The sequence below is a fragment of the Adiantum capillus-veneris genome, chromosome 4 (genome assembly GCF_014529385.1).
Source record: "Adiantum capillus-veneris isolate H3 chromosome 4, ASM1452938v2, whole genome shotgun sequence".
In the NCBI taxonomy this organism is placed as follows: domain Eukaryota; kingdom Viridiplantae; phylum Streptophyta; class Polypodiopsida; order Polypodiales; family Pteridaceae; genus Adiantum; species Adiantum capillus-veneris.
Genome location: NC_140934.1, coordinates 116,945,834 through 117,090,012, shown reverse-complemented (window position 1 = coordinate 117,090,012; position 144,179 = coordinate 116,945,834). Strand labels below are relative to the sequence as shown.

Genomic DNA, 144,179 nt, shown 5'->3' with positions numbered 1-144,179 from the left:
AAAATTTGAGGTGATTATTTAAAGCGTGGGCTACATTTTCTCTTTTGACCACCGCTCCAAATTCGGAGTGGAAATGGGTATTAAAAATCCCACCAAAAGACCTATTTTTTCTTCACAAAAAGTCTTCAGTGGCCCCCTCCTTTGTTGAATTTGTACAATGCATCCAAGAGTGAGCCCCTCCTTTGTCATATCATAATACAAAGCATCCAAGTTGCCCTTGACACATGCATGGAGGAGGATTATTGGTGAATAAAGAAATATATACATGGTGGGACTAGTGTATGGACTATTCATGGACTTTAGCTCAATGAGCACATGGTGTTAGAATAATGAGTAAAAATAATAATAAAAATATGGAGGAGTTATGGATATGGAAAGATATTGGAATCATATGATATGGTCCCTCTTTGAATTATTTTGGGTGAAAGAGGAAAAGGTATGCAAGTAAATAATATAATAAACGTGACCAATGAGTAGAAATCAATTTTTTGTTTTCACGAGAGTGAGGGTGAAAATGTGGGAGTGATTTGTATAAAGGAAAAATATAAGGTTAGAGGATGTACATATTGGCAAAAAATATACTTATGGTGTAAGAGGATGAAAGAAGGCATACACAGGTTTAATAAAACACACACCTAAGTATAAATATTTAAATAAAATATACCAAAATAATTATAAAAAATCCCTATATTTAGGCCATATATACAATGCAATATTTACACAAAAATGGACCATAATATATTTTATTTTTTTTATTTTTTTTATTTATTTGACTTAACTAGCCCAGTGACTAGCTAGATGAGGATTTTAAGAAGATATGGGAAAAGCCCCCTAACTTACACACGCCTATGTACAGTGAAATGGTAGGGATAGCCATAGTGTTTGAGTGAATTTGTTAGGGTGAGGTAGCTTACTATGGCAATTATGGAAAACCGAAAAACGGCTATCACTAGCATTGTCTTTGCAACATGTATGTGGCAGGTGTGAAAATAGTTCCACAATAGGACAGAAATTAGCATTCTTCACCAATTTGGCGGGTACAAAATTTCGGAGGGACTTCTACATATCCCCAAACAACTTACTTTGGAGAGCTTCGTACGCTGTGGTGTCCGGGACTGGCCAATCAATACAGCTCCAATTGGTAGGGACAAGGAGTTTAACCAAAGTACCTTTTTTATTTCTTTGGTTGAGCTGGTAGAAGTGCTCATAGAAGAAAATGCCCCCATCTGCAAGTCTCTTGCTAGTTCTTCCAAAATATTGTAAATCTCCAATGTCAACATGGATTACAGATATGAAACCTACAATACACTCAATTGGTTCACATTCCTTGTATGATGAAGGATAAACATCTACAATTGCAATAACCAATAGTAAGAGACCACTTAGTTTGACAATTGAATATCATTTAGGTATACTTTAGAGAACTAGATCTACCTCGTTTAATATAGTTCTACCTCTTCAAAAAGAAAAGAAAGTAAGAGACTAGCAAGGTCTGAAAGGAAGAATTCAGAAGGACGGCTAAGAAAGCACTTCCAATTGCATCGTGGATGATAAACCAGTGAGACATCTCCGCCATTTTCAATCATGTCAAAGTGATTGTAGACATGCCGAACCAAAACTTTCTTAACAATTCTCTTGCCAACCTCCACTTTGAAATCTAGCACTCGTGCTTTCGATGCTAACGAAATAGATTTGTTGTAGAGGATATTTTCCTCCTTCTTGGTTGCATAAGAACCCAAAAACCTTTGGATATTGTCTGCTATTACCATTGACTATCTTTATTGATGAAGTTAGAGATGGTGACAGAGAATATGGTGCTACTTGGCCTCCTTGGCAGACTAATGGTGAGGCTAGCTAGGGAGAGAGTACAACAAACCGTAGAGCTATTAGGGCGGGAAGAAGAAGAAGAAGAAGCCATGGCTCTTTCTGAGTGGAAAAAGAAAGCTTGAACTTACTTGCAATGGAGGGAATTTTAGTTTTGAACGATTGCATAATAGAGCAAGAGCTTTTGGTGGCAGGAGTATGATAGATTTTTGTAGCTATCTTTCAGTACCTTTACGATTGTCAGACTCCGTTTACAGTGGGTCCACATATGGATGTCGTAAACCCCGTGAAAACGAGATGTTACCTCACGTTTGGTCTTTTTATTTGTATTTCTTGATTTATTTCTTCTATTTTCTACATTACATTGCCTTGCTGCTCATTGGACGCACCTCCTTTTCTCTCTCCTCAATAAGACCTCCAAAATATCCTAATGGGACAACATTTTGGGTTCTAGGTACCATGTGCTACAATGGTTGCTCAATAGGTGGGGTAGGCATTAATGCAAGAACTCAAGGCAAGTCTGTCCAATCTAAGGGTGGTCTATTTTCCATTATGCGTTTAAGCACTATGAAATCCTTAGCTTGATGGCTATACCTACCACACCCATTACAAGTCCCACTAAACTTCACTCTAAAGGTAGGGCATTCACTGGTGTTATGTGGTCCCAAGAAAATAGAGCACCATTGTTGCTCCCTTCTTGGATACATATGATTTTTTGGTGGAGTATGATTACCCCTAAGGATTTCTTGGATAGCCTTGGTAAGATTGGCCAAAATCATCTTAGATATCTTTTCCTTTTTTACGATTGGCTTTATTGTCATCGGGTCATGACAGATGCTTGTGAGCTAGTAGACTTAGATTCAAAAGATACCTTGGCTTATGTGATCATTAAATTGTCTTCTAATTGGATTGCATTGGTAGTGACTCCTTCCCATGTAGTGATACCTCTAATGAGTAGGCCATTGTAGATACCCTCATGTTGCAATCCTCTAATGAATTTATCGAGTAGCTGCTTATTAGTGAAACACTCATTTGGGGTACAAAGAGAATTCAAATGCTTCAAACGACCTAAAAAATCTCTCATTGACTCCCCTTCCTCCCTTTTAGCTTTTTAGAGATGAGATGCTACGCCCTAAAGTACACCCTCTCGTACCCACTCTTTCAAGAACAATATCTTAAGAGTAGGGTAATGCATGCTATCTTCAACCCCTAAGGTTCTATACCAATCTCCAACCTTCCCACATAGGGTCAAGCTCAAGGCCTTACACTTATGTAGCTCATTATGCTCTTCCAAGGAATTGCAGATGTGTTCAAACACCTCAATATGCTTCCTAAAATCTCCATCACCGTTGAATTTTCGTGTGAGCTTGCCCACTTGTACTACCTTCTAGGCTCTCTCTCAAGTATGCTATGTATATTATCCTTCATAGATCGGCCGCCGATAGTTTGAGCAAATGCTCTTGGAAATACATGTGGGATGGGGGTTGGCCTTGGTCTTAGCATACACATGGTCCTTGGGTCCCATGCTTCGTATAGTGTTGTACCATGCGGTGGTCCAAAGTTCATAGGTATGGTCCTAGGCATAGCACGTCCAAGATATGACATGTTATTATTAATTTGAATGGCCCCACTTGAATAAGAGCTTGGATAATGCCATTGTGGTGCATAAGCCCTTGAAATAATTGGGGGTGTAGGAGTCACATGAACATGAGGGGCAGCAGGTACATATGATTGATACACACTTGTGGCTACTATTGTAGGCACTGTGCTACTAGGTAGTGGTGCTTTACTAATGAATGAGGTATAGGGTGTACTTTTTTCTATGCTCATCACTAGGGTAGGCATGGTAGCCATAGTGTCTTTGAGAGAAAGATGAGCTAAATTTGAAAAGGTAAAATTATTGCTTGTGGGCTCAGACCGGACCAAGAGTCTAAGTGAAACAAGGCAAAATGGTTTCATGCAAAATTTGAGGTACTCTCTAATTGCTCAGACTCTAGCACTCATCCAGAGCGTAAGTACATATGATATCAATGTCTTACGAGCATTGGTAAGCACTCAAAACACTTTCCTTCAAAAAAAAATAGTGTTTTGTTATTTTGGTTTGTTAATCATTTTCTTCTTTTCTTTTCTTTTTTTGTCTCTCACTATGCAGACTGGGGCATGCAATATGTCAAAACAAAAATAATGCCTAGGAGGTCTACATTCAGTTTACAAAACTTTTGGCCAATCAAGCTGCTTGTGGCCCTCAAACCAAGCAATTTCTATTTAGGCAAGTGGGTGTAAGTGAAGTTGAGTGGAGAATTGTGGAGGAAACATGAGGAGCCTTTACCCCAAATGCCCCATTCCACTCTTAGAGGAGTAGAATATATATATATGAAACTATGTATACCTACTATCATTAGACCAAGACCGTGCTCTTGATCGGGGATAGGGATGGGGACGGGGCCTGTTGGGCCTTTATCTTTTCCTCGCCTACACGAGAACTAGTTAAACTTGTTTTTTCTTTTGTGTCAATTCAAAAAATCAAAACTGTTTGTGTGACGTTTTTGTTTTTTGGGTTGTTTTCTCTAATAGTTATATTTTTTAAGTTTGTGAATAGAAATAAAGCTATTGAATAATTGGCCACAAATAGAGCATAAATCAACAAAGAACAAAAATATAACTGAAGAACAGGACCTTCTCATTCCCTTCTACAACACTTCTAATAATTACTTTTTTGGAGTTTGTGAATAGAAATAAAGCTATTCAAAAACTGACCACAAATAGAGCATGAGCTAACAAAATTCCAAAAATTAATCAAAGAATAGGACCTTCTCATTCCCTCCTACATCACACATAGCACAACAAAATTTGACAGCAACAGAACAAATGATATTAATATGCAATAATGCCTATAAATGGACACAACTAAGAATGTATTACTAAGTGTGTAAATACAAAGTAAGATAGCTATCGAGTGATGGGTGTACGTACAAAGCATGGGGGGAAAACCTCCTCATCGGGGGAAAAATGCCCCGATAGCCTTAAGTTTTTCACATGTAACTATCATATACATGGTAACAAATCCCACCTGGGAATTGACTTCATGGCTCTTGACATCGGCTCTTGGCATTAGAGAGCTACAAATATTTTGAGGTTGAGAAAGATTCTCATAGAAGACAATGACTTCAACGTACGGTTTTGGATTGGGCTTCTAGAATCGGCAAACGTTGCTTGATGTAGTTTATAGACTTATTGTGGTATGTTTTATGTGTTATCATATGTATTTTTGTGATCACTTTGAGTTCTATTGAGATCTTTTGAGAGTAGGTATCCTCACAAGCATTTGGTTTTCTGCTTACTCCTCATCTACTGCATGTTTGTGCATGGTTCACTCATGTACATTGAGTTGCGGACATTGCCTTTGTACACCATTGTGGCATGGATTTTGGATTGTTTTTTGGTGGTTATCGACTGTTGTAAGACTTGATTTGAAAGATAGTCTTTTTTTAAATTGGACTATATGCGTTGTATATCTGCTGAGCCTTTTGGAGGGTCATTGGTGAGGTTTTCTTTGAGCCAAGGTATTCTTGAATGTTGAGATACCTTTGGTGATATAGGTAGATGGAGCACCCCATTTTTCAAGGCATTTCCATAGGTTATGTAGAGAGAGGTTTAGGTGCATTTGATGCCATGTTGGTGGTTATTTTGTCAATTTTGACTTGGCTTATGTGTAGGTTACCCTCTTGTGATTTTATGGTTGATTTTATACGCTACTTGGGTTAAGATTTGACTCTCTATATAGAGGAGACCTTGCCAATTTTTTCCATGAGTTTAGTTTATGTGTTTCTTGGTATTTTGAGCCCTATTTTATATTGAGATTTTGTTCATGCTACATAGGAGGTTCTCACAAATATCCCTAGGTTTCTCGCCATAGTTTCTTTGGTTTTCTTGCTATAGTGTTCAAGTCTTTCAATTACGACCTCTTCTTCTGAGAATGACACATACAACATAAGGACGTTCAATGGCATGAACTTTTCCATATGGAAAGAGCATATTTTAAACATGTTCATTCAAGAAGATCTATTAGAGCCACTCTTTGAATGCCCAAAGGGTGATGACTACATGGATGCACAATGGAAAATGCTCAATGCCAAAGCTAGATCCACTATTTGTCTACACCTTGCAGAGTCCATGTACTTCACTATCGTGAGTGAAGCTATGGCTAAAGCCTTATGGAAAAAGTTTTGCAGTATGTAGAAGAGCAAGATCACAAGTAATGATGTTTACTTGATGATGAAGCTATTTAAGATTCAAAAGAATGAAGGTGACACAATTTTTGAACAGCTAAATGCATTCAATGTACGTGTTAATCAATTGACATCACATAGATTTGATTTTGATGAAGAGATGAAATCCATCTTCTTGTTGTTCTCCCTACCTTCCTCATCACAGGGACTTGATTTTGATGAAGAGGTGCAATCCATCTTCTTGGTGTGCTTTTGGCCTTCCTCATAGGAAATTTTTTGTAGAGCCATAAGCTCGGGGGTCACTATGTATAAATTGTGTATGTCACGTGCATTCAAGGATTATTTTTAAAACTCCTTATTTGTGTTTCCTATTCAATCTATAAATTCTTTTTCCAATTCCATTTTGTGGTACCCTTCTATATGTGAAAATGTGAGAAAAAAATAAATGTAATAAACCCTTCTACTGCACTCACATGATAGTCATATAGTTTTTAAGTGACCCCCCCCCCCCCCCCCCCCCCCCCCCCCCCCCCCCCGCGCAGAGGCCATAAGCAACTCTGTGCCTGAGGGAAAATTTGTTTAAAATAATGTGGTTTCTAGTCTACTCAATGAAGAGACTTGTAGAAACTATTGGAGTGCGTGACATACTTTGTACCTCCTATGGAACCTCTCCACAACCACTTATGCATGCCTAGACTTTTTCCAAATAATGTCCACACATTATTATGTGACCCATGGGTGTTTTCTACACATGTTCTAATTGTATATGAAGCCAAGATTTGAGTCAAAACAACTCCAAAAGGAAGCATACGGGTTCTCCACTTGCTTTTCTCTTTTTTATCTAATCACTGAGCTCTCTTATACATCATCCATGAAGTAAGCATAAAACCTTATTTCAAGCCTGTCATAATAATCAATATCTAATTCTCCTAAATGATTTTCTCATATTAAACTGATCATTTAATGTGGGAAAGTGCCAGGGGAGAACAAGCTAGAATATTGGTTAAGCTAGCAGACCGGCCACAGTAGGAATCCAAAGGAGGGAAAATAGGGATCCAAAGGGGGGGCCATCTGCAAAAGAGCCATGTGCAACAATGGGCTAAAAAGACCCTAAGGTTCAACCCATTAAGACTTCCAAAATGCTAAGGCTCCAAAATTCAAAGGTTGTGTCCAAAGGTCAAACCTAGGGGAAATTGGATGCTTTGTGTGTACCAAAAAAGTCTTTGCAATCCCTACATGGGAGGGGGCGAGCCCTTCTTCTAGGGGATGAGAGAGAAAGTCACACACACACACACACAAGCTTCCTTTACACAAAGGGAATTAGGGACACATGTCAGCTCCCTAGGCCAGATGCACACAAGGTGTGCCCAGTTTCTATTGGATGACCCTTAAAGTGGACCAATGAGAATTAAGCTAGAGTAAATCTAGTTTAATTAATTTAAAAACATTTAATAAAAGAAACCAATGAGAATTAAGTCTCCTAGAAGACTATTGGGCAGTCTCCCAAGGGGTCCAATGAGCATTCAGGAGCCCAATTGCTTGCCTGATTCCTATTGGCCAGGAGGCAAAGGGGTCCAATGAGAGTTTAGTTTAATTATTTAATTACCTAAAGCTCTCACAAAAGGGGAAAGGGGGACACATGTCAAAAGGCTATCACTTATGCTGCTTAATGGTCATTGGCTTGACTTAGGGAGAGCCAATGAGGGCTCAGCAAGAGCAAATAGCAAGAGGGCTTGCCCAAGAGAGAGAGGGGGCTGATTTTTGCAAGGAATTATCACACACACACTCACACACAGTCTATGTGTGAAGCAAAGAAGACTATCTCTTCCCAAGCTTTAATGGAGAGCTCATCACCTACTCCAAGCTTGTGAGATAGAAGCCTACATCAACACTCTCTTGGCATGTGGATGCAAATCCAACCAAGAGCCAAGCTTCAATGCATGCTCATCTCCTCTACCAAGCTAATTACTAAGCTAAGCTATGCTAATATGAGTGATTATGTGAGGAGATGTACATCTTTCTCGTAAGATACTCCTTCTTCCTCTCAATCTACTCTCATACCCTGCTAGCTCTCACCATCTTCGAAGGTGTGTGAGGTCTTGGGTCTGAGAACGGGGATAATTCAAGTTGTGTTTTCTAAGTGTTTTGCTTAGTGCATGAAGCTTTCATCTTCATTGCACTAGCTAGTCTTGAAGGAACACAAAGAATTGTATTGTACAATGTCTCTCTTGATGGGAGAAACCATAATACAAAGCCTTTTGGAGGGGGGACCGGCTCCATGCAAATCAGGTCCTCAACTGTTGTCATTAGCTTAATTTCTCTCTCTTTTGAAAGTATTGTCGATGCTATCTAACTAGGTGTTATGCTTTTTGTTGCTCTCTCCACCCAAGCATTCTTGTAATTCTCATTAGGAATCTATTCTAATGAAATGCCCACTATGTTCATGCTAATTTCTGCTACACATAATTTATTAAGCCATTAAATGTTACATTGGTATCAGAGCTCAAGGTTTCTCTTTTCTTGCTCAAGAAGGGAGGTCCTCAAGCTAGCTACAAATGGTTGGTATTATTAATTGCCTGTGAGTAAGTAGAATAGGGATTTTTCAGCCTTGCAGTGCGCCTGCCTTCGTGCAGTTAACGGGGCATCACCGTCGAGAGCTATGGTCTTAATAGTGGAGTCCTACGGGGCTTGCTTATGGCTTAACCACTATTGAGCTATTGGAAGCTTGACAGGAGCCGGTGCTGTTTTGGTGTCGAAAGACCCTCTCTTCTATTCCTTGCAATTAATGGTACTCGAGCCGCGGGTACAGTAGCTTGAGTGCTTTTTCTAAAGGGGTAAAGAGGAGTAGCAACTAGGGCTTGAAGTGCCAAAGTACATCTAAAAAGTTTACACCTAAAGGTTGTTAGAATGGCTGACAATAGTAAAGAGAGTGAAATTAATGTTGATAACTTTGATTTTGCTCATGAGCAAGCTACTAATGATGCTTCAATGCTTGTTAACTATCTTGTTACTAGACTTCAATAAGCCATGGGCAATCCGTCTCTCCAAAGTGAAATGCAATGGCAGCTCCGTGCTCATGGGATTCTCCAAGCTCATCACCATGACGAGAGAACACCTAGGAAGCCTCCTTGTGAGACTACCAAAAGAGGTCTCTCTCCGATTCGGGAAGAAGAAGAGAATCCATACGAAGGGCTCAAGAATTTACTTCTTGATGATGCATCTCCTTCCCGAAGGAGAACTCAAGAGCCTCCACAGAAGGAACGAGAAAGAAGCGAGTCTCCCGCCACCTTGGCGGAGATGGCTCCACGAAGACGGCGGGCTAAACGCTCTCCATCACCACCAAAGCGGAGAAGACCATCACACTCTTCTCCACGCCATAATTCAAAGAGGGATGATAAAAAGCAAGAGAAGAAAAAGGCGAGAAAGAGGACACCCTCTTCTCCATCTTCCTCTTCCTCTTATGAAAGCTATGGTGAAGACGACAAAGATCAAGACAAGACAAAGGCGAGAAAGAGGTCACCCTCTTCTCCACCTTCTTCAAATTCTTCACCTTCTGAAGAAAGTGATGGTACAACCTTTGAACCATCAAAAAGAAGAGGCCATAGGAAATCCTATGCCGCATGGAAGAGGTCATCCAAGCTGAAGAAATTCAAAGAGGGAGGGAAGAGCATCTCTTTCCTTACCTATGATGGTACCTTTGGTGCTACGGACAAAGTCTTGGCCTTTATCCAACAATTCGATGCGGCGTTTGGAGATGAGGGCTTCACGGAGTCCTCTAAGCTACGCCATGTAGCTATGCACTTTCAAAAGTCCGCCAAACAATGGTGGTCTACCCTACGAGCCAACGGTGAAGCTCCACGAACATGGAAAACTTTAAGAGCTTCCATTATGAAGCAGTTTTTGGCCACCGATGCCAAAGACAAAGTACTCACCCAATGGCGAAGCTTAAAGCTCTCTCCCAATGAATCCATCCACAAATATGTAGAAAAGTTTTGGGACCTACAACTCAAAGCCACTGTCTTCAAAAAGTTGGATTTTGGAGAGCAAAAGCAACAATTTTGTGCGGGCTTACCCGAAGAAATGGCGGAGTATGTCAACTCCCAAAGGCCACGTACTATATCGGTGGTAATACACCACACTATGGTGGCCTCTCGAATCAATTTCCAAACGGGGGCTAAAAGAAATAATAAGCCCCCGGAAAACAAGGGTTCCAATGAGGCTAAGGGGAAGGACAATGTCCAAAAGTCTCCTAAGGGCAACTCCAACAAAGCTAAAGAGAAGGGAGTTTACAAAGGTAAGAATAAACTCTCTCCTGAAGAGCTTGAGCGTTATCGTAAGGATAACCAGTGTTTCAAGTGCGACAAACAAGGGCATGCGTACCGCGCTTGTCCCCAAAAGAACAACCGCCAAGATCCTCCTAGAGCTTCCTTGGTTGAAATCCAAGAGGAGGAGACTCACCAAACTCACCACAAAGGATCTCCTCTATGCCATGCTTGGGGAAAGGTAAGAGAACATGATGCTTTTATTCTCTTTGACCGTGGTTCTACTCACAATTTTATATCTATAGAGTTGGCCACCAAGCTAGGCATACAATCCTACGAGATGGGAGATGTCCTACCCGCAGACAGTGCCTTCAAGGGGCAAGAAGCTTCAGTCACTCCCTTAATCGGGAAATTGAGGCTTCATGTCCAAGGCTATGTGGACAAAGAGGACTTCTTTATCTCTCCTCTCAAGCATGAGGATGTAATCCTAGGGGCACCATGGTTTGAGCGCCTGGCTACCGATGTTAAATTTCCTGAAAGGAGAATCTCCTTTAAGTTCAGGGAAAAAGACATGTATATAGATGCTAAGGAAATGGGTAACACTATCCCCATTGTACATACACCAGCTTTCAACAAGTCAATAAAGAGCTCTATTTCCGTGTACATGATTTTTGTTAAAGATTCTCAAAATGAACCTAATGCTTTAGCAAAAGAAAATAAAAGCAACCAAAAGGAATTAGAGTTATCCAATTTTCTCAAGGGGTTTCAAGATGTTTTTATTGACGACATCCCTTGTGAGCTACCTCCTAAACGAGGTAATGATGACCATGCAATTGAACTTCTTCCAGGAAGTTCACCGCCTAACAAACCTCCTTATAGAGTTTCTCAAGCTCAACAAGAGGAGATTATGCGGCAAGTGCATGAGTTAGTTGAGAAGGGTATGGTTAGGCCAAGCTCATCTCCATTTTGCTCATCTGTGCTATTAGTGCAGAAGAAAGACGGCACATATCATATGTGTGTCGACTATAGAGCACTAAATAGGATCACTATCAAAAATAGGTTTCTCGTTCCACGGGTAGAAGACCTATTTGATAAGCTACAAGGATCGACCTACTTCAGTAGGATTGACCTAAAAAGTGGCTATCATCAAATAAGGATAGTTGATCAAGACATTGTAAAGACCGCATTTCTCACCACATTTGGTCTTTACGAATACATTGTCATGCCTTTTGGCTTGACCAATGCACCAGCCACATTCAACCGCTTGATGGAGAAGTTGTTCAGGCCTCATCGAACCTTCACTAGAGTGTTCTTTGATGATATTATCATCTACTCTAATTCATTGGAGGAACACAAGCAACACCTCCAGGTAATATTTCAAGTTTTGAGAGAGAATAAACTTTATGTTAATCGAAAGAAAAGTGAATTTTTCTTGCAAGAGATTCAGTATTTAGGTCATATTATCTCTCAAGATGGCATCCAAATGGATCCATCAAAGTTAGAGGTAATAAAAGGATGGCATAAACCAAGGAATCTTCATGAACTAAGAAGCTTTATAGGTATGTGTGCATACTATAGACGCTTCATAGAAAAGTTCTCACAAATTGCGGGACCATTACATGACCTAACAAAGAAAAGCGTTAGGTATACATGGTCTACTAAGGAGAACAATGCTTTCGAAAAGCTTAAAGAAAAGCTTATCTCTCAACCTGTGCTTACACTACCGGATCTCTCAAAACCATTTGAGGTCCAATGTGATGCTTGTGGTGATTGCCTTGGAGCTATTTTGCTCCAAGAAGGGCACCCCATAGGCTATGAGAGTCGAAGGCTCGACCCTGTTGAGCAAGCTCTAGGCATATACGAAAAGGAACTCCTTGCAGTTCTACATGCCTTAGACTCATGGAAGTACTATTTATTGGGGACTCCTTTCATTCTGCGAATGGATCACCAAAGTCTTAAGTACTTCATGACGCAGACCAAGCTCTCCGACAAACAAATGAGGTGGGCAAATTTCCTTTCGCAATTTCATTTTCATATTGCTCACATTGCTGGCAAGCATAATCAAGTAGCTGATGCACTCTCAAGACGGCTGAGAGTGAATGCGGTTTCCATAGCAACTCACAATGATCTATCTTCAATGGTAGATGAGTATGCTATTGATCCCGATTTTAAAGATGTGATTTCAGCCCTTGCATTAGGGAAGAAAGAAGAACCATTTACTTTACAAGATGGTTATCTTCTCTATGGCAATAGACTATGCGTTACTAACTCACTACGTGAGAAAGTAATGTATGAATCTCATGCTCCACCTTATGCGGGGCATAGAGGGATTCAGTCTACCTTAAAGGGAATTGAAACATATTTCTATTGGCCTACCATGAAAGTGAACATACAAGAGTATGTTTCTAAATATGTGGTATGCCAAAAGACAAAATTTGATAGAGGGAAGCAACTTGGATTGCTTCAACCCTTGCCAATCCCTAATTCACCATGGGAGAGCATATCCATGGACTTTATCTTTGGATTGCCTAAGTCTATCCATGGGAATACGGGAATATGGACGATAGTAGATAGGTTCAGTAAACAAGCTCATTTTATACCTGTCAAAAAGACTATCAAAGCCCATCAAATGGCAACCCTCTTCATTTCACAAATCTTCAAGTACCATGGCTTGCCAATGTCCATAGTGTCGGATAGAGATCCTAGAATGACCAGTAATTTCTGGAAGGGTCTCTTTGAGAATTTAGGGACAAGGCTAAACTTCTCTTCGGCCTATCATCCACAAACGGATGGCCAAAGTGAAATAGCTAACCTAACCATTCTCGATCTACTAAAAGCCTATGTAACGGAAGTAGATCAAAGATCCCAATGGGAGAAGTACTTACCCTTAGTGGAGTATGCTTACAATAACACTGTACATACTTCCACGGGAAAAGCACCTTTCGAGGTAATTGAGGGAAGATCAAAAAGTCCTTTGCTACTTAAAGTACATGGGAAGATCTTCGTTGCAGATGAGTATAGCCGAGACCTACAAGAATCTTTTCAAAAGATTAAGGATGCTATCTCTATCTCACAGCAAAGGCAAAAGGCTGCTGCTGACAAGCACAGAAGAGCCCAAGCCTTTAAAGAAAACGATTGGGTCTTGTTAAAGTTTCCCAAGGCTCGATTAAGGCACACGACGGGCAAGAATCCTACGAGCCACCAAAAGTACTATGCTAAACTAGCAAAAAGGGACTATGGTCCCTTTTTGCTATGCTAAACTAGCAAAAAGGGACTATGGTCCCTTCCCTATTCTTAGGCCAATCAATGAGATGGCCTATCAACTCAAGTTGCCCAATCATTGGCTCATACACAATGCTTTCCATGTGAGCCTATTAAAGCCTTACAAAGGAGAGCCACCTCAAGAACCAACTATTGAAGACCCACCAGAGATCGAGGACCAAGAGGAGGTGTTGCAGCCCGAGTCCATTCTCCGACATGAAGACAAGGTATTAAGAGGCGGTAAGACTATCCGACGATATCTTATTAAGTTTAAGAATTATCCTTTTGAAGATGCTTAGATGGATGCAAGGCATACAATTAAAGGATAACCTAAACCTTGTCAATGCTTACAATGCTTCCCAAGAGTAAGCAAATGTACAAAATGTTAAAAATGAACAAAGTTTTTGTCTTATAAGACTCTCTTTTTCTTTATTTGTGCACAAAAATGAAGTAGTATGCAAGCTTAGATCAAGTTTGCAGAGACGACGTCTCCCAAACACCAAGTAGAGCTTGTCACTCTATTATGGAAGACTGATAGGACTAATGTGCAGACATGCTTGCGGCAGCCTCAGGCTCTCAAGCGCCAAATGGACTAGTCATCCATTGTGGAATGATGTCGTAGGGTAACATAGGGATCCTCTACCCGCTAAGAAAAGGACTCATGAACATGCTTTATCTTCTCTACAGCATAGTCGAGGACGACTATGATTTCAAGAGAGAGGTAATGTCATAAAAATCAATATCTAATTCTCCTAAATGATTTTCTCATATTAAACTGATCATTTAATGTGGGAAAGTGCCAGGGGAGAACAAGCTAGAATATTGGTTAAGCTAGCAAACCGGCCACAGTAGGGATCCAAAGGAGGGAAAATAGGGATCCAAAGGGGGGGCCATCTGCAAAAGAGCCATGTGCAACAATGGGCTAAAAAGACCCTAAGGTTCAGTCCATTAAGACTTCCAAAATACTAAGGTTCCAAAATCCAAAGGTTGTGTCCAAAGGTCAAACCTAGGGGCAATTGGATGCTTTGTGTGTACCAAAAAAGTCTTTGCAATCCCTACATGGGAGGGGGCAAGACCTTCTTCTAGGGGATGAGAGAGAAAGTCACACACACACACACACAGGCTCCCTTTACACAAAGGGAATTAGGGACACATGTCAGCTCCCTAGGCCAGATGCACACAAGGTGTGCCCAGTTTCTATTGGATGACCCTTGAAGTGGACCAATGAGAATTAAGCTAGAGTAAATCTAGTTTAATTAATTTAAAAACATTTAATAAAAGAAACCAATGAGAATTAAGTCTCCTAGAAGACTCTTGGGCAGTCTCCCAAGGGGTCCAATGAGCATTAAGGAGCCCAATGGCTTGCCTGATTCCTATTGGCCAGGAGGCAAAGGGGTCCAATGAGAGTTTAGTTTAATTATTTAATTACCTAAAGCTCTCACAAAAGGGGAAAGGGGGACACATGTCAAAAGGCTATCACTTATGCTGCTTAATGGTCATTGACTTGAGGAGAGCCAATGAGGGCTCAGCAAGAGCAAATAGCAAGAGGGCTCGCCCAAAAGAGAGAGGGGGCTGATTTTTGCAAGGCATTATCACACACACACTCACACACAGTCTATGTGTGAAGCAAAGAAGACTATCTCTTCCCAAGCTTTAATGGAGAGCTCATCACCTACTCCAAGCTTGTGAGATAGAAGCCTACATCTGTGCGCTCCTTGCCGCACTGTCGAAGCAAGGACTTGCCTAACACTGTGTGCGAGCCACAGACGGCTCCAAGCACACAACTAGCTTAACTAGTAAGCTCAAAGAAAGAGATGGTGTGTCACTCACTGCTCTACGCTTGCTTCGTGGAGGATTCCTCGCCGCGAAGAAGAAGGAGCCACCTCTTCGCCGCGCTCAACCGCTTCGCCGCCTCCGTGTCGTCGTCGCAATGCTCGATCGCACTCTCTCTCTCTCTCTCTCTCTCTCTCTCTCTCTATCTCTCTCTCTCTCTCTCTCACATACACACACACACACACACACACACACACACACACACAAGGAGGTGAAGAAGAAGGAGATGGAGATGGAGCAACAGCACTCTTCTATTGCACAAATGAGAGAATAAGTGAATTTTAGGTTTGGTTGGCTTTTATATGAGCTCACCCCATTCACACTTGGGCACCCATGCTTAGCCAACTAATCCCTTGAATGTCCCAGTTAGAGTGCGTCTCTCATCAGCGATCACTCTTACCCTTTTCCTATTGGTCCAACAAGCCCAGTACCTGACTCTACCAAATACATAATACACGCTCGTCGTAGGTGATGGGGTGTCCGTGAGCCGTGAGGGTTAACATGCCCCCCTTTTTGATGTAGATTCCGTCCTCGAAAGCTATTGAGTTGAAGCTCGTTCGTCGAGGTGGAAGAGCATTTGAGATGAATGTCCTTAGCCTTCTTCAGTCACTGCAAAATCAAACAACATTGGCACAGTAATTGCATTCTCATAAGTGATTAAAAAGCATATGTAGTTTTAGGCAGACAAATTGATTGGTAACAGAATTTTAAACAATTTGTCAGCAATAAACATTAAATTGCAATGTAATCAAATGCAAGAACAGATGTAAAGGTAAAAAATTAAACAATTCTGGGGTCGCTAATTTAACGGTCGAAAGGCACTAGAGATCGACTATTAATACCATGGGTAAGCTTCTTAATTTTCTCTGGTCAATTAAGTTGTTTAATCGCGAGAGCCAAGTATTTCATGTTCGAGGACTGACTAGAGGCTATACCTTGAAGACCTTGTAGTTAAGCTACGATAAAAGGAATTTCTCATGAAATCATCGCCTGACTGATTACCTTTTCTTTGACCCCCCAAATTCTTTTCACTGTAATTCAATTTTGTATGCCTTGGGTTTTTTGTTTTTCAAGAAAAAGCGCCCATACTGGGAACCTCTAGGGCTCTAGTACCATAGGTGATACATGTGAGTGAAGTACCCAATCAAGCTGAGATTTCTCTTCCAGCTTAAGATTTTACATTGTGGCACTTTGATTTTTTGTTTGTTCATTTTCAACATTTTAATTTTGTAACTTTGGGGGGTCATATAACACTGTTACACCTCCCAGGCTCATCACACAAGTAACATCCCTTTATAATACTTAAGCGAAAGGTCAATAGGGTCAAGCCCACTAGAAAGCCCTAGTACATTTCACACAATGCTACCTAAATCGGATTAAGAACCTAAGTAACCATTGATTATTAGGAAGGCATTCCCCATGGTATTAAGAGGAAATCTCTAACACCTAACTTGGTCAATTTAGCTTAGTCGGACTTCTTGAGTTTTAAACCTAGACAACTGATTATGACAAAAGATTACATTGAATTAAATGTTTGATACTAAGCAAATGCATTGAATATTATGCTACCAATCACAATTAAAGCAGACAAACATGGATGCAAAAAAGATAAGGGGCAATGCTAATGGACAAGAAACACCTGTTTGTGTTGATGGTCGCGCTTGATTTGAAGTGGATGAGAGAAAGATTCCATGAAGGTCCAAATCCTAACCACAGCAACACGTTCCTGTACACACTATGAAACACAAACAATACCTCTAGGAGGCACATCAATGGGAAAAGAGAACTTTGCTAATCACTCAACTCTAAAACAGAAACACTCCTATCGTACTAATCTTACCTACCCTCCATCACTCAAGTGATGAGGATCAAAGGTGTTTTATGGCATAGGTTTCTGTTTCCGTGTACCGGATGTAAATGTGTAGGTCTAGGTCAATGTTTTGACTTTTATTGTGCATACTCGTTTGCTAATTGCTCTTGCTCTTTATTTTTTTGTTTTTTGTGAGTATAAATCTTTATATGTACATTCCCTAAGATTGGTGATTGAGAGGTCAGGAAAAAAGGTTGAGAGGGAAGCAAGTGAATGATGGATGTCAGCAAACACTCCCCCCTTCCTTGGGTAGATCATACCGTTTGAAATGAGCTTGTCACCCTTTGAAACCAATCGTTCCAGTTGGTAATAGGTGAGGATTTTTGCCAGTAGTTTTCTATTACCTTAGGTGCCTCGTCGAGTTGCAAGGGTGGTAAGGTACTCTCCCAGGATCGAACTTGAAGTGGTTCATCAGGTGATTCTTGAACACTGGGAGGTGTGGATTCTTTTGTAGCTTCATAGAGGTCCACTACTATAGATGGAGGCTGTGTAGAAGCTTTTACCTCTATGGATGTATTACATGAGGAGCTAGAAGCTTCATGGAACTCCCCTCTTCCTGAGCTAGGTGGAATAAATTGGTTTTGCCTTGGAGCCCAAACTAGCTCTGGACTAGGTGTGTAGCATTCTGTGATTTTTTTCTTTCCGCGATCGTTGATTCGTTTTGGAGCCACAGGATTCAGCTCACATGGGTCAGGTGACAGGTAAGAACACAATCTACGTTTTGGCACCCAGATTTGATCATTTCCGTGATAGTAGCCTTGGGCTTCCAATAGTCGTTTGGGAATCCAACGCAACATTTTCTTACTTTTCTTAGAGCGAGTGGAACATTTCTTACGAGGCTTCTGTTTTTTAGCACTAGCTATGGTCGCTAAAGAAGCTTTAGGGACCCACTTGTATGTTTTCTTTGTTAGATGAGGATGAGTCTTGTCAGAAGCTATATGCATAGCTTGTAGCATATTTAAGGGTACTGGCATTTCATCCCCCTCAGGTGTTACCCAGGTTGTCCCCCTATTTCCCCAAGTGTCTATGGTTGCTGCTAGGTGGACCCAATCGACATTGTCTGACTCAGCCATTCCGGGTAGGATATCCATATAAGGAGAGTTCTCCCCAATATCCGTGTCTTCGTTACATGTGTAACAATACTGTAATGGAGCTGAGTGAATTGTTGTGTCTGATCGATTATCAATGATGAATTTATTTCCTAGAGGATGCGTTCGACCACTTAAAAGATCAACTCGAATGACAGAGTCTTGGAACTGTAAGTAGACGTGGTTTTTGGACCAGTCATGCACCATTTTTGCTTCCCTCATGAATGGACGCCCTAAGATCATCTCAAATGACATAGGATGCTTGGAAAAATCCATAACAATGAAAGTATGCCTTACCTTGTGTCCCAAGACCTTGATCCTGAGATCCTTTAGCATTCCAATAGGCATAACAATAGATCCATTAGCCATTTTTACCACTACGCTTGTGGCTTCAAGGTGAGGTCTCCCCATAGACTCCCAACAACTCTTTGTCACCATGCTGACTCCCGCACCACTGTCAAGGACCCCCTTTACAGTTAATCCTTTAGTAGTGATTGGTAGAGTAGCATTAGATTCATCACCTTCAAAGTATTGCCCCAACTTGTTAACGGGTATTTCAATTACAGATTCATGTCCCGCTAGGTCAGATGGTGGTGCTAAATGTTCCTCATCATTCATTACCGAGTCAGGTTTGTTCATATGTGCAAACTGTGGTAATCCGGCGTGTAATTCTCCATTGAGGAAGACTCGAAGAGCTGAGACTAGCTCGGGGTCTTTATATAGTTTGGACATGATGGTGGTTCTAACTTCTGAAGACATGAAATCCATCAATTTGGCAACATTTAATGGCATTTTGTGGGACGTAGGACCCTGACAAGAGAATGGTGAAGATGGAATCTCCACTTCCTCAAGGGGGTCGGGCATTCCCTCACCAAACATTCTCTCTAGTAGGAAAGGTGTGTGTCCACTTTCAGATGTCCTACCCTCACTCTCTTCCCGAATGATATTGGGTATAGCTAACGGCCTGTAGTTCTTGTGAGGTTGAACTTGTGTGGGAAACACTGCGTCCGACATCTGGATATGTTTGGGTTCAGGTTCTAATGTTCGTTGAGTTTCTTCCACCAAACCCCTCAGTTGTTGGACTCGTTCAATTTCCACTGTTGGGTTTGGATAGGTTCCAATATTTCTCTTGCAATCCTCATTTTTTGTCTCTCGTGGATTATCTTGGGGGTTCGCAACTGGGTGGTTTAACTTTGAATACTCTTTTGGTGTTTGTCGTAATTCCCTCTCGTGATCCTCCTCACTGGCTTTTTCCTTTGTAGTAACAGTTTTGGTCTCCGTGGTCTCTATCGAATCTGAGTCATCCTCAGGGTCATTCATATACACGGGATCCTCTCATGTCCCTATGTTAGTCTTTGAACTAGGTTTTGAGCTAGAAGCATTAAGGGATTTCTTTCTTCGTGTTTTCTTCTTTCTCGCTCGGCCAATGGATGCAGCATCTCTCTCTTCGAGGATGTAATTTTGCTTTTGGAGCATCGACCGTGTGAGTGCATTCACTGGTGCTATGTTTATAGTTGGTGGTGTCCCATCAACAATCTCTATTATGTTCAATGGTGTGATTTTCGGTGCGTTTGGATTGTTAGAACACTGTGCGATCAAATGATCTATGCCACAACGATTACAAGTGAGTATTGGCATTGCCAATGCACTCCCTTGACTTGTTTGCATTAGTGCGGCATTCTTTTGCATTCTAATGGGGCACTCAGCTACTCAATGTGGTGCACCACATTCGTAGCACTGAAGAGGTGGTCTCCGGGCAAAACTATTAATGTTTTGGCCTCTTGCTGCTAGCGCAGTAGCTTGATATACCGGTTTGATTTGTCCCCAATGGTCTTCCATATAGTACATGGGACACTCCTCAAGCATGTCGACTCCATAGGTGATACTAGAGTCTATGTCCTCTTCGCAATCTACATAAGTACTAGATGACTCGCAACCTATTTGGTTCATAGGTGTAACTCTTGGATGAGGGGGTTGCGGTCCTAGCACTGGAGGTGGAAACGGTGTGGTTTGGACCACATTTTGGGTTCTAGGGACCATGTGCTGTAATGGCAATTGTTGCTCCATGGGTGGGGTAGGCATCAATGCAGGAACTCGAGGTGAGTCTGCCCAAGCTATAGGCGGTCTATTTTCCATGATGAGTTTAAGCATTAGGCAATCCTTCGCTTGATGGCCATACCTACCACACGCGTTACAAGTCCCGTTAAACTTTACTCTAAAAGTAGGGCATTCACTCGTAGTATGTGGGCCCAAGCAAATTGAGCACCATTGTTGCTCCCTTCTTGGATACATATGAGTGTTTTGTGGAGCACGATTACCCCTAAGGCTTTCTTGGATGGCCTTGGTGAGATCTGCCAAAGTCATCTCAGATATCGTTTTCTCTTTCACGATTGGCTTTATCTTCATTGGCTCATGCCCTGACGCTTGCGAGCTACTAGACTTCGGCTCGGCAGACACTCTTTCTCCTGCAATCATTAAATTATCCTCCAATTGGATTGCATTCATGGTGACTGCTTCCCAAGTAGTGATACCTCTAATGACTAGGCCATTATAGATACTTTCATGTCGTAGTCCCCTAATGAATCTATCGAGCAATTGGTTGTTGTTGAATCGCTCGTTTAGATTGCATCGAGAATTCAAATTCTTTAGGCGACTAATGAAGTCTCTCACGGATTCACCTTCTTCTCGTTGGGCTTTCTGGAGCTGAGAGGCTACACCCCAAAGTACTCCCTCTTGTATGTGCTCTTTCAAGAACAATCTCCTAAGAGTAGAGTAGATCGTTTTCTCTTCTACTCTTAAGGTTCTATACCAATCTCCAGCCTTTCCGCTTAGGGTCAAACTCAAAGCCTTACACTTATGTAGCTCATTGTTCTCTTCCAAGGAATCACACACATGTTCAAAGACTTCCATATGCTTTCTAGCATCTCCGTCTCCACTGAATTTCTGTGTGAGCTTAGCTACTTGAACTGCCTTGCTCCTAGGCTCTCTATCAGGTGCACTACGCATGTTTTCCGCAATAGAGTGACCGATAATTTGAGCAAATGCTGCCAAATCTCCTATTTGAGCAGGTATAATGGGTGTATGTGCTCCTGGAACCACATGTGAGATGGGAGTTGGCCTTGGCCTTGGCATACGCGCGGCTCTTGGGTCCCATATTTCGTATGGTGGTGTACGAAACGGTGGTCCAAAGTTTACAGGTGTGGCCCTAGGCATAGGGGGTGCCTGATATGGCATGTTATTATTAAATGGCATGGCTCCACTTGTATAAGAGCTTGGATAATTCCATTGTGGATTGTAAGCTCTTGGAATAATCGGAGGTGTAGGAGCTACATGAGGCTGAGGTACAACAGGTGCACATGATTGATACATACATGTAGGTATAGTTGGGGGCATTGTGCTACTAGGCATCGCCGCAGTATTAACAAATGAACTCCATGGTGTACTTCTTGTCATGCTCACCACTGGGATATGCATGGTAGCCGTAGTGCCATTAAGAGAAAGATGAACTAGATCTGGGAAGGTAAAGCTGCCACTTGTGGGCTCAGATTGTACTGAGGCTCCTGGCGAAACAACATATGGAGGATCAATGGGGCTCACTGAGGGAGTCTCCATTTGTGATAGGGTTGGTTGGTTGGCCTTTCCCGTATCCAAGAATCTCATTAGGCCTGTTGAAGGCATGTTGATCCCTGTGTTTTGTCTTTCTAACTCGACAATCCTATGGAGGACATCACAGACTTTCTGTTGTTGCTCATGTATGCTAGTAGCACCCGATGTGGATTGTAGAACATCTAACCAACCCACATGATAGGTGTGTCCTGTGTACTGATCAGTTAAAGCTTCTGCTTGTAGGTCATACTCCCAATTTTCGTTTAGGAATATCCCATCTAGGCCCGGCGTGCTGGAGGTTTCCCTTGAAGTGGAAGCATTATTGCTCCCCATAGCTTGCCCCTCCGTGACTGCTACCTTGGGAGCACTCGGTTGCTCGGCTGGCATGATTGTTGTCATAGGAGCCTTTGCTTTCAAGGCTCGACTTTGTTCTAGCCTTCGTAGGTTCTCAATTTCCCTCTCCCTTGTTGCTTGCATATAGCGTTCGATCTCTTGCACTTCGGCAAGACTCCTACCATCGGGTAGTAGAACCTCAGAGGGAGATAGTCCTAAAGGATCAGGAGGTGCAGTGGATGGAACATTCACATGCACACTCTCAAGAAGCATAGGGTCTATTTTAGGCATGAATGACGAATTTACTTCCCCACTCCCTTCATTTATTTCATTAACCGCATGTTCGGAGCGAGTAGCTCTACTAAGGGTCTCTTTTAAGCGGCTAAACACGCTGGACCCGGGCCGTGGGCCCATGGCATGCATGTCTTGACTTGAACTATCAGGGTTTGGTGTAGGATACCCCTCCATGACTTCGTAGTCAGAGGAAGAATCACTAGACGCAATATGAGGATCTTGGTTCGCGCTACCTTGAGTCCCGACCAAAGGTCCAGAACCTAGGGTGGAGGAATAATGGGTGCCTGCGTAAATGGAGGCACTACCAATATGTTCGTGCTCTAACACTCATCCAGAGCGTAGGTACATGTGACCTCCACACTCTAAACGCGTTGGTGAGTGCCCGTGAAGGCTGCTCACTTAGTTTTTTTTTTTTTAAGGTATTTATAACCGAAGTTTTTCGTTATTCTTGGTTATTTTTTGTAACCAAGCCACAAAATATGGCGTGTAATAGCTCAAGACGAGCGTTTTGGCTAAAGGAACGTGCCGTGATTTACAGCTCCCTATTTGGCTACGTGAAGCCCTCGAAATCCTAAAAATAGTCTTTATAGTCCTCGAAATCCTAAAAATGGTTTTTAAATATAAAAAGGTGTATAAACTATATTTTAAAACTGAGGACTGAGGTCTGGGTTTGAGCTTGGGCTTGGGGAATGATCCCTAGCCCGATCCTTCTTTTTAAAATAATTTTTTTTTTAAGTTTTTTTTTTTTTTTTAAAGTCGCCACGCACGCGCGCACACACACACACACTTAACCTACACCTAACTTATCTACTTACAGCTTATAGAGATACTGCCACACACACTCTAACATTGTTTACACAGTACTACAGTAGCTAACAAATCTACAAAACTAACCTTACAGAACTAACATTGAACCTTACAGAACTAACATTCCATAGCTAATACCTTAATTCTAACAATACATTGCAAAAAAATTGTAACTCCTTCTTTACAGAAAACAAAAAAGATAGTGCAGTGTAACAAAAATCTTCTCCACACAACCACACACCTTCCTTCTTCACAAATCCTTCAATTGAAATTGCATCACAAGAAAGCGTAAAGTGCTTAACCGAGCTTAGTGTAGGGCATTTCCCCGGCAACGGCGCCAAAAATGTGACTCCTTGCCGCATTGTCGAAGCAAGGGACTTGCCTAACACTGTGTGCGAGCCACAGACAGCTCCAAGCACACAACTAGCTTAACTAATAAGCTCAAAGAAAGCAATGGTGTGTCACTCACCGCTCTACGCTTGCTTCGTGGAGGATTCCTCGCCGCGAAGAAGAAGGAGCAGCCGCTTCGCCGCGCTCAACCGCTTCACCGCCGCCGTGCCGTCGTCGCAATGCTCGATCGCACACTCTCTCTCTCTCTCTCTCTCACACACACACACACACACATGAAGAAGAAGAAGATGGAGATGGAGATGGAGCAAGAGCACTCTTCTATTGCACAAATGAGAAAATAAGTGAATTTTAGGTTTAGTTGGCTTTTATATGAGCTCACCCCATTCACACTTGGGCGCCCATGCTTAGCCAACTAATCCCTTGAATGTCCCAGTTAGAGTGCGCCTCTCATCGGCGATCACTCTTACCCTTTTCCTATTGGTCCGACAAGCTCGGTACCTGACTCTACCAAATACATAATACACGTCCGTCGTAGGTGATGGGGTGTCCGTGAGCCATGAGGGTTAACAACATCAACACTCTCTTGGCATGTGGATGCAAATCCAACCAAGAGCCAAGCTTCAATGCATGCTCATCTCCTCTACCAAGCTAATTACTAAGCTAAGCTATGCTAATATGAGTGATTATGTGAGGAGATGTACATCTTTCTCGTAAGATACTCCTTCTTCCTCTCAATCTATTCTCATACCCTACTAGCTCTCACCATCTTCGAAGGTGTGTGAGGTCTTGGGTCTGAGAACGGGGATAATTCAAGTTGTGTTTGCTAAGTGTTTTGCTTAGTGCATGAAGCTTTCATCTTCATTGCACTAGCTAGTCTTGAAGGAACACAAAGAATTGTATTGTACAATGTCTCTCTTGATGGCAGAAACAATAATACGAAGCCTTTTGGAGGGGGGACCGGCCATGCAAATCCGGTCCTCAACTGTTGTCATTAGCTTAATTTCTCTCTCTTTTGAAAGTATTGTCGATGCTATCTAACTAGGTGTTATGCTTTTTGTTGCTCTCTCCACCCAAGCACTCTTGTAATTCTCATTAGGAATCTATTCTAATGAAATGCCCACTATGTTCATGCTAATTTCCGCTACACATAAGTTATTAGGCCATTAAATGTTACAAAGCCTACATAAAAGGCAGCTTCGTAATCATTTTCAATCATGTCACTTGTATTTCCACCATCCTTTTGTGTGTGAGGAGAAGGTCTTACCGCTTTGGTGTTGTGAAAGGGTAGTGTGTAATCCTTGACTTGCAATGCAAATAACTTCATCTCAAAGCAGGATTCAACAAAAGAAATTATTCTGTGAAGTCAATCTTCACCTACATCTCTTCACAAATTTGAGATTTTACTTATATGAAAAAACATTGGCTTGTAAGGAACCACAAGGTGGAATATTTGAGCCTTTTTTTTTGGTAGGAGGTTTGGCATATGGTCCAAAATATTGATTGGCCTATGGGACTATGGATTGTAAGGTTTAGAGGGAAAGACTCCTTTGTGAGCTCAATTTGTATTGATCCTTTGATGGCTTGTTGTATGCTCATTGGACCCCTTGGGAGACTGTCCAATAGTCTTCTGGAGAGCTTAATTTCTACTGGTTCTTTTATCAAGTGTTTTTTAATGAATTAAACTGAACTTACTCTAGTCTATTTCTCATTGGTCCACCTCTATGGCCATCCAATAGGATTTGAATGCACCTTGGGGGCAATTGGCCTAGGGAGCTGACATGTGTCCACTATACCCTTTGGGGAGCTTAAGAGAGAGAGAGAGAGAGAGAGAGAGAGAGAGAGAGAGAGAGAGAGAGAGAGAGAGAGTGTGTGCACGCGCGTGTCTGTGTGTGTGCATGTGCGTGTCTGTGTGTGTGTGTGTGTGTTTCTCTCTCATCCCCTACAAATTGGGCTCGCCCCCTCCTAGATAGGGATGTGGGAAGCCTTTTGAGTCTTCCCACAAGCATCCAAATTTACCTAGAGTTTGACCATTGAACATTACCTTTGAATTTTGGAACCTTAGCATTTTGGAAGTCTTAATGGGATGAACCTTAGGGTCTTTGAATCCCATTGTTGCACTTTGCATTTTGCAGATGGACCCCCTTTGGATCCCTATTTTCCCTCCTTTGGATCCCTATTGTGACCGGTCTACCAAACTAACCAATATTCTAGCTTTTTCTCCCCTGGCACTTCCCCATATTAATGATCAATTTAACATGAGAAAAGCATTTAGGAGAATTAGATTATTAGTTATTATGACATTACCTCTCTCTTGAAATCATAGTCGTCCTCGACTATGGGGTAAAGAAGATAAAGCTTATTTATTAGTCCTTTTTTTAGCAGGTAGAGGATCCCTATCTTATCCTATGACATCGTTCCAGAATGGATGACTAATTTGTTTGGCACTTAAGAGCCTAATCTGCCACAAGCATGTCTGTGCATTAGTCCTATCAATCTTCCATAGTAGAGTAACAAGCTCTACTTGGTGTTTGGAAGATGTCGTCTTCACAAACTTGAACCTAAGCATGTATACCTCTTAACATTTGTGGACAATAAAGAAAAAGAGAGTCTTATAAGACAAAAATTTTGTTCATTTTAAACATTTTTACATTTGCTTACTGTCGGGAAGCATTGTAAGCATTGACAATGTTTAGGTTATCCTTTAATTGTATGCCTTGCATCCATCTAGCATCTTCAAAGGGATAGTTCTTAAACTTAATAAGATACCATCGGATAATCTTACTGCCTCTCAATACCTTGTCTTCATGTCAGAGAATGGACTCGGGCTGCAGCACCTCTTCTTGGTCCACAATCTCCGGTGGGTCTTCAATAGTTGGTTCTTGAGGTGGCTCTCCTTTGTAAGGCTTTAGTAGGGTCACCTGGAAAGCATTGTGTATGAGCCAATGACTGGGAAACTTAAGTTGATAGGCCATATCATTGATCGGCCTAAGAATCTAAAAGGGACCATAGTACCTTTTTGCTAGTTTAGCATAGTACTTTTGGTGTCCCGTAAGATTCTTGCCCGTTGTGTGCCTTAGTCCAGCCCTGGGAAATTTAAGCAAGACCCAATCATTTTCTTTAAAGGCTTGGGCTCTTCTGTGCTTATCAGCAGCAGCCTTTTGCCTTTGCTGTGAGATAGAGATAGCATCCTTGATCTTTTGGAAAGATTCTTGTAGGTCTCCGCTATACTCATCTGCAGCGAAGTTCTTCCCGTGTACCTTAAGTACCAAGGGATTTTTGGATCTTCCCTCAATTACCTCAAACAGTGCTTTTCGTGTGGAGGTATGTACAGTATTATTGTAGGCATACTCCACTAATGATAAGTACTTCTCCCATTGGGACCTTTGATCTCCTTCCGTTGTTAGGAGTTTTTAGGAGCAAGGGATTGCGCATATGTACATACCCATGCATGGTGGATCGAATAAAGAATTCACCATTTTCTAGAGCCAGGTGGTTACATGGGGCCCACATGTGTACAAGTAGGACAGCATGTACATAGTGCATCGATTTTCATCGTCACCAATATCAGTGTGTTTTTTCTATAATAATGAGGAGTTGGTAGCGCATAAAACTTCTCGAGGAAGCTATCCGCGGGCCGACGACATGAGGTAAGCAAGTGCGTCATATGGCAGCTAGTGATGTCAGGAGGTCGAATGGGGTCAATATTTGCACGTGGATAAGTACGGACACAACGTGGGTGTTTTCTTGTGATAATTATACAGAAAGTTCATCATGAGGACCATGTTTTGGGGCCACTTCACGTGGTGGCGGGACGCATTATTGGAAAAAGTTGAGTGCCGGGTGTGCGGATGGATGCAGCAGGGTGACAACTATGCACTGCAAGGCCACTTTTTGGCATGTTAAGGTCCGTTTGAGGTCAACTAAAAGACCAAAGGTAACCAAGTAATGAAGCTAAGTGTGGGAACTGAAAAACCTGAGAGAAGACCAGAAGAGAAGAGGAGGAACAGCCGCAACTGTGTTTTTGCTGTTTTTGGAGCCTGTTTTGGCCATAAACTGCTCATCCAAGGTCGGATTTGAGCACTTTGACATTGTAGACTAGGGTTTTGGGCCGTTCCGAACGTGATGGCACTGTCCATTTTGCCAATTCCTGTGTAAGTTTCTCCTATGAGCGAAGCTTCTGCTCCAATTTGTGATTGTATCTGGCATATTTTGCCCATATTGTGTGAGCTATTTGCCCCATTGGTGTTGGCCCAAGCTCAACTGTATCTAAACATCAAAAATTATCCTCTTTTGAACTGAGTTGTGTGTGTGTGTGTGTGTGTGTGTGTGTCTGTGTGGAGTGGGTAAATGGGTAGTCTCTCTCCTCTCACTCCATAGGTGTGTTCCCTCTCTCGGCCAGGTGGGTTGTGTAAGCCGAGTGATGCCCCATAGTGTGTGTGTGTGTGTGTGTGTGTGTGTGTGTGTGTGTGTGTGTGTGTGTGTGTGTGTGTGTGTGTGTGTGTGTGTGTGTGTTATCCCAAGAGTGTGTGTCGGGTCATTATAGAGACGTTGTGTGTGTTTTCATCCCGCTCACATTCTTTTGGCGCCCCCACGGAGGATCTTCTTCGAGGACCTTCTGCATCGAGCTTCAAGCTTCGAGATTCGGATTACAGGTTGCAGACTACAGGGACAGGTACAGGTACAAGTAGCTGGAGTAGAGTGATACAGTGGCAAGTGGGAGTCACTTGCATTTCTGTGGGTATGCATCATTTGGCGCTTGTTTGAGCGCATTGTCTGCTGGTATTGTACGTTACTTGTGGAAACTGCCATTGTACGCCTTTGTGGAGCCATACTTGGTTTTATTTGGTAGTCCCAACCATTTCTAAGACTTGGTCTGGAAGATAGTCATTTATGAGACTTGACTATACGAGATTTGCATAAGCCTTCATGAGAGGGTCGATAGCGTGAGGTTTTATTGAGCTGGGGGATTCTCAAATGTGAGATCCTTTCGGTGATACAGGTGGCTGGAGCACCCTTTTTGTGACCTCACCATAGGCTATGTACTAGTGATTCCTATTTGATGCTCAGGTTCTATTGTTGGCAGTTTATGCATACATGTACAGTCTATATTTTGGGTTCTTACTGCTCTACTTCTGGGGAAACTCTGCTAAAATTTTTCCAAGTTGTGATGGCTGGTTTTTTGGTCTTTTGAGCCATTTATGTTGTTATGCTGCTGAAATTCTGGCAAAAAAACAAGTGTGCCTTCTTGGGAGCTACATGGTTGACTTTAATGGATGATCAAAATGGCCTTCAATTCACTCCTTTTCATTTAACTCAGAGAATCCAAATAAATGTTCATGTGTCCAGGAAGATTTTTTTCCAGCAGCGCATAGTCTTTATGTTTGGGTCAAGAAGATTACCAGAGATCCTGGAATGTCCTTTGCCTGTTGTAATTTCGATGATTAGCTATGAAAACTCATTTGATGTGCATGTGTTTGTCCTTATCTAAAGTTCAGCTCCATTGAAGTTTTTTGGGGATTTGAGTCAGTCAAAAGTTTTGGGTTCTTGCACGTGTGTTCGAAGGTGTTCTCAAAGCATCGTAGCTTGGGTAGCCATAGCTTTCTCTTATCCGGAATTTCATGGAAGAAGTGATGAAGATGTGGAAGACTTTTTGGAAAAGATGGAGGTTGCCTGCATTAGCAACCAAATTTATGACCCGGCGTAGATGTTATGTCGTCTCCAAATTTGTTTGAAGAGTGATGCACGAGTGTGGTCCAAAGCATTTGAAGACGAGTTGCGTGCGGCGGATCCATCTCTAAGATTGAGTTGGGACAATCTAAGGCATGGATTGGAAGTGGAGTTTGTGAAGATAGAAGATCCTGACAAAGTGTGGCAAGAAGTACAAATTTTGGTGCAGAAGGAAGGTGAGCCAGTAGATGTGTACATACGTGATTTCTCATTGGCATGGGAGCGGATGTGCAAGGCCTTAGCACCACAAGTACCCCCGCATGACATGATGAAGAAGGACAGGTTCTTGGCTGGTCTTTGGGAGAATATACGTTGGAGAGTGGAGCTAAAGAAGCCTAGGACATATGAAGATGCACTAGAGGTAGCAAGGAATAAAGAGTGGAAGATGAGGAAAATGAGCCAGTTAGGGGTGGATTCTTTGCCCATGAGAGCTGAATTTCAGCCTATGGATTCTTTGCAAGGTCGCATGCCAGGGGTTCATCATAAACCAGTGGTTTCTGTTACTCCTCATGTTATGCCAGCAGTGGTCACTCCCGGGGATTCACCATGGAAAACTTACCGTACCACGTAAGTGCAGGGGAGGGGGGTTTTTTTACAAGTTACATAAGCGTATAAGCTAGGGGCAGGCCCCTAATAATTTATCTCCCAAGCTTAAAAATTAGGGGGGGGGGGGGGGGGGGGGGGGGGGGGTGAGAAAACGGGAAAATGAGAGGAAGTTTTTTGTGTCTCAAAATCATGGCTTCCTAAAAGAGTCTGCCCTTGAACTTGTGAATCAATAGCTACAAAGATACATGCAAGAATTAGCACTGCTTTGTATCAATTGCTTATTTTATGATTATAGTTTATTTGTTGAGAGATGAAAGCTATAAAGAGTTTGTAAAGATGCAAACTTACATGGAGAACCTAGCACAACTTTATAACCATGTTTTTTGAGTAATTTAGATGGGTCAAAACTGGAGGAGTAGTGAGAGTGGAGGTTGATTGGGCACATAGTTTGAAATTCAAACTAAGATACATTGAAGGTACATCTAGTTATCAGTAGAAGTGGCTCCTTAGTACGTTTCCAGTTACTATGCTACACACTTTTTGACTAGTTTTACTCAATTAGATCATGTTAGACCTAAATTTTATATGTAAGATAGGGGTATGATAGTTTTCTTCATTGATTATCGTATAAGCGTAGAAAGGGGGGTCATATTCCCTAATATGAGTCGTATATAGGGATTTTATCAAAGTGTCCGCTCGCAGGTGGCGTCCCGTTTTGTATTTAGAGTGAATCCCTCGGGTGGTCACTACAGCAGTGCAAGATGATGGGCTAAGGCAAGACATGAGGCAAGTGATAGATTTAACAAAGAATCTCAGCCTAAACATGCTAGGTCAAGTGGGAAATAATCGAGGTCGAGGGAGGTTTGCAAATCAGCCAGGAGGTGAAGAAAGGCCCAGAAATGGTGTTGGACAAAGCAATGGTAGGTTCTGGAGGCAGACGCCCAAAAGTTATAATTGTGGAGAGTTGGGTCACATTAGCCCGCAATGTGATAAGCCACCAAGGATGGGGGGATGCATGTATCCATTGCCAAGATAGGTGCTAACTAGGTCAAATGATTATGGCATTGAAATTAAGGGAGAAGAAGGAACCAGTGGATTAACCCAGGAGGAAAAGGGAAAGACAAAAGTGATAAGTGTAGTCACTTTGGAGAAGGCATCAAAGCTAGAGGATACATTAGTGATGCTTATTGGGAAGAGGACCACAAAGGACAAAGAAGGACGAAGTGCCCCAGGTCCTAGTAAGAAGAAGGGAAAGAGCCATGAAGGCGAGGATGTCAAGGCCAAGAGGAAAAGGAGGGCTCGTCCCAAGTTTCATGTTTTAGATTTTCCACTAGGGGATGGGCAATTAAGCTATGACTTGAAGGAGGATCTGACAAGTAGAAAGGCAGATGTTACGTTTGGGCAGCTTATAGAGATGGTGCCTAAGCTAAAGCGACAGTAGAAGAGGATGGTTAATCCAATGGAAAAAGAGCCAGAGAGAGGTTCAGTGAAGGTGTTGGCGATGGATGAGCTAACAGACATTTGTCCAATAGTAGATGTGTGGCATAAAAGAAAAAATCTGGAACAAGGTTATGTGGATGGTGGAGCCCAAATATGTGTCATAACACACTCATGCATTGAGAAGATGGGTCTTACAGTGACTGGGGTGTCAGGCTTCCGGATCAGATTGGCAAACCATCAAAAAGTGAAATGTTTGGGTGTTGTAAAGAGCTTAGAAGTGGAGGCGTATGATGCAAAGGCGGTGGTTGATTTTCATGTGATGCCAACAGGGTTGGGAGCATATCCTATTATACTGGGCAGACCATGGTTACATGCAGTGGGAGCTGTTCAAGATTGGCGACGTGGTACGATTAGCCTCTATGGAAAGACAGGTGCCAAGAAGCTTTATAATATGGACATAAGGAAATGATTGGAGGAGCTTTATGAAGATGAGGATGAGTCTAGTGATGAAGACTATTCCACAGTGTCTAATGAGGACACTGATAGTACTGTCAGCAGTGATGGGGATGTTGATGTTGCATTTCTTTTGATGGACAAAGGAATCCAGGAGTCTAGTTTAGTCGCATTTGCAAATGAGGTTGAAGATGAAAGTGAAGGGCCTTATGAAGTGATTGAAGGGCTCATGCAAACCAAGGTTGAATTGTCAAAGAAGCAGGAATTGATGACACAAATGATCAGTGGAGACCTCTCAGCTATGGAGAAGGAGATGTGTTTGCACATGCTGGCTAGTTTTCTTGATTTGTTCATTACTTCATATGAAGAGATCAGAGGATTCAAGGGCAAAGAGATGCATATAGAGCTGAAAGAAGGTGCTAAGCCAGTGAGGCAAAGGCTAAGAAGGATGGGTCAAGAGCAAATGGAAGCCTTGCGAGAAGAGGTGGACAAGTTATTGAAGGCAAGGTTCATAGTCCCTGTGGAGACCACAGAATGGGTGAGTCCAGTAGTAGTCAATCCAAAGAAGGATGGAAAGTGGAGGATTTGTGTAGATTTTAAGCCCTTAAATGAAGCCACTAAGAAGAACCCATATCCTCTTCCTTTCATCGATCAGATCTTGGATTCAGTGGGCAGGTTATGAGAGGTAAAGTGTGTGTGATGGTTTTTCAGGCTATTTTCAATTGAAGATTGCTCTTAAAGACCGAACAAAGACAACTTTCATTACGCCATGGGGCTGCTAGTGCTACACAGTATTGCCATTTGGGTTGTCAAATGGACCATCTTTCTATCAAGAGAGAGAGAGCAAATTGGGTATTGGCACCATTCATTGGTAGTTGTGTTAAAGCTTTTATGGACGACTTCTGTGTCTACAGCAATAGGGCTAAACACCATGAGAAGTTGCAGATGGTATTGGCTCGATATGATGAATGTGGAGGACAACTAAATCCAAAGAAATGTCATCTAGCACAGCCAATGGTGAAGTTATTGGGCCATATGGTGTCAGAAAATGGCATTGAGGCTGATCCAAACAAGGTTAAGTCTATTATTCTTCTTCCATCACCTACGAGTACAAAGCAATTGGCAACCTTTATACACAAAGTGAAGTACATGGCATGGTTTATCCCATTGTCTTCACAGCTTCTTTATCCATTGCAACAAGTGGCAAAGCATGATCCATTGCAATGGGATGACAAGTGTGAAGAAGTGTTTTAAGAGGTGAAAGAGGTGTTAGGGGGATTGTCAGCCATGCAGGCTCCTGATTGGGAGAATGTTTTTTATGTAAATCCATTAGTAGGGGATGATGCCATTGGAGCCATGCTATTGCAAAAGGGGAAGGGCAGCCATTATATGAGGCCAGTGTATTGTGCAAGTCGAGTGAAGCTGGTAGCAGAGAGAAAATTCTCGGAAGTTGAGCTAGTGATGGCCAGTGTAATATTTGCTTGTCGACGATTTCGTCATTACTTGCTACCACAACCTTTTGTTTTCTTGACAAGTTATGCCTTTTTGCCACAGTTAATTAATGGCACTAATATATCAAATGTGGTGAAGAAATGGGTAATTGAGCTGCAAGAGTTTGAGTTCTCTTTTCTAATGGAAGACAGTACAAGAGCTACGCTAGCCGATTTGTTGACTTATAAGGAGAATCCCCTTCTTGTTAAGGAAGAGGTGGTAAGAAAGGTAGTTGAAGAAGTGCCACAGATCAGCAATGCACATGTGTTGTTCTTTGATGGCTCATACAGAAAGATCCATGATGCGGATTCAGGGGGTATAGCACTTTACTATCCAGAGTGGAAGCTAGTATGCAAGAGAGGGTTCAAGTTGGATGCGCATAGTAACAATGAGGCTGAATATGCTACGTTGGAAGCCGGATTACATATTTGTTTGAAGCATGGAATTAGAAGGTTGAGCATAAAAGGTGATGCCTTATTAGTTGTGAAGCAAGTGTTGGGTGTGTGGAAGAGCAAGAACACCTCATTGAAGGAAATGTGTTTCAGAATTAAAGGCCTGTTAAAAAAGTTTGAAGCATGGAGCATCAGACACATTGAACGTGCTCTAAATAGAGAGGCACATGAAGCAGCTCAAGGCATGATTGGGGAGCTATTTGTGTTGAGGACCAACTTACCTCTTTATCATGGCCAAGAAAGTTTGGCTCAAGAAGAGGAGTTTTTGCTAATAGGAATCATTCCAAAGGACATACAGAAGTCTAAGAAGTATGGTTTTGTGCATAGAGCATCCAGGCACAAATTAATTGGTGATGTCTTATACATGAAAGGGGTTGATCTCGTGTTGAGACGTGTACCTTGGCGGGAGGAGCTTTACAGAGTGTTGGAAGAGAATCATGAAGGCGCATGTGGCGGCCATTTTGCTCTAAAGATCACCTTGCATAAGATCTTGCAAGAGGGGTATGTATGGCCTAGTTTGCACAAGGATGTTCACCATTGGTGTAGGTCTTGCAATAGATTTCAAGCATTTGGGAAGAGGGTGTTGAAGCCAGAGCTACGAAAAACCATTATGGCATTTGATGTGTTTGAAAAGTGGGGGATTGATGCAATAGGACCGTTACCTATCACAAGCAGGGGCAAAATCTATATTTTGACGGCAGTGGACTATCTCTCTAGATGGGCAGAGGCTATAGCAGTAAAACAGATCACTGCAAAGGATGTGGCAAAATTTGTATATGATGAAATATGTTGCAAGTTTGGGGTGCCATTGGAGCTACTTTCAGATAAGGGGCCAGGATTTAGAGCTAAACTGCTAGACTTCTTATGCGTGAAGATGAAGATTAGGCATCAGCATACCACTCCTTATTACCCTCAATGTAATGGCTTAAATGAAAGATTCAATGGTGAGTTGGTACAAATTCTTTTGAAAGTGACAGAGAACCAAGGAAAGAATTGGGACTTGTAATTGCCTAGTGCATTATGGGCTTACCGTACTTCGGTGAAGACAGGTACAGGGTTTACTCCATTTCATTTGGTGTGTGGAAAGGAATCACTATTGCCGGTGGAGGTAGAGTTTCCTGCAGTAAAGATGCTAGAGAAGTTGCTTGGGCCGCCTAGTGATGCATTCAAAGAGAGGCTTTTACAGTTACAAGAGGTTCAGTTGGATAGGATGAGCGCATTGGAGCATTATGGGCAAATGCAGGATAAGGCTTTGGCAAAGATAAATGAAAAGGTCAAAAGTAAGGGTATCAAGAAGCATGACTTGGTTTTGCACTACAACAGTAAGCTGGACAACACCTTCCAAAAGAAGTTTCAAATTAAGTGGGAAGGCCCTTTCAAGGTAGTGGAGTGTTTTCCGAATGGTACATATCAGTTGGCTAACCTGGATGGGATTCTACATAAGTCAAGGGTAAATGGATTACGTCTAAAATTATATCATGCTAGATTAATGATGGTGAAGCAAGATGAGCTGTCTGTGGAGCGAGTAATGTTGGTGAGGGATGAGGAGACCTATGACGCGGCGAGTCTCATATCTCTTTTGCTGCTGCTGATCATGAATGATCTAGCAGGCTAGGGGATGGGCAAATTATGTTAGGATTTTTTTGGAGCAAGGGATTGCGCATATGTACATACCCATGCATGGTGCATCGAATAAAGAATTGCCCATTTTCTAGAGCTAGGTGGTTACGTGGGGCCCACATGTGTACAGGTAGGACATCATGTACATAGTGCATCGATTTTCATCGTCGCCAGTATCAGTGTGTTTTTTCTATAATAATGAGGATTTGATAGCGCGTAAAACTTCTCGAGGAAGCTATCCGCGGGCCGGCGACATGAGGTAAGCAGATGGCATCTAGTGGCGTCAGGAGGTCGAATGGGGTCAATATTTGCACGTGGATAAGTACAGACACAACGTGGGTGTTTTCTTGTGATAATTAAGCAGAAAGGTCATCACGAGGACCATATTTTGGGGCCACTTCATGTGGTGGCGGGATGCATTATTGGTAAAAGTTGAGTGCCAGGTGTGCGGATGGATGCAGCAGGGTGACGACTATGCACTGCAAGGCCACTTTTTGGCATGTTCGGGGTCCGTTTGAGGTCAACTAAAAGGCCAAAGATGCTCAAGTAATAAATCTAAGTGTGGGAACTGAAAAACCTGAGAGAAGACCATGGAGAGAAGAGGAGGAACAGCCGCAACTTAGTTTTTGTTGTTTTTTGGAGCCTGTTTTGGCCATAAACTGCTCATCCGAGGTCGGATTTGAGCACTTTGACATTGTAGACTGGGGTTTTGGGCCATTCCGAATGCAATGGCACTGTCCATTTTGCCAAATTTCTCACTGTTTTTCTGCTGATTTGGTTGTGTAAGTTTCTCCTATGAGAGAAGCTTCTGCTCCAATTTGTGATTGTATCTGGCATATTTTACCCATATTGTGTGAGCTATTTGCCCCATTGGTGTTGGCCCAAGCTCAATTGTATCTAGACATCAGAAATTATCCTCTTTTGAGCTGAGTTTTGTGTGTGTGTGTGTGTGTGTGTGTGTGTGTGTGTGTGTGTATGTGTGTGTGTCTCTCTCTGTGTGGAGTGGGTAAATGGGTAGTCTCTCTCCTCTCACTGCATAGGTGTGTTCCCTGTATCGGCTAGGTGGGTTGTGTAAGCCGAGTGGTGCCCCATAGTGTGTGTGTGTGTATTATCCCAAGAGTGTGTGTCGGGTCATATAGAGGCGTTGTGTGTGTTTTCATCCCGCTCACACCGTTACATTGGCTTTTAGTAGATCAATAATTGTTAGGTTAGCTATTTCATGTTGGCAATCCGTTTGTGGGTGATAGGCCGAAGACAAGTTTAGCACTAGAATGGTAACAAGACATTTTTATGTCCTTGGACACTTTTGTGTCCTGTTAAGTGACCATTTTGCTTTAATTATTTGAGGAGTATGAAAATGAATTTCTAGGTGCTATATATCCACAAAGTTGCCTTATGAGCTAAAAAAAAACTTGAATTTTTTCTTGGAGTATCGAACTCGCCATTAACCTTACTCTTGCACAACATTTTTGAACCTAAACTGTGTGAAAAAATGGGTCCTGTTTTTGGCTTTTTTTCAAATTTATACCACTCTAAACTTCATGTTTGTGAGGTTTAGATGGCTAGAGGTTAGGCCTTCATAGTTCTCAACATGTTTTGATGCTTGTAGAGAGAGCTAAGTGTTAAAATTGAAAGTTATGACCAACTTACAAGAATTACATAATCCTATTTTTGGCCAAAATTAGCACTTTTATGATTTTTTTGGTGGCTTTCTTGATATCCAAATTCAATTTTGATTGTGTAAGTGTAATGTATAACATAAAGCTAATCTTCCTTGAGTTTTGGGGGACCTAATATGCTATATAGCATAGTATATGATGGTGGTTGAGTTTTTTGATTGCTGAAGAATACAATACATTTTAGAGTAGCAAGTATAACTTTCTCCATATTGCTAGTTTCTTAGGCCAATTGTGTGTATTTTGTAGGTAGTAACCATATCTAATCATAGACTACAAACTTGGCTAGATATTGAGTAGTTTCTATGGGTTTCTACAGGTCATAATGCTAGACCCAGTTTTTTCATGTTTGTTGTATTTAGCACTTTATCATTGCCCCCAAGGTTCCACTTAGTAAGATCCATTATCCTTTTGAAATGCTCCATGGCTCCTTTTGAATCCAAAGGCCCAAAGGGAACTAAGAAAACATGTATATAGTATCTGTATTGAGCGTGACTATAGAAACTTTGATGATAGGTCCGCAAAATGGAAAAAATGCAACTTTTTTGTACCTATTTTTTTTCCCAAAAAAAAATTTAGTGAGGTAAAAGCAACCATATTTTTTTATCACCAACCCATTGAAGTTAACGGGGCATTTTATCTCATGTCCTACAAAAATCCCCACTCTTATTTATATGCAATCAACCGTAAGACATTGTTGTTTTGGGCAAAATGCACTGGTCCATCAACTTTGGAGGCTTGTAGTGACCAAGGGATGAGAAAAATTACAACTTTCTCATTTTTTCCATATGTAGTAGTTCTTGAACTATGAGCTCATGAAAGGATTTTTCAAAATGAGTGGATCTACTATGGTTTTGGAATTTTTTTCCAAAACCCTGAAAGGACACTTTTATGTCCTATTAGGTTACATTTCTAGTGTTGCCTTGTCCCTAAATTCTCAAAGAGACCACTCCAAAAATTACTGGTCATTCTAGGTTCTCTATCCGACTATGGACATTGGCAAGCCATGGTACTTGAAGATTTGTGATATGAAGAGGGTTGCCATTTGATGGGCTTTGATAGTCCTTTTGATAGGTATAAAATGAGCTTGTTTGCTAAACTTGTCTACTATGGTCCATATTCTCGTATTCCCATGGATAGACTTAGGCAATCCAAAGATAAAATCCATGGATATGCTCTCCCACGGTGAATTAGGGATTCGAAAACGTTGAAGCAATCCAGGTTGCTTCCCTCTATCAAACTTCATCTTTTGGCATACCACACATTTACAAATATACTCTTGTATGTTTGCTTTCATGGCAAGCCAATAGAAATATGTTTTTATCCCTTTTAGGGTAGAGTGAATCCCTCTATGCCCCGCATAAGGAGGAGCATGAGATTCATACATTACTTTCTCACGTAGTGAGCTAGTAACGCATAGACTATTGCCATAGAGAAGATAACCATCTTGTAAGGTAAATGGTTCCTCTTTCTTCGCTAGTGCAAGGGCTGAAATCACATCTCTATCAATAGGGTACTCATCTATCATAGAAGATAGACCATTGTGAGTTTCTATGGAAACCGCATTCACTCTCAGGCGTCTTGAGAGTGCATCGACTACTTGATTATGATTGCCAGCAATGTGAGCAATATGAAAATGAAATTGCGAAAGGAAATTTTTCCACCTCATTTTTTTGTCGGAGAGCTTGGTCTGCGTCATGAAGTACTTAAGGCTTTGGTGATCCGTCTGCAGAATGAAAGGAGTCCCCAATAAATAGTGCTTCCATGAGTCTAAGGCATGTAGAACTGTTAGGAGTTCCTTTTCATATATGCCTAGAGCTTGCTCAACAGGGTCGAGCCTTCAACTTTCATAGGCTATGGCGTGCCCTTCTTGGAGCAAAATAGATCCAAGGGAATCACCACAAGCCTCACATTGGACCTCAAATGGCTTTAAGAGATTCGGCAGTGTAAGCACAAGTTGAGAGATAAGATTTTCTTTAAGCTTTTCAAAAGTATTGTTCTCCTTGGCAGACCATGTATACCTAACGTTTTTCTTTGTTAGGTCATGTAATGGTCCCGCGATTTGTGAGAACTTTTCTACGAAGCATCTATAGTATGCACACATACCTATAAAGCTTCTTAGTTCGTGTAGATTCCTTGGATTAGGCCATCCTCTTATTACCTCTAGCTTTGATGGATCGATTTGGATGCCATCTTAAGAGATAATGTGACCTAAATATTGAATGTAAGAAAAACTCATTTTCTTTCGATTAATATAGAGTTTATTCTCTTGTAAGACTTGAAATATTACCCGGAGATGTTGCTTGTGTTTGTCTAGTGAATTAAAGTAGATGATTATATCATCAAAGAACACTCCCGTAAAGGTTTGGTGAGGCATGAATAGCTTCTCCATCAAGCGGTTGAATGTGGTTGGTGCATTGGTCAAACCAAAAGGCATGACCATGTATTCGTAAAGACCAAATGTAGTGCGAAATGCGGTTTAAATAGGTCTTCTACCCGTGGGACGAGAAACCTATTCTTGATAGTGATCCTATTTAGTGCTCTATAGTCGACACACATACGATATGTGCCGTCTTTCTTTTGCACTAATAACACAACTGAACAAAATGGAGATGAGCTAGGCCTAACCATGCCCTTCTCAACTAACTCATGCACTTGTCGCATAATCTCCTCTTCTTGAGCCTGAGAAACTCTATAAGGAGATTTATTAGGCGGTGAACTTTCTAGAAGAAGTTCAATTGCATGGTCATCATTGCCTCGTTTAGGAGGTAGTTCACAAGGGATGTCGTGAATAAAAACATCTTGAAATCCCTTGAGAAAATTGGATAAGTCTAATTCCTTGTGATTTTTTATATTTTCTTCTGCTAAAGCATTAGGTTCATTTTGAGAATCTTTAACAAAAATCATGCACACGGAAATAGAGCTCTTTATTGACTTATTGAAAGCTTGCATATGTACAATGGGTATGGTTTTACCCGACTCCTTAGCATCTATGTACATATCTTTTCCCCTGAACCTAAAGTAGATTTCCCTTTCAGGGACTTTAACATTGGCAGCCATGAGATCAAACCATGGTGCCCCTAGGATTACATCCTCGTGCTTGAGAGGAGAGATAGAGAAGTCCTCCTTGTTCACATAGCTTTGGACATGGAGCCTCAATTTCCCAATTAAGGGAGTGACTGAGGCTTCTTACCCCTTGAAAGCACCATCGACGGGTAGGACATCTCCCATCTCATAGGCTTGGATGCCTAGCTTGGTGGCCAACTCTGTGGATATGAAATTGTGAGTAGAACCAGGGTCAAAAAAAATAAAAGCATCGTGTTCTCTTACCTTTCCCCAAGCATTGCATAGAGGAGATCCTTTGTGGTGAGCATCCTCTTCTTGGATTTCGACCAAGGTAGCTCTAGGAGGCTAATTTCATGTATTCTTGTGGGGACAAGCACGATAGGCATGCCCTTGCTCCTCGCACTTGAAATAGTGGTTATCTTTATGATAATGCTCTATCTCTTCAGGAGAGAGTTTATTTTTGCCTTTATAAACTCCCTTCTCCTTAGCTTAGTTGTTGTTGGTATTGCCTTTAGGAGACTTTTGGACATTGTCCTTCCCCTTGGGCTTGTTGTTATGGTCCTTGTTCTCCGTGGGCTTAAGATTTCTCTTAGCCCCTTGATGAAAATTGATTCGTGAGGACACCATGGTATGGTGTATGACAGCAAATATGGTGCGTGGCCTTTGGGAGTTGACATACTCCACCATATCTTCGGTTAAACCCGCACAAAATTGTTGTTTTTGCTCTGCAAAATCCATCTTTTTGAAGACAGTGGCTTTGAGATGTAAGTCCAAAAACTTGCCTACATATTTGTGAATAGATTCATAGGGAGAGAGCTTCAAGCTTCGCCATTCGGTGATTACTTTGTCTTTGGCATCGGTAGCCAAAAATTGCTTCATGATGGAAGCTCTTAAAGCTTTCCATGTTTGTGGAGCTTCACCGTTTGCTCATAGGCTAGACCACCATTGCCTGGCGGACTTTTGAAAATGCATAGCTACATGGTGTAGCTTAGAGGACTTCGTGAAACCCTCGTCTCCAAACGCCGCATCAAATTGTTGAATGAAGGCCAAGACTTTGTCCGTAGCACCAAAGGTGCCATCGTAGGTAAGGAAAGAGATGTTCTTTCCTCCCTCTTTGAACTTTTTGAGCTTGGACGACCTCTTCCACGTGGCATAGGATTTCCTATGGCCTCTTCTTTTTGGTGGTTTGAAAGCTGCACCATCACTTTCTTCAGAAGAGGAAGAATTTGGGGAGGATGGAGAAGAGGGTGACCTCTTTCTCGCCTTTTTCTTTCCTTGTTCCTCCTTGTCCGCACCATCACTTTCTTCATAAGAGGAAGAGGATGAAGAAGATGGAAAAGAGGGTGACCTCTTTCTCACCTTTTTCTTCTCTTGTTTTCTCTCATCCCTCTTTGAATTATGGTGTGGAGAAGTGTGCGATGGTCTTGTCCATTTAGGGGGTGATGGAGAGCGTTTTGCCCGCCGTCTTCGTGGAGCCATCTCCACCGAGGTGACATGAAACTCACTTCTTTCTCGTTATTTTGGTGGGGGCTCTACCATTGAAACTTGAGTTCTCCTTTGGGAAGGAGATGTGTCGTCAAGTAGTAGATTTTTGAGCCCTTCGTACGGATCCTCTTCTTCTTCCCTTATTGGCAAAGAGAGGGCTCTTTTGGAAGTCTCACAAGGAGGCTTCCTAGGTACTCTCTCTTCTTGCTGAGGAGTTTGTAGAATCCCATGAGCACATAGCTGTTGTTGCACTTCTCTTTGGAGGGATGGATTGCCCATGGCTTGTTGAAGCCTAGTAAAAAGGTAATTAACAAGAATAGGGGCACCATTAGTAGCCTGTTCATTAGCAAAATCAACGCTATCAACATTAATTTCACTCTCTTTACTATTGTCAACCATTCTAACAACTTTTAGGTGTACTTTGGCACTTCAAGCCCTAGTTGCTACTCCTCTTAATCCCTTTTAGAAAAGCACTCAAGCTCCTGTACCCATGGCTCAAATATCATTAATTGCAAGGAATAAAAGAGAGGGTCTTTCACCACCAAAACAGTACCGGCTCCTGTCAAGCTTCCAATAGCTCAATAGTGGTTAAGCCGTAGGCAAGCCGCATAGGACTCCACTATCTGCACGAATCAGGCACACTGCAAGGCTGAAAAATCCCTATTCTACTTACTCAATTGCAATTAATAATACCAACCATTTATAGTCAGCTTGAGGACCTCTCTTCTTGAGCAAGAAAAGAGAAACCTTGTGCTCTGATACCAATGTAACATTTAATGGTCTAGTAACTTGTGTGTAGCGGAAAATAACATAGACATAGTGAGAATTTCATTAGAATAGTTTTCTGAGCATAGCAAGAGTGCTTGGATGGAGAGAGCAACAAAAAGCATAACACCTAGCTAGATAGGCATGAACAATACTTCAAAAAGAGAGAGAAATTAAGCTATTGACAACAGTTGAGGACCGTATTTACATAGAGCCGGTCCCCCCTCCATAAGGCTTTGTATTATAGGTTTCCCCCATCAAGTGAGACATTTTACAATACAATGCTTTGTGTTCCTTCAATAACTTGCTGGTGCAATGAAGATGAAAGCTTCAAGCACCAAGCTCACACTTGTAAAACACAACATCATTTCCCTCATGGTCTCACACCCAAGACCTCACACACCTTCGAAGATGGTGAGAGCTAGTAGGGTATAAGAGTAGTACGAGAGGAAGAAGGAGTATTCTTACGAGAAAGAAGTATGTCTCGTCACATAATCACTCATAATAGCTTAGCATAGCTTAGTAATTAGCATGGTAAAGGAGATGAGCATGCATTGGAGCTTGGATCTTGGTTGGATTTGCATCACAAAGCCAAGTGTTGTTGGTGTAGGCCTCCCTTCTCACAAGCTTGGAGTAGATGATGAGCTTTCTGTTAAAGCTTGAGAAGGAGAGATAGTCTTCTTTACGTCACACATGAGATTGTGTGAGTGTGTGTGTGATAATGTGTTGCAAAAATCAGCCCCCTCTCTCTCTTGGTCAACCCCTCTTGCTATTTTCTCATGCTGGCATCCTATTGGCCCCTGCAAAGCTTAGCCGATGACAATTAAGAAGCATAAGTGATAGCCTTGTGACATGTGTCCCCCTTTCCCCTTTTGTGAGAGATTTAGGTATTTAAATAATGTAATTAAACTCTCATTGGACCTCTTAGTCTTCTGGCCAATAGGAATCAGGCAAGTCATTGGGTTGTCGTATGCTCATTGGACACCTTGGGAGACTGTCCAATAGTCTTGTAGAGAGCTTAATTTCTATTGGTTCTTTTATCAAGTGTTTTTAAATGAATTAAACTAAATAATTCTCATTGGTCCACCTCTATGGCCATCCAATAGGATTTGAATGCACCTTGGGGGCAACTGGCCTAGGGAGTTGACATGTGTCCACTATACCTTTTGTGTAAAGAGAGCTTGCAAGAGTGTGTGTGTGTGTTTCTCTCTCAACCCCTACAAATTGGGCTTGCCCCCTCCTAGATAGGGATGTGGGAAGACTTTTGAGTCTTCCCACAAGCATCCAAATTTACCTAGAGTTTGACCATTGAACATTACCTTTGAATTTTGGAACCTTAGCAGTTTGGAAGTCTTAATGGACTGAACCTTAGGGTCTTTGAAGCCCATGGTTGCACATTTCTCTTTTGTAGATGGCCCTCCCTTTGAATCCCTATTTTCCCTCCTTTGGATCCCTATTGTGACTGGTCTGCCAACCTAACCAATATTCTAGCTTTTTCTCCCTTGGCACTTCCCCGTATTAAATGATCAGTTTAACATGAGAAAATCATTTAGGAGAATTAGATTATTAGTTATTATAACACTACACTCATAGGGTGGCACCCTTTTTCAGTTGATGTATGTGTTGTGTGGTTGGGATATTGGTTGATGTCATGGCTCCGGTGGAGCATGGTTTTCTATGTAACTTTTTTGGTTTTTAATACATTTATCACTCACATTTTGTGAGTTTTGAAAAAAGAAAGATGTTTTGAAAGCTTTTTTATTTTCTCAAGATTGGAGAGACCTAATGAGTGGAATGTATTCACAAAATAAAAAAATAACATGAGAAGCCTTGCTCACCATTTTGAGTTAGGGCATCTAAAAATACATCATCAACAACATATAGAGCTACACAAGTAGTAGTACCAAAATATTCAAATCCAGTGAGTCACCAGCCTTTACAGGGGGCCCTTACCCGAACATATAGAGCTACACAAGTAGTAGTACCAAAATATTCAAATCCAGTGAGTCACCAGCCTTTACAGGGGGCCCTTACCGGAACAATAAAGAAACATGGCCTACAAGGGAGCCACCCTGCAAATCCAATCATCAACAAGAAAGAGGAATAAAAGAACCTTTGGCTGCCACAAAATAACTCCCATCTGCCACATGTGAGTTGTTCCCCAGAAGTAAAGCCACCAATACAAGTCGGAGAATGGGTGGGCTTGAGGTCCCCATCACCGGCTTGCATGGGCCACAGAACCACCAACACCATCAACCAAGAGCCAAAGTGTCTACATACCAAGGGGCACAAAACCGCCAACACCATCAACCAAGAGACAAACAACTGACTACATACCAAGGGATAGCTATTCGAGTGAGCCAATCACCCCACAATGTGAGGTAGAGTGGCCAAAGGTTACAACAAGAGGAGTGAATGCTGCCATCGTTACACCTTCAACCCATCTCCCCAAGCAATATAGGATTCAAGAGAAAGTTGAACCATCATTAATGCCCTTCACAGGGCCTGGAGGGGTGTTGGGAATAGCGTGGTGGGTGTAAATGAGATCAAGGTAGCCATAGCTACATAGTAGAGAGAGAGAGAGAGAGAGAGAGAGAGAGGGGGAGAGAGAGAAAAGTACAAACTCTCAAAAGTAGACACGGTATACAAATGCACAATAATACTTTTAGCTTAGGATTATTAGGTCTTCCAAATGTCGAAAAAATGAAAAGCCTTTCAAAACATCTTAAGTGTGTAAGTAAAGGGTGTGTTTAAGAAATGAAATGACACATGAATGTGGAAAATCAATAGACTTTTTATGTCTATATAAAGAGACAATGATTGACTTCACATTGAAACATTTGTGTTTCTCTTCTCCTTTATTTTTCATTTAGTGTTTTCTTCTCTTTAAAGTGTCCTTCCACTATGTACTTGCACTATGTCACTATGTAGGTAGTGAATATTTTTGTTTTGATGCCATTAGTAATACCTTACATAATATTTATATGTACAACAAGCAAGGCCTTTTATTTATAAGGCTAAGGATGAGTATCTGATTTAGCCTTTGACTTGCATTAAAGGAACACGAGGATAATTATAAGTAGGGGATGGGTTCTCACCAAAGACTCGGACTAGGCTTAGGATGTGCCCACCCAACAATCATCCCCTTGGGCATGGCCTATACTAAAGAAAGGTAGATTGAGACTTAAGTAGTCACACAGACTGTAGTCACACAAGCTAAAAGTAGGTCTCATCTGACATGGTGTCACAAAGACTAAAGACTCCTCTCCTCAAACAAACAAGACGAAAGACCATCCATACCTATGATACATCAGTACATTCACAAAAGAGAGTAGGGGTTGTACATACATGTACACAATTAGCTTCCTCGTTCTCTTCGTCTTTGTCTTCGCCATCGTCCTTTGCAAGGTTGATTTTGCATTTTCTTTTGTTGCTATTGTTGCTACCGTTACCTAGGAATTTTAATGGTGGATGTCTTTGATGCTGCAGTTGCTACAGAACTCGTTCTTGTAGCAATCTTCTGAGAAATGCCCTAGTTTGCCGCATTTGTAACACTTTTGATTTTTGGTCCTAGTTTATGAAGATGCATTCCTAGATGATGATGCAATGTAAGCTCCTGCATTTGCTAACGCCTTCTTTTCTTGCTTATTTTCTTCTTCAATTAAGGCATTTATAACTTGTTGCAATGTGGGTGTTGGTTCCTTTTATTCTAGCATTGTGGTTGTGTTGTCAAACTTTTATGGGATAGCGCTTAAGAGCACAACAACCTTATCTTCTCGAGTATTTGACACTCAACATAAGTTAAGTGAGTGATGATGCTCATTGCACTATTGAAGAGGCTTGAAATATCCTCCCCTTGATTCATCGTCAATTTTTAAAGGTTCTTTTAAGGCTAATTTTGCTCATCTTTTGCTTCGCACCAAGATTTTCTTCTAGTATTGTCCATGCTTGAATTTTGTGGTGCAATTATCAGTGAATAATTATCATGTAATGATGTGATAATTATTCATAAAGCTTGTTCATCTTTCTCTTGAAGTTGTGTCATGTTTGTTCTAGTGAGTGTGCCTTCAATTGTGGATGGTTCAATTGTGTGTGGCTTGACAACGGACCATAGTTGTTTATGCATGAGATACCCTCATAGTTTAATATTACAAATACGAAACCCTTCTCCATTGAATTTATCGATCCCTTTTTCTCCCATAGTGCCATAGAGGGGTCTTGGCAAGTAGCCAAAGCTAATGCGAGTGTCTAGCCTTTTTATAGGTGCACTTGAGAAAATTTATCCCCTTTGATGATAGACTATAGCATATATTACAATTTTATTGTGCTCAAAATGAAAAATTGAAGCTTTGAATTACAAGGAATTTAGGGAGAAAGAGAGAAAAGTTCTTGTTATTGAAGCTCGAGGTCTCCTTTGAATGATAGAGTTGGAGATGCTCTGCTTTGTATTGTCAAAACTTGATTGTTACCTTGAAACTTGAGGGGTGATGCTCGAAGTTTGAAATCGAAGCTTTTGCTACTCGAGGCTTGATGTATTTGAAGAAGACATCTAGAAGCTTTGAGAAGAATTTGAACCTTAGACTCCTTTGAGTGTGTCATGCTTTGTGTCTTTGGCTGCAGTTGAAAGTATGGGAGCACACCCTTTAAAAGGGCAAGGGTCAGATCCTTGGTGCAGTAAAGGGGATTGATGATGGGAACCCTAATTACTTAGGCAAGTTGTGTAAGCCAATGAGATAAGTTGTGGAAGAGTCTCCTTGTGAAGTGATGGTTGGAGGTTTGTGAGTAGAATTCCTTGTGTGTCTTTATGCAAGTCAAAGGCTAAACCATATACGCGTCCTTAGGGTAAAGGGGCCATATTATGGACCTTTAATGAGTTGTTGGGCTCCCATTCTCTATGATGCTTGATTTCAAGCGTGGAGGGGCGCATTCGATAGCGACACTCAAGAGAAACACGCAACATAAATCTCAAAGCTATCGGCACTCCATAGGCCGAGATCAGCTCTGTTCTCGAGAGTTTCGAGTACGAAAACGAGGGTCCAATTGCGCAAGTGACCCATGCCAGTTAAAGAACGTTGCTGCCAACGCAACTTGAGCCTGCATATGATGGCCACGATTTAACTTCAGCTGAGCTAGCCGCGAAAGCACTCGCTACTGGATGTCCTAAATATGGTACCCATTGATTTTATTTATTGGGGCCTCCCTGTTCACGCGCTGGCCCCACTCCCATGACTGGCCCCTTTACCCTAGCCTTATAAAGAAAAGGCCATGTTGTACATGTCAATCCTAAGCTAAAAGTATTTTGAGCATTTGTATATTGTGTCTACCTTTTGAGAGTGTGTACTTTTCTCTTTCCCTCTCTGTCTCCCTCTATTGTGTAGCTATGGTTACCTTGAGCTTCCAGCCACCTTGAACTCATTTGCACCTGACATGCTATTCCCAACAAGGGGCGCCCCCCACCAGCTCCAAAAAGTTAGGGCCTGGTAGAGGAAGGTAGTAGAAATAGAGGCAAGTTGCCCAATAGCACACCCCAAAGATCGCCGCCCTCTAAGCACCCTGTGCCCCTGACCTCCAGCAAGCACCACCCAGGCTCCGCCTTGTCGCAGCACCCTCCATTCACGCTCCCGATGACAGGGCCTTGCAAGCTATAGAGAAAAAAAGAAGTAGCTCCATCAAACCCTAGATGCATTATATTATTTTCTTAATACATACACAAAAACTACTAAATACATATGGCTTGACATGCCTCAATTAACTACCTTGGTCAATATGAATGAAGTTGTATCAAACAATTTATCAATCACATATACACAATCATTAATGATATCATATGGATAAGTGCCATTAGATATCATTCCACAAACAACATTCCAATGCATTGGCTGGAACATGATGCAACTATATAGTATTCAACATGCCTTCACATATGCCACGTTCTATAATCTATACTCTTTATGGAGGAGGCTCATATTCAGGTTGCCACGTGTCTTCAAAAGATGACTTCGGCTATGCATGGTCGAATGGCGAGCTGAGGAGCCAACGTTGCAAGAAAACAAGAAAACGCCGATGGTGACCCTTCAACTCACCTTGCATGCTATGCTATAAAATCTCATATCAGCAAAATGGGTGGCTGCTACTAGCCTACAATGCTATTGCAAGGTGAGTTGGCTCTCTCTACGATTTGGCTCACTCTCTATGTTGCCACACAGAGCTAATGTTACTTTTGGTTTGAATGGTTTGAAGGTACTGTCGACCCTCGTCGAAGGAATATCAACATTCTTTTTGCTAGGTGCTCCTTTCCATTCACTAGGTTCTCTCTCTCTCTCTCTCTCTCTCTCTCTCTCTCTCTCTCTCTCTCTCTCTCTCTCTCTCTCTCTCTCTCTATGTTGTGTGTGTGCATGTGCGCACACGCTTCATACAGCTTTTGCTACGTGCGGGAGCTAACAAACAGTACTGAGGGCGAGCTGCTATGTGGAGGGGTTTAGGAATGCATCAGGTTTATGCGCTTTACCGCATGTACCAGAGGCTAGGAAATTGCCCAACACTGTGTGCGAGCCACGAATGGCTGCAAGCACACCACTAGACAATCCTAGCAAGCTCAAAGGGACAATGGTGTGTCACTCACCACTCAATGCTTTCTATTGTGAAGGATCCTATGCCACGAAGAAGAGGGAGACGCCATCGCCGTGCTCAACTGCCTCGCCGTCGATGATGCCGTCGCAATGCTCTCTCTCTCTCTCTCTCTCTCTCTCTCTCTCTCTCTCTCTCTCTCTCTCTCTCTCTCTCTCTCTCTCTCTCTCTCTCTATCTCTCTCAAGCATACACACACACATACACGCGTGAGCACACGATGGAGAAGAAGATAGAGGTAGAGCAAGAGCACTTCTTAGCATGCACCTCAAAGAATCAGAATTTTAGGTCAAAATGGATCTCTTATAAGAATCTGACCCATTCACACATGTGCACCCACATTGGCCGGTCATTGCAAAAATACTGTAAAATTAAGAAGTGGTGCGCCTCTCATCGGTGATCACCTACACAGTTATATGATCGACAAGCCTGGTCCATGACTCAAATAAGTGATAATGTGTCCATCGAAGGTGATAGGGTGTCCGTAAGGGTTAACATTCCCCCCCTTCCTCATGTAGATTCCATCCTCGGAAGCTAGTGAGATGAAGCCCATTCGTCGAGGTGGAAGAGCATCTGAATTTGTAGTCTTGAGCTTTCTTCAAACACTGCAAAATCAACCAAAAATGGCACATTAATTACATTCCATATATAATTAAAAAGCATATACAATGAGTAGGCACGCAGATTGATTAGTAACAGAATATTAAACAATTTGTCAGCAGTAAACATTAAACTATAATATAATCAAACGTATAAGCAATTGAAAAGGTCAAAAAATAAACAAGTCTGGGGTTGCTAATTTAACGGTCGAGAGGCACTAGAGGTCAACTATTAATACCATGGGCAAGATTCTCAATTCTCTTTAATCAATTAAGCTGTTTAATTGCAAGGGTAAAGTATTTCATGTCCGAGGACTGACTAGAGGCTATACCTAGAAGACCTTCTAGTTCAGCTATGATAAAAGGAAATGCTTAGGAAATCATCGCTTGAATTATTCCATTTGTTTGACCCCCCAATGTTTCTTCGCATTGATTCAATTTTTTATGTGTGTGCTTATTTTGTATGCCTTGGGCTTTTTTGCTTTTCAAGGAAAAGCGCTCACAGTGGGAACCTCTAGGGCTCTAGCATCATAGGCAATACATGTGAGTGAAGTACCAAATTAAGATTTTACATTGTTGGCACTTTTATTTTTTGTTTGTTTGTTTTTCATTGCCTTTCAATTTTGTAACTTTGGAGGGTCATATTAACATTGTTACCCTCCCCAAGCTCATCACAATAGTAAACTCCCTTTATAATAGTTAAACTAAAGGTCAAGAGAGATTAATCCCACTAGAAAGCACTAGTACATTGCACACAAAATGCTACCTAAATCGGATTAAGAACCTAAAGTAACCATTGACAATTAGTAATGCATTTCCCATGGTATTAAGAGAAGATCTCTAACACCTATCTTGGTCAAACTAGCTTAGTCAGACAGCTTGATTCATAAACTTAGACAAAGGACTATGACATAAATTATATTGAATGTAATGTTTAATACTAAGCAAACGTGCTGAATATTATGCTACCAATCACAATTAAAGTTGACAAACATGGATGCTAAAAAAGACAAGAGGCAATGATAATGGACAAGAAACACCTATTCGGGTTGATGATCGCGCTCGATTCGAAGAGTGAACTAGACAAAGATTCAAAATCCCAACAACTACAATGCATTCCTGTACACACTAAAAAACACAAGGAATACCTCTAGGAGGCACATCAGTGGGAAGAGGCACCAACCTTTATTGAGCACAATAAAAAAAACATAAAGAACTCTAACCTAATTATTTGCACCCCCTAGAGTGTCAAGGGAATAGGATATTGAATAGATGGACGAGTAGCCCTAAATCTAAACCCCTATCCTCGTCATCATCCAAAAAAATATAGTCATTATCTGTGAGACCATAAGTGCCAACCGTGTAATCATGTAAATCTTCCTCATCATTAGATGCACATATGTTCACCAAGAATATCACTAGGCATGTATAGTCATCTTGGTCAAAAGGGTAAGTTTGTGCAGCAGAGACGTTCTCTACTAAGTAGGGATCAATTGTGGTCAAGAGACGTATCAGCCATTCTAATTCCTCAAAATTCTTCTCACACGCTAGCGTATCTACCAAATCCCATTCACAGGCAGACTATGTGAAACACTTGTGAAAAGTAAAGAGGGAACCTCTCACCCAAGATAGGAGTGGATGACTCTAGCGTACTAGACATATTTGTACACATAGATAGATGATGTTTAATGTGTAAATATTATTAGGGTCATGTCAAAATGTCGTGTCCTTGTGCATAATGTGTTATGATGATTTTGGGGTCCTGTACTAGGACTTGTAGGTTTCCAGCTTTTTGTTTGGTGGCTCTTGCTCTTTTTCTTTTTTCTTTTTGTTTTCTTGAGTATAGAGCTATATATATACATTCCCTAAGATTGAGAGATTTAGAGGTCATGGAGGAAGGTTAAGAGGGGAGCAAGTGAATGATGGATGTCAACAAACACTCCCCCCTTCCTTGGGTAGATCATACCTTTTGGAACGAAATCGTCACCTTTTGAAACCAATAGTTCCAGGTTGTAATGGGTGAAGACTTTGACCAATAAATTTTCACTACCCTAGGTGTTTCATCTAGTTACAAGGGTGGTAAGGTACTCTCCCATGATTTTACTTGCAACGTTGTTGTAGGTGGTGAACTTACAACGAGAGGTGCAAATTCTTTCTTGTTTGTATGGATATTTACAATGGAAGGTGGAGGTTGTGTCGAAGCTTGTATTTCCGTATATGAACTACATGAAGAGGTGGAATCTTCATTTGACGTTCCTGTTTTTTAGCTTTGTGGAATAAATCGTTCTTACTTCGGTACCCAAACTAGCTCTAGATCAGGTGTATAGAATTCTGTGATCTTCCCCTTCCACGGTCTTCAATTGGCTTTATTGTTATAGGATTTGACTCCCATGGGTCTATAGTTGACAGGTAAGAACACAATTTACGTTTAGGCACCCAGATTTGATCATTCTCTTCATAGTAGCCTTGGGCTTCCAATAGTCGTTTATGAATCCAATGCAATGTTTTCTTACATTTCTTGGAGCGTGTGAGGCGTCTCTTACAAGGATTCTATTTTTTAGAGTCATAAATGGTCGCTAAAGAAGCTTTAGGGATCCAATTATATGTTTTCTTTGTTATATTATGATGAATCTTGGGCGTCTCATGCTTTGTTTCAGCTACAAAAGTTGAAGCTCTAGAGGATTGGGCTATAGGTACAGATGGTTGAACCTCTTGGACATGCAATGTTTTGGGTTGTATCTCCTTAGGAGGTGATATCTTAGGGACTATAGCTTGAGTGGCAGGACTAAGAGTTGGTTTCTGTGTTGTGACGCTCCCAGTCCCCCAATCAATAGTGCATTCGGTTGCTATTATCCACACATGTCCTAGGTTTATATTGCCTTCCATAGCTCTAGCAGGCATGACCAAAAAGTCTTGAGCTACGACCCCATTGTCATAACTAACAAAAGTGTGCCAAGTTCCAAAAATTGTAGTTTTTTTCTTGTTGATACCCTTGACTTGGATGGTACTGACACCACACTCCACTCGTGTTCAATAAGGCATTATGTACTTTCAGATAGAGATGGATTTCCTAACTGACACCACACTCCACTCGTGTTCAATAAGGCGTTATGTAGCACTTTCCTACTATACAATGCATGATTACCCTCTTTAAAATGTTGAAAATTAGACCACATCTATGGGGAGAAGTGGGCAAAAATCTAGAGAAGATGGGATTGAAAATTCCTCTTCAAGATATTCCCTTAGATGATCAAATGTGTAGAATGACAGAGGAAAAACCTAAGGCAAAACCAGTACCCGTAAACAAGGTGGGATATTATTGTGAGGGAGAAGAAGGAAACACCACCTTACTTGTGGAGCACAAAGGAGTCAAAACAGTTGCCATACTTAATAGTGGGGCTGGAGTAACCATAGCCACCATTTTTTTTTGAAAAAATGGGAAAACCCGACTCTTGAAAAACCAGAACAAAACTACAACTTGCAGATGGTTATATAGAGAAACCCATGGGTATGTTGGAATAGGTCATAGTAACCTCTTGTAGGGATATAGTACAAACATACCTTTGCAATAGTGAATTTTGGGAAAAACAAAAAATTTGATATTATTTTGGGACGTCTATTCATGAGACAACTTAAAATGGTACAAGATTGGAGCTACGAACACGTCTACTTGCGGCACAAAGAGGTTATGATAAGGATCAGTGTGAAAGACCATAGCTATAGAGATGCTAGTCCAACTCTTGTAGAGGAATTTGACTCAAGAACGGTCAATGAGCAAGAGATACCTGCATGGCTACATACTAAAGCACGTCTTTGGATATGTGGAGCTTCCGAGTGCGAGAGTTTGGCGAGAGAAGATTGCATCTTAGAGAGACCAATAGAAGACAAATATTACATCCCATAACCATTTTTTGAGGATTTATTGAGCCGTTCAAAAGGAATCGAATCTTGGCTACTCTAGATGTGTACATAAATAAAATAACACCTACAAAGTTTTTGTATGAGGATGGCTATGCCATAGCTCCCTATTTTATGATAAAGGTGTTCAAGGAAACTAACAAAAATTGTGAGTATGAAAGAAAAAAAGGTGAGACAAACAACTATCTCATGAATCATGATGCAAAAGCACAAATGAAGGAAGAAAACCAACCACAAGAATATGTCATCATTGATATATTTGAAGAATCAACAACACTTGATTCAAAGAGGCTGACTCCAAAAAATACACAGCTAAAAGCAAATGAAGAAGTAATGTTTCCAAGTTCCACATCAGATGTTCAACAAACTCACGACCAGGAGAAGGACAAGGATAAGACAAAAGATTGATTGTGTCTCACTTTGATTAAATTCAGCTTATATGGAGAAATAGGACTCAAAATTACATATTCAGTTGTGATATATTCTTATGCTACAAAGAATCTAATGTCTTACAGCACTTGGATAATGATGGAAAGCCTACCAATCAAAGAGCTAGAAGAAATAGTGTACACAAGTTCTAAGGCACCAATTCCTAGCTTTAACATGGCAGAAGTCGTACTCAAGTTGAGTATCGAGGAGTCCAAAGACACTTTTTACATAATTGACTCCCATACATCAAAGGGAGTCTGGTCCTAACAAAAAGCTGGATGAACATCTTCTTTTGACAACAACAAAAAGCTTCAACAACATCAACAATAATAGTCCTATAAGCATCTCAAGTCCATGCAAAAAAGTAACAACCAACCATAGCAGAAAAAGGTAAAGCTAAAGCAAACATTGAAGACGATCAACCTCGAAATCAACTTTATCTTCAACGATTCTCCATCAAAATTCTTACATATCCTCTACATCAAAATCCAAACCATCAACAACGCAATGGAAACCTAAGCAAGAAGTTTATCAACCAAAGTTTTCATCACAACAAAGCCTTTAAAGAAAGCTATAAAGAATCAACCATGTGTTAGTATCCAAAGAGCACATCAAAGTCAAAGATCCAGTTTGGATACACCAATCACAAGTTCAACCTTAGCAACCAAAGGTAATAGAATGGGTAGCATCAAACAAGTCAATCACTGCTCAAAGCTACTTTCAAGGAAACACTAATGTTTGGCAAACAACCTAAGGTAATAACCTAGACTTGCTCACCTCAAGAAGAAAGTTCTACAAAGAGAAAGTCGAGCTATCAACGGAAGACAAACATCTCAATCAGGAAACAGAACAACCACAAAAGGCAAAAGAAAAGACCTTCAAAGAAACAAGCAATGCAACAAGTTTGGGTACCTAATTCAGACTTCTACCAAGCTACCCAACAAAGATATGTGAAGCAGCAGATGATTCCAATCAAGCTACTCAAAGCACAATGATTTTATAAAGGTAACTCTCAAATATGGTTACCAAAAGAGTAGCTCAACTTGAAACAACTAAGACCGGTCATGTAGCACATGGCTCCACCCAAAGGCAAACAATCATAACCAAGAGCGAACAAAAGCCAATCGCAATCAAGGGTGATATAAGCTCTAGATGGGTACCTCATCTTCTACTACAAAAGCAAATGGTAATAATCTGATATGGACACCAAAGCCTACTGTCCATCAATTCATATAGCTAAAGGCAAAAATGCCAAAGACGATCACACGTAGACCACAACCAAGGTGTGTTCCAAAATTACTATTGGAAACTCAATCACATAGAACCCACAAATATCTACAACCGCTTCTCATGGGAGATAACACAAAGGCTCCATCAGTCCCTATTACAAATGTAGAACTTGTTTCACAAAGCATTATCAACATACGACAAACAAATCAAGAGGGTAGAAGTATGCCAACCTATTGGGCGGAATGGTAGCATCCAAAGACCAAAAATAATGGAAGAGACATAAATCTCAACCTATGGAATTGGGTTTTTGGCCTTGAACATGTACGTCCAAGTCATCATTAAGATTACATGGCATAAGAGTCAGAGTCAGGGAGCTAAGCCACTAAACGAGCGAGGTGTTAGTCCCAACGCTTCAAGTAATAGTCTATGTGGTCTAAGAATCTTAGTTATTCTAGGTACTGCTCAAGCTAGAAGAGTTGAACATATTTATCTTGTGTCGCTCATGCTGGTATAGGTGAGCATAAGAGTCAAAGTCTATATATTTCGAGTCTAGCAAAGTGAAGGAGGAAGTCCAAAAGATATGCATGAACTGAGTATAGTGAGGTACAAGTGGAGAAGCTTTTACATCAAAAACCCTTCTTGGAGACGTGGAAGCTATTGCGACATCCTTTGATATTGCATGTTTTACATTTGTTCCTTGAAGCACCCATCAACTCCATCTTTCACACTACATGCTTTTGTTTGACAAATTTTTTGTATGTATATAGAGTGTCCCATAATTGACACTTGCATTAGATACTCTTCCTTTGTTTCTCCCAAGCATTCACCTTGCATGAACAGGTACTTAAAGTCCAACTGCTCAATTCCAATAAGAGTGTATACCAAAGGTACTTTTTTTCCACCAAGTCTTTTTCCTTTGGTCATCCAAGTTTTAGACCCTTATCTAGAAACACTCATCGTTATCCTCTTGTATATGATCCTTCTATATTAGGTACTAGCAATAAGGAAAGTGCTACCCATATATCAATCGTCAAAGAATTAGGCAACGACTGTAGGTCTCAACTATGCTTGTTGAGAGCAACTCTTATCTTCAAGGGATGGCAAGTTGAAGAACGACATTCAAAAACCACTGACAAGTAATGATAAATTCAACAAGAGAGCTATCAACAACAATCATAAGGAACTTGCACAATGCTTCAAGTTGGTGAAATATTGCAGAGGACTTGCATTGCAATGGAACCCGAGGGCCAGATCCATCATAAAGTTAACTACTCAAAGAGGCTCAGTTCCCAAAAAGGCAAGCAACACAAATAGCCATCTTCACTGCCAAAAGTGGTAACAAAAAGGAGCATGCACAACAAAATGCAAATTTGCCTCGACAATAGAAGCCCAACTCACGTATCAACCAAATAACAACAGATTTGAATCACTCAAGAAAGGGGAGAGTGTCTCATCAACTACAAAGAAATTTCAAAGCTGAAGACCTATCTTAAAGACAAACCTCAAACAACCCTCACGACAAGATTGCACATAAGGGACGACACGAGCTAGAAAGGGAGGAATGTTTGGCTATTTTAGCATACACATATCCACCTAGCCGAACATCACATTTTTAATATATTTATACTCTATTATTTTTTTGAGCTAGTGTAGCTACGCTACATGTAAATCTTGATTTCAGAGTAGTAAATCTATTCTATAAGTTGTATTTTTTTCATAATATTTAAGAAATCCCATGTGAGCCTGGCCACTGGTCTTCATGAGAGCCCTAGGTATAAAAGATAATAACCTTGGTATGAAAGGGAGGCTCATCTTTTGGAGAGAAATAAGCTCTATGTACGTGTGCTCAAGCGACCAAGCACCTCAGATTTGTAATCAATTTCTCTCATGATTGGGTAATCCTATTTTGATTCTGAAAATTGCATTGTGTTCCTCTTTGCTCTTTCATTCAAGTGTAAGCATTTCAAGTTTTGTCTTGGTTTATGACTTCGTGTCTGCAAGCCTAATCTTCAATTTTTAGTGCTTAAATCACTGTTTCTTGCCATTTTGACCATAGGAGAGTGTTATTAGACCTAAGGACGACCTGTTTGGGTGCAGTTTCTGTGACTGGTACACGATGGATCATGATTTTGGTACCTTGTCAGATTGTGACTAGACGTTGTTGACACGTCCCCTTAATCCTAATATAGCTTCCCTTAAAGTTTCATGAGATCTCAGTCTATTTAGTCATCAAAATGGCGTGGTGACCTAGAGCTGTGAGAAAGGATATATGCAAATTTTTAGAGTTGGTGATTTGCTTATTAAGTTGATGTGTTTGCTTGTTAGGTTCAATTCTTGAGAATTGACAACCTCAAAGAGTTTATTTGCCCTATCCGAGTCACTTTTTTTTAGTATTGACATTATTATGTTAGTGCCAGCTATGCTAAAGATGTTCGTCGGCGACAACCCGCTAACAATTACCTTAGGATTTTTGATTGCTATCTTCAAAGGTGTTGGCAATGTTGACATCCATCTTCATGTTGTGCACTTGATAGTCATTATTATCTTCAATTGCCCCAATAAAGTGTGAGAAAGGTACTGGCTTGCTTTCTGAAGTGTAGCAAACTACAATCGTCACATCAAGATTTTTATTATTCTTGTTGCCGGTATTGTTGTTGTTGTGACTATGTGGAGCCTTGTTCTATGACTTCAAGAAAGGAATGGATGAAGGTTTAAAAGTATAACTTGAACCATTGTTATTTACCTTCCTTTGTCCTAAAGCTTTTTGACTGGAATTACTTGATTGTGTTCAATTTTGATTATAATGTTGCGTCCATTAATATCCATGGGCGTCGTTGATCCGTGGTTGAAAAGTAGTAGGATTTGTACGTTGTGGTGGTCGAAGAGAAGGTTAACTCTTTTTGATTGGTGGCCCTTTTGGACTTGAATCTTTACATTTCACAGCTTCAATATCATGAGCTAAAGAAATAATGTGGACGAAATTTGTTGACCTCAACACACAAAGTACACTCCAAGCCGGCAATATATTTTTGTTTGAAAGTAGAGCGAGAAACTTTTTCTGCATTTTGAAGAGCAAGTAGCATTTGCCAAAATCTGTCTTTGTCGTGTGTCACAGTTTTTCATGTCCTCGAGAAACTTTTTCTACATTTTCAAGAGCAAGTAGCATTTGCCAAAATCTGTTTGTGTCGTGTGTAACAGTTTCATGTCCTAAATTCAAGAGTATTTCATGCATGCCTTTCTCTTTGCGTTGAGAAGGGAGAGAGTACTTCATTACCATTCTTTAAAATTTCTTCCAAGCTCGCAATCGTTTGTGTCGTTTTTAAGTCACACCCCACCCAAGAGAAGCATGTTTTGTCATGTGGGTTGTTGCACACCAAAGTATGCTTAATCACTTTGATAATCCATTTGTTTTTCTTCATAATTGAGCTTGTGGGAACTTTGCTTTTGTAATTTCTCAAGTTTTTGCCGAAGGAGATTACGTGTAGTGCGTTACTTTTTAAGCTCTCCAAAAAGAATATCAATCTTTTGATCCATAACAAGAGAGTTTCGAATGGCCATAATTGATTAACTCAAGCAAATGAAAAGTTAAAATATAGATGTAAATCCAAAATATATGCAAGAGTTAAGTTGACAAAAGAAAAACGAGCATAAGAAAACGAATAAGATGATATTTGTGTATGCTGCACGAGCCAAACAAATTCCAAGCAGATTTCCAATGAATATGCAAAGTCTTTGAACACTCCAAAATGGTAAATAGAACCACTTGAGAAAGCATCTTTAGGCACTTTGATTGATTTTCATGCTGATTTTCAACACTTTGTGATTGTCACCATACTGAGTACCAACCATCCTCCTCAATCAATATTTGCTTTTCGTCTTGTTATTCATCCCATGGAGTATGAAATACAATAATACATATATATGAAAGATATAAGAGCACGAGCTATACAATCAAGAGAGCGTATGCCATGATTAAGAGAAAATAAGAATAAAAAAGGGACACAAGTGTATGTTATGAAGTTTTGCTATGATGGAGATTCTGATGATTCCGTTGGCTTTGAAAGGGGAGATAAAACACTAGGTCACTTGGCTAGAATGCTTTTGGAGCACCGTTTTCTTGGTGAAGAGTCAAGAAGATGATTCTTGTCGAAAAAAGGCGAAGCGCGCAAACACATGATCTAGGGATTCTCTTTCTCTCTTCATGCATGCACCTAAATAGAAGTGGTTGTTTTTTACTCAAACTTTAAGAATAATAGGTAAAAGAGAGTTCTATTTACATTGCTTCTTTTGAATAGTTTTTGAGAATAAAACATAAACAAAATTAATAAAATGTTCAAAAGTAGTGATAGTGATAGTGGTAACACGACGAGTGCCCTTTGTCACGTATATACGACAACTAGACGAGTGCCCTTTGTCACGTATATACGACAACTAAAAGGCATTTTTACCTACTATTACGTGGAAGCGAAGCACTCTAAGTACTCTAAAATTTCACTTTTTATAGAATTTTTGTGGCGGCTGCAGCGCTTACACTAGTTGCTCGAAAGTGCTCTTCTACATCCTACATGATAGCATGTTTGTAAAGCAAGAAAGCGTTGTACGCCCTACAACTGCTAGGAGGTGTGATGGGGCTCTAAAGACCCAATGTGACTCAGGTCAGGTTCAGACTGCTCAAGACCTGCCATGAGTTGAGCTTCGTCCTCAAGCACTCGAATTCACGTTGCAAAAAGAAAACAGTTTTGCCGCTACTGAAACAACAAGCAGGCTAGTCTCGTTGGTTAGATCGAACAACAAAGAGCTCGTCTGGTCCTACACTCATATCTTCATGCTGAAAAGTGAGTGAACACTTTCAGCGTCCGGGGGTGAGGCCGCCCGCATAGAAGGTGGGCCATAAACTTTTGATTTTTGGCTTTCTAAAAGAAGCTTTAGAGTGGAGTTGGGTTAGACATACTTTCAATGTTTTAAGGTGATGATTGTGACTTACCTTAAATGTTAAATGTTATTTCAACTATAAAATAGTAAATGGATCTTTTTATTTCACCTTTCGTTTCACATCTTGCATGTCTTGACTTTCCTTGCATTCTATTGTTTTAAATGTTAAAGTGACAATAGAATGTTAAAGTGAAGTTTCACCTTCTATAATTCTAGTAAATTCTATAAACACACGCACACAATTATATTCAACACACACATATATATATATAATGATGAGTTTTTTTAATTTGAGATTTCATTTCACAACCTCACATGGCTTGACTTTTCTTGCATTCTATAACTTAATTCTAGTCAATATTTGAAAAAGTCGTTTTTATTAAGCAGCCGTTGGTCGAGTTTCCTCCTCACAAAGAAGCAAACTGGAAATAATAATTTGTATGATTGTTTCAAACTATTTTCTCACATATTTCATCGATTTTTCTTCCCTTCACCATGGTTTGCAACCAACTAGTCTTGAATTTCAATTGACTCAAGGTTATGCTAAGGCATTCCTTTTCCAAACACTAAATTTCAAGTTGAACTCAACCTAATGATTCCTTCGACTAGAGGCTCACCTCCTAGGCTCCTAACTTGAGATGCCTACCCTTCAAAAGGGGAACTAGAGATTCGATCACGCAACCGCCCGCAGTTTGGCGCTCGTGCAGACCCTGTAACCAGGCGAGCCAACCTGCGCAGCTGTAAACAAGAGCGCTTGTTTTTATTAAAAAAAGAAGTCAGTTGACCCCCGCCTTGCTACCTGCTTTGTCCGTCTGATGCTCGCCCTTGCCCTCCTGTAGTCTGCGCCCTCGCCCTCGTGCAGTCTACCTCACCTTACCTCCCCGTCAAGCCTATCTACTTCTTGTTTGATTGCCAACGCGCATCTTCACTGATTCTCAATAATAATATAATAATAATGATTGGGTACCCCCTACTGATTTTATCTCTTTCTTATCTACTAACATAATATGACGGAAGGGGGAGCCCTTTACACTTGTTGCAATCTGCGACTTGAAAGCTAAAATCCACAACAAAAAAAAGCCTTTTTGCACGCGATAAAGAGAGAGAGAGAGAGGGGCCGCCTTCGGTACTAGGCCTAGTTGTTGAGAAAGCCACGGTGACCCTTTCACTTGTTACTTCGTTAGCGTAGTGGGCATTTCGCAATCCCTAGCCTGTCATTAGCCCACGTGGCTCCAACGCTTAAAAGCTCTAACAAAAATTACACCGTCAAAAGCCCAGCGCTAAAAATCTCTAAAAAAAACTCCAAGCCTTCGCAATACTGTGGATGGCGCCACTGCTAGGAGCATGTCATGTTTGTTGCTCTGGAACGCCAACGCCAACAACCACCTCAGCAGGACAGTCCGCCATCCCCGCCGTCTTCTGCTGAGGTATATTCTAGTGAAGCATTGCAAACTGGATCCCTGGCCTGTCATTAGCCCACATGGCTCCAGCGCTTAAAAGCTCTAAAAAAAACTATGCCGTCAAAATCCCAGCGCTAAAAATATCTTTAAAAAATTCTAGGCCTTCGCAATACTATGGATGGCGCCACTGCCAGAAGCATGTCATGCTTGTTGCTCTGGAACGCCAACGCCAGCAACCACCTCAGCAGGACAGTCCGCCATCCCCGCCGTCTTCTGTTGAGGTATATCCTAGTGAAGCATTGCAATCTGGATGTATAGGTCATCACCAAGTACCATCACATGGATGTGTGGTCCAAAACCGTAGTCCGTCGACACATGAAGATCACTCTAGTATTATCATGTAGTTCTCTAATGTTTTAAGGTACGACGATGCAGAGAAAATGTGGTCATGTGCCCTCCTTGGAATTACTTGTGACTTGTGCCTACTCTACGGGATTATGCATTCAAAACAATGTCACTGAGAAACATTCAAGTGAATGAGAACTTCTTTCTCAAGTATCCATGGGATGTCTGTACAGGTAGAGAAAAGCACTTTTAAAAAAAAAAGTGGACTTGGAAGTTTTCTAACTTCAGTAAATGTGGGTTCGTCTTTCTCTCATCATATGATGTAGCAAATGATCACACATACTTGTTGGTAGTATGTTGCAAGTACACGAGTAAAGGGAAAAGAGTGATGCTTACCAAGGATGACTATCATTGGAAGCAACAAGGGCCACCGGTGGTGAAAAAGAACAGTGACTATACCTTAAAGTATTTCACATACAAAAAACGGAAAGGGAAGCAAATTGACATCGCTAAGCATCATGATGGGTGCACATATTTTATGGAAGAATGCACAGTAGACAATGTCAAAGGTTACGTGCTCGTAAAACTTCACAAGAGAACCGTCACCCATGATAAACAAGTCAAAGGAAAACCTGCCACTAATGGCGAACAAGCTGTTGTTGCTGAGGTCACCGATGCGTGTTCACAAAATACTATGTTATTAAACAGCGATGAGGTGGCTATTAACAGTCTCATGTGGAATCTTTCGGCTCTTGAGGAGCTTCGTGTCGTGAGTGTGGACTCTTGGAATGCGTTGATTGCATGATTTGCTCCACAAGGGCAGGGCCAGCAAGCTCTATTTTGCTTTCAGCAGATGCGAAGCGAGGGCCTCTCTCCAGATGCAATCACGTATGCATGCATGAAGGCATGTAGCTCTACGCAAGAAGCTGATATGGGCACAAAAAGTGCTTTAGGAGCTTCCTTTACAGCATGTCGCCTCTTGAAATGCATTGATTACGGGATGTGCACAACAAGAACATGGCTATTGAAAGAAGATTTCATGCTTGGGATTGTCTTGGTCGATATGTATGCCAAATGTGGTGTGCTTGAGAGAGCACAAAAAGTGCTAGAGCAATTTTCTGTCGGGAATGTCGCCTCTTGTAATGCACTGATTGAGGGATGTGCACAACAAGAGCAAAGAAAGCTCTAGGTTGGTTTTAGCGGATGCAAAGCAAGTATATCTCTCCAAATTCATTCAAGGCATGTGGCTCTACGCAAGTGCTCGAGGAGCTTCATGTCGTGAGTGTGGACTCTTGGAATGCATGTCATAAAATCTAATATCTAACCAACCCAAATGATTTTCTCATATTAAATTGATCACTTAATGTGGGAGAATAAACGGGAACAAGTGTTAAGATATAGATATGTGCTTCTAGATCTATCTCAACACGGGGCCAATAGTAAAGGGGCCCAAATGGGAGATGGTCTATCAAGAGCAAGGCTAACCAATGGACCATAAGACCTTAGGGTTAGCTTCATTGAAGACCTCCAATAATGTGTGTAAAAGTCCTTTGACCTTAGGTAAGCTAGGGCTGAGCTTGAGGTGGGAACTCGGCCCAAACTCGAGGTGCTTGTCGTGCTTGAGGTGCTTGTCCTGCTTGAGGTGCTTGACTGGCTCCATGCTTGAGGTGCTTGACTTGGTGCATGATTAAGGTGCTTGAAGTGCCTTGAGAAGCTTGCCTGAGATGCTTGTGGGAACACCCCCTACTTCAAGTGCTTAGTCATGCTTGATGACTAAGGGGCTTGCTCATCCAAAGTCAAAAAGATCCCTACAAGGAGGCGGGCGAGCCTACAAGGGGGGGGGGGGGGGATGAGAAAGAACACACACACACACACACACACACAAGGGAAGCCCCAGCTTGAAGAGGCAGCAAGGACACTTGTCAAGTTCCTCCTCATGTTGCCCTCATGGTGTGCCTGAAACCTATTGGTTGGCCACCCAAGGGGTCCAATGATAATAAAGGATATTTAATTAATTGATTTTGCATTTATCAAGTCTTCTCTCTCAAAGGGGAAAGGGGGACACTTGTCCCAAGGCTATCCCTGTTGCTTGTAATGGCTCCTGCTTGTGATTGGCTAGGCCTAGGGGGGTCCAATGAGCTTCAAGCATGAGCTACAAGGGGGGATCGACCCAAGTAGCTAGGGGGGTGCTTAGGGGGTATACTCACCCACACACACTCACAAACACTCTCATTGTGTACTATGCAAAGTGCAAGAGCTCCCTCTCTTTCTCCAAGCAAGTAGAGGTTGAGAGCCTACACCAACACTCTTGGCTATGGAGTGCAAATCCATCCAAGAGCCATGCTTCAATGCTTGAGCTTGCCATCTATTTCTTCTTCATTACTATGCTATTATGTATGCTAGCACAAGAGTTATGATAAGTGAGGAACTAGCTCTTTCTCGTATGAAATGTTTCTTCTTCCTCTTCCCTACCCTCATTCCCTGCTAGCTCTCTCCACCTTCGAAGGTGTTTGAGGTCTTGGGACTGAGGCTTGGTATAGTTAAAGCTTTCTTCAAGTTTAGGTTATGCTATGATGGTGATGCATGAAGCTTTCCATCTTCATTGCTTCACCTAGGTCACAAGGAACACAAATAATGTATTGTAACAAGTCTCTCTTTATGGGAGAAATCATAATACAAATGCCTATTGGAGGGGGGACCGGCTCCACATAAATCCGGTCCTCAACTGTTGTCATGTTCTCTAAATTCTCTCTCTTGCAAAAGTATTGTCTATGCCAAGTTAACTAATTGCTATGATTATGTTGCTATCTTCAATTATGTCAACCCGCTATGCTCACAAAATCATTTCTTGAAAGTACTCTTATTAAATTCCGCTACTTTCAAATTGAATAGGCAAATTCCATTACAATGCATTGATTGCATGGTTTGCTCCACAAGGACTGGGCTAGAAAGCTCTATTTTGGTTTTAGCAGATGCGAAGCAAGGGCTTCTCTCCAGATGCAATCATATACGCATGCATGAAGCCATGTAGCTCTACACAAGAAGCTTGTATGGGCACAAAAATTCACAATTATATTGTTAGTCAGAGGCTGCTGAATGCATATGCTTGCACCTTGAAGGCCATTGACCTTTTGCAACGCCGTTGACATGGGTGAGAGAATTAACGAGCCCATACCTGGTCCGATGCTCTTGGGGAAGCGTATCATGCTCTAGGCTGCTTTCAACGGATGCAAAGCAAGTGTATCTCTCCAAAATTCAGCATCCTATACTTGCGTCTTGAAGGCTATGCTGACATCTTGAAGGCATGTGGCTCTATGCAAGAGCTCAAGGAGCTTCCTTTTTGGAGCGTGACTCTTGGAATGCTACACATCTGGCCTCTCTCTAGATGCAATCACCTAGGCATGCATCTTGAAGGCATGTGGCTCTACGCAAGAAAAGTCATCCTTGTGACTGTCTTGGTGAATATGTATGCCAAATGTGGTGTGCTTGAGAGAGCACAAAAAGTGCTTAAGGAGCTTTCTATCCAGAATCGCCTCTTGGAATGCACTGATTGCGGGATGTGCGCAACAAGAGCAGGGGTAAAAATCTCTATGTTGTTTTTAGTAGATGCAAAGAAAGTATATCTCTCCTAATTCAATCAAGGCATGTGGCTCTACGCAAGTGCTCGAGGAGCTTCGTGTCTTGAGTGTGGACTCTTACAATGCGCTGATTGGATGATTTGCTCCACAAGGGCAGGGCAAGCAAGCTCTATTCTATTTTCAGTAGATGTGAAGTGACGGCCTCTCTCCAGATGCAATCATGTATGCATGCATGAAGGCATGTAGCTCTACTGAAGAAGCTGTTATGGGCACAAAAAGTGCTTGAGCAGCTTCCTCTCCGAAATGTCGCCTCTTGAACTGCATTGATCGCGGAATGTGCACAACAAGAACATGGTTGTTGAAAGGAGATGCCATGCATGGGACTATCTTGATCAATATGTATGCCAAATGTGGTGTGCTTGAGAGAGCACAAAAAGTGCTAGAGCAGTTTTCTGTCCGGAATGTCTGCCCCTTGGAATGCACTGATTGCGGGATGTGCACAACAAGAGCAGAGCAAGAAAGCTATAGGTTGTTTTTAGCGGATGCAAAGAAAGTATATCTCTCCCAATTCATTCAAGGCATGTGGCTTTGCGCAAGTGCTCGAGGAGCTTCGTGTCCTGAGTGTTGACTCTTAGAATGTGTTGATTGCATGATTTGCTCCACAAGGGCAGGGCTAGAAAGCTCTATTTTGTTTTCAACAAATGCGAAGCGAGGGCCTCTCTCCAAATGCAATCACATACACATGCATGAAGGCATGTAGCTCCACGCAAGAAGCTGATATGGGCACAAAAAGTACTTGAGGAGTTCCGTTTTCGGAATGTCACCTCTTCAAATGGATTGATTACAGGTTGTGCAAAATAGGAACATGGCTATTGACAGAAGATGCCATGCTTGGGACTGTCTTGGTCGATATGTATGCCAAATGTGGTGTGCTTGAGAGATTGAGCACAAAAAGTGCTAAAGCAGTTTTCTTTCCGGGTTGTCGCCCCTTGGAATGCACTGATTGCGGGAAGTGTGCAACAAGAGCAGGGCAAGAAAGCTCTAGGTTGTTTTAAGCAGATGCAAAGCAAGTTTATCTCTCCAAATTTAGTCAAGACATGTGGCTCTACGCGAGTGTTCGAGGAGCTTCATGTTCTAAGTGTGGACTCTTGGAATGCGTTGATCGAATGATTTGCTCCACAAGGGTAGGGCCAACAAGCTCTATTCTGTTTTAAGTAGACGCAAAGCAAGGGGCTCTCTCTCAATCATGTACGCATGCATAAAGGCATGTCCGGAATGTTGCCTCTTGAAATGCATTGATTACAGGTTGTGCAAAATATGAACATGGCTATTGACAGAAGATGCCATTCTTGGGACTGTCTTGGTCGATATGTATGCCAAATGTGGTGTGCTAAAGAGATCGAGCACAAAAAGTGCTAGAGTAGTTTTCTTTCCGGGTTGTCGCCCCTTGGAATGCACTGATTGCGGGAAGTGTGCAACAAGAGCAGGGCAAGAAAGCTCTAGGTTGTTTTTAGCGGATGCAAAGCAAGTATATCTCTCAAAATTTAGTCAAGGCATGTGGCTCTACGCAAGTGTTCGAGGAGCTTCATGTTCTAAGTGTGGACTCTTGGAATGCGTTGATCGAATGATTTGCTCCACAAGGGTAGGGCCAACAAGCTCTATTCTGTTTTTAGTAGATGCAAAGCAAGGGGCTCTCTCCAGATGCAATCATGTATGCATGCATAAAGGCATGTCCGGAATGTTGCCTCTTGAAATGCATTGATTACAAGTTGTGCAAAATAGGAACATGGCTATTGACAAAAGATGCCATGCTTGGGACTATCTTGGTCGATATGCATGCCAAATGTGGTGTACTTGAGAGAGCACAAAGAGTGCTAGAGCAGTTTTCTTTCCGGGTTGTTGCCCCTTGGAATGCACTGATTGCCGGAAGTGTGCAACAAGAGCAGGGCAAGAAAGCTCTAGGTTGTTTTTAGCGGATGCAAAGCAATTATATCTCTCGAAATTTAGTCAAGGCTTGTGGCTCTACGCAAGTGTTTGAGGAGCTTCATGTTCTGAGTGTGGACTCTTGGAATGCGTTGATTGAATGATTTGCTCCACAAGGGCAGGGCCAACAAGCTCTATTCTGTTTTTAGTAGACGTGAAGCAAGGGGCTCTCTCCAGATGCAATCATGTATGCATGCATAAAGGCATGTCCGAAATGTTGCCTCTTGAAATGCATTGATTATGGGATGTACACAACAAGAACATGGCTGTTGAAAGAAGATGCCATGCTTGGGACTGTCTTTGTCGATATGTATGCCAAATGTGGTGTGCTTGAGAGAGCACAAAAAGTGCTAGAGACGTTTTCTGTCCAGAATGAACTTCCCCTTGGAATGCACTGATTACGGGATGTGCGCAACAAGAGCAGGGCAAGAAAGATGCAAAGCAAGTATATCTCTCCAAATTCAGTCACCTATACTTTCATCTTCAAGGCATGTGGCTCTACGCAAGTGCTCGCGGAGCTTCATGTCGTGAGTGTGGACTCTTGGAATGCGTTGATTGCATGATTTGCTCCACAAGGCCAGGGTCATAAAGCTCTATTTTGTTTTCAGCAGATGCGAAGTAAGGGCCTCTCTCCAGATGCAATCATGTATGCATGCATGAAGCCATGTAGCTCTACACAAGCTTGTATTGGCACAAAAATTCACAATCATATTGTTTCTCACCAACAGAAGTCTCTTGGTGTGCTTTTATGTCCAGTTATGTCAAGCACGGACAGGTGAGGAAGCTGTGAAATAAATTTCAAAGATGCAATATGACATGGGCATATTCTTCATGACCATTTTGCCCGAAATGTTTCTTGTCGAATGCATTAAATGATGGGAATGGCGTCTCTTTCAATGCATTGGTAGCGGGATACGCACCGTAGAAGCAAGCGCAGAAAGCTTTAGGCTATTTTCATATTTCTATCTGTAGTGTGGACTCCTTGAATGCACTCACTGTGGGATATGCACAACAAGAGCAAGGCCAATGAGCGATACAGGAAAGAACTTGTGCTTGGCTTTGCTTGGGACTATGTGTACGTCACATATGGTGCTCTTCAAAACGCACGAAAAGCGCCCGAGGAGCTTCTTGTGCGGAACGCCGCCACAAGATCGCAGGAAGGGTCTCTATCTAGATGCAATCAACTACGCCTACACAGGAATCTGGAAGGCATGCGGGTAAGAAAACCAGCAGATGCAATCACGTACACAACCATAGATATTAGAATTCACAATATGATTGCTAGTCAACGTTTGTTGGGAGTACGATTTCATGCTTGGTGGTGGTTTGATCGATATGTATACAAAATGTGGTGTTCTCACAATAGCACAAAATCTTCTTGAAGGGTATCCTCCCAGGTATGTCGTCTCTTGTAGCGGGTTAAGTGCAGGAGATGCCCAACATCGTTGATGCAAGGAACTCCATTGGCGATAGACATTCAATCACGCGGTGAGTAAGCATTATTATTTTTTGATTTTTGACACTGAGAATGCAGTCAATGAACACACTGAAAATTGCATGCTGCCGTGAAAATGGCACGTTCCTTCGTATTATAAAAATTGGGGAGGACTGTGCAAACTCCCCCATGCAAGGAGACTTGCATGTTTTCTTTTTCTTTTTTAAAACATAAAAATGGAACAACAAACAATTAATAACATTGACATCTTGTATGATCATGAACATTGAGCTTGACAAAACTCTTAACACTCCTTGTGGTTTTTGGCGAGGTACCTCTCTGAAGCACTACGATCGATAACCAATTTATGCAGAGATACACCACAAAACCACGACGATCAGTATCCCAAACACTCTTAGGTAAAAAAATCTAACACTCTTTCATGAAATCTCTCTCTCTCTCTCTCTCTCTCTCTTACTCTCTCAGTTTCCAATATTTTGTTCGATCTCAATTCGATGGAACATAGCTAACTAAGCACTCTAGTTTAAGTAGGCTGCGTTTCATGATCGAGCCAGCATGTATACCATGTACTATGTACGTAAGGGCTCGACTTCAATTTTCTGATCACCATCGTGCCACCTGGACCGAACTCAAGACATACATTGCCTGCTCTTTCGGGGACGCGCGATCTGCAGGTTCCGCTTTATAGGCTTCCTCAGAAGTCTCTCTCTCTCTCTCTCTTCCTCCCCACCCCAACACACACACACACACACACACACACAACAGAGTGCTACGCAGAGTTCTAAATCTAAATAAAGAGGACCCAGCTTTTGGATCTACAGAAGATCTGCAATGGGTTTTTTGGGAGGGTTACTAGAGCATCCAGAGGAAATTCCTGCTCTTGTGAAGCTAAAGTATGCGGCATCAGCCATCAAGAAGCAGGTGCCTGTGCGTGATCCTGATCTTTCCTTCTGCTATCTCATGCTGCAGCGGGTTTCGAGGAGTTTTGCCATTGTCATCCAACAGCTCGGGACAGAGCTCCGTGATGCGGTACTTCTATGTGTTACACAGTTCGTATTTCAACCCATGCAGGACTTACATGTGCATTTATCTTCTTGTTACATTCGAGAGTAATTGCGTTGTGTTTGTGTGGATCCTTTCAGCTGCCTTGCTTTTGTGTGGGCACATTATAATTTCTAATTGTGGTGCTCAACAATGTTTTGCTATTTTTGCAGATTTGCGTATTTTACCTGGTGTTAAGAGCACTTGACACAGTCGGTGAGTGCCCGCTCCCTCTTTCAAAATGCACTTTTAACCTCTAGTGAGAATTCAACAGCAATTTTGTTACGATTTGTCTAATGTTTCAGAGGATGACATGAGCATTCATGTGGATACCAAACTGCCAGTGTTGAAAAGCTTGCACAAAAATATATATGATCCCACATGGAATTTCCCTTGTATGTAGATCATCCCCTGTTTCTAAATGTTGTTGTTCGTTTTTTTCCATGTATGTCAATGGGATGAAGTTGGTCATGAGAGTTAACTTCTATGTGGGTTCAGGTGGACATAAAGACTACAAAATTCTTATGGATGAATTTCATCATGTGTCTACAGCATTTTTAAGACTTGAAAAAAGGCGAGTTTAAGTTTTTTACTCATGACCAAGCTCTTCATCCTCCATTGGAATACATTCCTTCTTCCGTTAATTGCTTAACAAAAGGCCCCTCTTAATCTTCTCTTATCTGGAGCATTAAGAGTAATTTGTACACCGTTTCTATATGTACTCAGGTTTCTTGGATTGTTATGGTTGCAGATATCAAAATGCAATTGAGGATGCTGCTGATAAAATGGGCCATGGAATGGCAAAATTCATTTGTAAAGAGGTACACCCACATTCATAATTAAATACATTCAAAACCACACACACATGCATGCATGTGTGCCAAACACGAATGTGTATATATATATATATATATATATATATATATATATATATATACCTAGGAGAACGTCACATCCTTCCAAAGGCATGATTTAAAAGTCCTCGTGCTCTAAATACCTCTGATAATGCAAACAAAGTTTGCCAATGACAAGTGTAATGGTAATATCTCGTCCAGGTGTCGCTAGAACAGCTTCTGCCTGTGGTCCCATTTTGTCGGGCGTAATTCTTGGCCAAGCCTCCAATTCGGGGGAAATGAAGTTGGCCTTGGCTCCTCTGTCAAAGAAGATGAGGACTTCTTGATCTTGTACTTTGCCCCATGTGTGGTAAAGTTCTGTGCTTTCATCCATTTGATCTGTGTCGGTCTCCACACAATCTGGTACTAGTCTTGCTTTCATCTTTCCTTTTCTACCACGTTCTTCTGTTGCTCTGGAACTCTCTGGCCTATCTTCTGATGGTGTTGTGTGCCTTTTTGGGGCACCGTGTGGCAATATGGCCTTGTTCGCCACAGTCAAAACACTCGTCTTCTTTGAGATACTCGGATTTCTGGTCCTCCGTCAAGCGGGGATGAGTATCTTTTCTTCTTTTGAAACTTCTTCTTCCCTCTGTTATCATTGGTCAAATTTTGTCCGGTCCTTGGTGTCAACTGTTGATCTATTGGGTAAGTTAGGTCACCCGAATGCATAGCAAACCCTTGCTTAGCATGTCCTATCAGTTGCTGGATGGACTCATATTTTTGTAGTAAATAGTAATCTCGAATCTCTTTAGAGAGTCCACAAAAAAACCACTCAATTTGCTGCTTAAAACTGATCTTTTTGAAGGAAGAGGTAGGTAGAAAAGCATCCCAAAACCTTTCCCAGAATGAATTTAAAGTGTCTCCTTAGTCATCCGCAGATGATTCCAAGCTGTAATCACATCGCGCTCGTACTTCTAAGTGAGCCAAGAGGAAATAAAAAGTCGCTTGAATTTAAGCCACTTGGTTGGTGCTTCTTTTCGTAAAAGAAGAGTGGACCACTATGTCCGTGCATTTCCTTTTAGATAAGATGCCACCCTTCTAATCTTTGAGTCCTCTAAGTAGCGACCTTTAGAAAAAGCTATGTCAAATTGCTGAATGAAGGCAAGGGCTCTGTGGGTATCTCTATGTCAAAGTCGATGATGCGGAAGCGTAGAGACCAAGGGGAGTGAGCACGAGAGAGTCTCCTCAACCAATCAACCTTGGCAATGAATAACTGAATGTGTATACAATGGAGGCAAGGGGTTGCTTATATAGCAATCCCAGTAAATTGCCCTACCCAAGACTCACAAATAAGTAAAATAAATACCTAAAAGCCAAACTAAATAATGGGATCACATTGGGCAATTCACTTGAGATGCCAAAACTTTAAACACCCTCTTTGCAGCTCATAGTGGACATCAATAGTGAGACCAAGTTGATGAAGAAGCTACCATGGACACCCCAGTAGTGGCCACCAACTGGATACACCTCGGTGTTGCTCTCCTCAACTATGTACCTGAAAGTAATGCCATCTTGAGCATCGGTTGCCTTTGTAGAAACTTTGAACTGTAGACCATACTACGTCAAATAATCCCCATTCATGAACTGTGAACACATCACGTCCAAAATATAAAACTCCAAGATAATGAACTATTGGAACACATTCCGACAATAATCTGACCAACAATCATGGATTGGTGCACTCATCCATAGTGTTTTAGAGGTTTGATTGGGTCCCTGCCAGATGCATGTGCATTGAACTCCGACCTACGGGTCCAAACACCAATAACTTGAACTCCAACACAAGGGTCCAAATTAGTTATAGGGAGCAGTCATTGCTCCTCTCTGCCACTCACAAGAGCCTCTCTGGTTGAAGCTAGTGGTGACACCTGTCATTTGACTAGAAATATGACGTTGAGACCACTGTGGCCACCGCCACATGTGCCATGTCAATCTCCTTTGCCAAATCTTTATTATCGTAATCTCTGTCCAGCTTGGCTTTATCCTCGTCTTCCTGTGAGTTCTCGCTTTTGCCTTTGGCTTCAAACTCTCGAGCCAAACAAAGCGTCAAGTCACATTCATGACAATTGTGATCGTACCTCGTGGGTACCGAGGGCCGAGGCAGCTAACTGAGTATTGGTATTGCCATCAGAGTTACCAGGGAACGTGGCTTGGGGGCCTTGGAACGTCGGAACGGCGTTTCGGCCGATTGAAATTGCATGGAACGTCCCGGAACGGACAGATGTTTCAGATGACAATTTGTGACCGGACATGTTGGGCAGGAACGGGTCAGAACGAGTCCAACGGCCAGAAACGGGCAGCTCTCAAACGGCTCTGTGAGGCAACCAACAGCCAAAAACGGGCAGGGACAGCTAGCATGTTCTTTATATATTGCCTCCTCTTCCCCCATTCCTTCATAAATGCATCAAGTTCAAGGCCCTCTCTCCCTTGCTCTCAACTCTCAAGCCATAGTCGTCGGTCGGGTCTCAAGGCTCAAGCTCTCAACCTCTCTCTTGGGCTAACCCTCAAGGCTCAAGATCTCTCTCTCTCTCGGTCTCAACTTTCAAGAGGTGAAGCCTCTCTCTCAAGCTCTCAGGGAATCAAGCCTCTCTTTCTCTCAAGCCCTCTCTCAAGGGCTCTCTCTCTCTCTCTCTCTCTCTAACCCTCAGAGATCAAGCTCTCTCTCTTTCACGGATAATCCATGGCCTCTTTTTCTCGTACAACCCCCTCCGTTCATGCGGGCAACACTCAAAAGGCGAAGAAATGGTCGTGGTGGGGTGAAGTGACGGAGGGTACCTTGTCGACGGCGGGAGGTTCTTGTGCATGGGCATGCAAGCTATGCTCTTACACACGGAAAGGGGGGCATGACAAAGTGAGGGCCCACTTTCTTCAAGTGCCGGGACATGAGGTGAAATTTTGCACCGACGTAACCATCGAGAAGAGGAAGGAGCTCGAGGAAAAGAATCGGCAATCCAACCATAATGCCAAGTCCACACGCAAAGGTATCGACCCAAAGACCCTCATTTTCCCTTCTTCCTCTCTATCCGGTTTAGGTGTCGGTGGATCTTCATCGAGTCCGATTCGTCGCCAAAGGACCCTTGCCAGCTCTTGGGACCCAAAGAAGAAGAAAGAGGTGGATGCGGCTGTGGCCCAATTCTTCTATCACGACCATATTTCATTTGTCTCGGCGAGGTATGTTTTATGATTTATCAATCTTCTCTCTCATTTCTTCTGTTATCGAGCGTTTGCGCCTTTTTAATACTAACATCTTCTATGTTTGATCGAAATAGGTTGGAGTATTGGAAAGTTATGGTGCAACGGGATAGAAGAGTATGGCACCGGCTATGTGCTGCCATCTTCAAAGGCTCTCCGAACCACTTTGCTTGATCGAGAGAAGGCTATCGTGGAGCAAGCAACACTCAATATTCAGCGTCTTTGGGCAAAACATGGCGTTTCTCTCATTGCCGACGGGTGGAGCGATACAAGGAAGAGATCTATCCATGGTCGCGTCGCATACTCGAGTGGAGAGATGTACTTTGTGCACTCTCACGATGCTTGGTGGCAAGTCCGCCGATGTCCTCTCTGCAGAGTGGACAGCGGCCATAGAACAATCAGTGAGCAATACGTGGTGGCCTTTGTCAGAGATGGAGAGGCATCAAACAGGGCATCAACAGCTATTATAGAGGGCCACTATCCGTATGTGACAGTGTTCTTTTGCATGACACACTGCTTGAACAACCTTCTAAAAGACATCGGCAAGCTAGACTAGATCGCTCCAGTCGTTCTTGTTGCAGTGAAGATTGTTACTTTCATCAACAATCACAACTTGGTTCGGAGTGAGTACCTCAAGAGGTCGGGTGGTAAAGTGCTTTTAAAGTATTGAGACACCCGCTTCGCATTCAACTTTCTTCTTGTGCGCATGCTGTTTGAATGTCAAAATGTGGTCCGACAGGTCTTCATCAGTGATGAGTTCACCACCTCCCCCTATGCAAAGACAGTTGCAGGGATTTTGTGCATGGATAAGGCAGAGGATCTTGAGTTCTGGAAGGAGCTCAAGAGTCTAGACGCTCAGGTAAAACCGGTGTTTCATTTGCTTCGAGTTCTGGATGGCATGGATCCTTGCATTGGCAAGATTTATGAGGCAATGGACCGCACGATCAAGCAGCTTGCACAACTTGAGCCGAAAGTAGAGCGATATGAGGAGATCCATGCGCTTTGCAGCTCGAGGTGGAATTCATATGCCTCTCCTTTCACGGGGCAACGTACATGGTGGATCCAGAGTTCCAAGGTGCAGGGCAAGAGACAGATAGAGAAGTCGTGAACCAATTTACGGGATCTTAAACAAGATGGTTCTAGTCAGAGATAGGCGACGCATTGTCAGAGATCAATTGAGACAGTACAAAGAGATGTGGGGTTCATTTGGCAGTCTAGATGCTTGGATTGATCGCAGGAAGATAGGTTCAGTGCTATGGTAGGAGGACTATGGCTGTGATGGCCCTGAGCTTCAGAGATTGGCGATTCGTATTCTCAGCCAGTCAGTTAGTACCTCATGCTTGGAGCAATTGTGGAGTACCTTTAGCCACATTGCTTCCAAGAAGAGGAATCGGCTTGGAGTGAAGAAGGCTAATGATCTTGTCCTTGTCAGCGCAAATTTGCAAATGCTTTGCAAGAGTACAGAGAAACAGACAGATCCTTTTACACAGTGGGAGATGGAGCAAGAGGCTCTTCAGGCAGGTGGAGATGGACATCCATCAACACCAGGTACTTCATCCGTGGCTTAGATCGAGCCGGGCTGTCACAAAGTGATGATGTGGCTACCGACAACAGAAACCCTAATTTCTGCCAGAAATCCTTATTCTTGCAAATCTTAGTTTTTGGCAGAAACCCTAATTTGCAGAAATCCTAATTGTTGGTTGGAAACCCTAACTTTGGCGCTGAAATGCCACGTGGCAGCTTTTTCCGGATTTTGCGGCGTGGAAAAAGGGGCCAGCAAGCGAGGCAAGTTTTTGGGGGCTACGCAATTTGAAATGTGAGAGAGAGAGAGAGAGATGATTTGCTTTACTTTTGCTCTCTTAAGAGAGAGAGAGGGAATTTTGCTTTTGAATTGGAAGCTTTTGGGCATCCCTTGTAACCTTTAAGTAAACGGTTTAGGGCTCACTCTGCAGAGCATCTGGATGCAGAGTCTGAGAGTGAAACCCTAACCGCTCTTTGTACTTTGATATTGATTTAATACATAAAGAAATACCGAAAGGGGCGTCAGTCTTTGGGGCCAATATCTCTAGGCACGGAACTCCGCCGGGCCAATGCAAATCTATTGTGATCTGTGCATTGTTTTGAAGTGGTTATTTGGTGCTCTCGCGATTGATTCTTGACTGGGAGTGTCGAAGTCCGTTACAGTATTATCAGAGCACGGCTGATTTTTGAAATCTGATCCCCAATTTTTTTTCCGCGGCACCTATGCTTCACGCAGGGATCACAACGAAGATTCCGGCAAAGAGTATGGCCCACCTCGACCTACTCAGGCGGAGTGACGAGAGATGGAGCGTCGTCAATTGATCGGCGATGCAACGAAGATGATGCTCAATTTTGCGAAGGACCCAAAATTTGCAAAGTATATGAGCGAGAGTTCTTTTCAGGAAGTGCACGAGCAATGGCAGAAAACCACTACACCACCCCCGAAACCCGCTCTCAAGAAACCTTCTGCTCACAAGAAATATTCAGAGAAGGAATTAGAAGAGGTTGTTGATGCACGGATTGCTGAGCTTTTTGACGCGCAAAGGAAAGCCAAAAAGCACGGCAAAAAGCAAAAGAAAGGCACTGACTTCTCGGGTTATTTGGGTCGTTAGTTGACATTTGACAAAGCAAAGAAACAAAAGAAGCGTGTTCACTTTGAAGGAGTACCCAGTTCTTCTAGCTCTTCAGATTCGAGCAAAGAAGACAGAAAAGGTAAAAAGCGAAGCAAGAAACAACGCTTCGGAAAGGGCAAGAAAAAGGCAAAGAAGGCTAAATCTCGCTCAGAGATTGATAGTTCTACTGAGGACTCGTCTACAGACAGCTCAGATTCCGATGACGGAAACTTTTATGCGAACAAGAAGAATTTTTATAAAGCCAACCAGTATGACTTTCTGGAAGATAAAATCAAGAAAGTCCGAGAGTTTAGGGAAGGTGGACACTCGATTAAATTTGATACTTTTTCAGGATACTCAGATGCTTCGAAGGCTTTGTCTTTTATACAACAGTTTGACATCGCTTTCGCGGGAGGACGTTGCTCAGAGCACTCCAAGATTCGGAGAGCTTCCTCTTACTTTAAGGGGAATGCTCGCACTTGGTGGTCCACGCTTCTTCTAAACAAGACTGTGCCAGTTAAATGGCTGAAATTTAAGAAGCTTTTTATTTCTTCTTGGTTGACGCAAAGTATGAACGAGATATAATCATATAGGAGCTGCTTGGAACCATCTTCGGATGACCAAGAAAGATACAATCAATGCTTACTGTGAAAGATTCTGGAGCTCTTTTCTACCCGCCTCTTCATTCAAGAAGATCTCGTTCAGAGAACAGATTGAGCGGTTCACCTTGGGTCTACCTACAGAGATCCGAGATCACTGCTTGGAGCAGAAGTCAGCTTCTATTCAGGAGTTGATGAGTCATGCGAATCGGGGCTTTGCCATTCACTCTGGCAGTCTGACCTACCCCACAGATGAGGCTATGACACAACGAGCTGAACAGACTTCTGGGAATGAAAGTAGAAAGAAAAAGAGCAACCCAGAGAAAAAGCTGATGACCCAAGCTTACTTCTCAGGAGCGAGCTCGATTCATCAAGGAGGGGAAGTGCTTTGGAGGCGGGGAAGATGGACATATCTCCGCAAAGTGCCCTAAAAAGGCACAGAAAGAACAGAATGATAAGGACAACGACAGGCCTGAGAGTTCGAGAGCAGCTGAGGAGCGTGGACGAAAAGGCAAGATGAAAACATGACTGGTTCCAGATTGTGTGGGTACCGATCCCGACACCATGGACGAGAGTACAGAACTTTGTCGAGCTTGGGACAAAGTGAAAGATCAAGAGGCCCTGATCTTCTTTGATGGAGGAGCCAAGGCCAACATCATTTCACCGGAATTGGCGGCTTGGCTCGAGATCACTCCCAATCGGATGGGACCACTTGCGGAGGCAGTTCTAGCAACACGCGGCATGGACTTAGCCATTACACCTGTCATTGGCAAACTTCGGTTGCATTGTCAGGGGTATTTGGGACATGAGGACTTCTTCATAATGCCTTTGGAGGGTTGTGATGTTCTCTTAGGGATTACCCGGTACCACAAGAACAACGCCGTGGTCGATTATCGAGCGAGAAAAGCGACTTTGACGATAGAGAAGGACAGAACCATTGTACTTGATATTAGACTGAAGGGTGAGTCTGTCCCTATTGTATCGGCTTCGGCCATTTCAAATTAATGAAATCTAGTCTGTTTGTTTACTCGATCTTTATAAAAGAATTGAGCGATAACGATAGGACAAATATGTCTAAACTTGATAAAGAATGCCAAGATTTTCTCCACTCTTACGCCGATTGCTTCTCAGAAGGCCTATCAGGCGAGTTACCACGTGCTCGTCCCGAAGATCATACCATTGATAAGATCATACCATTGATCTGATACCTGGAAGCATATCACCGAACCGGCCACCTTTCCGTGTGAGCCTGAAGAGATTATGAATCAAGTGAAAGACCTCTTAGAAAAGGGTCTTGTCCAGCCTAGTACTTCACCGTATTGCTCTCCAGTGTTGTTGGTTTTGAAGAAAGACGGATCTTGGAGAATGTGCATCGATTATAGAGCTCTCAACAAAATCACCATCAAGAACAGATTTCCGATTCCTAGGATCGATGATATACTCGACAGGTTACAGGGATCCTCGTGCTTTAGCAGGATTGATTTGAAGAGTGGATATCATCAGATCCGAATCGCGTCGAGAGACGTCTACAAGACGGCCTTTCGGACTACTTTTGGGTTATTTGAGTTTTTGGTGATGCCTTTTGGCTTAACCAATGCTCCTGCGACATTTAACCGGATGATGGACATGATTTTTTGAGAGTACAGGCTATTTGTTGGCACTTTCTTTGACGACATCATTGTTTTCTCCAAGAATGAGGCAGAATACAGAGATCATTTGCTTCAGGTCTTTCAGGCATTACGAGATCACACGTTAGTGATTAATGCAAAGAAAAGTGAATTTTTCCTACCAGAGATACACTTTTTGGGACACATTGTCTCAGCAGCAGGAGTGCAAATGGATCCGGCCAAGATAGAGACTATACATGATTGGCCCGATTTGAAGAATGTCCATGAAGTTAGAAGCTTCTTGGGATTGTGTTCGTACTACAGGCGGTTCATACGAAAGTTTGCAGAGTTTGCTTCCCCTTTGCATATCTTGACACAGAAAGGAGTCCCTTTCTTGTGGGGATCCACAGAGGTGACTGTCTTTCAGACATTAAAAGAGAAATTGACTACGGGACCAGTTTTGACTTTGCCGGACTTGTAGAAGTCAGTAGTATATTGTGATGCTTGTGGTCGTAGTGTGGGTGCGGTCTTAATGCAAGAAGGCCATGTCATTGCTTACGAGAGACGATTGTTCTCTAGGCCGGAGATGACAGCAGAGATTTATGCGAAAGAGCTTTTGGTGGTTATCCATGCTCTTACTCAGTGGCGGTATTACCTACTCGGAGCGGATTTTATTGTCTTTACAGACCATCAGAGTTTGTGCTACTTCTTGTCACAGAAGCAGCTTTCGGAAAAGCAGATTCGGTGGGCGAACATCTTGTCACAGTTTCACTTCCAAATTGTCCATGTGCAAGGACAGAAGAATGTGGTGGCAGATGCTTTGTCTCGGAAGCCGTTGGTTCTGGCTATTTCCGTGATACATCATAGGAGCTTCGAGGATATGGTCGACCAGTATGCCACAGGTACAAATTTTGCGGATATTTTCACACGGATACGGGATGGGGAGACAGTAGCAGGATACTCCATCCGGGAAGGCTACTTGATGAGAAAAACCATGTTGTGCGTTACACAGCCATTGAGGGAAAAGGTTGTGACTGAATGCCACTATCCACCTTTTACGAGTCACTGCGGCATTGCTACCACTATGAAGGGGGTAGAGAGATACTTCTTTTGGCCGAGACTCAAAAAGGCTGTGGAAGAGTTTATGCGCAGTTGCTTAGTATGCCAGAAGGTCAAGTTTGATAGGCATAAGGCCACAGGGATTGTTACAGCCTTTACCCATAGCGATCCGCCCCTGGGAAAGTATTGCAATGGATTTCATTTTTGATCTCCCGAGAACACAGAGTGGTCACGATGGTATATGGATTGTTATTGATTGATTAGCAAACAGGCTCATTTTATTCCAGTGAAGAGAACAGTCAAGCTGGATCACTTAGCGAGAGTGTTTGTGGCCCAGATCTTCAGATTACATGGCATGCTTGAGATGATTGTCTCTGACAGAGACCCCAGATTTACGAGTTTGTTTTGGAAGGCAATTTGGGAGAACATTGGCACGCGGTTGCAGTTCTTGTCATCGTTCCACCCGCAGACTGATGGGCAATCTGAGATTGCGAATTCAATGGTTCTAGATTTATTGAAGTCTTATATCTCAGATCAGAAGACTCAATGGGAAAGATACTTACCTTTGGTGGAATTTGCCTACAATAACACGATACACTCTTCGACGGGGAAGGCGCCATTTGAGATTGTTGAAGGTGCTGCGAAGGTTCCACCCTTACTGAGCACGAAAGATAAGATCTTTGAAGCGGATGAATATACGCGAGATTTGGATACGGCTTTTGCCAAGGTTCGCGAGACTTTGCAGAAGTCCAAGAACGACAGAAAAAGGCAGCGGATCGCCATCGTCGCGACATGAAATTGAAGGAGGATGATTGGGTGCTCTTAGGTTTTGAGAAGGCACGCCTACGAAAGAAAAAGGGAAAGGAGAGGCTTTTTCCAACGCTTAGTATGCGATACTACGGACCTTTCCAGATCACTGAAAAGATAAATGATGTCTCCTTCCAATTGAAACTGCCAGATACTTGGAGGATTCACAATGCATTCCATGTGAGTCTCTTGAAACCTTTTAAAGGTGATGTGCCTGATGATGGGGAGCTTGATGAGCAACCCGAAGTGGAAGAAAACGAGGAGATCCTCGTTCCTGAACAGATTTTGGCACATAAGGATACGAAGACTAAAGGTAAAGTCCGAAGGCGGTTCTTGGTTAAGTTCAAGAACTATCCTGCATTGGATACTCCTCAGGTTGTGAAACTTTACCTCGATGCTTTTGATTTAGCATAGTTTACTCCAAATGGAACCCAGAATTCAGCTTGGCCAGAGATCTGGTGCAGTGGGATGCACAAGAGGGGAGTCTCTCCGCTCCTTTGTCAACAGATGCCTTGATTTAGATACTAGAGTCACTGATGTCTCTTTGAGCTTCAGGGATACTGAAAGCTGACAGTATTCTGCTGTATGACTTTAATGAAATGGAATTCCTGATTATGATACTAATTTGTTCTTGACTTCTCTTAAGTGCAGGAACTGATAGACGAAATGACTGCAGCATTTTGGTCTGATTGATCTCTGCAGCATTTTGGTCTGATTGATCTCGAATAGACGTGGTTGCAATAGGGGTTAGTCAATCGGACTAGGAAGGATGCTAATATCTCTAGGTACAGAACTCCGCCGGGCTAGTGCAAATCTATTGTGATCTGTGAATTGTTTTGAAGTGGTTATTTGGTGCTGTCGCGATTGATTCTTGACTTGGAGTGTCCAAGTTTGTTACACGGGCCTAGAGCTCGATGATGAGGAATGGGAGGATGTGCATGATTTACAGTCGGCTACTACGAATTGGGAGGCCTCTCAGGCTAGTGGCTCTTGAGTCTTGAGTCTTGAGGCTCGAGAGTTGCGACTTTAGGACTTCCATTATCCTTACTTTTTTGTATGGCTGCTTAAGCCTTTCCCTCTTTGACATTTGTAACTACTAGCATCTTTATGGTATTTGTCACCTTCAGTCTTTTGGTATTGTGGTCACTGGTTTGGTCCCCTTGTAGTCTCGACTCTCATTGTGGTATATGTCACCTTTGGTTTTTTCTGTAGTGCCTTGGCGGGCCTTGTTAGCTGGAATTAAGCGAAAAGTGTTATCTCTGACTTCTACTCTTGCAATTATTTGAGAGCTCTAATCTGTAATTACATATGTTATTGACAATTGTGTATGGGCATTGTGTTTGTTCAATGTTGTGTATGTACTATGTACTTTGGGCGCCGCACATCCCAATCAAGTCATAATAAGGTTGAATGGTCTTCGAATTGTGTTTTTTGTGGGTATTAGAGTCAAAGGACTCTAGTACTACTTGTATTCAAACACAAAACGCTAAAAATAACATTGTTTGGGTGTTTTTTTAGCCTCCCGTTCCGCGGCGTTCCCGTTCCGAACCCCTTCCCGTTCCCCCATTCCGCGGGGAGGTCCGTCGCCGTTCCGGTTCCGCGATCCGGGTAACTTTGATTGCCGTCCTTGTCTAATTGACCTTTGCCGCTGTCCTCTAGCAAACTCCTCCATTTGCTTTTGACTTCATAAACCCGAGCCAAACAATTTGTCGGTTTCCTTGAGAACTCTGCCGATGCATAGGCCGCTAAATGGATGGTTGACCATCCGTTATCCATAGCCACTTGTTGCTTTTGGTCGTTGTCGTCGCGAGTGCTCGAGCAAGGGGAGGCCGTTTTGAAGTTGCAAGATCTAGAAAACTGTACTCCTTCTCGCACTGCAAGGGCCGCAAAATTCTTCCAAACCGCACAAAATCCCCACGCAATTCCACTCGTATCTGGTACTCCCAAGCCACTCCACACCCTCTCCACAGAGAGCTCCACAAGAAGTGGGCTCCACAAACTCTGCTTCTTCCAAGTTGCTCCTCGAAAAGCTCTTTTCCGCCCTTCTCTTGAGCTCCAAGCTTGGCCTTTTCTGAGCCACTTACCTCTCCCAAGCCAAAGTTGCTCCTCAAAGTAAGGCTGCCACTAACGTTTTAAAATGTTGTAGCATATTCATGATGGAGTTGTTGTGGAGAGGGGGGGGGGGGGGGGACGTGGACGTAGCGTCTTAAAATGCACAAGCTTTTCAAGAGGTGCTAGCCCTTATGAAGCTGCGTTTCAATATGCATGTCGGGTTGAAGAGTGCAGTCCCACATCCCTAGCGTCTCAACATGCCGTCGCAATGCCCTTTTGCACAATACCATGCACTGCACATGCGTTTCAAAACGTAGACGAGAGGGGGCAGGGCGTTGTCGAGAGGCGCACAGCAAGAGGGTTTGATAGCAGAGGGCGCAAGCAGGAGCGTTTCAAAACTCTCAGCAGGGCAAAGGGGGGGGGGGGGGCGACGTCACCAGCAGGCTCCGGTAGCCAGCGTTTCAAAACGCTGTAGGTGAGAGTGGTCTTTGCTGCCGACCAAGGAGAACACCTATGCTGCAAATGCTAGCGTTTTAGAATGCAGCAACTTGATGAGGGATTGGCAGCGACAAAGGGAGATGGAGAGTGGAACGCCGATGGCAGGTGTGCTCCTCGCTCCTCTTGCGGGCTGCTCCTCTAGCTCTTCACGCGCGAGCTACACCAAGCTTTGATACCATGTCAAAGTCGACGATGCGGAAGCGTAGAGACCAGAGAGAGAGAGAGAGAGAGAGAGAGAGAGAGAGAGAGAGAGAGAGAGAGAGAGAGAGAGAGAGATTTGATTTGATTTGGTTTGATATTTACGTCCTTGGGGGGCCAAAATGACCCATGGGACCCTCGAAAACTCTAAGCAAACTCCCCTTGCGGGGGTGTGTGGTGTGTAGCACCCTTTGCCTTTTCCATGAGTAGTGTGTGATGTTCTAGAATACTGGCGAGGTATATGCCTAGAGTTGTAGGAGATGGGTCGGTTTTAGAGAGCAATTCCTCAATAGTAGTGCATCCCCTTGTAAGCTGCTGAAAATCAGCGCGTATGTCGGTGTATGCGGGGCATTCTAGAGTCACATGTGTCTCATCCTCAATCTTTTGTAAACTGCATTGGGTGCATTCTCTTTGGCTTGCATCAATTTTCAGCCATCCTCCTGTCTCTACTTTCAGCCTGTGAGCTCTCATACGCATCATAGTGATGGCTCTTCTTGCTCGGTGACACATAGGAGTTCTTATGTGAACTTGCGTTTGTGACATTTTGTATGCCTCCCAATACTTTGTGTGTACATGTTTGCAGTAGTATTCAAATTTAGATCTGTGTGTAGCCGTCTTCCATTGGTTGTGGAGACTGTCTAGCGTTGTCAGCTCAAAATTCAGCATATAATCTCCTTCTTTTCCTTCTTCGATAGGCATGTCTACATATGCTTCCACATTCTATCTTGCAAACCATCTCTTGATGTCTTGTACCAGACTTGAGGAGAGGATTTTTCTCTTGTTGGTTTTTTGTGGTGCACAACCGACTCCCCACGCCACTTGTGGTATTCTATTGGGAGACATCTTCTTCACTTTCATAATGTATTTGTACATTCTTCTGCAATGCTTTCATTTCTAATGGCCTGTTGCCTGTTTCCAACATCATCACGGAGTATGGTGTCGTCGTTTGACCCCAAGATGTCTACATAAGAACTTCTTTTGTATCTTTTCTATTTCGTTCCATGTACTGGCCGATATGCTAGCACCCCAAACTTCCACCTCGTATAGTATGGTCTGTACTTCGCATGTTTCAAATACCATTGCTTTGATCTCCCATCTTCGGATATTGCTTTGTGTACACATATTCTCAAATTGGTAGTATTTGGCCTTGCCCGCATCAAGTCTGCTTCTTACACAACTTCCCCATGCATGATTGGAAGGAATATCCACTCCCAAATATTTAAAACTATCCACCACTTCGATTGCTTGGTCTAGGTACATCACCCTGGGCTGATTTATGGACATAATCTTCGTCTTTTTCACATTGATAGCTAAGCCTGTAGCTTCACAGAAAGCATGCACGGCATCCATTGATCTTTGTAATGACCTGAGGTTATATGCAAAAAGGACTACATCATCCGCATATATGAGAAGCCAAAGTATGAAAGCTCCAATACTTGGTCTATCTTCTTCTTGTGCGAGTGCTTGTTGTATGAAGTCCTCAAGTTGATCTATGCGTAATCCAAAAAGTGTTGGGGACAGAGGGCAGCCTTGTTTCACTCCCATGTTACTTTCGAACTCTTGGGAGAAACCTGTTTGCATTTTCAACATGCATCTCACCTTTTTGTAGAGACGAGCCACCGCCGCTCTAAGGTGTATCGGTACTCCAATGTTTTCCATTCTTTTCCACAAAACATCTCTGCAAACTGTGTCGAACGCTTTTTTGAAGTCCACAAAACAACAATACAAAGTTTTGCCCTTCAATCGGCTTTCTTCCATCAATACTCTGAGCGACATGAGGTGATCTACAGTGCTGTATTGACATCTAAAGCCTGCTTGACCAATTGCACGTTTGTCATTACATTCAGCCCATACACTGATCTCTTTTTCCAAAATGCTACCCAAGAGTTTTGCCATGCATGAACCAACCATAATAGTGCGATAGTTTTCTGGCTGATTTCTGTCCCCACTTTTGAATAAGTCCTTAATCCAGTTTTCTTGCCAATCTGCGGGTAGATCTTGCGTGGCTGCTTGATTTAGGAGTCTATGGATCCATTCCTTGGCCACCTTGCCTGACCATTTCAGCATTTCCGAGCTCATGTTATTGGTGTCTAGTGCTTTCCCATTCTCAAGCTTTTGTATACCTTTTAGAGTTGCCTTCATAGTCAAGGGTTCTTTCGTTTGCAACTCGGGTTCATTTCCTTAGCATCTTTGTGTACATAAAGTTGTTCCACATAAGCATACTTGGCTGATGTCTCCCATGATATCCTGTCGTTTCCCTTTCATTTTCCGCCATGCCCCTTTCGGGTTCTCTTTGAAATGCTTGATCTCTTTTTGTTCTTTTTCCAGCTCATACCTTCTTCTTTTCTTTCATAGGAGTGCATTATATTCTCTGACTAAAGGTGTCCATTCCTCCTCTAACTTGAGTGTCATTCTCAACCTGTGTTTGGCTGCCTTACATTCTTCATCAAACCATGAATTATGTGGCATGCCTTTTGCATCTTTCTTCTGTTTGCGAGCTCTACCCATTACAACTTCAAGGGTTGTGATCATTGCTTGTTTGAAAATTAGCCACGTGTCTTCAACATTGCAGGGCATGTCATGTACCATGAGTATGCTATCAAGAAAAGTCGCATATTCCTTTTTCTTTTCTATTTGCATTTTGTATGACCAAGTCGGCTCTGCTGCTATCTTTTCCTTCCTTTGTGTGGGCACTCGTAACCATACGTGAATGGGTGTGTGGTCCGAGTTTGGGGATCGTTCTCCCACCGCAAAATCATGTATTATGTGTGATCCATCGTAACTAACCAACATGTAGTCAATGGTGCTCATCCCTTTATTGGCCATGTAGCATGTGTATTTACCCGAGTTTGCAAATTTTTGCGATCCATTTATGACTAGCATTTGCATGGAGTTCATCATGCTAATCAAGGCTGATCCTTGTGGATTTGTTATTTGGTCATGAGAGTACCTCTCCCACATAGGATCGGGGGTGTCATATCCCTCCTTATTGGCAGGATGTAGTGTGAAATCCACAACTTGCATTTGAGTGTGTGCTATACGAGCATTCAAGTCTCCCATAAGCATGACTATGCCCTCTATATATATATATATATATATATATATAGAGAGAGAGAGAGAGAGAGAGAGAGAGAGAGAGAGAGAGAGAGAGAGAGAGAGAGAGAGTCTCCTGAACCAATCAACCTTGGCAATGAATTGAATGTGTATACAATGGAGGCAAGGGGTTGCTTATATAGCAATCCCAGTAAATTGCCCTACCCAAGAGTTTGACAAATAAGTAAAATAAATACCTAAAAGCCAAACTAAATAATGGGATGACATTTGGCAGTTCACTTGAGATGCCAAAACTTTAACACTCTAAACCTTGAAAAAGTATCGAATTTGACTGCTTGTCCACCTTCCTTGAATTCTTTGGTCTTCTTATTCTTGACTTCGAGAAAATCATATAGATTTTCTCTGTAAAAATGCTTTCTCTTCGAATGAAACATCTGGTCCTCGAAGTCTGAACTCTTAGAAGAGGATGAATCCTCGTCAAAGCAGTCAAAAAAGTGTTGGGATCTGTGGTAGGGTCTGCTTTTCTTGGCCTTCATCTTGTTCTTTCCCAGTCTCTGGTTTTGTCGATTCTTGCCCTGTCTGTCCTCATTACTCGAATCAGAAGAGGAAGAGCTATCCGAACTGTCGGAAGAAGATGAGGACAAACTGGACAATCCTTCGAAGCATACATGCTTCTTCTGTTTTCTTGCATTCGCAAAAGAAGATTGACGGCCCAAATAGCCATGGTAGTCAGTTTCCTTGTTGCGTTTCTTTGGTTGCTTCTTTGTGCCAAAAGTGGGTTGACTCGTCTCTCGACAACATCATCAAGTTCATCTTCAGTAAACATCCGTGGAACAGGGGTTTCTTGAGGGCTGACTTTAGTGGGGAACCGACGGCTTCCCGCCATCGAGTATGCACTTCGACGATTGGGTGCCGGGTCAAAAATTTGGCATACTAGGGATCCTTTGAAAACTGGAGCATCTGCTTTGCACAATCATCAACCTGGTGCTGACGCAGTATCTCCATTAGTTGACACTCCGTAGGTTGAGGTGGCCGGTATTCTTTATCTGTTGTTCCATTTGAATTTTCCATGCTGCCTCCAGTTCCAGTAGTGTCAGGAGGGTTCGCTTGATTCTTGTGAGAATCATTACTAGAATCCATGTGTGTCGCGGGAAAGGGGATCAGATTTCTTAGTAGAAGAGAAATCGGTTGAGCTTTGATATCACTGTAACAGACTTAGGTACCCCAAGTCGAGAATCACTTAAAAATACTTCACACTTTAATCATACTTCAATTGAGTCGACACGGCCCGGCGTAGTTCCGTGCCCAGAGAGAAGCTTGAGCAAAGTTACAATGCCCGCGGGTCCTTTTTTGCTCGGAAGCTCGTCAGCAATCGAAGCCAGAGAGTGGCCCTTACAGAAAAAGCTTCAAGCTCAAAAGCTGTAACCCCAAAAGTTGGCGTTGTTTTCAGCCAGCGCAAATTACAAAATTCAGTACACTGCCACGTTAGCACTATCAACGCGGTTTTCTTCCATCTGTACAGCCTGTCAACGCGATTTGTGGTGGGTTCGTACTGCCTGCTTGCCAGCCTTCTTTTTATTTCCTAATGTCCCTAGGGCCCCATTGGACGAGACCCTATAAGTTGTTCCAACTTATAATTCTTGGTTTTGTCTATGGGGCATGCCACGTCATAATTTTGTGACAGTATCTCCTCGCCTAGTTCTATTTTAGTATGTCAGTCATTCTCATTCTTGTGCCCTCTTGGGGCACCGTTCCCCAAAATCAAAGCACTTTCTCGTCTTGAGGTATTCGTCTTTCTGTTCCTTTGTCAATCGGGGACGTGCATCTTTCTTTTCTCTTCTTGTGTCATGACTTGTTGATGGTTGATCCGTTGGATAAGTCAAGTTACCTGCATGCATAGCAAACCCTTGCTTAGCATGTCCCATCAACTGCTGTATGGACTCAGATTTCTGTAACAAGCAGTAATCTCGTATCTTTTTGGGCAGACCACAACAAAATCGCTCGATTTGCTGCTTAAAACTGATCTTTTTAAAGGATGAAGCAGGTAGAAAAACCTCTTGCAATAAGTATCCATAGTATTTGCCTTCACCATCCGAAGATAATTTTAGGCGATAATCACGTCACGATTGTACTCTTGAGTGAGCCATGAGGAAATAAAAAGTCTCTTGAACTTAAGCCACTTTGTCGGTGCTTCTTTTCTTAATAGAAGAGTGGACCACCATGTCCGTGCATTTAATTTCAAATAGGATGCTACCCTTCTAATCTTGGAGTGCTCTGAGTAGCGCCCTCCAAAAAAAGCTATGTCAAATTGTTAAATAAAAGCGAGGGCCTTGTGTGCATCTCAAAATCCTGAAAGGGTATCAAACTTAGTGCTTGTCCGCCCTCCTTGAATTTTTTGGTCTTCTTGCTCTTATCTTCGAGGAGGTCATATTGATTGGCTTTATAAAAGTGCTTCCTCTTAGAATAAAACATTTGGTCATCAGAGTCCGAATTCTTAGAAGAGGATGAATCCTCCTTAGAACTATCAGAAGATTTCCAAGATCTACAGTGGGATTTGCTTTTCTTGGCCTTCTTCTTTTTCTTTCCATGCCTTTGGTTCTTCTGTCGTTTCTTGCCCTTTCTGTCCTCATCACTAGAATCAGAAGTGGGGTTGTCGGAATTGTTAAAAGAGGATGAGGATGAACTGGACACACCCTCGATGCGTACACGCTTCTTGGCTTTTCGTGCATTTGCAAACGAAGACTGTTGACCCATTGACCCAAATAACCAAGGTAATCTGTTCCCTTGTTGCGTCTCTTTGGAGGCTTCGTAGTCTTGAATATTTGGTTGACTCGTCGCTTGATCACAACATCAAGTTCATTTTCAATGTACATCCGCGGGACAGGAGGTTTCTTCAACACGAACTTTAATTGTGAATCGATGGCCGTACGTCACCAGGAATGCATCCGTAGGCCGTGATGGCCCGTACTCTCGTTCTGATTGCCCATTTAAATTTCTCGTACTTTCACCCGATTCGGAATTGTTGGGTGAAGTCTCTGATTCTTGCGGGATTCATCGTTTGAAATTATGTTTAATCTGGGGTTCTTTATGGCTTATGCCTGTAAAACAGAGCGATGAAGACTGGAGCGCGCCCGACTGCGCAATGAAGTAAGGGTGAGAATGCCTAACAAGTCCAGGGTCGGTACACAAAGTCCGGGGTCAGGACACGAAGATTCTTTAATAGAATTTCCACTGAGCTTTGGAGGACTCGTATGCTTTGAGAAAAGCACATGCCTAAAGCTCCGATACCACTGTAACAGATAAGTCCGGGGTCGCTTTGGAGGACCAGTATGCTTTGAGAAAAGCACACGCCTGAAGCTCTAGCGTCTGATACCACTGTAACAGATAAGTCTGGGGTCAGGACACGAAGATTCTTTAATAGAATTTCCACTAAGCTTTGGAGGATCGGTATGCTTTGAGAAAAGCACACGCTTGAAGCTCTAATACCACTGTAACAAACTTGGGCGCCCCAAGTCGGAAATCGGATTCAACACACGAAGAATCACTTAAAATACTTAACAATTTTATCGCACTTGTAAATTAGAGAGTCGACACTGCGAGGCATTGTTCCGTGCCCAAAGGTATTGGCCCCAAAATCTGGCTTGAGCAAAGTTACAACCGTGTGGGCCCACTCTGCTCAGTTGCTCGTCAACACACACTGAGGGAAAGAGGGGCCTTGGGTTCTATTTAAAGGCCCTTGGCTATCAAACCCAAAAGCAATTTTACATGAAAAGCTTCTAACTGAAAAGCTACTGGCCCAAAAGCATCCAGCATGATTCGTGGAATTCCGTATAGCTTGCCATGTAGCATGCCAGCGCAAAACGCAGAGGTCTGTACTGCTGCCATGTCGGCGTTGTTAGTGCGATTTACGGCCGTTTGTACGAATGTCCACGTTATCTGTTCGTCCGTACTGCCACGTCATCAAGACTGCCACATCATTAGTTTGTGACATCGCCTTCAAGAAAGCTCAAAGGCTTGGTTGTCTACACAAATGCTCAATGGGAGAGATCGCTCAAAAAATGATGCTCAATTTTTCCTTCTTAGTGCCCTCCAAGGAGTCTTTACATAGGTACTGGCCTAGCCTTTTGAGTGCCCCTAACCCTTGGCTTTTCCATTGTCCGACCTTTGGCTTTCAAAAATTTAAGTCCGACCTTTGGCTTATAAAAGGAAAGGCACCCCACTTTAAGGGATGATTTGTGTTATGCGCCTCACTTTTAGGACTGATTTGTGACACACTCAGCATGCATAATGCCCAATGTAATCCTATTTATTTAGTAAGGTCGGACAATTCAGTTGAGGGGTGTATAAGGACCTCTAGCCCCCATTGTTATAACCATCTAATGCATTGTCAAGTGTGTTGGTTCGGAGAATCTCTTTTGTGCCTTCTCTCTCTCCGCTTCCACATCGTCTATTTTGACACTCAAACCATAGGCCAAGATCTAAGGACGTCAAGTAGATATAGCTGTAGGAAACTGCCATATGGATAGGCGTACAGTTTTTAGCAAGGGGACCACGTGATGGAATGGTTTAAGAAAGATTTTTAATTCAGAGTAATCGAGTCTGCACTTTTGATTGCTTTGTGCCTAGTTAGAAGCACTTGAATTTTGAAGTCTTCTCGGAAGAAAGGTATTTGCCATGTAGGCCTCACAAAACTCAATTCTTTAACTTAATGCCATGCTAATGTGTTTCTTTCGTATGATGCTTTATTAACATACCTTCTTGTTCTTAATTGCTACAGGTGGAGACCATTGAGGACTATGATGAATATTGCCATTATGTGGCAGGGCTCGTAGGCTTGGGATTATCCCGCTTGTTTCATGCTGCAGGCCTTGAGAATCTGGCCTCGGATGAGCTCTCCAACTCTATGGGATTATTTCTTCAGGTGTTTATCATCAATAGCACCATCTTTAAGGTTCGACTTATCAAAACAGTATTAACATTTGTAAACTGGGTGCTACTTCTTACAGAAAACGAATATCATAAGGGATTACCTTGAGGATATCAATGAGCTTCCAAAACCACGAATGTTTTGGCCCAGGGAGATTTGGGGGAAGTACGCTTCCAAACTGGAGGTTAGCACTCAAGCTGTAACAATTCACTTATTTGAACCTTTGTACAAATGCTACCATAATAATACTAGTTATGCAATGTTCCAAACTTGACGGTTTGTGGCCATGGCAAGATGATTGACTTTCTTAGATGCATCTCAGCTCTAGTTTCCCAATCCTGTGTAAGAATTGTAACTCGTGAAAACAGCTGCATCCATGAAATAACTAATATTTCCAAAAGCAAAATTACAAATTGTCAAGTTATAAACATTCTATTACTAGCATCACTGACGGTTTATAGTTTGGTAATAAAAGAGGTGTTGACAGATGCAGAATGGTCTTTCGGCAAACCAGCTGTAACTATGTGTCTGAGATTATCATTTTGTTATTTCTTTTTTCCCTTCTGATGGTGGACTTCAGGCCCAGTTGTTTACTATTCTAAGGTTGTTTTGCAGGATTTTAAAGAAGAGGAGAATTCTAAAGCTGCTGTGGAATGTTTGAATGACTTGATCACTAATGCATTGGGGCATGCCCTAGACTGCTTAACATACATGTCTGCACTTAAAGACCCTGCTGTGTTTCGTTTTTGTGCCATACCTCAGGTCTGCTCTCAGTATTTTAATACAAGATGAACTCGAAATGTGAATTCCTTATAATTGTCTTGTTGTCTCATGTTTTTTGTAGATTATGGCAATCGGCACTTTAGCAGTTTGCTACAATAATTTAAACGTGTTCAGGGGGGTGGTCAAGATAAGACGTGGTATGTGAGCAAATCATTCAATGTGTTTTGTTTTATTATAAGTCTCATGTCCCGTTCTTTGTCATTTAAAGCGGTTTCCTTCAGCTATAGACTCTAACAAACCACAACCCACGCACTATATCACAAACACAAGTTTTTCATCTTTTGCTTATATCTTCTAATCTGAACCCAAAATAGGTGTGCAGCTGATCTGAAAAGAACTGGGTCTAAGCGTTGCTGTCAAAACTGCTCCTTTCATGTGTTTTTCAGATTTTTATAAACAAGTTGATGTACAACTCACCAAACCAGTGCAAGTGGGAATGGTAGTTGGTCGCTATATACGGGAACTTGGGGATAGCAACCTTGTGAAATACTTTAGGGCATCTGAATACATAGAGAAGATGGTCGAGAAGATTGGCCTTAGGTAGAAGTGCTATTGTCAAGCATAGCAGATGATGAACATGGGACAGAGATCAGATATCACACTAACACAGACACCGCTTTTTTGGGTGGGTACCAAGATCTCATCAAGTTCATTGACTTCTGGCTGATCTTCATGTCGCATATCTTTTGGCACATCACCCACAAAGGGTCTTAGAAGACTCACCTGAAACGCATCATGAATCTTTTAAGTGTCAGGCAATTTCAGCCTATAAGCAAGATGGCTGATCTTATCAAGCACTTGAAAAGGCCCATAGTAACGCATGCTGAGCTTTGGAAATAACCTTTCCTTGCCCTTCATCTTCTTTAATCTTGCTTTTTCAAACCATAAAAGTACCCAATCACCAGGTGAAAACAGTAATTCACAACGGTGACGATCAACATCCCTTTTCTGCTTTGCTCGAGTCTTTTCCAAGGCAACTTTGATTTTCTTATACATTTCATCCATGTTCTCAACAAATCGATCTGCCTCAAAGATCTTGTCCTTTGTATGCAAAATGGGAGGAACCTTTTTGCCACCTTCAACAATCTCAAAGGCTGCCTTGCCTATGGATGAATGCACCGTTTTGTTGTACGCATACTCACGCATAGGCAAATACTGTACCCACTTGCCCTTATTATTTGACACATAACATTTCTGCAGATCCAAGACAGTAGAATTAGCCTCTTCTGATTGTCCATCAGTTTGTGGATGAAACGAAGACGTGAACTTGAGCGTAGTGCCCATGTTCTCAAATAATCCTCTCCAAAGCAAACTCGTCATGTGAGGATCACGATCATTGACAATCCATTGTGGCATACCATGGTACACAACAGTGCCATTTGGTCAGACTAATCTTTTTCTTGACAGGAATAAAATGGGCGTGCTTGCTGAAACTGCAAATAATGGTCCATATACCATCATTCCCTGTCGGCGTTCCTAGAAGATCAAAGTTAAAATCCATAGCAATGCTTTCCCATGGCTTACCCGGAATCGGTAGTGGTTGTAATAACCCTCGTGCTTTTTGCCTGTCAAACTTGATCTTTTGGCAATATCAGCATGCTCGCACAAAGGCATCCACATCTCTGCTCAAAGTAGGCCAATAAAAGAAAAGTCTCTACCGCTTTCACTGTCGCATCAATCGATGTCCTGCATACGGTGGGATATGCCTTTCTACCATGACCTTATGTTGCAGTGGCCTAGTGACACAAAGTCTGCCATGCATCATCATAAAACCGTCTTTGAGGAGGTAGTGCTCACGACGTTGCCCATCTTGCAACTGTTCAAAGATCCTTGCAAAATCTTCATCAATAGCATACTGTTCCTTCACGTCATCAAGCTCACGATGATAAGGAATTGGCACAACTGAAATTTGTGGCTTTCTTGATAACGCATCACCCACAGCATTCTTCTTTCCTTCTACATGCATAATCTGGAAGTGGAACATAGAAAGAATGTTTGCCTATCGCATATGCTTTTCGGATAGCTTTGACTATGTCAAGAAGTATCGCAAGGTCTGATGATCTGTCTGGACAACAAAATCAGCACCTAACAGGTAGTGCTTCTAGCTAGAGAGCGCATGAATGACGGCCATTAGCTCTTTCTCATAGATTTGCATAGTCTTTTTTGGCCCTTGCAAGATTCTGCTCTCGTAAGCTACTACCCGATCATCTTGCATTAGCACTGCTCCGATGCTATTGCCGCACGCGTCACATTGGACCACAAATGACTTCCTGAGATGTGGTAAAACAATCACGGGATCTAAAGTCAACTTTTCCTTCAAGAGATTGAAGTTGAAATCTCTCTTTGGGTCCATCTGAAAGTGACCTTTTTCTTTTGCAAAGCGTGAAGAGGTGAAGCTATCTTTGCAAAATTCTTGATAAACCTTCTATAGTATGAGCACAATCCTAGGAAGCTTCGGACATCATGCACAGTCTTTAAGTCTGGCCATGTCTTAATAGCTTCAACCTTTGCGGGATCCATTTAGACACCATCCTTTTGATACTATGTGGTCAAGAAAGTGGATCTCTTCTAAGAAGAATTCACTTTTCTTAGGATTGACAAGTAAACTGTGACTGCGTAACTCTTCGAACACAATGGTCAAGTGACGCCTATGCTCCTCTTCATTCTTTGAATAGACTATCATGTCATCAAAGAATGTGGCAACAAACTTTTGATACGAGCGGAAAATGTGGTCCATCATCCTATTGAATGTAGCAAGAGCATTTGTAAGACCAAATGGATTCACTAGGAACTTTTAGAGACCAAATGTCGTCCTAAACGCAGTCTTGTGCACATCCTCTGGCCTTATACGAATCTGATGGTACCCACTCTTAAGGTCTATCCTATTGAAAATTGCAGCACCCTCTAAACGGTGAAGAATATCATCAATCCTTGGAATAGGAAACCTATTCTTGACGGTATTCTTATTCAACACACGGTAGTCAATACACATGCACCAAGAGCCATCCTTCTTCTGCACTAGGAACACTGGGGAGCAAAAAGGTGAAGAACTAGGTCGAATGAACCCCTTCTCCAAAAGCTCCTCAACCTGGCCCATAATCTCTTTCTGTTGAGCCGCACTAACCTTGTAGGGAGATCTGTATGTGGGCTACACCCTGGCACCAAATCTATCGTATGGTCCTGAGGCCTCTCCGGCTCCAATTGTGATGGTAATGAATCAGAAAAACAATCATTAAACTCTTGCAAAAATAAATCTGAAACATCACGTGCAAAAATCAAGTACGTAGAGAGATGATTCTTAATTACAGAAGTGATAGCCAAAGCAGATACAATAGGGTAGACTCCCTGTCACAAATTGATGACGCGGCAGCTTGCAGGCACCCGTGAAATGCGCCGACAGGCTTACGTGGCAGCCAACTGAAAATCCGTCGCAAAACGTGCTGACATGTTGACGTGGCAGACCGTACGGATGTCTGTACGGACATTCTGCTTTTCACACTGACAGCCGTACGGATTTCTGAAAATTGCGCTGAGAAGCTTTTTGGGCATAATGCTTTAAATTTTAAAAGCTTTTGGAAGACCAATTGTTTTTGGGAACTTTGCTTTTGAGATGAGATTTTTGGGGCTCTGCTTTTGGGCATCCCTTGTACCAATAAATAAGTTGGTTGGGCCTCATTACTCAGAGCATCTGGACGCAAAGTCTGAGTGTGAGTCCCCGTCGACGCCCTTGTACTTTTTCATCAAGATTTAATATAAAAAGAAATACTGAAAGGGGCGCCAGTCTTTGGGGCCAAATACCTCTGGGCACGGAACTACGCCGGGCCGTGTCATCTTTGTGAACTATTTTGAAGTGAATCTTTGTTGTGTCGCGGTAGAATCTTTACTTGGGGTGTCAAAGTTTGTTACAGTGGTATCAGAGCAGAGAAAGATTCTTCTTCTACGGAGGATCCGATCCTTTTTGCAGTGCGCACTGTTTTTGGGAAAGAATTTTTGTAGCTCGACCTCGGATTTATTAGCCGCTCCCACCCTTCATACATCGCGCATCGGGCGCGCTCCCGTCTTGACCGCTCTGTCTTACAGGGCATAAAGCCATAAAGAATCCAAGATTACACATGGGTTCTCGTGAAGAATTTGAGAGAGATGACACCTCTCAGTGGGAAGGCAAAGAAAAGTTGAAAATCCGGCACAGGAATTGAAGAAAAGAATGAAGATTTGGCAAAAAAAAATTCGGACAAGTCTACTAGAAAGGAGTACAAACGTCAATTGCAGATTGGCATATGTGTGAACAGATTGATTAAGTACTCCAAGGACCCGAGATTGGCGAAACACCTGAAGAGTTACCCAATTGATAAGATTTGCTCGAGATGGCGTGTGACCATTGCTTCTCCTCTCAGGTAGGGAGGAAAGCCGAAAAGACAGACGAGTGCAGAAAAGCGGACGTTGTACTCGCAGAATGACATGGACAAGCACTCTCGAAAAGAAGCACTTCTACAGAGCCAACCAATATGACTTCCTCGAAGACGAGAGCAAGAAAACAAAAGATTTTAAAGAAGGTGGACAGCCAATTAAATTTGAATCCTTTTTTGGGTTCCGAGATGCTTCGAGGGCTTTGGCCTTCATTCAACAGTTTGACACAGCCTTCTCTGGAGGGCACTACTCAGAGTACTCCAAGATTAGGAGGCTGCATCTTTCTTCAAAGGAAATGCTCGAACATGGTGGGTCCACTCTTCTTCTGAGGAAGGAAGCTCCAGTTAAATGGTTGAAATTCAAAGGGCTCTTTATTTCTTCTTGGGCTGACTTGGGAGTACGAACGAGATATACGAACCACTTGGAATCATCTTCGGATGACCAAGGGAGATTCTTTGGATGCCTTTTGGGAGAGATTTTAGAACTCTTTTCTACCAACCTCTTCATTTAAGGTCTCTTTTAAGGAACAGATTGAGCAGTTTCGCTGCAAACTCCCTACAAAGATCTGAGACTGCTGCCTCGAACAAAAGTCGAATTCTATTCAAGAATTGATGGGTCGTGCGAAACGGTGTTTTGCGATACATTCGGGAAATTTGACTTACCCCACTGATGAGATCTTGACTCAGAGAACCCACAGACCTCTCACAATGACAATAGAAAAAGAGAGAGTTCCCAGGATAAAGATACACGTCTCCGACTGACTCTTAGAGAAAGGGCTATCTATCTCAAAGAGCTCATTTTCTTTGATGAAGGAGCCAAGGCCAACTTCTTGAATTGGCGGCTTGACTTGGAATTATGCTCGATAGGCCGAGGACACAGGCGGAGGCAGTTTTAGCGGCACCCGGACGGGATGTTGCCATTACACCGATCATTGGCAAACGTTGTTTGCAATGTCAAGGGTATTTAGGGTACGAGGACTTCTACGTAATGCCCCTAGGAAGGTTGCGACGTTCTCCTCGAAATCCCTTTGTATCACAAGAACAACGGGCTGAGAAAGCGACTTTGACAAATGAAGGGCAAAGAGATTGTACTTGATACAATTCAGTTTCTTTACTCGATTTTTTGGAGAGAACTGAATGATGATTGAAGGTCGAATATGTTTTGACCTCGAAAAGAACTCCACAATTTTCTCCACACATGTTGATTGTTTCTTTGAGAGCCTGCCAAGCGAGTTGCCACCCCTTCTCGTCCTGAGGATCATATTATTGATCTGATACCTGGAAGCACACCACCAAATTGGCCACCTTACCGTGTGTGCCGAGTCCAGAATGAAGAGATTATGAACCAAGTGAAAGACCTTTTGGAAAAGGGTCTTATCCAGCCGAGTACTTCACCCTTCTGCTCTCCGGTGTTGTTGGTTTTAAAGAAAGACGGATCTTGGAGAATGTGCATCGATTACAGAGCTCTCAATAAAATCACCCCATCAAGAATAGATTTCCGATTTCGAAGATCAATGATATTCTTGACCGACTACAGGGATCCTCCTGCTTCAGCAGGATTGATTTGAAAAGCGGATATTATCAGATCCGAATCGCGTTGGGAGATGTCTACAAGACAGCTTTTCGGACGAGCTTTGGTTTATATGAATTTTTGGTGATGCCTTTTGGCCTTACCAATGCTCCAGCGACTTTCGACCGAATGATGGATAGGATTTTCAGAGAGTACATAACTTTTGTCGGCACTTTCTTTGATGACATTGTAGTCTTCTCCAAGGATGACGTAGAATATAGACACCATCTCCTACAAGTCTTACAGGCATTGCGAGATTACAAACTAGTTATCAATGCTAAGAAGAGTGAATTTTTCTTGCCGGGGATACACTTTTTGGGACACATCGTCTCAACAGCAGGAGTAGAGATGGACCCGGCCAAGATTGACACTATACGTGATTGGCCCGATTTGAAGAATATTCATGAAGCTAGAAGCTTCTTGGGCTTATGTTCTTACTACCGGCGGTTCATTAGAAAGTTTGCAGAGGTCGCTTCCCCTTTGCACATTCTGACACAAAAAGGAGTCCCTTTCTCGTGGGGACCCATGGAGGTGATTTCCTTTCAGACTTTGAAAGAGAAATTGACTACGGGACCAGTATTGACTTTGCCAGATTTGCAAAAGTCATTCGAAGTATATTGTGATGCTTGTGGTCGTAGTCTGGGTGCGGTCTTAATGCAAGAGGGCCATGTCATTGCCTATGAGAGTCGATTGTTTTCAAGGGCGGAATTGACAGCACAGATTTATGACAAAAAGCCTTTGGCGGTTATCCATGCTCTTACTCAGTGGTGACATTACCTACTTGGAGCCGATTTTACAGTCTTCACTGATCATTAGAGTTTTATGCTACTTCTTGTCACAGAAGCAACTTTCGGAAAAGCAGATGTGGTGGGCTAACATCTTGTCACCGTTTCACTTCCAGATTGTCCATGACACCATGTACAGGGACAAAAGAACTCGGTGGCGCAGATGCTTTGTCCCGGAAGCCGTTAGTCTTGGCTATTTCCGCGGTTCACCATAGAAAGTTCGAGGACATGGTTGATCAGTACACCACAGATCCAGGTTTTCCTGATGTAGTAGCGGAATATTCCATACGGGATGGCTACTTGATGAAGAAGACGATGTTGTGTGTTACACAGCTGTTGAGGAAAAAGGTTCTAACTGAATGCCACTGTCCATCTTTTAGGGGTCACCGCGACATCGACACCACCTTGAAAGGTGTGGAGCGTTACTGCTTTTGGCCGAGACTCAAGAAGGATGTGGATGACTTTGTACGCAGTTGCTTGGTATGCCAAAAGGTCAAGTTTGACAGGCATAAAGCACAGGGATTGTTACAACCTTTACCCATTCCCACCTGCCCTTGGGAAAGTATTGCTATGGATATTATTTTTGATCTCCCGAAGACACAGAGTGGGCATGATGGCATTTGGACCGTCATCAACAGATTTAGCAAGCAAGCTCACTTCGTTCAAGTGAAGAAAACAATGAAGCCGGATCATTTAGCGAGACTGTTCATTTTATAGATTTTTAGATTGCATGGCATGCCTGTGAGAATAGTCTCTGACAAAGATCCCCTATTTACGATTTTGTTTTGGAAGGCTATTTGGGGGAACATTGGCACACGGTTGCAGTTCTCGTCATCGTTCAACCCGCAGACAGATGGGCAATTTGAGATTGCAAATTCAGTCGTACTGGATTTATTGAAGTCTTACATTTTTTATCAGAAGACTCAATGGGAATTTTTGTTGCCCTTGGTGGAATTTGTCTACAATAACACGATCCAGTCTTCGACGGGGAAGGCACCATTCGAAATTATTGAAGGTGCTACGAAGGTTCCATCCTTCCTTAGCACGAAAGGTAAGATTTTTGAAGGCGACCAGTACACGAAGGACTTGGACACTGCTTTTGCCAAGGTCCGGGAGGCTTTAGCGAAATCTCAAGAAAGACACAAGAAGGCAGCAGATCGACACTGTCGCGATCTAAATTAAAAGAAGACGATTGGGTGCTCTTACGTTTTGAGAAGGCACGCTTAAGAAAGAAAAAGGAAAAGGAGCGGCTTTTTCCAACTCTTAGCATGAGATACTATGGACCTTTCCAAATAAAAGAAAAGATAAATGATGTCTCCTTCAGACTGAAGCTACCTGATACTTGGAGGATTCACAGTGCTTTTCATGTGTGTCTCTTGAAGCCTTTTAAAGGCGATGTGCCCGATGATGGGGAGCCAGATGAGCAACCCGAAGTGGAGGAAAGTGAAGAGATACTCGTTGGAGAACATATATTGGCACATAAAGATAGAAAGATTAAAGGTAAAGTGATTAGGCGGTTCTTGGTTAAATTCAAGAACTATCCTGCATTGGATGCGAAGTGGATGGAGGAGGACCTAGTAGCTACTCCTCAGATTTTGGAACTTTACCTTGAAGCATTCGATTTAGCATAGTCTACTCCGATAGAACCCTGATTTCAGCATGGGTGAATCTAGTGCAGTGGGTTTGTGAAACCGGCCCGTAGGGCGGTAGGCATTGGCTTTCACCCGAAATTCTTTACTTTAGACACACACACATAGCACTTTGCAAAGGTAACCTGTAACGGGGATTAACACCTAAGTACACACACGGCTCGGAAGCTAGAATGCTCCGAGTAGACGCCGACAACCTGTAGGCCCCAAAATTGGCGCCCCTTTCGGTATTTCTTTATTCTTTAACAGAGGGAATAAAACCTGTGATCTCCTACAAGCTGCCCCGCACAATCTAGGCTAAGAAACACTTGTTCTGGCCCGATTTCGGCAGCATAACTGTACTAGGATGCTTCACAGTCAGTATCCCCACGCAATAGGTCACTTTCCCGACGCATACAGACACTTTGCAAAACCTGGCGAGAATCTGCAGCACGCTGAATTCTCTGTTTTCTGCCCCGAAAATGCGCCAGTTCACCCGTATAGCGGTCCCCTCGCGTCCCCGAACCTCCTGGGGTATTAGGGTCTGTTTAGGGCCGAAACCCTAAACCTGCAAAAATACACAGCAGGCTGTAATTCCCTGTTTTGGGCTCCGTTTCATGTGCCGGTCGCATCTATAGCAAAACCTCGAGCTTCCGCACCTGTACGGCTACTTGCCCTTTGAATCGGACAAGATTTCTGACGTGAAACCTCTCCGAATTCACCTGTACCTGTGGGGGATTAGCCGCTAGCTAATCCAGTACCTGTGCAAGAGGCTCTTGCCTCGGCAATCGCGCATGAACCCACATAACTGTACATTGGTCAAATGAAAAGCCCACTAGTGGGGCATAACATACTGCTTGTAGGGGAGAGAGAGAGAGCAATGCGTTTCATGCAGGGCATCACTCCTGGCACCGCACTGTACATAAGAGGGAAAGGAAGCACTCCATAGCTCTTAACATGTGACAGTTTGCAAAAAGAGCCTCCTCCCAGCTTAAATTTCAGCGCCAACGTTTCCTTTGTGAGGCAAGTGCCACTTGGCGCATTTACAAGCATTTTCCCGTTTCGGGCTCGTCGCTTAAAAATCTCCCAACTGGTCGCCCAGTTGACTTCGCGGCAGAGTTGTAAAGTGTTCCCCTAGTCATACCGGAGGTAATGACGCGAACACATTTCACGGCCCAAAATAGCAGTTCCCTAAATTTTAGGAAACGATTTTGTTGGGCTCCCAGTGGTCATCTGACCATCTATCCTCATTGGGACCGCATCCAAAAGTGCAATGTGGCCCAACTGTCGGAAACTTTCTGTTGGCAGTCACACCTTGACTTTAGGCCTTTATTGAGTTCACTTCCTAGTATCCACCAACTTGCTAAGTGCGACGGGGGGACCTATATGATCTTGCTCTGAGCCTAGACATCCTCTTACCATACGAATTCCAGTGCCGACCACTACCCATCTGCGGGTGAAACTACTGTTCACATTGGCGATGCAATGTCCGATCGTTTGCTACTTCAAGAAGAGGGTCTCAAAAATAAAACAAAACCCCTTGGAAAGAAACCAACAACTAAAGTTAGCAGTTGCCACATCCCCGTGACAGCTTGCACAAGAGGGGAGTCGCTCTGCTCCTTTGTCAACCGATTACCTCAATTTTTGATATAGAGTCATTGATGTCCCTCTGGGTTTTAGAAATACTGCTGGGCTAACAATATTATATGGTATGACTGAATGAACTGGAATTGCCGAAAATGAAATTGATTGATTTGTACTTGACTTGTGTGAATGCAAGAACTGAAAGACGAAATGACTGCAACATTTCGGTCTCATAAATCTCATTGTAAGGTGCAACGGATGAGAATGTTGAACTTTTCTCAAGAGGAGTGCTCCGAACTGTGCTCAAGGGTTCCTTTTACTTATGGAAGGGAGAGCCTTCCGTTCCTTTAGTGAGAGAGTGCAATGATCACAACAAAGTGGTACACACTGTGAATGAAGGTGCTGAGATTGAGAGATAGAGAGAGAAGAATACGACACCAGAAAAGTTGTCAAACCCTCCTCGAAGGCCCCACTCTCTATGGCGAGAGCAGTCTACTATTGATTGCACAAATCTCTACAATGCAATGGACTTGTACAAGATGTCGACGGCGATGAGGACGGCGACGAGATGGGCTGAAATCCGAAAACGCTAATGGCTGAAATCTGCAAATCTTGTATCTGCTGAATTTTGACTCTTATGTCAATGACGACGATGCGACGATGACGCGTTGAAAACGCAGATGCTGAACTCTGCGTTTTCCGGGCTGAATTTGCAAACTCTTGCTGATCTGACCGTGCGGCGAGGATCTGCTGCGGGAAGGTGAGATCTACGAGGTTTGGTGGCTATTCTGAGGTGTCTATATGCTGAAAACTGAAAACGCTGAGGCAAAGGCTGAATCCGTCATTGGGCATCTGCAAAACGCTAGGTGTCCTGCTGATCCAAAAACGCTAGGGCTGATCTGGTGTCTTGCTGCAAAAATGCTAGGGAATCTGCTGAGTCCTGCTATCGCTAGGCTGGTTTGCAAATGCAAATGCTGGGGCTGATCTGCAATTTTGAAAAACACTACGTCCTCTTGCCTTCTTGCTGAGAAGGTGCACTTCAGGTTGTGGTCTGCTCCCTCTTCTGCTAGAAAGTGCTAGCGCTAGGTTTTCTTATATACTTGCTTGTCAAAATTGCCCTACCCAGTTTCCCAACAAAGTCACTTATTAATAATAAGTGAAAAATGGCTAAAATAGGGAAAATAGGTCTGTGCACTGTAAAAACGCTCCTGATTGTAATCTGATGATCATGCTGCGTGCAAACAAAGGATATGCATCTACTCTAAGTGCCTGGACATGCACGATCTGCGAACAGACTCACAAAAGTGCCAAGACACTTTCTAAGCTAGGCTGACTGAACCCTTGTCATGAAGTAGCTTGTCCACATGCACATAGGGTTAGATGTGCACGTGACATCTCTATAGACATGATTGCAATAATGATTAGTTAATCGGATATTTGTGAGGTCCCGACTGGATCCAGATGCGATTACTAAATAGGTTACTGATTAATCATGGTCTGAGATTTGGAATGAATTCGAATATGATTTGTCATGTGATGTCAAGTGATGTTCTGTGATGTCCGTTGATGTGACTGTCGATTGGTACATATGCTAGATGTGTTGTGTCTAGTGCCTCGGTACTAACAATTAATGTCTACTAAGACAGTTTATGGCCTCTGCCTGTTTTGCAGGCGTAATCGAGGGCGTTTACAATTCTTTCAAGAGGGGGGTATGTCAGAAACTGATGACGTGGCAGCTTGCAGGACACCCGTGAAATGCGTCGACAGGCTAACGTTGTAGCCAACGGAAAATCTGTTGCAAAACGCGCTGACAAGCTGACGTGGTAGGCAGTATGGATAGCTGTACGGACATTCCGCTTTTCACGTTGGCAGCCGTACGGATTTTCGAAAATTGCACTGAGAAGCTTTTTGGGCATAATGCTTTTAATTTTAAAAGCTTTTGGAAGACCAATTGTTTTTGGAAACTTTGCTTTTGAGATGAGATTTTTGGGGCTCTGCTTTTGGGCATCCCTTGTACCAATAAATAAGTTGGTTGTGCCTCATTACTCAGAGCATATGGACGCAGAGTCTGAGTGTAAAGTCCCCGCCGAATCCCTTGTACTTTTGCATCAAGATTAATATAAAAAGAAATACCGAAAGGGGCGCCAGTTTTTGGGGCCAATACCTCTGGGCACGAAACTATGCCGGGTGGTGTCATCTTTGTGAACTGTTTTGAAGTGAATCTCTATTGTGTCGCGGTAGAATCTTGACTTGGGGTGTCCAAGTTTGTTACACTCCCCTTTGACCTTTACATCCAAAACATGAGTTTTGCCCCTATGCGAAAGGGTGATCTTTGTCGAAGACATCTAGCACGCCATGTGTTCGGAACATCCGCAGAATTCCCAACAGCACATCTCACCCTTCCAATGGCATGATATAAAACTCTTCTGTGTCCACATACGACTGAATATGCAGACACAACTTTTCAATGATGGGAGTAATACACTCTGAGTGGCCAAGAGATGCCAACCTTGTGTCACCAGCGTGTGACTACTATCTATCCTTTTTGTTGATTTCTTTCTTATTATCTATTTACTTTCACTTTTTGGAAACACCCCTCGGGAAATCTAACTGCCTTGCATTGCATAGCTAGTGTGGAACTGTCCAGAGGGAGTCCAGGCCTGAGGGCAAGAGAGCACTAAGGTTGGACAAGGACTATGGGTAGCTAAGTGGGGTCATTGACTGGCCAAAGTGGAATCCTTTGCTACAGAGGCTACATTTCAGTTCTGGATGTGGCCGCAGTGTACAAAGAGGGTCGGATGACCTAGAAAGATACAATGGGAGTATCTCCTAAAATTTAGGGAACTGCTATTTTGGGACCTGAAAATGTGTTTGCGTCATTACCTCCGGAATGACAAGGGGAACATTTTCTTACTTTGCCGTGAAGTCAACTGGGCGACCGGTTGGGAGATTTTTAGGCGGCAATCCCGAAACGGGAAAATGCTTATAAATGTGCCAAGTGGCACCTTCTGGTGCACTTTCCTCATGCAAGAGAAGGGGGTGCTGATTTTAGAGAGGAGAAGGGCTCATTTTCAGCTTGTCACAGGTTAAGAGCTATGGAGTGCTTGCTTTCCCTCCTATGTACAGTGCGGTGCCAGGAGTGATGCCCTGCACGCTACGCACTGCCCTCTCTCTCCCCTTTGGCAGTATGTTATGCCCCACTAGTGGGCTCTTCATTTGACCAATGTACAGTTGTGTGGGCTCATGTGCGATTGCCTAAGCAAGAGCCTCTTGCACAGGTACTGGATTAGCTAGCGGCTAATCCCCCCGCAGGTACAGGTGAATTCGGAGAGGTTTCACGCCAGAAATCTCGTCCGATTCAAAGGGCAAGTAGCCCTACAGGTGCGGGAGCTCAAGGACTTGCTACGGATGCAACCGGCACGCGAAACGGAGCCCAAAACAGTAAATTACAGCCTGCTGTGTATTTTTGCAGGTTAAGGGTTTTGGCCCTAAACAGACCCTAATACCCCCAGGAGGTTCGGGGACGCAAGGGGACCGCTATACAGGTGATCTGGCGCATTTTCAGGGCTGAAAACAGAGAATTCAGCGTGCTGCAGATTCTCGCCAGGTTTTGCAAAGTGCCCGTATGCGTCGGGAAAGTCATTTAATGCGTGGGAATACTGACCGTGAAGGGTTCTAGTACAGTTATGTTGTCGAAATCAATCCGGAACAGTCAAAATTCAGCCAAGGTTGTGCGGGGCAGCTTATAGGGATCCACAGCGTTTATTCCCTCTTTTGAACAATAAAGAAATACCGAAAGGGGCACCTAAGTTAGGGGCCAATCTGGTGTCGGTCTACTCATATAGGTGCAATCTAGCAGCCTGTATCCCTCTCCCCTTTGTTTTGTCTTGAAAGTACACGTAAAATAGACGACTAATAATGGGTGAAAGCTAAATCAAGGTTTAAAGTAAAGTCTACCGCCCTTTTTGGATTGAACAGGCCGGTTCAACCCTGCCTCTACCGTGTACCCCATCTCTTCAGCTCTGATGCCTAGCTTCATAGCTAACTCTGGTGAGATAAAGTTCGATTTGGCACCCGAATCAAAGAAAATAAGTGTCGTTTGGTCTCTAACTTTACCGCATGCTCTACATAACTCACTGGCATCCGTGCTAGGCCTGCCACCCACCATGTCTAGCACTAAACTTGCCGTGGATTTGGGCTTCTTTCCTTTCTTGTCCTCTTTATCATCTGAGTGAGTTGGTCTTTTCCTTTGTGGACAATCTATAGCAAAGTGACGAGGCTGCTCGTAATATAAAGCATTTATTCTCAGCCATCAAGACCTTCTTTTTCTCGAGCGACTTACGCACAAAAGGCTTCCTTTTCTGTTCTTTGCCTGCGCTCCAGAAGTCCCCCGTTGAGTCCTTGGCCTTGTTGACCTTTTCTGACCCTTGTGACGCTTCAGGAGCCGTTTTCACAGAGGGCTTCTTTGCTGAATTTTTCTTTTGCTGCCCCCCTTTCACGTTGCCCGGAAACCCACTTTCCTTTCCCTTAAACAAGGCAAGACTAGTGTTGGCAACTTGCATAAGTTGAGTGAGGGTAGTCACTTTGTTCTTTGTATAGTAATCTCGAAGCCCTTTAGGCAGCTCACAACAATACTTCTCAATCTGCACTGTCACTGGCACAAACCTGTAGGAGGTTAGTGAGAGCAATGCTTTACAAAACCTCCAATTGTACTTCTGTAGGCTCTTGCAAGTAGTCGTAGTGAGTTGGTGCCAATCCGTCATGACATTGGCTTCAACTTCATTTGACAGCCACACAGATGCAAACATTTGCTTGAAGTATACCCATGTGGTGGGTGCCTGTCCTTGTATCAACAATGTCGTCTACCATGTAAGCGCTCATCTTTCAAGAAAGTGACAGCTTTCCTGACCTTAGAGGCCTCTGTAAAATTCCCTCGTGCATAAGTTGTATCAAAGTGCTGGACGAAAGTAAGAGCCTTTGCCTTATCCTCAAAGCCGTTGAAAGTGCTAAACTTTACAGCTGCACCATCTTCTTTGTAAGCTTTTGGCTTTTCCAGTGCCCTCAAATTGTCATAAGGAATTGTCTGCAACGTGGGCATTGTAGTAGGGATCATCGGCATTCCTTGGTCATTGACATTTGCGTCATAAGTACCATATCTGGCTGCTGTCCAGAAAAACCAGCCATACCAAAATTGCCGTGTGGCACCCCAAACTCATGCCGATATTACCATACATGGGGTTTGACATCATGCCTTGCATACCCCCAAACACTGCTCTTGGCATATATTGCTGGTTTCCAGGTGCATAACCAGCCATACTTTGGAACACAGAATCACCCCCGAAATACCGAGGATGTTGCAGCATTTTGTCTATGAATGATTGGAACTTAGTGCATCTAGACATTCAGTAGAGATCAGGGAGATCTGGATGTGATGGCTAAAGTGAATGTAAACTGAATGAGATTCTAGTGCATCAAGATGTCTATCGGGATGAGGTGATTCGATATTGTTGTGAGAGTATCAAGAGTCCTCGAAGGATAAGATGGCTTTACAATGATCTAGGTGCATCCAGAGTTGAGGATGGAATGAGATGGCTAGATTGAATATTTGAAGCACGGTGTTCAAAGTGAACTAAGTGTGTGATTATTTTAATTGCATGCTATGTGGATGTACTGCCTTGTGGGGATAGTCATGGGCATGGTTTGCTTGATTGAAATGTGAAAAAAAGGGATGTAAATCTGATAGTAACATGATTAAGTAGATCAAGCCATTAGTGAAAAGATCAGCGAGGTCTGGATGTGATTGCTAAATTGGTTACAATGATCATGATTTGTACCTGAGACAGTCGACAGAAATGTAATTGATCAGTGATTGATGTCTTTGTAATAGTGCTTGATGTCTTTGTAATAGTGTTGGATTGGTGGAGTCTAGTACACTTGACGAATTTGGCAAATCCACCTGGAGCTGCCATGTGTCCACTTTGCCTCTTTTGAGTGAGTTCCTAGTATCCACCGACTTATTAAGTGTAGCGAGGGGCCTAAATGACTTGAATTGAGCCTAGACACCCTTTTACTGCTCGGATTCCAGCCCTGATTGGCCCGTCGACCATCTTGTGGTGACTTGCCCTTCCCGACTGTGGGTGAAATTCTCGGTCGTCGGTCGTTTCGCACTGGCCATACAATGTCGGTCCATTTGTGACTTCAAAAAGAGGGTCCCAAATATTAAAGAAAAATCAAGGGAAAGGAACCAACAACTAAGTTTGCCACAGCCTCGTGACAGAAGGGACGGAGAGGACAAGAGAAACTGAACCGAGAAGCAAAGGAAGTTTAGAACGTTGAAGATCTAGGCGAGAGGCCTAAAGGGGGTTAGGAATTAAAAACCTAACATGTGCCGACTTAAAAGAACTTATGAGCACCAATTGAGGGACCTAACTCAGAAATATTGAAAGCTTAACATTTGGCTAGGATTTTTGAAAAGCGCGTTAGGTTGCCAGGTGGCATTGTTGTATGGATTTTCGTGATTCGCGCTGTTGATTTTGTAGATTTTGCGTGAGGCTTTTTGGTGCAGTGCTTTTGGGGCTCTGCTTTTGAGCAACCCTTGAAAGTTTATAAGTACCACTCTTCCGGAGAGCATGTGGACGTAGAGTCTCAGAGAGAGTTGGACCGTTGAGAGTTGTACTTTGCGAAGTGAAATAATAAAGAAATATCGAAAGGGGCACCAGTCTTTGGGCTAGTGGCTTTTGACTCGAAACTGTGCTATGCCGTGCCGACTCTCCTTTTCTCTCTCTCTAGTCAAGTTCAATGATTTTGCAGTTTTTGCTGGTGTGTTGCTATTGATTTCTCGCTTGGAGTGCCCAAGCCTATAACACCCATGCTCAAGATCTTTCTTTTATGTCTCTCTTGGACTTTTTTGCTTGCTTCCCATGCTATTGTGTTAAGTCGATGTGAGGGGTTTCGACGCATCTTTATCTTGTACTCCACAACGCTTTACATGCCCATAATCTCAATTGGAAGAGATCCCGGCTCAAGAAGTAGGAGCATATATGGTGTTTGTGTCTTAACTTGGAGAAACTTTGTAAGAAAACGCTTTTGGACATTCTCAAACTCTATCCAAGTAGACTTTGAGATGCTCCTACTCCACACTTCAACTCCATAAAGAAGAATCGGTGTCACCAATGTGTAAAAAAGGTACTTCTTGAGAACCCAACACACACATATTCTCAAATGCATAGTACGCCCTTGTCACGTGACACATCCAACCCTATGTGTCCGTGGACAAGCTACAACATGACCAGGGTTCAGTTCAATCAAGTCAGTCTATAATAGGAAGTGATCTAGTACTTTTGTGAGTCTATTCGCAGACCGTGCATGTCCAGACACTTAGAGTAGATGCATATCCTCTGGTTCCACACATCATGATCATCAACATTACCATCAGAATCCATCAGAGCATTTTTACAGTGCATAGACCTATTTTCCCTATTTTTGACATTTTTGACCTAGTTCCTATTTTTCCTATTTTTTGACATTCCCTATTTTTAAGTGAATTTTGTTAGAAAGGAGCTATTTTTTGCATCAGATCAGCCAGCGTTTTTGCATTGCAACAACCTGGCGACAGAACTACAGCCGATCAGCCCCAACGTTAGCAGATTCCCACCGCAGGAAGACATTCAGTCCTAGCGTTTTTGCATCAGCCCGAGACCATCAACGTTTTGCAGATCTTTGCGACAGGACCTCAGTTAGCATCAGCGTTTTCAGTTTTCAGCAGTCAGTAACCACAGTAGAACCCCCGAACCTCGTAGATCTCACCTTCCCGCAGCAGATCCTTGTCGCATGGTCAGATCCCTTGAAGTTTGCAGTTTCAGCCCGGAAAACGCAGAGTTTCAGCATCTGTGTTTTCAGCGCATCGTCATCATCGACATAGAGTCAGAATTCAGCAGATACAAGATTGGCAAATTTCAGCCATCATTGTTTTCATATTTCAGCCCGTCTCGTCGTCGTCCTCATGGTCGGCAAGTCCAAGCATTGTATCAGATTGTGCAATCAATAGTAGACCACTCTCGCCACTGAGAGTGAGGCCCTTGGAGGAGGGTTTGACAACGTCCCGTTGTCGTATTCTTCTCTCTCTATCTCTCAGTCTCAGCACCTTCATTCACAGTGTTCACCACTTGTTTGTGTCGATTGCACTCTCTCGCTAAAGGAACGGAAGGCTCTCCCTCCCTTAAATAAAAAGGAGCCTTGAGCACAGTTCAGAGCACTCATCTAACATTCACTTCCGCTGCACCTAACATTGGTATCAGAGTTTTGGCAGCGTTCTGTATCACTCAAGAAAAGAACGACAAGAACCACATAATTTTTTTTTCTTTGCTTGTTGCTGTCGCACGTAACCAAAGTTCTCTTGGGCGTGTCGATTCCTAATCGTGTTTTTGAAGAGTGACAGGAAACCTCCAGCCTCCCCTTGTGCCTCTTTCACTCATTGAGAGCGGACCGTACTCTAAGCGGTCGGCCAATTGATGTGAGATGGGAGAAAGCAACCTTGGTGTGAGCGCAAGGCCGCCAAGGGGTGCGCGCGCGGAAAAGAGCAGAACTCGGGTGAAGAGAAGATCCTTCTCTAACACAGATTGCAAGTGAAAGAAGAATTGCAAGAACCTCAAGACCTCAAGAACCCCAAGACCCTCAAGAGCCTCAAGAACCCAAGACCCACAAGAACCCAAGTTCCTCATGAACTTAAGAACCCAAGACTTGAGTGTATGGTCATCACCCGAAGCGGAATGGATACTTTGCATGGAGGTGATGAGCATGAAAGTGGTGAAGAAGAATTTTCCCCACTAGGAGGCTTTTCCGACCCTCCCCCTTCCCCATCTACGCCAAGGATTGCACTAACTCCTATGGAGGCTTTCAACAAGAGGTTGATGGACATGAAGTTAGAAAGCAACGAAATAATGGCAGCCATAAGGCGTAAATACAAAGACAGAATGGCAGCCATAGCGCATGAGCGCGAAGAAAGAGAAGCAAACTTTGATTGCGAGAACAAAGCAAGAATGCAAGAAATGTTGCGACTCTTTTCTCAAATTCAGGCACAGATGCGAGAGATTCGGGAAAAGGAGACTCTCTCAGTCTCTTCTTCTCCAAAGCATGACACACAAGATTTGCATTTGATAAGCATGATGAATTGCATGATAATGATGAGCATGATGATTTGGATGATAAGGACAAGCATGATGATTTACATGATGATCAAGATGTGATTTCTCACAAGCATGATGATTTGCATGAAGATGGTGTGATGGTTCACAAGGATGATGTGTTAGTTGATACTTTCTCTAGTGAAGCTAACCTCATTGCAGATTCGATCAATCACGAAGAACGGATCTTGGCTCTCGAGTCGAGGTCCGAAGAACCCCCACAGGAAGTACTACGTGTTCGTATGATTAGTCAACACGCATTGTTCGAGTGTTTCATTCGTGATGCTTTCTTGTATTTTAGTCACTGTCCTTATGTGATCCCTTTTCATAGGCATGACACATTGTACGATGAGCACGATTCACTCATGAATGAGCACGGATGTATGCGGATTACTCATGGAAAGATGAAATGTTTGCACCCAAGGAATTCACATTCCATGTCTCTTCCTTGGCATGACACAATATCCGAAAGAGCACAAGAAGGATTGAGCATCAAGCATAGACATTTTCATTGTGATTTGCCACAGTTAATTGATTTAGATCAGAAAGTCAAGATTTGACCCCATTGTTTGCGTGTGTTTGATGAACGGTTTGGCACTCCGTCTCTATGTTCTTCTGCATTGCATGCACAATTTTTTTGAAAGAAGACTAGTATTTTTCCAGTCACTTTACATGGAATGGGTATGTTCGTGTTTTTGTGTTGGAAGTGGTTGACGCATGACTATAGACAAAGTTGAAGCATGGAAGGAGCCACATATGACTTTGTGTCGCTTTTGGCGCGGCCCAAAGAAGCAAGCGTTGTAGACCTTTATGAAGTTCAAGTATCGCATGACCCAATTATCAGAGTGGATTGGCGAAGAGTCCTTTCCAGGATTCCAGACGCTGTTGGCGATCTTTCTCGACGCTATACAGTTCGGTACCAGTACCTCACTTTGAAAAGGAGGGGATGTCACATGACACATCCAATCCTATGTGTCCGTGGACAAGCTACAACATGACCAAGGTTCAGTTCAGTCAAGTCAGTCTAGGATAGGAAGTGATCTGGCACTTTTGTGAGTTTGTTCGCAGACCGTGCATGTCCAGACAAGTAGATGCATATCCTTTGGTTGCACACAACATGATCATCAGCATTACCATCAGAATCCATCATAATCGATTAGGAGTTTTACAGTGCATAGACCTATTTTCCCTATTTTTGATATTTTTCACTTATTATTTTTAAGTGACTTTCGTTGGAAAGTAGGTAGGGCAATTTTGCTAAGTTGTATAAATAGAAACCTAGCGCTAGCACTCTCTGGCAGAAGAGGTAACAGGAACCAAGGTTCAACAGGCAACTTCTCAGTAGAACCCCATCAGAAGACTTAGCGTTTGCAAACTGCAACACCTAGCGTTTTTTGCATCAGATCAGCCAACGTTTTTGCATTGCAACAACCTGGCGACAGAACCACAATAGATCTGCCCCAACGTTAGCAGATTCCCACCGTAGGAAGACATTCAGCCCTAGCGTTTTTGCATCAGCCTTAGACCATCAACGTTTTGCAGATCTTCACTACAAGACCTCAGTTAGCATCAGCGTTTTCAGTTTTCAGCAGTCAGTAACCGCATTAGAACCCCCGAACCTCGTAGATCCCACCTTCCCGCAGCAGATCCTCGTCGCACGGTCAGATCCCTCGAAGTTTGCAGTTTCAGCCCGGAAAACGCAGATTTCAGCATCTGTGTTTTCAGCGCATCGTCGTCATCGCCGTCGTCATCGACATAGAGTCAGAATTCAGCAGATATAAGATTTGCAGATTTCAGCCGTCAGTGTTTTCAGATTTCAGCCCGTCTTGTCGTCGTCCTCATCGTCGTCGACATTGTCGGCAAGTCCAAGCATTGTACCAGATTGTGCAATCAATAGTGGACCACTCTCGCCAACGAGAGTGAGGCCCTTGGAGGAGAGTTTAACAACTTCCCGGTGTCGTATTCTTCTCTCTCTATCTCTCAGTCTCAGCACCTTCATTCACAATGTTCACCACTTTGTTTGTGTCCATTGCACTCTCTCACTAAAGGAACGGAAGGCTCTCCCTTCTGTAAGGAAAAAGGAACCTTGAGCACAATGCGGAGCACTCATCTTGAGCAAAGTTTAACATTCACTTCCGTTGCACCGTACATCTCTCTTCCCAGCTTCCAAATGACGCATAGCACATTCATGCCACTTCTGATTGGCTGGAACCTGAAGGACTCTCAACAACTTCAAGTGTCTCATTGTTGCACACAATGCATGGCTTCTCCCTATGGTTAGTTTTCACTAGTATAATCTTTGTTTTGGATTCATTCACAATCAGCCCACTATGCAAGCAAAAGTTCTCAAGGACAACCATAAGCTTTGTGCATCCTCTAAACTGTGTGCTAGAAGCACTACATCATCCACATACAACAAAAGTATGATTACCGCATTGCAAATAGTAACCTCTTCACTGCCTTCTTCTTGCATAAAGTCAGGTACCATTTGTTCTAATTGATTGATGCATAGATCAAAGAGAGTTGGTGACAACGGACTTGATCAACCCCATTAGTGCTTGCAAAAATTTGTAAAATTCCTCTTCCCATGCGCTATTGACATATCACCTTCTCATATATATATATATATATATATATATATATATATATATATATATATATATATAGAGAGAGAGAGAGAGAGAGAGAGAGAGAGAGAGAGAGAGAGAGAGAGAGAGAGAGAGAGAGAGAGAGTGATCATACTTACTTCCTTAGGATATAGACCAGGCACCAAACATGATCTCACATGCAGGTCACCAGCTGGACTTCTACCAGCAGGGGACAGTTTTCACTACGATTTGCAGCATCACTCTTTGGACCATGTGGAAGGCTCGATGTGCTCACAGTCTTCCCGTACATCCACCATTTTGATAGCCATTTAATTTTGGCTGTCGGCGTGCCGCATACCATACATAGTCAGTGGGATACTTCAACAAGCTCCTCCAGGGTAGCGGAACAGTGCACATGTGCCTTTCTTTACACATGGGCGAGATCGTCAGTCATTTTCAGTCGAGATCATGCCCACATTACATGGCATTATGCACCTCCCCAGAGGTTCATTTTACACTCATTGTACAGACAACCTTGACATTTACATAGTTTTCACATTGTGTTCTCGCTTTTGTGCTTCGTCTGTGATAGGCCATTGAGCATTTCTAGAGGTCTCTTGTACATAGAATACATCCCCCCCCCCCCCTCCCCCCCCCCCCCCCCCCCCCCACACACACACACACACACACACACACACACACAGAGCTAGTCTATAATGCGGCAAACGTTGCTACTACGAAAGAATGTGAGCTTTTGTTAGAGTTACACCATCGTTGCTTCGCCATTTTGTACGGCTAGTGATTGTCCCGGGTTGGCCACCCATCGCACAGCATGTAGATTGGATGGGCGGACACTTTTAGCACGTGTCTGGCCGATCATTTCTGAGCCTGGCTGGGTGCACACATTTTTAGTCATTTTTGGGCTTTTATGTTTTTTGCACCAGTTACACATTTTTGCCCTACCTCAACCTAAGATTCTATAAATAGAATCCTTAGGATCTTGTAGTCACACAAATTGTGTATTGAGAGCATCATTTGCAGAGCACTTGTGTTTTCTCTCTCCCCCCCTCCAGTGTTTTCGGCGAGCGTGGCTCACACTCTTTCCGCTACTCACTCTCACATGGTATCAATTGCCAAGAACAGAGAATCTGCATCGATCTCTCCTGCTAGCACTTTTGCCGGTTTCCATCGCGGCGAATCTCAAAAACGCTGATCAACATTTTTCAACCCTAGCGTTTTCTGCAAGAACAACAGTGTTTTTGCATTTATAGCCTTGATCTGCATCCCTCTTCCTAGCGCTTCACTCCTGCAGCAGAATCGCACCAAAACCAGCACCAAAATCTGCCGGCGTTTTTGTAAACCCTAGCGTTTTTGGACAGATTTGTGTATTGCAGATCTTGCTGCGTTTTTCCGTGTTTTGTTGGCGTTTTTGGTGATTTGCAGCATTTTTCACAAAACGTTGATCTTGTGCACTTACGGGAGTGGCCAAGGAGCACCCAGGAGTCTTCTACACTGCTCGGAACTTGCAGATCCACACCTTGGACAAGTATCTACACCCAATCGGCACCATTTTCGGTACTTATTACTTGCTGTTTTTCCTTTGTTTTCAGTCCCTCGACGGCTGAAAAGTCCTCTCCTTTGACACTCTGCGACGCTCCCGCACCGACCGGTGGCGTACAGGCACACTGAAATCTCTATTACAGCAGCGTTTCGTAAAGCACGCTGAATTTTTACCTCTTGTGCGGTTGAACTATCCCTTGCTCGTCAGGACACCATTCAGTGGTTGTCCATGCGGTTATCTTGGACTGCTACAGCCTTGGGAACAGTACCTTCATCGACGATTTGCGATCTTATGGATCTACCTTTGGGACTTCTCTCTGAGCACGCGACATGTCGACTTCGAAGCAGTGTGACAAAGTGATGATGTGGCTACGGACAGCAGGAACCCTAATTTTTGCCAAAAACCCTAAAATTCTTGCTAACCCTAATTTTTGCCAGAAACCCTAAATTTTGGAAATCGCAAAGGTGTTTTTTTTTTTTAATAAATTTGGAAATTTTGAGCGACGCAAATCTCCGCTTTTTGCTATGATTTGGGAGAAAGAGAGAAAAAGAGAACCTGCTTTTTACTGACTCTCATTGAGAGAGAGAGAGAGAGAGAGAGAGAGAGAGAGAGAGAGAGAGAGAGAGAATGTGCTTTTGCTTTCAAGCTTTTGGGCATTCCTTGTAATCTTTAAATTAGTGGTGAGGGCCTCACTTCTCAGAGCATCTGGACGTAGAGTCTGAGAGTGAAACCCTAACCGCTCTCTTGTACTTTGATGATTGATTAATACAAAAAGAAATACCGAAAGGGGCGCCAGTCTTTGGGGCCAATATCTCTAGGCACGGAACTCCGCCGGGCCAGTGCAAATCTATTGTGATGTGTGAATTGTTTGAAGTGGTTATTTGGTGCTGTCGTGATTGATTCTTGACTTGAAGTGTCCAAGTCTGTTCAAGTGGTATCAGAGCACGGCCCATTTCTCTTCTACGGGAAATCCAATCCCCAATTTTTTTTTTTCCGCGGCACCTATGGCTTCACGCAAGGATGAGTCGACTCCCTCTGCATTTGGAGATGCGGGTTGGGATCACAACGAAGATTCAGAGAGAGAGTATGGCCCGCCTCGGCCTACTCAGGCGGAGCAAAGAGAGATGAAGCGTCGTCAACTGATCGGCGATGCAACAAAGATGATGCTCAGTTTTGCGAAGGATCCGAAATTGGCAAAATATATGAGCGAGACTTCTTTTCAGAAGTGCATGCACAGTGGCAGAAAACCACTACACCACCCCCGAAATCTGCTTTCAAGAAACCTTCTGATCCCAAACAATATTCAGAGAAGGAACTAGAAGAGGTGGTTGATGCACGGATTGCTTAGCTTTTTGACGCACAGAAGAAAGCCAAAAAGCATGGCAAAAAGCAAACGAAAAGCACCGACTTTCCAGGTTATTTGGGTCGTGAGTCGACTTTTGACAAGGCAAAGAAACAGAAGAAGCATGTTTGATTTGAAGGAGTACCCAGTTCTTCTTCTTCTTCTTCTTCTGACAGTTCTTCTAGCTCCTTGGATTCGAGCGAAGAAGACAAAAAAGGTAAAAAGCGAAGCAAGAAGCAATGCTTTGGAAAGGGCAAGAGAAAGGCAAAGAAGGCTAAATCTTGCCCAGAGACTGACAGTTCTACTGAGGACTCGTCTACAGACAGCTCAGATTCCGATGACAGAAACTTTTATGTGAACAAGAATAATTTTTACAAAGCCAACAAATATGACTTTCTCGAAGATAAAAGCAAGAAAGTCAGAGAGTTTAAGGAAGGTGGCCACTCGATCAAGTTTGATACTTTTTCAGGATACTCAGATGCTTCGAAGGCTGTCTTTTATACATCAGTTTGACATCGCTTTCGTTGGAGGACGCTATTCAGAGCACTCCAAGATTCGGAGAGCTGCCTCTTACTCTAAGGGGAATGCTCGTACTTGGTGGGCCACTCTTCTTTTAAACAAGACTGCGCCAGTTAAATGATTGAAATTTAAGAAGCTTTTTATTTCTTCTTGGTTGACAATATGAACGAGATGTACTAGCTGCTTGGAACCATCTTCGGATGACCAAGAAAGATACAATCAATGCTTATTGTGAAAGATTCTGGAGCTCTTTTCTACCCGCCTCTTCATTCAAGAAGATCTCGTTCAGAGAACAAATGGAGCGGTTTACCTTGGGTCTACCTACAGAGATCCGAGATCACTTCTTGGAACAGAAGTCAGCTTCTATTCAGGAGTTGATGAGTCATGCGAAGCGGGGCTTTGCCATTCACTCTGGCAGTCTGACCTACCCCATAGATGAGGCCATGACACAACGAGCCGAACAGACTTCTGGGAATGAAAGTAGAAAGAAAAAGAGCAACCTAGAGAAAAAGGATGCACGACCCAAGCTTACTCCTGAGGAGAGAGCTCACTTCATCAGAGAGGGAAAGTGCTTTGGATGCGAGGAACATGGACATATCTCCACGAAGTGCCCTAAAAAGGCACAGAAAGAAAAGAATGATAAAGACGATGACATGCCTGAGAGTTCGAGAGCAGCTCAGGAACGTGGCAGAAAAGGCAGATAGAAAAGCAGAACTGGTACCACATGGCGTGGGACCTGCACCGAATCTTATGAATGAAAGTACAAACTTTGCCGCTTTTGGGGCAAAGTGAAGGATCAGGAAGTTCTTTTGAAGGAGCCAAGGCCAACTTCTTTTCACTTGGAATTGGCGGCTTGATTTGGAATTACGCCCAACAGATTGACGCCACAAGCAGAGGAGGTTCAACTGGCACCCGGATGGGATGTTACCATTACACCGAGCATTGGCAAACTTCGTTTGCAATGATAGGGGTGTTCAGGGCACGCGAGTGACATTCTACTCGGAATCCCTTGGTACCACCAGAACTGCGCCGTGGTTGACTACCGGGCCGAGAAAGCGACTTTGACAAAGGAAGGGCTCAGAGATTGTACTTGATGAACTTCAATTTCTTTACTCATTCTTTTGGGAGAGAACTGAACGATGGATAAAGATTCAATATGTTTTGACCTGAACAAAAGAACGCCAAGATTTTTTCTCCACCGATTGCTTTTCAGAGGGCCTGAAGATCAAACCATTGATCTGATACTTGGAAGCACGCCACCGAACCGGCCACCTTACCGTGTGAGCCGAGTACAGAATGAAAAGATTATGAACCCAGTGAAAGACCTCTTGGAAAAGGGTCTTGTCCAGCATAGTACTTCACCGTATTGCTCTCCAGTGTTGTTGGTTTTGAAGAAAGGCGGATCTTGGAGAATGTGCATCGATTATAGAGCTCTCAACAAATTCACCATCAAGAACAGATTTCCGATTCCTAGGATGGATGATATACTCGACAGGTTACAGGGATCCTCGTGCTTTAGTAGGATTGACTTGAAGAGTGGATATCATCAGATCAAGATATCGCCGGGAGACGTCTACAAGACAGCTTTTTGGACGACTTTTGAGTTATTTGAGTTTTTGGTGATGCCTTTTGGTTTAACCAATGCTCCTACAACATTTAACCGGATGATGGACATGATTTTTTTCGAGAGTACAGGCTATTTGTTTGAACTTTCTTTGATGATATCATTGTTTTCTCCAAGAATGAGGCAGAGCACAGAGATCATCTGCTTCAGAGGTACACTTTTTGGGACACTTTGTCTCAGCAGCAGAAGTGCAAGTGGATTCGGCCAAGATAGAGACTATACGTGATTGGCCCGATTGGAAGAATGTCCATGAAGTTGGAAGCTTCTTGGGACTGTGTTTGTACTACAAGCGGTTCATACGAAAGTTTGCAGAGGTTGCTTCCCCTTTGCATATCTTGACACAGAAAGGGGTCCCTTTCTCATGGGGATCCATAGAGGTGATTGCCTTTCAAACATTGAAAGAGAAATTGACTACAAGACCAGATTTGACTTTGCCGGACTTGCAGAAGTCATTTGAAGTATTTTGTGATGCTTATGGTTGTAGTCTGGGTGCGGTCTTGATGCAAGAAGGCCATGTCATTGCTTACGAGAGCCGATTGTTCTCTAGGCCGGAGATGACAACACAGATTTATGAGAAAGAGCTTTTGGTGGTTATCCATGCTCTTACTCAGTGGCGGCATTACCTACTCAGAGCAGATTTTACTGTCTTTACAGACCATCAGAGTTTGCGCTACTTCTTGCCACAGAAGCAACTTTCGGAAAAGCAGATGCGATAGGCGAACATCTTGTCACAGTTTCACTTCCAAATTGTCCCTGTGCAGGGACAAAAGAATGTGGTGGCAGATGCTTTGTCTCGGAAGCGGTTGGTTCTGGCTATTTCCGCGATACATCATAGGAGCTTCGATGATATGGTCGATCAGTATGCCACAGATACAGATTTTGCAGATATTTTCACACGGATATGGGATGGGGAGACAGTAGTTGGATACTCCCTTCGGGAAGGCTACTTGATGAAAAAGACTATGTTGTGCGTTACACAACCGTTGAGAGAAAAGGTTATGACTGAATGCCATTGTCCACCTTTTACGAGTCACCGCGGCATTGCTACCACCATGAAGGGGGTAGAGAGATACTTCTCTTGGCCGAGACTCGAAAAGGATGTGGAAGAGTTGTGCGCAGTATGCCAGAAGGTCAAGTTTGACAGGCATAAGGCACATGGATTGTTACAGCCTTTACCCATACCCACCCGCCCTTGGGAAAGTATTGAAGTGGATTTCATATTTGATCTCCCGAGAACACAGAATGATCACGATGATTTTTCGATTACATGGCACGTCTGAGACGATTGTCTCCGACAGAGACCCCAGATTTATGAGTTTGTTTTGGAAGGCAATTTGGGAGAACATTGGCACGCAGTTGCAGTTCTCGTCATTGTTCCACTTACAGACTGACGGGCAATCTGAGATTGCCAACTCAGTGGTTTTAGATTTATTGAAGTCTTGTATCTCGGATCAGAAGACTCAATGGGAAAAGAACTTACCTTTGGTGGAATTTGCCTACAATAACACGATACACTCTTCGACGGGGAAGACGCCATGTGAGATTGTTGAAAGTGCTGCGAAGGTTCCATCCTTCCTGAGCACGAAAGATTAGATATTTGAAGCGGATGAATATTCGCGAGATTTGGATACGGCTTTTGCCAAGGTTCGCGAGACTTTGCAGAAGTCTCAAGAACAACTGAAAAAGGCAGCGGATCGCCATTGTCGCGACTTGAAATTGAAGGAGGATGATTGGGTGCTTTTACGTTTTGAGAAGGCACGCCTAAGAAAGAAAAAGGGAAGGAGAGGCTTTTTCCAAAGCTTAGTATGCGATACTACGGACCTTTCCAGATTACTGAAAAGATAAATGATGTCTCCTTCCGATTGAAACTGCCAGATACTTGGAGGATTCACAATGCATTGCATGTGAGTCTCTTGAAACCTGTTAAGGGTGATGTGCCTGATGATGGGGAGCCTGATGAGCAACCCGCAGTGGAAGAAAACGAGGAGACCGTTGGTCCTGAACAAATTTTGGCACATACGGATACGAAGAAAGGTAATGTCCGAAGGCAGTTCTTGGTTAAGTTCAAGAACTTTCCTGCATCTGATGCGAAGTGGATGGAGGAGGAGGACCTAGCAGATACTCCTCGGATTGTGAAACTTTACCTCGATGTTTTGGTTTAGCATAGTCTACTCCAAACGGAACCTAGAAATTCAGCTTGGCCGAAGATGTGGTGCAGTGGGATGCACGAGGGGAGTTACTCCGCTCCTTTGTCAACAGATGCCTTGATTTTGATACTAAAGTCACTGATGTCTCTTTGAGCTTCAGGGATACTGATAGTTGACATTATTCTGCTGGATGACTTAATGAAATGGAATTCCTGATAATCATATTGATTTGTTTCTTCACTTCTTTTGAGTGCAGGAACTGATAGACGAAATGACTGCAGCATTTTGGTCTACTTGATCTCGAATAGACATGGTTGCAATAGGGGTTAGTCAATCGGACATCGATGAGGTCCCGATTGGACCTAGATGTGATTGCTAGCTACATTGCCGATAAATCATGCTCTAAGATCCGAATGAATGTTGAATGTCATGTGATGTCTGGTGATGTCCTATGATGTCGTGTGACGTGACTGGCGATTTTGTACATGTGCTAGATGTGTGTTCCTAGTACGTAGGTATTAACAGTCAGTATCTGCTAAGACGGTTTATGGCTTTTGTCGGTTTTGCAGGCGTAATCGCGGTCGATTACAATGCTTTCAAGAGGGGGGTATGTCACAAAGTGTTGACGTGGCTATGGACAACAGAAACCCTAAAATTCCTGCAAACCCTAATTTCTGCCAAAAACCCTAATTTCCGAAAATCGCGGAGGTGATTTTTTTTTATTTGGAAATTTTGAGCGACGCAAATCTCAGCTTTTTGCTATGATTTGGGAGAAAGAGAGAGAAAAGAGAACTTGCTTTTTATTGACTCTCATTGAGAGAGAGAGAGAGAGAGAGAGAGAGAGAGAGAGAGAGAGAGAGAGAGAGAGAGAGAGAGAGAGAGAGAGAATCTACTTTTACTTTCAAGCTTTTGGGGCTCTGCTTTTGGGCATCCCTTGTAATCTTTAAATTAGTGGTGAGGGCCTCACTTCTCAGAGCATCTGGACGCAGAGTCTGAGAGTGAAACCCTAACTGCTCTCTTGTACTTTGATGATTGATTAATACAAAAAGAAACACAGAAAGGGGCGATAGTCTTTGGGGTCAATATCTCTAGGCACGGAACTCCGCCGGGCCACTGCAAATCTATTGTGATGTGTGAATTGTTTGAAGTGGTTATTTGGTGCTGTCGTGATTGATTCTTGACTTGGAGTGTCCAAATCTGTTACAAGCGGAAGGGACAACAACAACAGTCCCAGAAGGGGGCCACTACGTCTTCTGCGACTACGGTCACTTCCACTTCTGCGACTACGTCGGCATCTGCCAACGCTACATCCAACCATTATGCCCTCACCCAATTTGGTGAGGAGAAGAAGTTGGATTTACACAACTATTCTGTGTGGAGGACACGAGTCCGCTCAATTATTGCCTACCATCGTCTCTGGGAATGGTTGAATGATTTCACCCATTCGGCTACTCAGCCTTCCCTTCCCAGAAGGGGGCCACTACGTCTTCTGCGACTACGGTCACTTCCACTTCTGCGACTACGTTTGCATCTGCCAACGCTACATCCAACAATTATGCCCTCACCCAATTTACACGACTATTCTGTGTGGAGGACACGAGTCCGCTCAATTATTGCCGACCATCGTCTCTGGGAATGGTTGAATGATTTCACCCATTCGGCTACTCAGCCTTCCCTTCCCACCGCCACTCAGGCCCAAATCGACGAGTGGGTGGATCGGGACATACGAGTCCACCTTTCTTATGATGAACCTCTCGGACTGCATCACGAAGGAAGTTTCCAAAGAGGAGCATGCACATCCATTGTGGAGACGGATTCTCGACCGGTTTCAGGAGGCCTCCTTTGCCAGACAGATCACACTTGAACGGGAGTTTGTACAACCTCCAGTTCAAGGATTTCGACTCACTTGATGGGTTGACCCGCCGCATGCGGGAACTGTGGGACGACCTTGTCTCTGCCGGAGGCAACATCACCTCGGCATGCATGGTTGGCCTCTTACTATTCAAGCTTCCCCCATGCGTTGATCCCTATTTTCAGAGTTTGCTCACATCTGGACGTACCTCTTTTCCCACTTGGGACGAGATTCTCCCTTCCCTTAGGCAGATTGAGGGGCACTCCGCATTTCAAGCCGAAGGTGCTGTTGATGCAAAAGGAGCCTTGATAGCTCAAGGAGGTAACAAGAAAGATAAAGGTAAGAAGAAGAAGGAGAACAAGGACATCGAATGTTACCATTGCCACAAGAAAGGGCATAGAGAATCAGAATGCAGAAAGAAGCGAGACGAGGCCAACAGGGAGAAATAGATACCCTTGACTGCAGTAATAGCCTCTCATGAGACGACGGGGACCGCTTTTGTCGCGACGACGGACCACGCTCTTGCAACATCGCAGTGAGGTACTCGGGTTGTTGGCAGTGGAGCCACCACTCACATGACTCCTCAACAGTCATGGTTTAGCTCTCTCAGGGAGACTCACGGGCAGACCGTCACTATGGGTGACAACCATGAGATTCCAGTGTCTGGCACAGGCCAGATTACCCTCTTTCGTTCTACCTCAGACCTGAAGTTCAGTTCAGTGGAGGCGCTTTACGTTCCGGACATGGCCTTCAACCTCCTCTCTGTGTCGAGCTTGGACTCTCAAGGAGCTGACATACACTTTGGGAGTGGCACAGTCACCATTTCTGATTCTACGACAGGTACTATCCTTGCACACGGTGAGCGTGATGGTTCCCTATACCGCCTCACTGCTCTTCTGTCTAGTACCACGGAGTCTTCTTCCCTATGGCATGCACGATTTGGACATCTATGCTATCAGCAGCTCCAACAGGCTGCTAGGACCTCTATGGTGGAGGGTTTACCAACGATACGCTCCTCATCAAGTGTATGAGAGGCTTGCCAGATGGGCAAGCAACACAGGGTTGCCTTTCCGAAGCAGGCATCCAATAGAGCTTCGGCACCACTTGCACTGGTTCACATTGATCTATGTGGCCCGATGAGGACTCCTTCATTTTCTGGCTCATAGTTTTTGCTTGTGCTTGTGGATGATTTCAACAGGTACACTTGGGTTTGGTTCCTAAAGCTCAAGTCGGAGGCTTTTAGTTTCATTCGAAATTGGAAGACGATGATTGAAAAGGAGGACTTGCACGTCAAATGTATTCGCTCAGATAGAGGGGGTGAGTTCACCTCGAAGGACTTTGCACAGTGGTGCAAGTCAGAGGGCATCCAATGCCAACTAACTACTCCTTACACTCCTTCCCAGAACGGAGTTGTTGAGCGGAAGAATCGAACTATCATGGAGATGGCTCGTGCAATGCTTGCGCATGCTTCTTTGCCCCGGGTTTATTGGGCAGAGGCGTGCAACACGGTGGTTTACATCCAGAACCGTTCTCCTACCCATGCTTTGCAGGACATGACTCCTTATTAGGCTTACTACGGGCGCAAGCCCTCGGTTTCACACTTTTGAGTTTTTAGGTGTCCGGCCTTTGTCCATGTGCCAAAGGAGAAGCGACAAAAGTTAGACTTCAAGGCGAAGAAGCTCATCTTCCTGGGCTATTCACGACTCTGACGGATACCAGCTTTACGATCTTGACGCCAAGACCATCACAGTTAGCCGTGATGTGACTTTCATGGAGTTCTTCAGCAACCTGTAGAGGGGGTAGCATCCAAGCCTATACCTTCCCTACCTCCTCCTCGTCCACCTTCTACACCTGGTCCTATCCTTGTTCCTGTTCCTGTATCCTCTACACCACAGCCAGTTACTTCACTCGACCATGCCATGTCAGATTCCGATTCTGATGTGGATGATGGTTCTCCTTGGGTGGAGGCGGTCCCACCTCGCAAGGAGAAGTTAGTTCCAGGTTCACTCTACTCTACGGTGTCTTCCTCTAGAGTCACGAAGTTACCAGACCCTGGACAGCCTCGACGTTCTGCACGCCTCAAGGACAGGCAAGTTTATGATGGCGCAGAGTTCGTGAACTTTGCACTCGTGTCTCAGATTCAGGCTTCACCAGTTGAGCCTTCCTCGGTGGAGGAAGCACTCCAGCATGATTCTTGGAAGCGTGCCATGCAGACAGAGATGGACGCTATCGAGCAGAATAAAACTTGGACTTTGGTTCCTAGGCCCAACAAGCGGAAGGTGGTTTCTACGAAATGGATTTTCAAGACAAAGTATGTAAGGTGCAGTAGAAGTGAATGTTGAACTTTGCTCAAGATGAGTGCTCCGAACCTGTGCTCAAGGTTCCTTTTACTTACGAAAGGGAGAGCCTTCCGTTCCTTTGGTGAGAGAGTGCAATGGACACAAACAAAGTGATGAACACTGTGAATGAAGGTGCTGAGATTGAGAGATAGAGAGAGAAGAATACGACACCAGAATGTTGTCAAACCCTCCTCCGAAGGCCCCACTCTCTATGGCAAGAGCGGTCTACTTGCACAAATCTCTACAATGCTTGGACTTGCCGACGATGAGGACGACGACGAGACGAGCTGAATTCTGAAAATGGTAAGGGCTGAAATCTGCAAATCTTTATCTGCTGAATTTTGACTCTATGTCGGTGGCAATGTCGATGGCGACGGTGCAACGACAACGCGCTGAAAACGCAGATGCTGAAATCTGTGTTTTCCGGGCTGAAACTCTGAACGACGCTGGATCGGACCGTGCGGCGAGGATCTGCTGCGGAAAGGTGAGATCTGCGAGGTTTGGGGGTTCTACTGTGGGTACTGACTGCTGAAAACTGACGACGCTGATGCTAACTGAGGTCTTGTTGTGAAGATCTGCAAGAACACTAATGGTCTCAGGAGATGCAAAAACGCTAGGGCTGAAACTGCTATCTGCTGTGGAATTTGCTAACGCTAGGGAATCTGCTGTCTTCTGTTGTCACCGGGGCTGATTTGCTATGCAAAAACGCTAGGGCTGATCTGCCTTGCAAAAAACACTAGCTTCTCAGATGGGCTGAAAACGCTAGGTCAATTGCGGGGGTTGGTCTTGCTGAGAAGTTACCTGTTGAGCAAGTGCTCCTGCTGCCTCTTCTGCCAGAAAGTGCTAGTGCTAGGTTTCTATTTATACAACTTAGCAAAATTACCCTACCTACTTCCCAACAGAAGTCACTTAAAAATAATAAGTGAAAAATGTCAAAAATAGGGAAAATAGGTCTATGCACTGTAAAAATGCTATTGATGGGTTCTGATTGGAATCTGATGGTCATGCTGTGTGCAACCAGAGGATATGCATCTAATCTAAGTGTCTGGACATGCACAGTTTGCGAACAAACTCACAAAAGTGCCAGATCACTTCCTATTCTAGACCGACTTGACTGAACTGAACCCTTGTCATGCTATAGCTTGTCCACGGACACATAGGGTTGGATGTGTCACGTGACAAAGTACAAGGCCAGTGGTTCCCTCAACAAACACAAGGCGAGACTTGTTGCTCGGGGTTTCACACAGCGACCAGGCGTGGACTTTGACGAGACCTTTGCTCCCACCGCTCACATGACTACCAGTGTTTGCTCTGGCAGCCAACTTTGGTTGTATATCTTCCAGATGGATGTCAAGAGTGCATTTCTAAATGTAGATTTGGATAAAGAAGTTTATGTGGAGCAACCTCCTGGGTTTCGTATACCCGGCAAGGAGGATTGGGTCTATCAATTTTGGAAAGCATTGTATGGACTGAAGCAGGCTCGACGACAGTGGTACCTCACACTCGACCAGTTTCTCGTGAAGCTGGGGTTACAGTGTACCTCATCAGATTCCAACTGTTATGTTGTCTCTGATGGCTCTTTGGTTGCGATAGTGATCGTCTATGTGGACGATCTCATTTTCACAGGTTCTTGGACCAGTAGGATCAAGTCGATCATGAAAGCTATGGAGACGCGTTTCGAGATGACAAATCTTAGGCTTCTTCACTATTTTCTTGGATTCCAAAATTTTCAGACACCAGACGGCATCTTCTTTTCTCAGCGGAAGTATGCGAATGCTATCTTGAAGAGATTCCAGATGATAGGGTGCAGATCGATTGGCACTCCTCTTGAGCTTGGAGAGAACGTATCGCTGCACGGTCCTTCCTCACGGATTGACTTGGAGCAATACAGGAATGTTGTTGGCTGCCTCTATGGCTGACTTATTCCCGACCAGACTTCCGTTACACAGTTTCTGTCCTCAGTTCCTTCAACGCCCGACCTCATCAGCGACATTGGCAGTGTGCCCAGCGTACTTTGCGGTACATCAGCGGCACCTTGGACCATGGTGTGTTCTATGGTCGCTGCAAGGGTTGCACCTTACTTGCGTACTTTGCGGTACATCAGCGGCACCTTGGACCATGGTGTTTTCTATGGTCACTCCAAGGGTTGCACCTTACTTGGTTGGTGCGATTCAGATTGGGCAGGAAATCCAGATACTCGGCGCTCTACTACAGGAATAGTTTTCACACTCTGCTCGGGACCCATTTCATGGAGCAGTAAGCGGCAACCCACCGTTGCGCTATCTTCTATAGAGGTGGAGTACAGAGCAACTTGCTATGTTGCTTGTGAGGCCATATGGCTATGGAGATTACTGGGAGAGTTGTGTTTTCCCCAGATTGCTACGACTTGTCTTTTGTGCAACAATCATATCTTTCACGCTCGGACAAAGCACTATGTTCGGGAGCGGGTTTTGGTTGGAGATCTTCATTTGGAGCAGCAAACATCTTCACGAAGGCTGTACCTCAGCGAACTTTGGCTTCTTACCTTCGACTCCTCTGTGTTGTCTCAGCATCCGGCGCTGAGAGGGAGTGTTAAGAGTTACACCACCGTTGCTTCGCCATTTTGTACGGCTAGTGATTGTCCCGGGTTGGCCACCCATAGCACATCATGTAGATTGCATGGGCGGACACTTTTAGCACGTGTCTAGTCGGTCATTTTCTGAGCCTGGCTGGGTACACACATTTTTAGCCATTTTTGGGCTTTTATGTTTTTTGCACCAGTTACACATTTTTGCCCTACCTCAACCTAAGATTCTATAAATAGAATCCTTAGGGTCTTGTAGTCACACAAATTGTGTATTGAGAGCATCATTTGCAGAGAACTCTCTCTCTCTCTCTCTCTCCCCAGCGTTTTCGGTGCGCGTGGCTCACACTCTTTCCTCTGCTCACTCTCACAGCTTTGAGAAGGGTGACAAGGAGGCCAAAATCCAGCACAATGCACAATTGTTGAGAGGTCACCTGCTAGTGGTGCTGAGTAACCCCTTGAGCTTTACAAGTAGTCATTGGTTTTTTGGTAGGAGCCCCAGCTCGCTTTCCTCGCATTGGAGGGTGCTGATTAGCAGACCCCTTGCCCACTATAATTTTGCAGATCAAGTGAAGCATCCTGCAGTTCACTTTAGATGTCATGATAAGAGGATCATTTCACAGGAAAATCAATTTTATGAAAGTTTTATTTAGCTACTTTAACTCTTCCCTTCTGTTTTAGTTGCTTAGTGAGGGACATTTTCACCTACAATGAGTACATACATCAATTGTTGCAGGATTGACTGCCAAGATTATGGATCAAACTCGCACTATGGGAGATGTGTACGGCGCGTTCTATGATTTCTCTTGCATGCTTGCCATGAAGGTGAGTTCATTGACCCTGTGAAATTCTTATTCATGGACTTTTAGAGGCTTTTCAAATCATGAAGAGATGAAAATTCAATGGTCGTTATTTATTGGTTCTTGTGTAGATTGATAAGAATGATCCTTCTGCGCAACAAACATTGAACCGTGTGGAAGCTATTGAGCAAGCATGTAGAGCATCTGGCACATTATCTAAAAGGTTTGTTCTCTCTCCCTCTCTCCCTCAATCCCCCCACCCCCCCCCCTCTCTCTCTCTCTCTCTCTCTCTCTCTCTCTCTCTCTCTCTCTCTCTCTCTCTCTCTCTCTCTATATATATATATATATATATATATGTGTGTGTGTGTGTGTGTATATATAAATATATACATACATACATATACATATATCTATATATATATATATATATATATATATATATATATATATATATATATATATATATATATATATAGATATATGTATATGTATGTATGTATATATTTATATATATACACACACACACACACACACACACATATATATATACCTTCTCTCGTTGTCATGAGCACTATTATGGCACCTCATTGCTCCCATAGGTTGTAAATCCTATGGGCTCTCTCTCTCTCTCTCTCTCTCTCTCTCTCTCTCTCTCTCTGTCTAGAGTTCAAGACTTGTCGGATAGATCTGTGATGTCTGTTCCTACAACGTTAAAGCTTTCCCCCCCCCCCCCCCCCCCCCACACACACACACACAGTGGATCAATTGACCAGTGATCTCTATATCTGCTATTCCTTTTTGCAGGCGGGCCTTTTCCAACAAGACTAGCAAAGGAGGCAGAGAAGCAATTTTATTCATTCTGATGATCCTTTTTCTTGTGACAATGTTGTATATGATTGGTAACAGCTCTTGACTTCTGATATGATGTCTAATTTTTGGTGTAGTAGTTATTGCTAATTCAATGAGTGGTGGGTGTGTGCCTCAATTCTCTTTTTAAAGGATTACTTACTTATCTGATTGATTGATTGATTAAGACCAGAGAGAGAGAGAGGGAGAGAGGAGTATTAATGTCTCAAAGAGACTGATGTTAAAAGCTAAAAGGATATTCTTGAAGCCTATAGATAAAGAGACAATTTACCACTAAAGAAAAACGTTCTAAAACAAAAAGAAAGTCACGAGGTCCTTAAATGAAGGGACCCGTTTACAAAGTAAACGAAGGCAATCAGAAATTTGTATGCCTTTCTTCCTCTCCTCTTATGGCATGTTTCAACATGCCATAATTATACGTTTACTAGTTGGGCATTGTAGTCAATGTTTTGTGATAGTTGGCTCTCTCTGAAGGAGCTCCTAGTTCAAATCGTATGGGCTTTGATAATACTTCTGAGCGGGACTTGGGGCTTGTTTAACAATATGGATGCCTTCTTTCTGTGGATCCTGTAAGTGGCATCTGTTTGTGTCCATTACAACAGTGGAACATGAGTGCCATGTTTGGGCGCATAGTGTGCTACAATGAAAATGTCTCTGGAATCTGCGCAATGCAAAACGGACCAAACACTGCTTTTAGGAGTACATCCGTGTTCCCAAATCTACAAGAGGGTATCAACTCTCTACCACGCCATTGTGCTTTGCATGTTTGGTTTGTTGGAAATGAAGAGGAAAGTGTGTATGCAGAGTGATGATGTATTATCAGCAAAATTAAACCAGAATGGAGTGGAGTATTCATGTGTCTCGATAGTTTATATTGCAATCTTTGAAATTATGTCTTGTTGCCCATCACAGATATCTATAAAATTTAAGGCCTCTCAATAGCGGAGTGATGGGATTAAGTTGGATTCAACCTTAATAATGTATGTTCAATTCAGTTTAAGCAACTTGTACAAAACACGAATCGTGTTTGCTTCTTACCCTTAATTTCTCGAGACATTCTGGGTCTCCTTATGAACTCTTACTGAGGGAGGTTGCTCTTAAAGGTCTTTCTCTCTCTCTCTCTCTCTCTCTCTCTCTCTGGTCTTTAGTGAGCTTCACAAAGCTTGCTTTCTTGTGTGTGAACAAAATACCCGTCGGCACACGGGATTAGGACCTTCCGAATCCGCACAATTTCCACCTAGCTTCACCAACCTTGTTGCTTTGAAGACTAGAATTTCATCTACCATACAACACCTTAATTATTGGCTCTCAATCTATTGATTCAAAAGTCTAAACCCATGTCTCCTAAGTGGAATATATCTACCTCACACCAGAGATGTACTTCGTCAAACACAAACCAATACCTTTATTTCAATTTCAATTCTTCAACCAATGCTTGACACCCAAATTTGACATCTCGAAAGGTATGTAAATTAGTAATCTTAATTGGACTTATGAACAGCACACTACCCACAAAGAGACAATGATTAAGTTTCTTTACACATGTTTTCAATACAAGGTGCTCTCAATTAGACTTGCAAGTACCACGACCATCAAGATGTCCATGAGTTTTATTGGACTAGTGCATGGTGCTAGTTTTATTCCATAGTGTTTACTTCAGCTATAAACTTAGCTCTTTCTAAACAAAAGAAAGAGCTAAGCTTGCGTTACATATACCACATTCAATCATCCAGTTGATGAGCCATTGTACATTGCCAAAGCACAAATAATATCACTTATTATCATACTTCTATCAAGCATTAAGTATTTGCAACGAGCCTATCCTCGTAGTGAATGATATTGCATGTCGTATCCATTTCAACTTGAACACCCACTTTGTACCAGTGGCTTTTTCTTGAAGAGAATCATTTTGCCATCTTTGCAATTGTGTCATAGACAATCAATATGCAGTTTGCATTTAACCTCATACAAAGAAACAAGGTCATAAATAGGTTAAGATAGGTTTAAAGGCAAGATCTACAAAATGAAGGATGAGCCTCCAAGGCTAAAACTCTTTAGCTAGGATAGTCCAATTGGCACCAAATATAGTTGCAAAAGATATCAAAAATTGTTGAAAATCATGTTTAAGAGCAGATAGGACTTGTGACAATCTGAACTATTTTTTTATCATATTAGGGAAAGAAAGTAGGCCACCTATACCACACAATGTCTAAAGGCGAAAGAAATGTGTTAAGAGCGCAAAAATTATAAAATAATCTTAGTAATAGTTGGTTTTCTCAATGACCAAATGGACTTCAAATTTGGTTCTATGTAGTTCGGGCAAGAAGCTTACGATGGCAAGGTCCCAACCAAATAGGGTGAAGCGGTAAGAGACGATGAAAAATCTGTACATTATTCACAAAACTGATACAAAAAGGTACTTTAAAGGACAGGTATCAAAGTGCAATGAAGAGCAATAAATATGTAACAATGTGAGCCATTGATACAATTTGCAAAGCTTGCGAGATTTTATAAGGGTTTTGCAACACATTTTAGCATTTCACATCTAGAGAGAGCTTCTTGGGGACTATTCTTGGAAAAAATTTTCCTCTTGCAATGTGCCACCATCTCCTATTTGTAGTAGTCGCATCCTCTTCACGACCACATTTGATTCCCACACCCTTAGAGGTAAAATCGTGGAGTTTATTGTAGATGTGCTACTGGCTATGACCGATATAATCTTTTAGTTGCTTGAGTGCTTGAGGGTGTATTCTTCAACATGTTTGGTTAGGCATTGGGTATTGTCCAAAAATATCTACATAACTAAGCATTTCTCCGGGCTCATTATGTCCAACAAAAGGCACAAAAGAGGTGAAAGTAGAAACCAAAAATGTGGAAGAGGTAGATGAAGAAGTGCTAGTGCCAATGATGTAGAATGTTTATAAATGCAAAACTCAAAATATTGTTCACAAGAGCAGGCCTACTTCCTCTATGAAGAGAAACTTGTCCTAAAATGTTGGATAAATGGAGATATTACGGCCACCTTGGTCTAGGACATAGTGCCTCAATAAATAAGCTTGTTGTCATTTCTAGCTTCTATATGCGTATCCGTGACAATTTTTTTCCAATTGTTGTCTATGTTGTAGAGCAACTCTCCCATTGGCAGTTTGGGCTCCATGGCTAATGCAATACTACGCTCATAAATCAACTTTGAAGGACATGTAGTACCTAGAAACCTTACCCATGCAAAGTTGGGTGACTTGCCTTACCTAGACCTCTGACCTCTACATAGACGAGGACACATAGTAGGCTAGAAGTACTCACACATTCTGTATCCGTCATCTATTGGCTCTCTCTGCTTCTTCATGGTAGCTATGGGGGATGATCAACCCTCTCTCTCTCTCTCTCTCTCTCTCTCTCTCTCTCTCTCTCTCATGGTGAGCACATGCGTCTTTTAGCAGGCCATTCATTGAAGATGTGGCACAACGGGGTCCAACATGTCCTTGTCCTCACAGAACACTTGATTGACCATAATGACCCCCCCCCCCCGCAAAATGGTATCAAAGCATAGGCTCTACAATCTTGTCCCCGCGATACAGGTACCTCGCCTTGGGTAGCCATGATGACGATCCCTCTCCCTACATCTTTCACCTTTTTGTGCTTCATATGGACAAGACCCGATTGTTAAGTATGGAGCCTGATTTACCCTTGTAATTTTCTGTGGTAAAAGCGCACATTTGTAAGGCCCCCATTATGAGGAGAAGCCATCGTGCGTGAAGGAAAATCACTCACCGGAAACCAAAATTTTCACGGACAAGAATCAGGGGCAACTTTAAAGGCCTCGGGGGCCCCCGAGACTTTTTTTTCCGCCGGAATATTCTTTTCCGCCGGAATATTATGCCCGGATGGCGGCCGGAAAGTGGTCGGAAAACAACCGGTCGGTTGGCCGGTAGTCAATGGCCGATGGCCGGTGGTCGGAAGTCAATGGCCGGTGGCCGGTGGCCGGTGGTCGGAAGTCAATGGCCGGTGGCCGGTGGCCGAATTCAATGGCCGGTGGCCGAATTCAAAAGCGGACTTGTCTTCTCAAGGGCGGCCACACATGGGCGAATTGGAGGGTCCGATTTGGACTTATTCGCACAAGGGCGGCTACACATGGCTGTCTCTCATAAGAGAGGGCAGCCCTTTTGGCCTATAAAAGGAGGCCATTTCTACACACATTTCATAGTGTGTGAAGTTGATGCAACAAGGTGAGTGTGAGGTGGTGAGAGTGAAGCAAGGCGGGAGCTCCATAAAGGGTATAATCCCTTTGTAAACTACTTCTTATTTTGAAGTACTAAAGCCATTGAGTGGCTGCTTTCCCGTGGACGTAGCCCACATTGGGTGAACCACGCATATCGTGTGTACTCTCTCTCTCTACTCTATAATCTCGTGTATATAAATATGTCTCTCTCCATTAAGTAATCTACTCAATTATCTATTTAGCTACGTCTTATTTCCTAACAACTGGTATCAGAGCAAGGTTTGCTCGTAGCTAAATTATCTCAAGGAAAGGATTCCTTGAATTGAGTGGGAGTTATGGTGGAGGAAGGGAAGCTCAAGATTGAGAAGTTCAACGACAAAAACTACCAACATTGGAAGATGCAGATTGAAGACTATCTCTACCAGAAGGACCTCTATTTGCCACTAGGCGGTCTTGCGAAGAAGCCCGCAACAATGGCAGATGAAGCATGGATTGTCCTTGATCGAAAGGCACTGGGAACAATCCGGTTAAGCTTGGCGTCAACGGTGGCTTTCAATGTTTCGGAGATGAAGACCACGGAGGACTTGATGAAGTCACTTGACGACTTCTACGAGAAACCATCGGCATCCAATAAGGTATTTCTTATGAAGCGCTTGTTCAATCTAAAGATGGCAGAGAATGGTTCAGTTGCAGAACACCTAAATGACTTTAACACAAACATAAGTCAACTTCGATCACTGAAAATCAATTTCGATGACGAAGTGCGAGCTCTCCTTATACTATCATCTCTACCGGATAGTTGGGACAGCCTTGTGATGGCTGTAAGTAATTCTATCTCTGGCACAAATACTCTTAAGTTTGATGATGTTGTGGGTGTTCTCCTAAGCGAGGAAATGCGAAGGAGAAGCACAGGAGAATCATCAAGTGCTGCACTATCAGTGGAAACAAGAGGAAGGCCTAAGGAGAGGTTCAAAAACCAAAAGGGTCGTGATCGCTCAAGACGGAGCAAGTCACGAACAAAGTCAGTTCTTGAATGTTGGAACTGCGGCAAGAAGGGCCACGTCAAGAAGGATTGCTGGTCCAAGAAGAAGAAGGAGACAGAGTCTCAAGACAACAAGCCAACATCGGAGGCAAATGTGGCAGGTAAAGTAGAGCAAGATGCTCTAATTCTCTCATTAGACAATGTGTCTAATTCCTGGATAGTAGATTCCGGGGCTTCATTCCATGCGACACCACACAAGCAACATTTCCAAGACTACACCAAAGGTAATTTTGGGTATGTATACTTGGGAGATGATGAAGCTTGTGAGATTGTCGGCAAAGGTACAGTTTCTGTCAAAACTACTAACGGAAATGAATGGAAGCTTAAAGATGTTAGGCATGTTCCTTCTCTTCGCAAAAATTTGATCTCTACAGGACAATTGGACGATGAAGGTCACAACATTGCATTCGGAAACAAATGGTGGAAGTTCTCAAAGGGATCTTTGGTGGTTGCCAAGGGTGAAAAAGTCGGTACACTTAACTTGTGTACTGTTAGCTCGCAACCTTCAGCTTGTGCAGCAACTACAGAAGTTGACAGTGCGGTGTGGCACTACCGACTTGGGCATATGAGTGCCAAAGGAATGCAAATCCTTCAAACAAAGAAGCTTCTACCAGGTTTGAAAGAAGTGGACTTAGAGTTTTGTGAAGATTGTGTTTATGGTAAACAAAAGAGGGTAAAATTTCAAAAATCAGGAAATGAAAGAAAAAATAAAAAACTTGAGTTGGTTCATTCTGATGTTTGGGGTCCTGCAAGTACACCATCACTTGGTGGCTCATTGTACTATGTAACATTCATAGACAATGCGACTAGAAAAACATGGGTTTATATCATGAAGAATAAATCCGATGTATTTTCCATATTTCAAAGGTGGAAAGCCTTTGTGGAGAATGAAACAGGTACCAAGGTTAAATGCCTCAGATCCGACAATGGAGGCGAATATTGCAGCCAAGCTTTTGAAAGCTTTTGTGCTAGCAATGGCATTCGGAGGCAAAGGACAACCCCAAGGACACCTCAACAAAATGGGATTTCGGAAAGGATGAACAGGACAATCATGGAACAAGCACGAAGCATGCGGCTACATGCAGGCCTATCGCTTGAGCTTTGGGCGGAAGCTGTAAGTACGTCTGTGTACTTAATCAATCGGTCACCCTCAACGGCTTTGGATGGAGGAGTTCCAGAAGAGGCATGGATAGGTAAACCGGTGAATTATGCATTTCTCAAAGTGTTTGGGTGTGAGGCTTTCATGCACATACATAGAAGCCTAAGATCAAAGCTAGATGGAAAGTCCAAAAAGTGTTTCTTCATTGGCTATGGAGAAGGAGACTTTGGGTATCGCCTATGGAATCCTGAAGATGGTAAAATCTTAAGGAGTAGGGATGTAATTTTTAACGAACAAAATATGTACAAAGATTACTTGGAAAGAAAACAAACAAAAGAAACAGGTGATGAGTACATGGAGCTTGAGGACGGTGAAGACTCAAGGACTGCAAACGGTGACAATGTGCAACAACGTCAACCAAATGAAGAGCCTCAACCTATTCCCCAAAGATCTACAAGAGCAAGTAGACCTCCAGAAAGGTTTGTTCCTTCCTTCAACCATCTCTTGATCTCAGATTCTGGAGAGCCGGAATCATACGAAGAAGCTATGCAACATAAATCCAAAGAAGAATGGACGAAGAGCATGCAAGTGGAGATGGACTCACTACATCGCAACCAAACATGGGAGTTGGTTGAGTTGCCTAAAGGTAAGCGGGCACTTCAAAACAAATGGGTGTACAAGCTAAAGGAAGAAGAAGGTGGGAAGAAAAGGTACAAGTCTAGGCTTGTGGTAAAAGGTTTTTCTCAAAAGAAAGGTATTGACTTCAATGAAATATTTTCTCCTATTGTAAAAATGAACTCAATTAGGCTTGTCTTAAGCTTTGTGGCTGCTCATGATCTAAATCTCGAGCAAATGGATGTAAATACGGCATTCCCTCACGGTGATTTAGAGGAGCAAATCTATATGCTTCAACCAAAGGGGTATGAAGTAAAAGGTAAGGAGAAAATGGTTTGCAGATTAAAGAAGAGCTTGTATGGTTTAAAGCAAGCATCAAGACAATGGTACTTGAAGTTTGATCGATGGATGTTGGATCATGGATTCACAAGATGCAACTCCGATCACTGCGTCTACACGGAGAATTTGGGAGATGGAAAATTCATCATCCTAATGTTGTATGTTGATGACATGTTGATTGCAAGTGCTAACATGCAGGACATCAAAGACCTAAAAGAGGAGCTGTCCAAATCTTTTTCAATGAAAGATTTAGGTGCTGCAAAGAGGATACTTGGTATGAAAATATCAAGGGATAGGACGAAGAAGACAATAAAGCTATCTCAACAAGATTACATCAAGAAAGTACTAGAAAGGTTTGCAATGCAAAATGCAAAACCAGTTTCTACACCTTTGGCTGGTCATTTTAAACTAACGAAGGATATGTGTCCAAAGACACAAGAGGAGATAGCCTATATGTCTAAAGTTCCATATGCTTCAGCGGTAGGTTCTCTAATGTATGCTATGGTCTAGACAAGGCCAGACATTGCACATGCAGTGGGAGTTGTGAGTAGGCTCATGGACAACCCAGGTAAAGAGCATTGGCAAGCTATGAAGTGGATACTTAGGTATCTAAAAGGGACAACAACAAATGCTTTGTATTTTGGAGGAACTGATATTTTTCTAGAAGGGTATGCTGATGCAGATATGGCAGGTGACAAAGATACTCGAAGGAGCACTACTGGCTATGTGTTCACGGTTGGAGGCACAGCAGTAAGCTGGGCTTCAAAGCTGCAGAAAGTGGTTTCACTTTCTACCACGGAAGCAGAGTATGTAACAATGACGGAGGCAAGCAAAGAAATTCTGTGGCTTCACAGATTCTTAGAAGAGCTTGGATTCAAACAAGACAATTGTGTCTTGTACAGTGATAGCCAAAGCGCTATCCATCTTGCGAAGAACTCAGCCTTTCATTCAAGGACAAAGCACATTGAGGTGAGATATCACTTCATACGCACTCTTTTGGAAGAGGGACAACTAAAGCTAGGAAAGGTGCATACAAGTGAAAATCCTGCAGACATGTTTACAAAGGTGGTCAACAAGGAGAAGTTGAGCTTTTGCTCATCTTCAATCGGCATTCAAGGATAAGAAGCCAGAATGGAAAGCAGTCACAGGTTTGGTTTGGAGATCAGTCTCCAAGTGGGAGATTGTTAAGTATGGAGCCTGATTTACCCTTGTAATTTTTTGTGGTAAAAGCGCACATTTGTAAGGCCCCCATTATGAGGAGAAGCCATTGTGCGTGAAGGAAAATCACTCACCGGAAACCAAAATTTTCACGGACAAGAATCAGGGGCAACTTTAAAGGACTCGGGGGCAGAGGCCCCCGATACTTTTTTTTTCCGCCGAAATATTCTTTTTTTGCCGGAATATTATGGCCGGAGGGTGATCGGAAAGTGGTCGGAAAACAACCGGTCGGTTGGCCGGTGGCCGGTAGTCAATGGCCGATGGCCGGTGGTCGGTAGTCAATGGCCGATGGCCGGTGGTCGGAAGTCAATGGCCGGTGGCCGGTGGTCGGAAGTCAATGGCCGGTGGCCGAATTCAAAAGCGGACTTGTCTTCTCAAGGGCGGCCACACATGGGCAGATTGGAGGGTCCGATTTGGACTTATTCGCACAAGGGCGGCTACACATGGCTGTCTCTCATAAGAGAGGGCAACCCTTTTGGCCTATAAAAGGAGGCCATTTCTACACACATTTCATAGTGTGAAGTTGATGCAACAAGGTGAGTGTGAGGTGGTGAGAGTGAAGCAAGGCGCGAGCTCCATTAAGGGTATAATCCCTTTGTAAACTACTTCTTGTTTTGAAGTACTAAAGCCATTGAGTGGCTGATTTCCCGTGGACGTAGCCCACATTGGGTGAACCACGTATATCGTGTGTACTCTCTCTCTCTCTCTCTACTCTATAATCTCGTGTATATAAATCTGTCTCTCTCCATTAAGTAATCTACTCAATTATCTATTTAGCTACGTCTTATTTCCTAACACTTGGAAATGTGGAAGCTATTGAAATGTCCTTGGATATCACATGTGCTACATTTGTTCCTTGAAGCACCCAACAACTCATTTTTCACACCGCATGATTTTCTTGAAAGAACTCTTGTGTGCATATAGAGTGTCCCATAATTGGCACTTGCATTACGCACTCTTACTTTATTTCTCCCAAGCACTCACCTTGCATGAACATGTACTCAACTTCCAAGTGTTCAACCCCAATAAGAGCGTATACCAAAGGCATTTTTTCCCACTGGGTTTTTCCCTTTGGTCATTCAGGTTCTAGACCGTAATTTAGAAACACCCATCACTATTCTATTGTATATATTTCTTCCATGAAATGAAACCAATAAAGAATTTGTTACACGATCTTCAAAGAGATAAAGTGGGGCCACATTGTTCTCAACTACGCTTCGACAAGAGCAGCTCTTATCTTCAAAGATACCAAAAAAGCTCTATCGACAAAGTGGCAAAGAAAATCAAATTGGACATGCCAGTGCACACATGTCAAAGTCTCAAACATTTTGAGATACGAGCTCCAATAAAAAGTCAACTGCACCAGGAAGCAAAGTATCCAAAGAAGCAGGTATCATCGACCAACTGCCCAAATGGAAAGGTAAAGTAGGATGTGCAACAACATGCACAAATGCCTCGTCCACAACATCCAAATCACAAAGACCACATGTTCATCAATCAAAGGTGAATGGGCACCCCATTTGAACAAGCAAAACATGCCAGATGTAACTCAATCAAGGAAGGGGGAGTGTGCGCGTATGTCGCATGTGTCAATGCAAGGAACTTGCTCATACACTGTGTGCGAGCCACAAATGGCTCCAAGCACACAACAAGCCTAAACTAGTAAGCTCAAAGAAGGCGATGGTGTGTCACTCACCGCTCTATGCTTGCTTCGTGGAGGATTCCTCGTCGCGAAGAAGAAGGAGCCGCCGCTTCGCCGCGCTCAACCGCTTCGCCGCCGCCGTGCCGTCGTCGCAATGCTCGATCACACACATTCTCTCTCTCTCTCACGCATACACACACACACAAGGAGATGAAGAAGAAGAAGATGGAGATGGAGCAAGAGCACTCTTCTATTGCACAAATGAGAGAATGAGTGAATTTTAGGTTTAGTTGACTTTTATATGAGCTCGGCCCATTCACACTTGGGCGCCCATGCTTAGCCAACTAATCCCTTGAATGTTCCAATTAGAGTGCGCCTCTCATCGACGGTCACTCTTACCCTTTTCCTATTGGACCGACAAGCCTGGTCCTTGACTCTACCAAATAAATAATACAATGTCCGCCGTATAGGTTACAACGTCCGTCGTAGGTGATATGGTGTCCGTGAGCCGTGAGGGTTAATAGGGAGTCGGAATATTCCTTTTCGCCGGAATATTATGGCCGGACGGCGGTCGGAAAGTGGTCGGAAAACAACCGGTCGGTTGGCCGGTGGCCGGTAGTCAATGGCCAATGGCCGGTGGTCGGAAGTCAATGGCCGGTGGCCGGTGGCCGGAAGTCAATGGCCGGTGGCCGGTGGTCGAATTCAATGGCCGGTGGCCGAATTCAAAAGCGGACTTGTCTTCTCAAGGGCGGCCACACATGGGCGGATTGGAGGGTCCGATTTGGACTTATTCGCACAAGGGCGGCTACACATGGCTGTCTCTCATAAGAGAGGGCAGCCCTTTTGGCCTATAAAAGGAGGCCATTTCTACACACATTTCATAGTGTGAAGTTGATGCAACAAGGTGAGTGTGAGGTGGTGAGAGTGAAGCAAGGCGGGAGCTCCATTAAGGGTATAATCCCTTTGTAAACTACTTCTTGTTTTGAAGTACCAAAGCCATTGAGTGGCTGCTTTCCCGTGGACGTAGCCCACATTGGGTGAACCACGTATATCGTGTGTACTCTCTCTCTCTCTCTCTCTCTCTACACTATAATCTCGTGTATATAAATTTGTCTCTCTCCATTAAGTAATCTACTCAATTATCTATTTAGCTACGTCTTATTTCCTAACACCGATGGTTTCTCCTCAAGCTCTCACACGCACTCACCTACCACACTTCTCACCATCTCTTCCTTTCCAAGTATACACACAAAGATAGACAAGGACAACTCAATCTACAAACACATGCACATAAACATAGTATCCTAAGGTAGTGAAATCAAGCCTCTCTTTCCTCCCCAATGAAAACAAAGAGAAGTTGGTGCAAACAATAGCAAGTACACATAGCATAAAAGAGGGAGAGAGAATCAATGGCCTAGAGTCCTAGCTCCAAACTCCACGCGAGTTGGGAATTTGATTTCTTTATTAAAAGTAACTTGGTGCCAAAAGTTAGAGGCCCTCCCTCTATACACTTGAGTTTGTTTGTGGTTCTCACAAATTATTACATGAACCATCATGGGCTTGGTATTATGGTTGTGTATTTTGTCGCACCTCACACACATAGGAAAACCCCCTAGGTTATAGGTAATTTGGAGCATGTGTGTATATTTATGAAGGCAAGAGGTGTGTATAAGAAAGTAACTTGTGTGTGTGTGTGTGTGTGTGTGTGTGTGTGTGTGTGTGTGTGTGTGTGTGTGTGTGTGTGTGCACGCGCGCCATAGGCAAGTTGCATGTGACAAGCTGGCATATAAGTAGCTCTTTGTAATCTCTTTTGTGTGTAATAATCAACTTATTTTGCATCTAGTCTATTGTGCAATTTTCACTCTCTCAAGCTTTGTAATAACCTTTACAAGCATGTCATGGCCATGAATGGAACACTCATCTATCCTCCTTAACCCTTACATATGGTATTAGATTTTTTGCTTGCTTCAATTGTTTGGTTTTTCGCTAGATTTTTTCTTGCTTCAATTGTCTGGTTTTGTGCTCATTGCCCGCTTCAAATAACTTTGATTAGAGCTCGTAATTATCTCTTTAATTTTGTGAGTGTGTGTGTATGTGTGTATTGTTTTTGTGGAAGCCATTTTCTAAAGTAGATAGAAGAATGGTTTGTTGAGATTCATTTAAGAAATTCAAGGGATAGGATGGCACGCTCTCAACTACACCCTTTCCAGCTATATAGCTTACGGCAAGTAACTCTACCATCACTTGATTCGCATTGTCGTAGCTTATGCAGCTCAACACTCCACAATCGCGTTGCTCTACAGTAGCTCCTTCTTGACCATAACACTGCTCGGTGTTGTACAGGCATGCCCGATCTACTCCACAATTGTGGTTGCCCTTGAAGCCAATCTATCACATGTCCATGATCTGTCATCTCATTGCCAATGAATTCCAGCTCTACCTCCCAAACTCCCTTCAATGTTGTCCTGCACCACAAACCACTGCCTAGCAATAGCGTAGCTATCCAAGCTCGACACCCTTAAACAAGCGGCCTTCATTAACATCCAACTCCTGGGCCCTTCCACACAACCTGGAGCCTTTGTCATTCACTCTCGACTCACCCTCATTGTACTAAATAAAAAGAACTTGTGTTGGGATAAAGGGGGTGTGCCACTTACCCTGGTTGGACACGCCAAAGGCCTCCAATTGCCCATCACTTGTACACGCATTATTCTTTACTAGATAGAAGAATAAGGGACTCTCTCACACACACCCATGAGATGCATTGTGAGGTCTCCATCCATTATAGAATGATGGAGAGTTTATAAAGAAGAGGTCACAACCATCTATCTATGCCTATAAAATAAGGCTGTGTAATTTCACTGCACAATGCATAATCAAGTGTTTCATCACATTGAGTTTGTATTGTGTCCCCTTTCTTTCTCTCTTTGATTATACACATGCTCAGACACCATGAATGCTACACTTACTAATCCACCCTAACCCGAACAAGTGGTGTAAGAGCCTTAGATTGATTAGTTATTCATAAGCACACACTAGATTCTCTCCCTCTAATTATCCCTCTCCCTAGTTGTGATCATGGTCATGGGTTCTAGTCCCACGGACCACTATTCTCACTAATGTAGCTTGGCAGGTGATTAAGTAATCTTTACACTTAGTTAGCTCTTAATGTTTTTTTTATAAGATCTTTGAGGATCCATATTAGACTTTATTTGAACCTTTTTTTCTCTCTTGATCAGGGTGTTCATTCTCCTCTAATCAAGCTTACTAATTGAGCATTTGAGCTATGTCATTAGTGTGCATAGGTCATTGCACTCCTCTCTCACATAATGCATCAAGAATTGAATTCTTACCACTTGAAATTTCTTGTAATTGTTTGTGTGTGTGCGCGCGCGCGTGCGAGAGAGAGAGAGAGAGAGAGAGAGAGAGAGAGAGAGAGAGAGAGAGAGGCATGAGCTATTAATAGAAGCTTTCCAACGCTAAGTTGCAGGGAAAGAATGTGCTACTTGTTTTTCTTAAATTTGTGATATCAAAAGGTTGGCACATACTGTGACAACAATCTCGACTAGCTCACATAGCCCCTTGGAAACTTGCTTGCAAAGCCCATTTTGAGTCAGCTAACATTGCACTTTTTGATAGATTCACCCCTCAGTATCACACATCAACGTTCAATTTTCTTGCACATTAATAAGATCCTCTACAATCAGCAACAATCAATGATATCATTGGCAACTCCTTCTTTAGCTTGGGGTCGGCTTTTTTCGGGCTGCTACAAATCGACAAAATTTTCTTTTTGGGATTTCTGTTCTTTTTTGAAATATTTTGGGTTATACCTAACAAGAAGCTATTCACACGAGGATTTGGGTCTTCCCTCTCTCTCTCTCTCTCTCTCTCTCTCTCTCTCTCTCTCACACACACACACACACACACACACACACACACACACACACACACACACACACACACACACACACACACACACACATTCATTTTACTCAACTGTGTGTTTCATCAAGCTACATTCTTACTGCCGTTACAAGTTTTTCTTACAGGAACACACACTCTTCTGTCAATGATATTTTGCTTGTAGCAGCCTCCATGTCTCTCTACACCTTTGCCCTATACTGTGATACCTCTTAAAGAACTTCATGACCCTTTGAGATGTTCTTTTTCCTCTTCTCCTTGTGGTTTCAACTTACTCTACACTAGCAGGTTTTGTCACCAAGGTACATTACCCTCCTACTCTGTTTGTGTTGACTTCCTAAACAACTTACTCCTACAAGGAGTGCTTGTTTATGGTGTGAACCTTGAGTGGCCTCCTAATATGTTG

At 43.0% G+C, this 144,179-nt stretch overlaps 3 protein-coding genes across 5 annotated transcripts; all 3 read left to right on the top strand.

The window, feature by feature from the left end:
* The first annotated feature begins 61,771 nt into the window (after positions 1 to 61,771).
* Positions 61,772 to 62,763, top strand: LOC147459867 (uncharacterized). Its single transcript, XM_086511642.1, has 3 exons — positions 61,772 to 61,894; positions 62,049 to 62,191; positions 62,285 to 62,763. Exons 2-3 carry the CDS (start codon positions 62,125 to 62,127, stop codon positions 62,761 to 62,763), a joined length of 546 nt encoding a protein of 181 aa, XP_086367768.1. The 5' UTR covers positions 61,772 to 61,894; positions 62,049 to 62,124.
* Positions 62,764 to 69,508: 6,745 nt separating this feature from the next.
* Positions 69,509 to 129,806, top strand: LOC147459865 (squalene synthase 1-like). 3 transcript variants are annotated; one of them, XM_086511056.1, is made up of 13 exons: positions 69,509 to 69,649; positions 69,797 to 70,004; positions 70,190 to 70,232; positions 70,322 to 70,411; positions 70,515 to 70,590; positions 70,768 to 70,837; positions 91,386 to 91,529; positions 91,615 to 91,719; positions 92,151 to 92,297; positions 92,380 to 92,455; positions 128,745 to 128,833; positions 128,940 to 129,031; positions 129,613 to 129,806. In XM_086511056.1, the coding sequence occupies exons 2-13, from the start codon at positions 69,807 to 69,809 to the stop codon at positions 129,719 to 129,721; spliced, it is 1,239 nt and encodes a 412-aa protein (XP_086367182.1). In that variant the 5' UTR covers positions 69,509 to 69,649; positions 69,797 to 69,806; the 3' UTR covers positions 129,722 to 129,806. The 3 variants fall into 3 exon arrangements, with proteins under 3 accessions (XP_086367182.1, XP_086367181.1, XP_086367183.1); XM_086511055.1 differs by having other exon boundaries at positions 69,552 to 70,004; XM_086511057.1 differs by lacking the exon at positions 69,509 to 69,649 and having other exon boundaries at positions 69,931 to 70,024.
* LOC147459866 (uncharacterized) lies at positions 73,590 to 74,301 on the top strand. The gene is made up of 2 exons (XM_086511058.1): positions 73,590 to 74,080; positions 74,179 to 74,301. The coding sequence occupies exons 1-2, from the start codon at positions 73,590 to 73,592 to the stop codon at positions 74,273 to 74,275; spliced, it is 588 nt and encodes a 195-aa protein (XP_086367184.1). The 3' UTR covers positions 74,276 to 74,301.
* Positions 129,807 to 144,179: the final 14,373 nt, after the last annotated feature.

What these genes read in the sequence shown, in the direction of transcription:
- LOC147459867 (XM_086511642.1), top strand. Translation starts at nt 62,125, where the DNA reads ATGTCACTGAGAAACATTCAAGTGAATGAGAACTTCTTTCTCAAGTAT. An exon ending in TCCATGGGATGTCTGTACAG is followed by an intron (nt 62,192 to 62,284) that starts GTAGAGAAAAGC and finishes CATATGATGTAG; the next exon opens with CAAATGATCACACATACTTG.
- LOC147459865 (XM_086511056.1), top strand. Translation starts at nt 69,807, where the DNA reads ATGGGTTTTTTGGGAGGGTTACTAGAGCATCCAGAGGAAATTCCTGCT. An exon ending in AGTACGCTTCCAAACTGGAG is followed by an intron (nt 91,720 to 92,150) that starts GTTAGCACTCAA and finishes GTTGTTTTGCAG; the next exon opens with GATTTTAAAGAAGAGGAGAA. An exon ending in TCTGGCACATTATCTAAAAG is followed by an intron (nt 129,032 to 129,612) that starts GTTTGTTCTCTC and finishes TCCTTTTTGCAG; the next exon opens with GCGGGCCTTTTCCAACAAGA.
- LOC147459866 (XM_086511058.1), top strand. Translation starts at nt 73,590, where the DNA reads ATGGCCTCTTTTTCTCGTACAACCCCCTCCGTTCATGCGGGCAACACT. An exon ending in ATTTCATTTGTCTCGGCGAG is followed by an intron (nt 74,081 to 74,178) that starts GTATGTTTTATG and finishes TGATCGAAATAG; the next exon opens with GTTGGAGTATTGGAAAGTTA.